Source organism: Ceratotherium simum, chromosome 38 (genome assembly GCF_057802395.1).
Source record: "Ceratotherium simum simum isolate JZ-2026a chromosome 38, ASM5780239v1, whole genome shotgun sequence".
Taxonomy (NCBI): domain Eukaryota; kingdom Metazoa; phylum Chordata; class Mammalia; order Perissodactyla; family Rhinocerotidae; genus Ceratotherium; species Ceratotherium simum.
This window is the reverse complement of record NC_141937.1, coordinates 37969-164048: the sequence shown is the minus strand read 5'-3', so window position 1 is coordinate 164048 and position 126080 is coordinate 37969. Positions and strand designations below refer to the sequence as shown.

Sequence of the window (126080 nt, the reverse complement as noted above, 5' to 3'; positions counted from 1 at the left end):
AAAACACAGTACTGTTTACAATAACTCAAAAAATTTGAAATACTTAGGTGTAAATCTAGTAAAACTTGCAGGGCTTGTATCTGAAAACTGCACAAGACTGATGAAAGAAATCAAAGAAGATCTAAATAAAGAGACATCCCATGCTCATAGATTGGGAGACTCAACATAGTGAAGATGTCAATTTCCCCCAAATTGATATACAAGTTTAACACAATTTCTATCAAAATCTCAGCAAGATTTTTTATAGAGATAGACAAGATTATTCTAAAATTTATATGGAAAGACAAAGGAATTAAAATAGCCGAAACAATTTTGAAACAGAATAAAGTAGAAGGAATCAGTCTACTCAATTTCAAGACTTACTGTATAGCTACAATGATCGAGACTGTGTGGTGTTGGCAGAGGGATAGACACAAACTGTGCACATCTACAACGTGGAGCCTACTCAGCAATGAAAAGGGACAAACTATAGATGCACACAACAACTTGGATGAATCTCCAGAGAATTATGCTGAGTGAGAAAAGCCAATCCCGAAAGGTTACATACTGTATAATTCCATTTACATAAAAGGGCAGAAGGAGGGATCCCAGTGGTGATAGAAATTTTTTGTCTCTTGACTGTATCCATGTCAACATCCTGGCTGCAAGATGCTACTTTTGGGGGAAATAGGGTGAAGGGTACAAGGTGGTACAAATACCTCTCTGTGGCATTTCTTTCAACTACGTTTGAATCTACAATTATCTCAAAATAAAAACTGTAATTTTTTTTGTGTGTGTGAGGAAGCTTGGCCATGAGCTAACATCTATCACCAAACCTCCTCTTTTTGCTGAGGACGATTGGCCCTGAGCTAACACCTGTGCCCATCTTCCTCTATTTTGTATATGTGATGCTGCCACAGCATGGCTTGATGTGTGGTGTGTTGGTCCACGCCTGGGATCCGAATCTGCAAACCCCAGGCCACCGAAGCAGAGCACGGAAACTTAACCACTACACTACCAGGCCAGCCCCTAAAAAGTGTAATTTTGAAAAAGGCTACTGTATGATTCTGTTTATGTGATTTTCTGGAAAAGGCAAAAGTAAAGAAATAGAAAACAGGTTGGTGGATGCCGGGGGCTAGGGGCTGAGGAAGACATCACAGGGGATTGTTGTGGGATGAAGCAACTATTCTGCATCTTGATTGTGGTGGTGGTAGTCACCAACTGTATGCATTTTTCAAAACACATAGAATTGCGCTTAAAAGAGTTCATTTTATTATATGTAAATATTTTTAAAGTGAGTAAAAACAAAAAGCAATGAGGAATTTTAAGGAGGGAAGTGGCATGGTCAGACTTGCATTTTAGGAAGATTGCTCCTGTCGCTGTGTGAAGTGAGAGGGGCGAGGCAAAGACTTGAGGGCTAGAAGATTACTGGAGTCATCCAGGTTCAAGACAAGCAGGATCAGAACTACTACTCTATTAAGTAGCAACAGAGACAGGGAAGAGGAAACGGTTTCAATAACTTCTAGGACTGTTTTAGGACTGAATATGTTCCTTCCAAGAAAGTAAATTTTTTTCAGGGGATGTGTGAATCCTTTCATCCTGCCAACCAGTGCTCAAAGTGGTGACTTACACATGTGGAAAGCCATGATCTTGAGAAAACTGATTTTATGAGATGCTGAAGGATAGGGACTCAGGACTAGGATTTTATAATTTTAGTTCAAATACAAGGATATTAAACACCAATTAAAAATAAATTTTTTTCATTAAAATACTTGATTACAAGTTAACTAGTGGAGGACTTGAAATGGGTAAGAAATAATAGAATAGAGGATGGACTCAGTCACCCAAATTAACGTACCATACTTCCCACTCCTCCTCCTCTGCAGAAATTAGCTAGAAATATTTTATCTGCTGGGGAACTGGGGCCAAAGAGACAGAAAGACCTCCCTTGTGCTGTCCTCAAGCCAGGGCCCAGCTTTTGTCCTGGAGGAAGGCCAGAGCAAAAGTTAACTAGGACACCAAAGCATTATAGCCCAAGTACGTTCCTCAAGGTGGAGGTTCATGTACGTTGGCATCTCCTCCTTTAAACTGAGAATATTCCCAGGTGAGTGATTGTGTCAGTCTTTCCCACAGAGCGAGGGTGTAGCTGACCCCTCCTAGTGCCCCATTAAAGGAACCACAGTAGGACGGGAGGGCGAGGGCACTTGCTGTCCAGTGCAGACGTGGGAATCCAGAACATTTGGGTGGGACCAGCTTGTGCAGTGGGTTTTCGACAGAGAACATGGTGAGAGTTCCGGGAAACAGGACATGGAGTCTTGAGAGGCGAGAAGTGGAAAGTATGAAAAGAAACGAGTGCTTTGCAGCTTTGCCATGGGTCCCAGCAGCATCCAAAATCATGCCATGTTCCTGCAAGTTCTTTCCCTTCCCAGACGGACAACACATCTATTTACTTTTCCAAATTTTTTTCTTACTTAAAAACAAGTACAGATTAGCAAAAAGGAAGAAAAAAACCCCATAATTCCACCATCAACATTAACTACTTTTACTATTTTGATGTATCTCTTTCCAGTCTGTCTTCTGTGTGTGTGTTGTTCGCCTGTACATGATTTTATATTTTTACAAAAATCAGTCAAACCAAACATGAACATGCTGTTTTACATTCAATTTTTAAATTTAATAGTGATTCTGAGGCACCATGTCAAAAAAGTGGGCCCATTTATAGCTTGAATCTGTGAATCTGAGTTTCTGAAGATTGAATAACTATAGATCTGACTTCACCTGTGTGGTCACTGTGTTTTGGATATTCTGAAATGGTTCTGAATCTAAATCATATTCTACCTTAAAAAAAGATATCATAAAATATGATTTAGTATTTATAAGTTTATAGGACTTCTCACACAAATCAGTTCACAAATCAGAAATCAATCCTTGATTGATCAGCTTGGTTTTGGGGTCTGAAAATATAGTCACCATATCGTGCTGGGTCATTTACAAAATTTTGCACATATGGAATTTTAACTGCAAACCGGGGGCAGAAGGTGAGAGGAGCTGGTCCCAAATCTCAGGGCTGTTTGCAGCAAAGTGACCTCACAGGACCTGAGGGAGGGCCAGGGGCTGGCGGCCAGCTCAGAGAAGCCAGCAGGGGCAGCACGCCAGGCGGAGGTGGGGTGGGAGGGCCCTGGTGGGACATCCACAAAGGGCCCTGGTCAGCTGCAAAGCACTACTTCCTAAACTTCTGTGGCAGCTGCTGCCTCCTAAGCTTGGAAACAAATGATTAATTTGGAGATCAAGCTCCCACTGGGATGGGAGGAGATGCTAGCTCAGTGGTTCCACCAACTTTCTACCACCAAGAATTCTTTTTATCTTTTCCATTCCCGCCTCATTGACCCACCCTGTGTGGGGAAGGTTTTCCCTACAAAACTGCATTTAGCAACAATAAATTCTTCAAGAGTCAAAGACATTTATAGCTGCCAGCCAGTTTTATTCAAGAAACCACTGAATTGATTTAATTATTTTAACAAATATTTATTAGGCAATAATGGTACACATGGATCTAGAGCCCGAAGTGCAAGGGGGTGAAGTGCCTGCCCTCTAGAGTAACAGTCAGAGGTTGACATGAAGTGAGGACTTACCCTCTGCAGAGCGTCTGTGCAAGAGGAGAGAGGAGAGTGGATTAGGAGATGAAAGAAGGATGGGGAGCCAGGGGTGGGGGTCAGAGATGGATTCCCAGAGGCACACCTCAGCCAGAACTTGAAGGATTTGAAGGATAAATAAGAGTTTGCAGGCAGATAGGGGTAGGGTGGGTCGTGGGCCCCTCCAGAGAGCAAGAACAGCACGTGAGGCTTGATCATGGTGCCTGTGATTCACAGGGGACCTCCCGTGTCGGGCGCTTGATCATAGTGTCTGTGATTCACGGAGGACCTCCCGTGTCGGGTGCTTGATCATGGTGTCTGTGATCCACGGAGGACCTCCTGTGTCGGGTGCTGGGCCAAAGCTAACACTCACTCCCTCGTTTCCTCCTCACTGTGAGGAAGCACTAACACGGCCCAAGTTTCACAGGGGAAGACATGACGCTGCGGGGTGTCCAATGCTTCACCCGAGGCCACACGGCTGGGACGTGATGGGGTTGGATCCCAGAGCCCACAGCCACCACCTCTGCAGGCATCTTTGGGCAACGAGAGCAACTTGGTGTTGCCAGAAAAGCGAGTGTGGGAAGATGAGGCGAGGTGACCAGGACCTGAGAGAGCCCCACGGTGTGAGCCAGGCTGTATCCAGGGCGATTTCCATTGCCTGCTCTGGCAGCTGTGTGAGGGGCCAACCACAGTGCAAACCTGAGGAGAGGAGCCCACCCAGGGGGCCTGAGTGCACAGCTGTTCTGCAAACGTAAAGGAAACAGAGGGTCTTCTTACTCCTTGGACCTTATTTCATGTAAATGTCTGATTCATGTTAGACTTTCCAAAATATCACCCCTGGACCCCCATCTCTAGCTTGAGATCTTGTAAACATCCAGGGGCTCATTGGATGCCCTGGGTTCCTCTTGGCATCCAAGCCCACCCAAGCTGCTGAGTGCAGCTCTGACTCTTTCTGGGTGGAAATTCACGTGAATTCGATCCCAATCTATAACTTTTCTTAAAGTCTTCCTTAATTCAGTCCCCTGGCACATACATTTGTCACAGCTGTATTGCTGTCAAAGCAGAACGGCTATGACCTAGCCTGGGCCATCTGCCACATTCACAAGGAATACTTTTCCTATGGAAGCTTATTCTGGAATGCAGTCATGGAGGAAATTGTGATAAACAAGTTTTTCCTTTTTTGGAAAATTCTTTCAGATGGAATCTACTCCAAAAGGCAAGATGCTTAGTTTCTGCCCAGAAATTGATGTCACTTGGGCAACATGTAGTCCCCCACAATATACCAATTGAAGGTGACAGTGACAACGAATTGACACCCTTGACGTGGCTGGATTTCCCCATGGCACATTCACAAGTTGATGTGACTTGTCACATTCCACCCAATCCCAGGTCATAGAGGCAAGAAGACATCCTTGAAACATAAAGATAGCTTTAGTTTTAGGAAAATAAGAGAGAACGATATGCCTGGAGAATAATAGTTTGGATTCAATTGCTCTTCACAGTGGCACAAACATAAAATATAAATGATTTCATGAAGGTTTTACATAGGTTGTGGATGACTGATTCGTGGCAGGCTATTAAGGGAAGGTCAGGATGGCCAGGCTATTTTGAGGCCAGGCTCTTGGAGGACACCCTCTTGCTCCCACAAACTGTTCCCTTGGCACCACTCTCAGAGAAAAGCTGCCACCCGTGCAGCCCACAGTCTGACTCAGGGCGGCATTTCTCAGGGTCTCTCCTTCCAAGGCTGTCAGGGACCTGAGCCTGCGGCAGCTGGAGCCATCACTATGAACAGCCTGATTCTGAAGTTTCTAAAAGGGAACCTGGGCCACCTGAGTCTCCCGGAAGAGAGTCACACTTACCTGCTGCCACCTGTGCCCAGGCAGAGCCATCTGCATGAGCCAGAACGTGAAGGGCACTTTGTAAGACACTTCAGCTGGTAGTTTAAATGTGGCCCACAGCTGTCACTGAGGCACTGCCCCCAAAATAGTTCCAACACAGGAGTAATAAACATAATGGCAGTGGTGATGATGAAACTAACAGCAGGGTACTATTACTGTCACCCTTAGGAATGAAATGTATAAATAAAGGTGCTAACTGAAAGCGAGCATAGGAGACAGAGTGTGTAGAATAGAGAGCTGAACTGTAAGAGGGCTCACAAAAGCAGCAAAAACCCTCAGACAGTGGACCAGACAGTCTGGAAGAGTTTGTTATTTGAGAAATCAGTGATAATTTATATTATTAATACAGAACAGGGCAACACAGTAAAGTAGAAACCCTGTTTAGAAGCAAAAAAACCTTACCAGAAAATGCATTTCCTAAAGGAAAAGCTGAGACATTGTGAAGGGGCTTCCTACGCAGCCCAGGGGCCTGGCAGGGTGGATGAGCCCTTCTCCCTGAGCTGCTCATCCAGAGGCCAGGTGACCACCCACCCAGGGCAGGTGGAAATGGGTATCCATCCTCTGTGAGAGGGAGGCTGAAGCCCTGCCCAGTCTGAGTCTAGGACCTATGATCGAAAGATGTTGATGGCTTTTTTAGAAAGTAAAGCTTGTCTTATAATGGCATGAACTCAAAAATCAATGATACGCTGAGGTATGTGTCATATCACAAAAAGACTTCTATCACAGTAGATTATTGTTTAACTAATAGAAACAGATCTAATTTGCTCATCTAAGCACGGGTAAAACATATACACTTAGACTACTCTTTTGATGAAAAATTGAACTGAATCTGATCAAGCTTCTAAATTTGACTACCAATTTATAGGCAAAGATATTTATAGAAACTACAGAAATGCAATCAGTAATAGCCAGAAAGTGGGGAACTCTGCAGCACAAACCACTTGGCTTCTTTGACAATTAAATGTCAACGGAATGAGAGAGAGAGAGAAAGAGAGAGGGAGGAAGAGAGATTTATTTGGCTCCAGATTTGAATGAACTATAAATAGACATCTATGAGACAATTGAGGAAATCTGAACATAGACTGGGTATTTAAGGAATTATGGTTAATCTTTAAAGGTATGATTATGATACTGTCATTCTATTCTAAAATATGGTCATTACCTTCTAGAGCATTGAAATATTTACAGATGGAAGTTATAGGATTTCTGGGATTGTTCCAAAATAATCTGGTGGGTGGGAGGGAGTGAAATAAGGCTGGCCATGAGTAGTTGTTGAAGTGGATGAAGGGTACAGACGTCCATTATGTCAGTCTCTCAGCTTCTTTAGTATGCGTTTGAAATGTTCCATAGTGAAATAAATGAATGAATGAATGAGTGAAGCATTGGAGGAATTCAAGGAAAAAGTAGCTGGTACCTCAGAATAAACCAACACACGCTGGCCTTTTAAACAGACAAGATCTTGGCCTCTAGGATACTCCCTAATTTAGGATAGACACATCAGCGCCCAAGCCCACATCAAATCCAAGAGTCAGAGCAAGGGGTGCTGAAGGATCAGGAGGCTTAGCTCCAAACTGGCTGTAAATTTCAAGCCACTGAAGATCTTATAGACAAGTTTTCTCTGCCATAAAATCCAAACTTGTTTTTCTCATAGAATTACAAGGGACATGGGACAATGTAAATAAATGTATTAAAGGGATAAGAGAAAGTAAAAATGCCCAAACCTACACCAAACTTCTTGATAAGCTTTGACTGGTAATTGTTGCCCTCCAATTTGTGAAATCTGTAAGAAAGAATGTGTTTCTCTGTAAAGTTGACATTTTACATTACACCAACCTTCCAATGGAATAAAGAAGACATTGGTCATTTCTCTGTGGTTTTTTCTTAACTTTTTTTGTGGGGGACATATTCCCTCTAAGCATTTATTAGCCCAGCCTTTTTGAGGGAAACTCTATATCCTTTGATATGATTTGCTTTATTAGAATTTTGTAATGTGTGCTAAAGTTTAAAACTCCTTTCACCTTCATGAAGCCTGAGGGAAGTCAGAATTTTCGGTGATTTTCTCCACACAACCCAGAGTACACGTCTGTCTAAAAATCTTGGGGTTTCAGTTTCATGATCCAACAGATAAATCAGACTATTATTCTGGCCAAGCCATAACCTATCTGTCCAGCAGTCTTTACGTACAGCCGGCAGCCCTGGAAGGACGCATGCCCTTTGCAGTCAGCAAAGCAGCACCTTCCTCCTCCCAACCTTGCCCCATCCACTCATCCTGAAATATCTGTGGCTTCTGAAAACAGTACTCTGAAAACAACAGTCTTTATTACTCACCAATTAGGAGATGATCAGGTATATCTATTGATGTCAACATGACTGGTGAAACGGAAATACTGTCAAACAACCTGATTTTTTACCAAGTCAAACCAACTTACCAGTTAGATTTTTTTTTTTAATTGATTACTAGATTGCATCCACAATCAAAATAAAATAGTTTGAGGTTGGTTGGTTCTTTTGGAATCATGCAAAAATGGAAGAGGAGTTATTAAATGTACAATTCTAAATTTACAAGGCTTTGTCCTCAAATTTAAAAAAATAAATGATAAAAGTCAATTGTGGAGGTCTATAAAATAAAGAAAACCACTCATAGTGGGTCACTTCACTATATTAATTTGGATGTTTTTTCTTGTTATTATATTCATGTTTTCACATACGTATAATCATGGTGCACAAATAATTTTGTATTCTGTCAATTTTCATTTAATATTCTGCTATGTTACTACAGGACTTCATAGGCACCACTTTTAATGGCCATATAATATCCCTTGTAGTGAGTATTTCATAAGTTGCTTAACCATTTCCCAATTGTTGGTTATTTAAAGAATTTAAAACTAAAACACTCCTCTTGTGGCAAGATTTTTATTTATCCAGATGTGCTGCATGTCAGGTCCCCACCAGCAACAGCCCTGCTAAGCAATGGGCCCCACATGGGCCACACTCTAGTTCTTTTCTCAAAGAGAAACACGAACCCTACATGACAAAAACCTTAAGGCTTCAAGAAACGATTTTAGATGATAGATGTTAGAATGATGTTAGAATTTCAGTCTCATGCTGAGGCACAACACAAGAATCACTAAGCTATTGGCTTCCTTCTCAGAAAGAGTTGAAGCATAGTATCATTTCTGTTCTGCAGAGGAAGCTCCTTCCCAGACACCTGCACTGCTCCCTCCCCCTCCTCAAGACTCTTGCCTGTTTTGTTTCTCTCCCTGGCACTCATCACCTTCTGACTCTGTAACACACGTTTTTCCTTGTGTTGGTTGTCTCACTTCCCCATTATTCTGTGAGCTTCTCGAAGAGGACTGGGGTCTGTTCTGTTCAGCACTGCACCCCAGGGCCTGGCACAGAGATGGTGCTCAGCCAGTATTCTGGAAACAAAGGAATGTTGTAAGCTCATCCCGAAGATTCTCAAATCCATCGCTTTTTCTTGTTATCAAGTCTCAACTCCCTCCTAATCCCTCCCTCTAAAGTAGATCCCGCCCACTCTGCTACCTCACACCCCTTTGGTTTTCCTCATAGATCTCTGATGTCTTCCGGTTTATCTGTCCGCTATCAACCTCAAGAGAGCAGGGACTTCATCTCTCTATTCACAGCTGTATCCCCAGGACATAGAAAGGGCCTGGGACATAGTAGGAGCTGAAAACTGCTGCTGAAAGAATGAATAAATCGAGCACAATGAGTGTCTGAATAAATATTCTAACCCCATCTCTAAGTAAACAACATAAATAAGCAAATCTTGATTTCCAGGAAAAATCATAATTTAGTATCTATGCTCTCATAATGTAGCAATGCTGGCCTCAGTGCTGGTCCATCTGCTTTTTAAGACCTGCAGAAGGATTGTCACGAATCACATGGGTGCTCTGACACTATCTGGGGTCTCCCTGGCCCTGTCCTTGCCCCCGAGCCTTCCTCTCAGGCCACACCTTCCCCTCAGGAATGCTGGCCTGGCTAGAGTCTTTGTAAACAGCTTTCAGGAAAAGTTCTCTCTGAGAAGTTTCACAAGGAAACCACAAATGGAGAATGCTTTATGACATTTAAGGCTTTCAGAGTCTCAGGGTCTAGGAGCAAGATGGCTGGCAGGTCTTCTGGAAGTCTTCCCCAAGCCTAAGAAGGTTCTGGAGAATTCGTAAACAGCACACTTCCCAGGAAGCAGTAAGAACAAGGCTGGTGTGGTCCCACAGGTGACCTCTGGAGAAGCTAATCAACATCTTGGGTTTATAGATGAATGCTCTTAGCATTTTAAATGAAGAAGAAAAACAGCAACATCGTCACAGACAGATCAGCAGTGTCTTCACCTTCGAGGCCACTTTTGGGGTTCTCAACAATCAATTCTAAAAGAAAATGGGAACTGTCACTACAAGAGAGTCAAGAACATAGAAGAAAACAATCCAATTATAGCTTTTGAAATAGTTAAAAATAAATATTTAGAAAGAAAAACAAAATTAAATAAGGACTCTTAAGAAGTCTATAACAAGTGTTAATATTTCAAAGATAGCCTTGAATTCAAATATTTGGTCAGACCCTATATTATAGCATGTTTCAACCTTTGGTTTAGAAAATGCGGTCATTATAAGTACAGACTTTCCTCTTATCTCCAATTAGGGCAAGTCTGCCTTGGACTTACTTGATTTCCCTTCTGAGCAAAAGAGAAAAAAGGCAAAATTACCTGCGACATACAAGGAAAATAGACCCCTTGCCAGTGGCAAATGAAAGCAGTACATGCCAACACTTATAAAATCAATAGGCATTGAGTTAAATGCAAGAAAAGAAAATCTTTTCTTGCACTTTCTTGGGGTATAGTTGAACGCTATTTGAAGTAAGCGGCCTACTCACTGGGACTTAGAACCTTGTTCATCGGAGACTGTGCTTCACGACTTTGTGGACAGTTTCTACTACCAGCATCCATACAAAATCCTCAACCAAGAATCTCAAGGCATTTACAGACTTGGGTCTTTAGATCATCATAACATCAAGTTCATCTGAAAGGAATTTACCAAAGTACAAGAAATAAAAGGACTTGCTGGTAGCAGAAAACAGAAAACCCAGCGAGAGGGGCCAGCCCCGTGGTGTAGTGGTTAAGTGCACGCGCACCGCTGCTGGCGGCCCGGGTTCAGATCCCGGGCGCGCACCGACACACTGCTTGTCAAGCCATGCTATGGCGGTGTCCCATATAAAGTAGAGGAAGAGGGGCACGGATGTTAGCCCACAGCCAGTCTTCCTCAGCAAAAAAAGGAGGATTGGCAGATGTTAGCTCAGGGCTGATCTTCCTCACAAAAAAATAAAACAAAAAAAGAATAGCTTGTATCCAAAACTTTTGGGGCTGGCCTGGTGGCGCAAGCAGTTAAGTGCATGGGCTCCACTTTGGCAGCCCGGGTTCGCAGATTCGGATCCTGCGCACCGCTTGTTAAGCCATGCTGTGGTGGCGTGCCACATAAAGTAGAGGAAGATGGGCACGGATGTTACCTCAGGGCCAATCTTCCTCAAGAAAAAAGGGGAGGATTGGCATCAGATGTTAGCTCAGGGCTAGTCCTCCTCACAAAAAAAAAAAAAAACAAAAAAGAAAACCCAGAGAGAGAGAGAGAGAGACCAGTAGAATAAAATGAATAGTGAGTCTTCATCTCAGTTCTGCCACCAGTCAGCTGGCTGGGCAAACCCCAGAGGTTTCCCTGTTTCCAAAGAAATTCTGTGTTGATTTTTGTCTCCTCATACTACAACCAGGCCCTTCTCCCCTCCTTTTTCTCTCTCTCTCCCCCTCCTGCCTCCCGACCATACACACTCCCAGGGCCTCCAGTATAGATTACTACCTACCAACTCTTCCGTTTATCTCCTCCAGCAGAGATTACTATCGGTTTTGCTGGGTTTATCTCCTGTCCTTTCCACTTCAATATGAGGATGAGCTGAGATTTAGAGAGTCAGTAAGGCATTCCTCCTTCCAGGTCATGAAACAGGATTTACTATTAGGCTCAGGGCTCTCTCACAGCTCAGCAAAGTCTGCGCACCAGGAGACCTTGGCCAGCAACCTGCGTCTTTACAGAACACCAGACCCCCTACCGCGGGATGGCCAGGCTGGGTGAGACAACACTGCCATCTGGCGGCCTCCGGGAGAAGACGCAGATCTGACTGTTTGTTGAAGGAGGCGGCTCTGACCACTTCCCTGGACTGAAGCCAACTCCTCTTCTACCTTCACAGGCTTCAAGCAGAGCGCTCTCCTGCAGCAGTGCATTGCTGAAAAGGCACAGGCTGTAGGTCTGCTTGAGGACAAAGTGGTGTGAGATCACAATTGAGGTCACCTGTACTAAGTCAGCCCTGTGGACAACACCCCATATTGTTTCTTAAATGGAGATTTTCCCATCACAGAAAAAATATTTTTCAAAGACGATTAAAAGCTCCAAGGAGCCACTGAGACCAGGAAGAGCCACGTGGGCAGCTAATCTCACGCTGGAGGATGGAGGAGAGCAGCCGCCTGTGAAGTGCCTTCAGGACGCAGGCACTGGGCACTCGCTCGGAGAGGGTGATCACGGCTGGGGCGGCCTGGGCCTCTCCTTCATTGGATGTGTCCAGAGTCACCACATCCAACATGCACACAGACTTACCGTGAGCCCCTCCCCGTCCAAGAGAGAAAACAAGCCTCAGGATGTTGACAAACCCATAGTGGGCCTGTGGGTGAAACTTCCAATGATTGTCTCATACCCTCTGTCCTGGTGGAAAACGAGCTAACCAGCAGAACACAGGCATGAGGTTCTGGTACCCGAACTCTCCTCGCATGCAGGCTCACCGACAGTCCAAGTTGTCCGTGGACACAGCTGCCCTCTCATCCAAGGAAGTGACAACTTGAAGAGAAGGAACCTGAAGCTCCTTCCAAGTTTACGTGCATCCTGCTGCTGAAAACTCCAGAGGAGGGCTGGCAGGTGAGGGAGGTGAGGCAGCAGCCGTTTTGCTTTTGTGCCCACCTGGCAGGCGTGGGCGGCACCTGGGCTTACAGTGCCTTAGCTCCTGCTGGACCCTCTCTAGCTTCTCCTCAGCTGCTGGACCAGGAGAGTGTTTAGCCACCCAGGCCCTGGTACCCGTCATTGAAGGGGGGTCCTGGAGGTAGTGAAACTGGTGCGAGCGTCCTCATGGCCCCAGTTCACAAGTTCCAAACTGTTCCTGCATTCCCACTTCACACCCCTTGTCCCTTCCCAACAGTCTGCACTGGGGATTTTAGGTTCCAGCACAAAACACACATATAAGCAGCTCCTCTTAATTGCATGAAGTCAAGCTCTATAATAAACCCGTTATTATATGTCTTCTAGGGGTCGTTTCTCTGATTGAACCTGTCTGAAGAGGAGTTAAGGAAGTTTTCAAATTGTGTATGCATCACTGGGGCATTTGATTTTTTAAAAAATGCAGATTTTCATGTCCCAGCTCAAGAGACTAGGACACTATGTCTGGGATGGGCCCAGGAATTAGTTTTTAACAGTGCTCTATGTAATTCTGATATAGGGGATCCATTGATCACAAATAGAGGGGATGGGAGACCCTTGAGTCGGAAATCATGCTAATGACCGCTCCTGGGCCATGATGGGCTCTCCTAGGTAACAGGTACAGAAAGGCAGGGAAAAAACTTATCAGGGTAATAGTTGGGACACTTTGGTAATAAAGACCATTTTCCTACCAAATGTTCCATATTTCTCTCAAGTAGCCTCGCAAAGTCACTATCTTGTAGCCTGTAGCCTGATTTTTCTGTCTGCAATTAGAGCAGGAAATGTGGCCATGTGTGAAACAAGAAGGCACAAGAGTAGGACCTGCCAGTCACAGGCTCACCTCTGAGCCTCCACAACCCCACTGGGCAGCCCCATGGAGCTCAGACTGTAGAAAAGTATTTCTGCCCTGTCTGATAATTAAAGAAAAAACAAACATCTACACAGTATTCCAATTCAGCATGTGTACATTGTCGTGGCTAACACCTCCAAAGAGCAAGCACTGTTTTCCCACAACTTCTAATATGATCAGACTCTCTCAAGCCCTTTCATTCTGTGTGGCGAGCAGGAATGTAAATCTGACGTACGGAGGGCAGTCTCAACATAATGGCAGCTTTCTAATCAGAATCTTAAAGGCTGGTTAACTAAATTACACCTCGAATCTATCAAAGTGCTAAAAGGCTGCCTTTTGTAGGCAAGGAATTGTGGTTAACGATCTACAAAAGCCACCCAAATGACTGGAGTCAGTTGGCTCTAGAAGGATCCATGTGCCAGCACAGCCTGGCCAGGGTGGTGTTGGCTCCAGTCTCCTTCAAACACAAACTTTCAAATGAGACCACATTCAAGGCCTAGAGGAACACTAGGTTAAACTAATTTGTATCTGAAAAGGTGGGAAAAAAATTGCATGAATTTGTCAAACTTCCCTAGAAAGCACATGAATTACTCTAGACATACACAAATTTATATCAATAGTGAAAAATTGAATCCCGCCCCCCCAAATGGAATACCCTTGAAACAAACAAAAAATCTACTTTATATAACTGTAATGGTTAATTTTATGTAAACTTGACTGGATCACAGGGTGTCCATCTATTTGGCTAAATATTATTTCTGGGGGTCTATGAGGGTTTCTGGATGAGATTAGCATTTGAATCAGTAGACTGAGTAAAGCAGGTTGCCCTCCTCAATGTGGGTGGGCTTCACCCCATCCAGTGAGGGCCTGAAGAGGACAGAAGGGAGAATTTACTCTCTCTCTGCCCAACTGTTGAGCTGGGAGAGCAGTCTTCTCTTGCCCTTGGAGATAGCATTACACCATCAGTCTTCCTGGTTCTCAGGCCTTCGGACTCAGACTGGAATTCACACCATCCTCTCCTGGATCTCAAGCTTGCAGACGACCGATCATGGGACTCAGCTTCCATAATCACTTGAGTCAATTCCTCATAATAAATCTCTATATATTTATTTATGTATCCTGTTGGTTCTGTTTCTCTGGAGAACTCTAATACAATAAATAAAGATGAAAAATGTACATTTTGAATGGGATAGTCTCCAGTTTTCAGTTGTGATGTTATAAGAGAAAGATGAACAAGATCTCACATTGTGTCCCTAGTGCCTGTTGCAGAGCATTTAATAGAATTTGTAGAACACATTTTAAAATAGGTTATCTACTAGGGGTTTTTGATAATTTTAAATAAATTCTTAACAGTAGGCCAACAGTAAGATCCCATTATACCATAAGTTGTTGTCACAAAGCAAATCATATCCCCTAGGTTGTACTGTACAATTTGACTTGTTCAACACCAAGAAAGTTACTCCAACATTGTATGTAATAGAGTTAAAATGTATTTAATAGTTCTAAAACAAAAACTACTTTAGCTCTATCAAAACTTAGGTCTCGATTTTAATATTCCTCAAGTGTTTGTAAAATTCACCCCAGATTTCTGGCTAAAGCCCATTTAAAGGGCTATTTGCTTTTATAATTTTCTATTCTGGGTGATTTGAAGATTTTTCTCCCAAACAGCCATTCTGGACTGCTTGCTTGACAATTCCAAGGATGAGGAATCTTAAGATATTCCATTTACATCCATTAATGTCTTAATAAAACCAAGATGGTTTAAAGGTAAACCCGAGTAGTCTAAAGGGACTCTGCCCTTCAAGGCAAGCTGGACTAAATAAATCCAAAGAGCCCTCTTCATAAGATGGGCTGACCATCGTGATGATAAACTGATCAAAAAAGTCAACTTCTCCAAAATGTAAAGAAAAACTGACATGACCTGTTCACTTTTTTATCCTTAAAATAAAGAAATAGTTCCAGAAGATAGGCAAGTATGGGAAGAATGAAGAAAATGAAAGGAAGAAGGAATTCTACTTCCTAGCTCTGTCCTGCTGAGAGAAGACAAGTTACCAAATGAGAACTTCAGGTTTTATTTTTAATAAAACAAGTGAGTGAACAGTTCCAAAGGACAAAGTTAACCAGTTTTGAACTGATTAATGGTAACAGCACACAAATCAATCCTTCCTCAGGGGAATAGTCTCCTCCCTGATGCCCTCCTTGGTCACAATGCAGATCCTAAGTGCGTCCCCGGTGTAAACGTCCCTCTCGGCAGCAGAAATAAAGACGTCTTTCACAAGCCCCATGGCTCTGTCCAAGGAGAGTGGGACATGCTCCACATTCTGCATGTTCTTAAAACCAACCTGGCGGGACAGGAAACCTGAATGAGGAACCATATGACAGCACAAAGGAGGTTTAAGTCCCCTCAATGCCTGCACATGAAGGATTCACAATGAATTCATCACACACATCCAAAACGTCCCTCAACTGAAACGGTTCCAGATCTGGCTGAATCACACATATCTAACACCTGACAAATATCCACTGAGACAAAGCTCCCACCCCTGAGAAGCACATAATGTAGAGAGGTGGACATCTGTAAGCAGAAGATCGTCACAGAATGTGCTATAACTAAGAAGAAAAAAGAGCAAGGGGAGCTCCAAGCAGCCATAACTAAAGCTACAGAAGGAAGAAAGGCTTTGGCAGAGAATACATTCGAGTAGGGGATTGCAGAAGGATAAAGTGGAGTTAAAGAGTGGAGTGACTTCCCAGATGAGGGTGTGGGGCTTCCAAAGACTCCGAGACAGGACAGGCACATCATCTCAAGGATCTGGGTAGAAAGTGGAGTGACAGGAGAGGAAGCAGACATGCAATAAACAGAGAAGTAACCATACATGACATAGTTTAGAAAAGCAGGGCCTGGCCCAGTGGCACAGTGGTTAAGTGTCCACGCTACGCTTCGGCAGCCCGAGGGTTCGCAGGTTCGGATCCCGGGCACGCACCTGACGCACTGCTTGTCAAGCCATGCTGTGGCTGCGTCCCATATAAAGTACAGGAAGATGGGCACGGATGTTAGCCCAGGGCCAATCTTCCTCGGCAAAAAGAGGATTGGCGTCAGATATTAGCTCAGGGCTGATTTCCTCACAAAAAAAAAAAAAAAAGAAGAAAGAAAAGCAGGGAGCATGAATTAGGGAAGTCAGCTTGGAGGCAGAAGAATGTTAGGAAATAAACAATAACCGAGGCAAGATGCCATGCAGGTCTGAATCAGCCAGCAGTAATGGAGAAGGGGGGCAAATTAAAAATATACTTGGAAGTTAGAATACAAAATTAGGTGATAGAGAAATGGTAAGTACGCAGGAGGAAGGTATTTTCATGATCTTCAGGTAAAGATGGCAAGAGGAGAACTGAAAACATGGAACAACCGTGGTAGACATAAGCGATTTGGAAGTCATGAGAACACAGGAAGAAGTCGAAGCCATGGGAGTAGCTGAGTGGCCACAGGAGAGCCTATAGAACAGAGAGGCAAGAAGGTTTGGGTGGGGCAACTTAGCTTAAGAAACTCAGCAGTTTGTTACAAGAAAAACCGATATTTGTTACATTTACAAGAAAACCTGACTTCTCTGCTCTCCCAAGCTAAGGAAGAGGAGAACTTGGAGGAAATCAATTCACGTTCCATCACCACAACCTGGATGCAGGCTCCTTACCTGGTTGTCAAGCAGGGGCTGCAACATGGCGCTTGCTGAGCCTCCAGCTTTGAAGGAGTCTCTCTGGTAGGACCCCACTGGGTCAAAGCTGTACACGGCTCCCTTTCCTTAAAGAAAATTTAAGTAAGAAGCACAATCACTGTTGTACAGGTGACACCCAGCACAGTCTGCTCACCTCCCCTCTGAATGTGGTCAGAGGCCCACTTGCCCACTCTTGTCTCCATTACGGTGTTTGCCAACAGGAGCCTTAAGCTTTCTTCAAGCTAACCTCACCGATGACCTCCCTGTGGCTCCCAATATGTATGCGGTCTCATAGGCGCACTGGTTAAGTTAACTGGTTAACTCTAAGTTCTGCACCAAACTCCTCACAACATTCCTAAAAAATGAACTAGTGTAGTTCTAGGATAGACTTGAATTTAAAATTTTCCTCGTGCTAACCATGAACAGTCTCATAGAAAACTTACTGCTTTTGTACGCTTTTGTACATTTGTACGCTAATAAGAAGCACATTCTTTAGCATCAGCATCATAAAAAACCAACTTACTAAAGGAGAAATTTCAGAAAAACACAAATGCCACATGCAAAAGGTTAGTTTTGCCTAAAATGTAACCACTTGCTTTGTACTACCAGAATTAAGAATCACTACTTTTTCTGGTCAGAAAAATAGGATCTGAGTCAACCCATCCCTAAACTAAGAGTTCCAGACAACTGTGAGTGGGTGCATAAATGGGCTTGCCAGGCTCTCCTGAAGCAAGCATCAATTATACATCTTTTTTTGAAGAGCAATCTGGTGCAGAATCTATCAAGATGTAATACTACATACCCTCATACCCTCACTTGTAGAACAGGATTTATGTACAAGAATGCTTATATAAACACACAAAGAGATCATCTCTCTCTTAAAAGAGCAAAAACTTACAAGCAAACTAAAATCCATTAGCAGAAAATAATACGTCCACACAGCGATGTATAGCCTAGGAAGAGGGAGACGGGACAGGGACATCCACAGAACAATGAAAATGAAGAGATCTGCGATATGTATAGCATGGTCCTACTTTTGTTTAAAAGCAAGAAAACCATACATATATTTGTATAAGCACGCAAAAAAGCATATGAAGTGTAATTCCCTTTTTCTTGCCTCTGGGACTGGAGGCAAAAAAAAGGGAATTACACTTCATATGCTTCAGTATTATTTGAGTTTATTACAAACAAGTGTCTGTCACTGTAATTTTAAAAAAGGCCTTTTAAAAGCAACTATGTTCTGGGTGTGAGAAATCATGGATCACTTACAAGACGTGATTTAAAAGTGATATAACTGATTTTTAAAACACATTATACCAGAACTGAAACAGTCCAGTAGTTACCCTAGGGGATGTGTGATAAGGACAATTTTCTTACTATCCATGAACAACTGCCACTGTTAGCTGTGTGTATTTTTTCCATTGCAGCTACAATTATGTAGACAGAATTCCCTGCTGAGAAGGCAGCATCTGAGGTCACCTAAGAGAACCTGGGGAAATGTTTTTCCTAGAAGCAGGCTTAGGACAAGAAACCAGACCACAGTGGGCAGTTCACTAACAAAGTTCAACACACAAAGAAAGGATATGAGGTTTAAAGTCAAAAGAACTGTATCTCATGAGGCCAATAGGCCACAAGTAAAACGAGGCCGAAAGCTTTACTCAAGGGTGGAACCATCTCAGAAAACCACACATAGGTCTGAGGAAAACAAGAAAAAGAGTAGCACACATCCAAGACCAGAGCTTCAAAGACCCCTCAGAAGAGGCAAGAGAGACATTTGTAACTGCAGTGCAGAATGCATGAATCTTGACTGTAAATATAGTGTTTTTCTTCATCACAATAGTTGAAAAAAAGCACAATGTTTTCAATGTAAAAAATAAAATAAAAGCAGACAAGTCCTAGAAAGAAATACAGGTAAGCCTGGGATGGGGGAGGTCTAACAAGTAGGACAAAACACCATAAAGAAAAGATGGACAGATTTGCCTGTATGAAACTCAGAAACTTCTCTATAGCTAAAGACACCCCCCAAAACACAAAAGACAAACATTCTTGGGAAGCATTTGCCACATACATTACAGAGGGTTGACAAGTTGGATGGAGTTCTTATAAATCAGTAAGAAAAAGACTAACCTGCAAATAAGGAAATGAGAAAAGGTTAGTATATGGGTCAGTCTTCAAAGAAGAAATGAACAGGTCACTAAACACAAAAAGATGCTCAACTTCAATAAACTAAAAATATATATAAACTAAAACAATAAACTATTTATTGGGCGAAGATCTTTAAAATGTGTTAATTCTGATACTGGTAAGGATGCAAAAAAAACCAGGTACTCATGCCCCTGCTGGTAGAGTGCAGTGGCACACCCTTTCTGAAGGGCAAGCCAGTGATGTCATGAAAATGCAAAAAATATACATTCTCTGACCCAGAAACTCAACTTCCAGAATTTTTTCCAGGGAGATAAGCATAGTTGGAGAAGCACCCAAAACTGTATGTACAAGGATGTTCATCCTGTTGTTTATATTAAGGAAACTGGAAACTACCTAAACGACCTTTAGAGGACTGGTAAGGCAAGCTATGGAGCAGCTGATTCCACTGTTCCGAAGGACAGCTCTCGACTCTATTGTCCAAAAGGTCAGCAGTGGACCCCACTGTCCTGAAGGACAGCTGGTGACTCCAGCATCCTGAAGGTCTCCATAAGGAGCACTGCTCCTGACCTCCACCAACAAAAAAGACAGGAAGTAAAGTCTCTTGAGACATTAACAGAGGCTCTGGACTTGGGGCATCGGGTTTAGGAGCAGATGGGGTAAAGGGCAGGAAAGAAAACAGAAGCATTAAATGGAAAATGATACGCCACACAACGCAGACTTTTACAATCAGATTTTGGTATATCACCTTTCAGTATGACTGGATAGTAAAAAACGAACAGAAATATGAAAGAAGCCTCCAACGTACAAGACCGAGACCAAAAATAAACAAAATGAGAAAAGCTATCTGATAAAATGTGAAGAACAAAAGAAAACTTCAAAGGAAGTACAAAAAAATCTAGTAAGAACAGGACACACCACAAAAATAAGGAAGCCAGAACTAAGGGGCTGGCCCAGTGGCGTAGTGGTTAAGTTCGTGCGCTCTGCTTTGGCGGCCTGGGGTTCGCGGGTTCGGATCCCAGGTGCAGACCTACACACCACTCGTCAAGCCATCTGTGGTGGCGTCCCACATACAAAATAGAGGAAGAGTAGCACAGATGTTAGCTCAGGGCCAACCTTCCTCACCAAAAACAAACAAACAAAAAAAAAAAAAAAAAAAGAAAAAGAAAAAGAAGAAAAAGCTCTTGGAAATTAAGGACGGCAGAAATAAAAAAATTCAGTAAAGGATAAGAAGCTCAAGTTGAGGAAATCTTCAGAGTAAAACAAAAAGACAAACAGATGGACAATATGCAGGGAAAAAAATTAGAAAATACAGGATCACAATCCAGGTGGTTGTGAAGAAGGTGGGGAGGGGCAGACGGAGGAAAAGAGGACACAATAAATGAGAAAAGACCCTAGACAAGGAACACCACTCTAACATTTCAAAACACCAGAATAAAGAAAAGATCCTAAAAGCAAAGTCTCAAAAAAGGTCTCCGATTTCTTCTTCAGAAACCTGCTGGGAGATGTACACCACCTAAACAAGGAAATAAACCGAGAGAGAGGACACCGGGGAAGAGAGAGCTGAAGACTGTCTTGGGGAGCAGAAAAGAAGGCAGAGGACTGCTTTATTACACATAACTCCTCTAAGAAATAAAAACTAATTTAAAGAACAATCAAAGCAAACCACACAAGATTAGAAAAGATGGTGAGAAACGCCTGAGAACACCACCCAAACTGTCACATGGAAATCAAACAACAGGGCTTCGGAGTCAAGAGATACGAACCCAAACCTTAGCTCTGTGTTTACTAGATGTGAGCTGTCCCAAATTAGTCTGACTCTCAGAAAAACTGAAAGGACATTGTCTAGCCTGTTGAAATTCAATGGTAGCTATTATTAATGTTGCTAAAATCTGAATTTATTAATCTGAAATTCAAGTCAAACATACCTTAGGTCAACAGAGGCACCAGAGGTGTCTAGCATGCTGGGTTAGGCAAGCTAATCTGCAGTTAGAATTACTCAGGTTTAGGATAATTAATTTCTAAATCTAACTATTTACCAAGGCTAAGATTTATATTTTCTTTTAGTTTCAAGTAAGGTTGAAAGCTTTGAAAGAAATAGTGTCAACCTAATTTGTCTCCATCTAAACCACGGTAGGCAAAATGATCAGAATGCTCCCAGAGGCCATATATGGGAGTAGCAGTTAAGAGAGAGAGGGAGAGCAAAGAAAAAGCCAGTGGAACAGAAAGGAACAGGAGCAGACACTGGAGAGAGAAGGAATTGAGAAGCGTCTGATTTCTTCTTACCCAGAATTTTCCCTCTCAGAAGACAGACTTTATTTCAATCATGTTGTCCTCACCCACACATTTCTGTAACTTCTTTCTACAAGGGACTACCCTAAATGGTGGCACAGATCTGTCCTGGGAGATTGTAACAAGAATGATTTTCTTAGGCCCTCCAGGTCTGACTCTGACAGAAAATCAAAGAGGTGTTTCAAATATGTTCTGAAAACACTCGTGGAAACGCACACATTTATTCGAAGACATCACCTTTTAAGAACTTACTGAAGTTATTTGTTAATACATTGTCATTACTTAGAATCATACTTAGATTAGGTCAAGCTTCTCCAGGTCAGATTTCTTTCTATAAGATTAAAATGCTAATTATCTACTACTGAACTCATTCAAGATCTTGAGAAAATAGTAAACTAACTGACTGCTCAACATTCACTACTGGAGCTTTAATATATCACTTGCTATGTGTCTTTAGATAGTCTTTTATTTCCCTTTTAGCTTCAGTTTCTTCATCACTTTAATTATCCAGAAAATGAAGTTGTTGGGCAAGATGGTGTTTATAGTTCTTTTCAACTCTAGATGGAAACACACACATGTAAGAAATGCAATCCCCTTCATTTCCCAGAAAGAAAGAATCTACCTTCTTCATCAAGGCCCCCGATGATGTTGTAAACATAGTACGGAAAGAAGCGCCTTGAATAGAGGATTGTAGACAGCATTGCAGCAATCGCCCCCGTAGTCATGGCCTTGTTATTGGAATGCTTATACATCTGCAATCATTAACAAAAGTAACAGGCATGTAGAGGCAGAATATATTACAGACTAGAACAACGAACAGTAAAGTGAAAAGAATGAATGTTTATCTTGGTGAAAGGATGCACGTTTCTTTCATGATCAAACAACACAATATTATTAAGTTATTATACTCTATCACTGTGGGGGCTATAAGAATTTTTAAGGGGAAGAATGTTAGGTTTAAAGACTCTTATTTTTCACACCGCCCTTATCTGAGGCAATGCTAATTCAAAAGCAAAGTCACACTTCCATGTGCATATGAGATGACCTGGGGAAGATGCTTCAAATCCAGCTATCCACTCTGAATCTAGACCAAAGTCAGCAAACTACAGCCCGCAGGCCAAATCTGGCCCACCACCTGTTTCTGTAAATAAAGTTTTATTGGAACACAGTCTCCTTCATTTATTACATACTGTCTACACCTGATTTTGCATTACAATGGCAGAGTTGAGTAGCTGGAACAGAGACCAAATGGTCCATAAAGCTGAAAATATTTACTATCTGGCCCTTTACAGATAGTTGGCTGATGTTTGATCAGACCCAGATATAAGTCCCTCTTTTTGGAGAGCAGATATCTGTGAGAACGGAAGTTACGAGGGGAGCACCCTTACTCTGCATATTCTAGCGCAGGGCAGTGGTCTTGCTCCTTAAAGCCTCTACCGCAGAGAAGAGAAGTATCCAAAACAGGATCTTATACAGCGATTTCCAATCCTAGATTTACTACACCCTTGGAAATCCTAAATTATCCAAAAGACTGAGAAATCCTACCAAAATTGCAAACATAAAATGAATTTAAGTTCACCAATTTCTCTGTCAGCCACACAGCAAGCAACTCTAAAGAGAAACCAAAGAAGTACTGTAAAATCAAACAATGACAGTACAAATACTGAAGAAAGATTAGAAATGAGCTACATGTAATGGATACATCAGTGTACCAAGTTTTTTTTCCAAAGTGCAAGTTATAAAAAAAAAATTCTTAATTTCATTTCGTTTCAAACCAAGCACCAACATTTTATTCACCTCACCATTCATGTAACAATGTATAAAGAAAAATTTCAAGGACTGTGTATTAAAAGTTGAATTCCCTGTTCCTTTTTTCATTTTAGTAACAAAACACTAATCTCCATGTCATGCTTATTTTTGTTCTCCAAGTTCCACTTATAAAATATGCATCAGGAATTGTACAAATATGTCAATAAATGTTAAGTCGCTGAAGCTTTTGATGTAAGTAAAGATTTTAAGTACTAACAATTGATAAATACTGAATGCAATCATTTCTACACATTCAAAAAGCAAGTGTCAGTTAAATAAATGCATTGCATACTCCAGTGACTATGACATCATTCGTAAGTGTAAATAATCTCACGTGTTATTCACAAATAGGCAAAACAGAATGTGATCACCTCTAACTTTTTCATGTACCAGATAGACTTACCAACTACGTAAAAATTATAACTATATACCCTACAAACTAAATAAGTCAGGGTATATAATATTGATATATGAAAAAAAAGTCACTAGGCTATAGTTCCTTGAGAAACAGATCTACATATATGGAAACTGACATACAGTGATTGAGAATCCTACTCCAACTGTGTAGTGCTTCCAACTGAGAATAATCTGTGTTTACTGGTTATTATTACAGATGAAATTCATTTTAATACAGTCCAAGTTACTCCTATCCTATATTCCTTGGAACTATTTGAAACAAACACTGCTTAACATACACAGGCCATAATCAAAATCCAGACAGGCTTTTGCTTTTATTAAGAGTCCGTATTCCTTTGTTCTACATACCTTCCCACCAAAGACATGCAGACAGCGACAGTGTCAGCCCCTTTAAAAACTGCAAACAGGTTAGTCCATCTCATTCTCTCACATCTTAATACAAACCCTTTTCCTCTCTTCTACCTGTATCTATGTCGTGTCAAATGTTCCTCCTCAGGGGCTATCAACTAAAGCCTGTTAAGGTGTTAGGTGATGATGGCTTAGGGTTGTGACTCTCATCCACACTCCTGGCTTATTCCATCCTATTCCTGCTCACATGTCCTGTCCACTAAGAGTGCAATGTTGTAAAGAGGGAAAGCATGACAGGTGATGGTATTCCAAACCAATCTCCTGTCTAAAAGCTTGGCTCCTCCACAGAAATTGATCTGTTTTGGTTTTGAGGGGAAGAGTATCTTCAGAGGAACTCCCTCCCAGGCTCCAAAAAGGACAGAGAATCCTTTATATCGTACAGTGATTTTAACAAATGGAATTTGCTGTAGTTTCACATTATGCTACTTTAATGATGCTGCATTAACGGCATCATTTTATCTCTAGGATAGGTTATGGTTTCACCTGCTGACCTGGCATTCCACAGCTATTCTGAGCAACAGTCATGGTGTATGCTTAAAAGAATCTAATGAATTGTTATTAACTTCCAACAGTGTAGACATGTACAAAAGCATCTACCTTTAGTCTTGCTTCAATAATCTTTGTCAGGGTAAGACAGTCTCCATGAAAACCGCTGCATCCAATGACTGTTTTGTCTGTTCTGTAAAAAGCACATTTCAGGAAACTGAGTTGATTAGACAGTAAAGCAAAATATGTCTTGGGCAATTTTATTTTATTTTATTATTTATTTATTTATTTTTTTGTGAGGAAGATCAGCTCTGAGCTAACACCCATGCCAATCTTTCTCTTTTTGCTGAGGAAGACTGGCCCCTGGGCTAACTTCCGTGCCCATCTTCCTCTACTTTATATGGGACGCCGCCACAGCATGGCCTGACAGGTGGTGCATCGGTGTGCACCTGGGATCCGAACTCGGGCCGCCAGCAGTGGAGCGTACACACTTAACTGCTATGCCATGGGGCCGGCCCCTGTCTTGGGCAATTTTAAATTTAAACTCCTATTCCCATCATTTACTAAATGGTAATGGGACAACTACTTAGCCCTTTGGAGGGGTGGGAGGTCTGTATCCTGACTTCTCACTCCCTATACCAAATGAATTATAGGTGGGTCAAAGGCTTAAAGAAAAAATGAAACTATGAATGGACTAAAGAAAACACAGGTGAATTGTTTACAACTTTGGTTTGAGGGCAGCCGACTTAAATATGACATAATCCAATGTTCACATAGAAAAGTGTCATAAATTCGACGACTATATAAAAAATTAAAACTTCTGTAAAGAAAAATAAGATGAACAAAGATTAAAAAAAAACAGACTATATATCTGTAGTACATATGACTGAAGTCTACCTTTAACTTCCTTAGCGTACAAAGGGCTTCTACAGATATGAAAATCATTAACAACACAATGGATCCTGGGGATGGGATGTACAGCATGGGGGCTATGGTTCACGATACTGTATTACATATAAAGTTCCTAAGAGAATAGATCTTAAAAGTCCTCATGACAAGACAAAAAATCTTGTAAATATGTATAGTGATGCAGATGTTAAGTAGACGTATTGTGGTGATCATTTTGCAATATATACAAATATGGAATCATCGTGTTGTACATCTGAAACTAATATAATGTTATACATCAATTACACCTGTATAAACTCCACTCCCCCTCCCACACACACACAATGGAAAGATGGGTAAAGTTCTATGAAAGCTACAAAGAGACACAAGTCACCATAAACGTATGAAAAGAGCCTCCACCTCACTTAGAAATCCAAATCTAAGAAGAGATGATTTCAACCAATTAGATTGACTAATAATGCCTAATGCTGGTGAGGTAATAGAAAATGGGTACTCTCAGAAACTAGGAAAGGGTACACATTGATCTAACTTTTTAGAAAGACCATTTGGAAGTATCTAGTAAAAATTTAAATGCACATCACTTTCACTCAATAATTCCATTATAGAAATTCATTCTGTCAACATAACTCACACAAGTTTGCAAAGATATGCTCTAGGCTTGCTTGTGTAAGTATACATATTACGGTAAAGACTCTCCAAAACAAAACAAACAAAAAACCTAAATGCCCACCAGAGGGGAACTGATTAAATTTGGTATATCCATACAAATTCAACCATGTCTCAGAAATTAATTCCTACATCTTGATATCAATCTATAAGGAAACCTAAACCAATCTGGTCAAGAACTATTTAGCAGAGGCCACATGATAAACTCTTCCTTTCATAAATTTATGAATGACTCATACAAATCACACACGTCCAACTGGGGGGACCAATGACACCTCCAGAGGCATCATCACATTTCTTGATCTACCCCTACAACCAACCTCATTACACTGACTTAAAGATCTCCAATCTCCCATAAGCCTTCACTGACTTTGCTACCAAGATGTGATTGACAATACCACCAGCATAGCATGAAACTGTCAAAACTTCAAGATACTTTTTCCAAATATCCAGGTACATCAAAGGAAGGAGAGTTTCCATGCAAAGCATAAAGAGTAAACGGGCTGGCCCTGTGGCTTAGCGGTTAAGTAGCTCCGCTACTGGCAGCCCGGGTTCGGATCCCTGGCGCGCACTGACGCACCACTTCTCCGGCCATGCTGAGGCGGCGTCCCACATACAGCAACTAGAAGGATATGCAACTATGATGTACAACTATCTACTTGGGCTCTAAGGAAAAAAGGAGGAGGATTGGCAATAGATGTTAGCTCAGAGCCAGTCTTCCTCAGCAAAAAGAAGAGGATTAGCATGGATGTTAGCTCAGGGCTGATCTTCCTCACAAAAAAAATAAAAAAGAGTAAATGTAGAGTCTCAAACAGGTGGGGAAGAGACAGGCTTGGCTCTAGGTCAGCCTTAAAGGGCATGGGATTAGGGGTACTCAGGCAGCTTCAACTGTACGTATGGTGTAGTGCTGAAGATGGATGACAGGGACACAGGAAGTCATCAACGTTGTATCTATCTGTATATCTAAAATATTACAGGGGATGGCCTGGTGGTGCAAGTGGTTAAGTGTGCGAGCTCTCTGCTGCGGTGGCCCGGGGTTTGCCGGTTCGGATCCTGGGCGTGCACCGATGCACTGCTTGGCAAGCCATGCTGTGGCGGTGTCCCATATAAAGTGAAGGAAGATGGGCACGGATGTCAGCCCAGGGCCAGCCTTCCTCGGCAAAAAAAAAAAAAAAGAGGATTGGCAGATGTTAGCACAAGGCTGATCTTCCTCACAAAAAAATAAAAAAACATAAAATATTACATTAAAAAAGAACAAGTATTCACTTCAGCAGCATACACTGAAACAGAACGTCACAAAGATGAGCAGGACCTTGCACAAGGATAGTGTCTATAGAGTTATGTTTTAAAATTTTATTTATGACATTCAATACTTTTAAATTATAAAAGTTACATCTTACAAGAAAAAAGGTAGAAATGGTGCACTATGAATCACAGAGGAGAAAGGGGTATCAGAAGATGGAAGAAGTGAGCAGAAAGGCAACTGGGAAAATGAAGACAAACTTCAGTTGTTCTTTAGGTTAAGATGTAGGCCAGCCCTGGACCAGGAAAGAGGACAGAGCTCTCCTTTACCTACTCCCTACAGCACCACAAGGCTCTGTCCAAAGGACTGGAACCTCATCAGTCCATTCCTATTATAATTCAGGTTTAATAGGCTCTTGTGGACTAATCTAGAAATTAACCACCATTTATAACTGTTTCAAAAAATGTTAAATACAAACCACTGCTAATCTACAAGATGCATTTTAGTGATTTATGTTGACATTTTTTTCTTTCAGTAGATGACTTCATTTTCAAATGTTGTAGAAAAAATATAGCTAGCCCATTAAAACTGTGAGCCACGGATATAACTGTTTAGGATATAGCTAAATTGAATGTTAGAGGTAAAAAAAAAAAAAAAAAGTAGGTAGATTAAAAAAAATTTAATCGATCAATGGATGGATAGAAGGGTGAAAAAATATATGATAAATTAATTATAGGAAAATGCTAATAATAAGAGCTAAGTGATAGTATATGAGTGTTTACTAGAAAATTATTTTACCTTTGTTGTATATTTAAAGTTTTTCATGATAAAATATTGATGTAAAAATATTTAGGTTACCAAAACCACTGTTGGCACCCAGATATGGCAAATACCATAAATACTGCATATTGAATTTTTAAGAAATACAAACTTAGAAAATTGTTTTCTAACAAAAATGCAAATTAAGCTGCAAACAGGCAATCTAAAAACTCATGAAACAAATCATTTATAAATTGAATCTCTTGCAGCATTAAATCATCACAAGGGGCTGGGAAATGTGTCCTTAGAAATATTTACTTACAATTTGTAACATTTGGGGCTGTCCCGGGTGTGAATTGAATACCCTTCACTCAATCGAGTATCAGAAGCAACAATTGAAAAATCTTCTCCCGCAATTGCCAATATAGTACTGAGGAAAAAAAAGACAAAAAAAATTAATGAATTCTTCTGAATGGTAATAACACCTCTCCGAATAGGAGTGCTCCATAACATATACTGGGATAAAATCCACTAGACGGGAGCAAGAGCAGGATTCAAATGGAAGAGGAAAGATCAGTAGGAAAGGGTTCTTGGCTACGCATCATCTGTGAAGAAAACATTAGGTACTCCCTAAAAAACACAAGCCTACATCAGAGCAAAGGTGCCTTTGTAGGAGGTAACAGAAAAGCCACTGAATTATCATCATCATCAAAAAATTAAAAACTTACTTTGTGCAAGGCACTGATAATACAAAACAGCCAAAGGCCAGGGCCCTGTAGAAAGTGGTACCACAACACAAGCTATCTAAGCTCAGAGAGGAGGGGCTTAATGTTTTCATTTCTTTATATCCAAGCCCTTATATGATGTCTAGCATTCAGGAGACACCCAGATATCTGTTGAAAAATGAATGAATGAAGAATGAACTTCTCCCTTTGTGGCTGTATGATGTGACGGCAGTTTACTGAAGAGGCCTAGAGCACGAACCACAAAAGCAGTCTGTCTGAGGCGCTGGCCCGGTGGAGTAGTGGTTAAGTTCACACACTCCACTTCGGTGGCCTGGGGTTCGCAGGTTCAGATCCCAGGCACGGACCTACGCACCACTTATCAAGCCATGCTGTGGCAGGAGTCCCACATGTAAAGTAGAGGAAGATGGGCACAGATGTTAGCCCAGGGCTAATCTTCCTCAGCAAAAAGAGGAGGATTGGTAACAGATGTTAGCTCAGGGCTAACCTTCCTCACCAAAAAAAAGAAAAGGAGACTGACTTCTAATTCTGACTCTCCCACTCAGCAGACAGGATACTGTGGGTTAAGTTCCTTAACTTCTCAAGGCCTCAATGTCCTGATATGTAGATCAGAGGTCATAACAGTAGCGACCTTATCAGGGTGCGGCAAGGATTAAGTGAGTTGATAATTGTAAAGCCCTTATACCAATGCCTAAAACACAACTGCTCCCCCACTAAGCATTAGCTATGATCGTTGGAGCAAATGTATGAGCAGTAATCACCGAGGACGTGGGCTCCGGAGTTACCCAAGACCTGTCCTTGCCACTTACTAGCTCTGTGACCTTGGACAAATTATCCAAGTTCAAGTTGATGATAACAGCAGTTCCTGTGTTAAAGGATGACTGTGAATTAAATGACGTAATTCACAGAAAGCATCCAGCACACTGCATGACAGAGCATAAGCACTCAGAAAACTCTAGCCACCATTTTTACCGAGGTGGATGTGCACTAAAGCTCTGAAGTAGAAAGGAATGGCATTCCTGATAATACGGACAGTGAATGAAGCAAAACAGCTAATAATCCAAATGATACAAACAACTAGTTCAAGTGACCCCACTTTTTTTGGTGAGGAAGACTGGCCCTGAGCTAACATCTGTGCCAATCTTCCTCTATTTTGTATATGGGACGCCACTACAGCATGGCTTAATGAGCGGTACGTAGGTCCGCACCCAGGATCTGAACCTGCAAACCCCCACTGAAGCGGAGCATGCAAACTTAACCACTATGCCACCAGGCCGTCGCCAAGATGTCCATTTTTGTGTAAGCAAGTGGAGGCTTATGTGATGGACAGGGATCTGACTGTAGAAGATCCCAAATGCGAACTTAGGATTTTGGAATTTTAGCGAGGAATCATAATGCTTATATGAGCAAGAATGAGAAAAGTTCCATTTGGAAAGTGGGGTTTTAAGAAGGCTGCTGTGACAATGGGATGGTAACAGTTTTCCAACAACATTCATGCAACAAGAAGGTAGCAGTGTGGACAGGAAGAAACGAATAAATAAAAAAAAAAATTAACACACAAATTGTACAAGTTTTTGTAAATGTGTTAGAAGCTGAAGAGCCAATTATGACATCCAAGATTTTAAACTTGGATGAGCAGCATGACAGTATAATTAAAAGTATAAAGGAGGAGAGGTGATTGGGAGGAATAATTAGCTTGCTTTCTGTTTTAGTATCTTCAGTTATGCTGAGAGCACAAAGTCCAGGTACAAATGTTTTATTTAAGAAACCAGAATTGAGGGACTCAGAGGTAAAATTGGAGAAACAGAGTTGGAAATTATCCTCCCACGAATGCGACATGTGACAGTGCTGAGTCACAAATATGGAGGTCAATGACTTAAAGTTTAATCACACATAAAGAAGTAGAATAGAAAAAGATATAGAACTAAGCTTTATTACGTAGAAGCAAAGGCTACCCAAAAGCCAGCAGCAATAAATGCTAGAGAAAAAAAAAAAAAGACTGAGAAAAGGTAATTTAATAATCAGAAAGTCATAAGTAACTAATTTTTAGGGCAGTAATGGCTTAAATTGGATTACAGGGGCTTAAAAAGTGAGTAACAAGTACTGAATACTAAACACCTTGAAAAATCTTATAAAAAATTTATAACTGCTCTATGACATGGGTCTAACAACCCATCTTACCATGTAACTATTCATTGTCACAGGAAGCGTTTAGAAGAGCAACGGTAAAAGCATACACACTCAGTGGCAATGTACCTAGGGATTCAAGTGCTGGCTCAACTTCACACCAGCTCTGTGCCTACAGCAACGCAACTTCTACAAGCCCCAGTTCATTTGCAAAAATGGGGTTAATGCCACCTAACACTTAATTATCGTGAGAATTAAAAAAGATAACCGCTTGCAATTTACAAAATGCTTCTTTCTTGATTTTCTTCCCCCAAACTACCAGTAGCTAATGAAGATAAGGAAATTTGGGTTAAAGAAGTTGAGAGGTACCCAAGACAACACTGGCCTTCAGTGGCAGAAACAAGGCTAAAATCACAGCCTTCCATTCCCTTTCCAACAAACTCCAAAAATCTGCCTTAAAATTTTTAATCCATAAGTACTTGCTTAATTAACCTGGTTATCATAACCATCTGTTTGTTCGAATTGCGTCTGCATGCTTTCATGTAGGAAGTTGGGTTGGTATGATAACCGTTATTTCCATTTACATCGCTACGGTGATCACTCTTAAGAGTCCTAAAGAGAGCATCTTTCTACAACTCTAATTCTTTTGGTGTACTATCAGGGGAAAGTATTACTCAAGAAAAAGCTGGTAATTTAAAAAAAAAAAGACAACTTGAACGCAACATACAAGAATACACACATTAAAAGGTCCCCATTCTGAGTATTTCTTTCCTTGAACTTAAGCTAAACCTTAAAAACAAGCACTGATCTATCAAACTAAGTCTAGCCAACCCATCGCACCTTCTACCTAAAATAACAGAAAATGACTGAGTTGTCTGATCAGAAGTCTCAGCTACAGACGCAACCATGCCTCCAAAGACGCGGACCTGTTAACTTCAGAGGCTGAACGTCCCCCTGCCGCCGGCGTGACAAGCACGCTCACACCCCGCGAGAGGGCGAGGCCCGTGTCTGAAGCTCTTTCAGAACAGAGCCCAGACCTCCATTCCTGTCTGCTGTCTCACCGCAGCAGAGGGCGGGTTATGCCCAGCCACCGTCCAAACCCAGACCCAGGGGACCGACCCACAAGGAGAAGCCCGGGAGAGAAGACGGCCCCGAGCGCCGCGGAGAGGGGCCCGCGGGCGGCGAGGCTGAAGCAGGGACGGGGTTGGGGGTTGGGGCGGAAGTGAAAGCGGCGGCCCCCTGGGCTTACCCTCCGTTGAAAGCGTAAGGCGAGAAGCGCAGCTGCAACGGGCCCGCGGCTCCGTGAGGCTCCAACGCCGGGTCTCTGCCGGGACCCGAGAACACGGCTGCGGAGGACAACATCGCGCGGCACCACTCCTGCTGTCTCACGGCGAGATGGCGGCCCCGCCGGAAGCTGCGTCACTTCAGGCTTCCCCGCGGCACTCCCTCTGCCGCTCTATCTCGCACCCGTCGTTGCTCCCGGAGGTCAGTGCCGCCGCCTGGCGTGTTGGTAGCGGCGCATCCCCTATTGTAAGACAGCTGACAGATGTAAAGGTTTTCTTTCCTAAGAAAACATTCGAATTCACTCCTAATGGACAAAAATTTTAGTCTGATCATACAAAAAAACTCCTAAAACTATGGAGCAATGGAAACTCGAATACTGTATTGGAATGTAAATTGGTACAGCCAAATTTCGAAAAGGGATTGGCACCACCTAGCATAGTTGAAGATGTAGACACCTCATTACCCAGCAATTCCACGCCGAGGTGTATACCCCCAGAAGACATGTGCAAGAATGTTCATACAGCATTGCTCTTAATGGCCCCAAGTTGCAAACGAGCCAAATGTCCAAAAATAGGAGAATGGATAAACTAATTGAGGGATACGTCACAGCAAGGAACATTAACCGACTGCAGCTAGAGGGAACACACATCAACATGGATGTCTTATAGCGTTGGGCAAAAGAATACATACTACATAACTCAGGAGTACACAGTGAGTAGGAAGGACCCGTTTGGCTGGGGTATGGAAGGTGGGGGGGGGTGGTTCTGATGCTGGTAATACTCGGTTTCTTTACTTTATTCATAACCATCTGTTAATCTGTACATATGTTTATGCACTTCCTTATCTGAATATTATATTTTACAATTTTTAAAATGTTATTTTTAAAAAGCAAGCAAGCAATTGGCTAATATAGGACGGACTACCTGATATATACATGCAATTCTGGAACCAGAAAAGACTTTTGAAAAGTACTTGGTTAATTAAAACTTTCCCTATGTTTTACTGTAAACAAACAAAGGATAAAACAAACGATTTTCTTTCATGGTTATGGACAGAGTATTGTACTTATTCAGGTACTGTCCTGGAGACAAAAAATGTATATAACATTTCCTTTCCTTAAGGGGCTCACAACCTCATTGATTATATAAAATACAAAAGAAGCAAAATCACAAGCAGTACAATCTATGATTATGTCTAAATGAGCCATAGAAGGAGATGCAGGTACTCTGGGGTCCAACCAAGCACCCAGGAAGCAAACAAACAGAAACAACTACCGATAGTCTCTTCCTGACAAATGTGAAAAGAGTGAATAAGATGGTAGTAGCAGAATTAAAATATCATTGAATATGTAAACCAGGCTGTCCGCTTTTGTTTTCCTTATCCTTCTACATGTTTGAGAAGAGCCAACACGCACTGAGTGCTTACCGTGTGCCACAGTTCATGCATTTCCTTAATCCATCTCACAACGCTATTAGTATTCCACTCGACAGACGAAGAAACTGAAGCAGAGAGGTCAGGTAACTTGTCAAAGGTCATACCGCCAGTCGGTTTGAAAAGTCAGCATTTAAAAATCAGTATCCCGCCTACGTCCAGCAGAGACCAATTAGAAGATGCTCGGGCAAGGCGACCTCGCCCCGGTACACCACAGGAGCTCCGCCCCGCCGCTCGCGTCCCTTAAGCCAAGTACCCAGGGAAACGCAGGAAGTGACGGAGCGCCCACACTTCACATGGCGGCCGCTTGGGCGTGGGCAACCGGCTGAAGCCGAAGGGCGAAACTGGCGGAAGTGACACTACCAACGCGCGCCAGGAGTTCAGGAGGGTCGGGAAGGGTCGCCGTGGCGGGCGCCTGGGCCGCCTGCGGCTTCACTTCGTTTCTGCGGCCGTTGGTAGTCTCTGCAGCGACTCAGGTAACAGTCCTCTTAGCTTTTCCTCTTCTCTGAGGATTCGTGCAGAGGCGACCACTACAGCGAGGCCTGGGGCGATGGCGGGAGCAGACGCGGAGTGGGCGCGCGGGCCGCGCGGAGACGGCCCTCCCGCTCTTGCAGCCCGCCGGGGCCTGTACCGGCCGCCCCCGCCCCGGCTGCGTGTCGCCGGGGCCGCTTCTGCTGTGGTGCGAAAGCGGCTTCCCGTGTCCGAGCGTGGGTGCGGGAGGGCCAGGACCCGGAGTCTTCCCGTCCTGCCCTCTGTTTCTTCTTCTCGAGGTTGGAAGGCAGATTCACTCTGGCCGGTGCCCACCTGTTTTGCTACCAGCAGAGGTGATTTTATTATAAAGTTGCCCTGGAGACTTTGTGAAGGTTTTTCAGAAGCCAGAGATTCGGGCACGTTAGAGCATAAGATGTAAACACACACCACTTTATTTACAAAGGCTCCCTCCTCTAGGCCCTGGACAATGTGGTTTTCAAATTTAAAACTCTAGGTAGGCTTCTCTACGAAAACATGCTTGAGTTATATAGACACTAGGGGGCTGTGCAGAATTAATTGATCTTTCTCCCTTACCAGTGATTGTGTCCAAAAAATGTCGAATATGATGCTTCAATTTCCAACAGATGAAGACCCTCTCCAAACAATTTTCTTTTCTAAGGATGAGTTAGTGTAGTAATAACTGCGGTTTTAACGACACAGGTGAGGAAAGATGGTCAGCGCCATCACTGGGAGTGAGAGATGAGCTCAGAACAATATAACATCAGGGACGAACCTAGTAACTCAGATTTCTTCTGTAGACTTGCAGTTTGCGGAAAGGGGTTTGAAGCCACCAGTTTCTGGATAAATTTCTGGTCATATTTATGAGTGCTTTAAATCCCGCCCTCCTTGTCTCTTGCCTCAACCACAGCAGTGACTGCCTTAAATTGAACTTCCAGCCTCCAGTTTTTTTTTTTATTTATTTATTTTTATTTATTTTTCCCCCCAAAGCCCCAGTGGATAGTTGTATGTCGTAGCTGCACATCCTTCTAGTTGCTGTATGCGGGACTCGGCCTCAGGATGGACAGAGAAGTGGTGCCTCGATGCGCACCCGGGATCCGAACCCGGGCCACCAGCATCGCAGCGCGCGCACTTAACCACCAAGCCACAGGGCCGGCCCCCAGCCTCCAGTTTTATCTCATCGAATTCATTCACGCTCTTGCCAAAGGAGATCTAGTCATGCTGCGCTTCAAAATTTTGTCACTGTTCTTGTTGTTTATGTAATAATGACTGAAACTCCTGATAATGTGACCCCATTTGTATTTGGTATCACATCCCTTGCAGGAGCCTTCCATACAGTCATGCTAAGCTTGTTGCTTGCATACTGCATGCCCTTTCAATCTTTGTCTCCCTGTGCTTGATCTTTCTTTTGCGTGAGGTGCTGATTTGTAAATTCCTACTTGACTTGCTAGACTGGAGTCAGATGGTCCCTACTTTGTGAAAATACTTGTCAGAACACTTGGCAGTTATCTTGTCTTCTCTTGCATAGCATGTATGCATTTATTCATATTGCATACTATCTGCCAGGTTCGGTTCTAAGTGCAGAGATTGCAAAGACTTGTATGCTTTTTTCTGCACTCAAGGAACTCAGCATAGTGCAGATCTGCTATTATAGCACTTAAGCTTTGCTGTACAGTAATTATTTGCATACCCTTCAAATTGAACTCTGATGCCAAGGACTATATCCTGTTCATTTTTATATTTGTAGCACTTCTATTGTTAATTATAGGATATTGTTATTATAGGTTGTCAAAAAACGTATAATTTTCCTATATCTCTGATATTTTCTGAAGCTGAGATTTTATTTTTATTTTTTTGGCCTGCTTTTTAGCGATGAGTATGTAGGATATATAATCTTTGGGGTCCTTTGTCCTTTCAAAGTGATTGTCAGATTCTTTCATTCATCCAAAAAATGTGTGTCTTTGACATAGAACTTGTAACATTGAGACCTGTGAGTTCTATGTGAGAATATCTTATTAGCTGATAATGTTTAAGCTGAAATCTTATAATAGTTAACATTTATCCTGTGCTTACTAGATGTGATAACTAGATGCTGCTCTTTATGTGTTAATCAGTCAATTCTGTTTGATTCAGTCGGTTCTCAGCAACCCTGAGCAAGTTAGGGATCCATGAACTAAACTAAACAAAAAGTCCCTTGGTTCTCTGGTCTAAAAGTAATTTCAAATGTGTAGCCAGTAAAGAGATGATGACTTAAGGAGAGCCAGATCCAGGCACAGTTTGTATTTGTGTGTTCTAAAGAGGTAAAGTCATTACATATATAAAAACATGATGTATTTATATTTGTGTTTGTACAGCTTCTATCACAGTATTTTATTAAGGTAGCAGCTCAATAAATGATCACATTAAAGTGTATTGCATCCAATTCGATATTTATTGAACTTAACTTATCCTCCCAAGACATGATAGAGAATATAAAAACCGATTGGAATGTTTAAAAACCTAAACTTGGCCTAATAGCGCTCAGTACATTAATAGGGCTTAATACATCTATACATTGCTTAAGAAATATTTCTACTCAGATATGACAGTTTGCTCAGGAATTCATTTTCTCTGGGTGTTATTCTCCAAAAGTTTTTAATGTTGATTATGACACGTTAATTTTGAACATTGTAAGAGTATTTAAATTAAACATGTAACAAAACAATTTTTCTGTTAGCAGTTGTGCATGCAGTCACAGGAAACATAGAAGGAATAAGATTTCAGCATTATAAGGTAAAAAGAAGTGTATTCCAAAATAGCTTCATTTGTTTTTTTTTTTTGTTTTTCGTGTAACCATGAAACTGGTTTATAAGACTGTACAGCTTACCTGTATTCTTACATTAAACTTCAGACTTTTTTCCAGGCAGCATCACTGTTTCTTGGTGTGTGTGAAGATAACCCAGAGAGTTGAGGAAGTTGCTAAGAAGAGTGTGCTGGGGATGCTCTAGGAAAAGACCGAATGCTGAGGCGAGTTGCAGTCCAAAGGGTTTTGATTTGCTAAGAAGAAAGTGAACATCATGGATCAGAACAACAGCCTGCCACCTTATGCTCAGGGCTTGGCCTCCCCTCAGGTAATACAGCTGGAAGGAGGGTGCAGGTAGGACAGCATCTGCTTCCTTAGAGACAGTATAAAAGGGAAGGAAGGGAATTTAACAATCTGTTGTTGAAAATGAATTTATATATTTTTAAGCCTCCCTTATTTTGTTGAGAAGTTCTTTTAGGCTTTGGAGGGGCATGACAGTGTTTAATTTGGGGAGTTTATTTGGAAGCTAAAATATGTACTTGTCTATAAAAACTTAATCTTTTCATAAACACTTATGAAAGTGTTCCAAGTGATTATAGGGTCTTTGATTTTGAAAATAACTCACCAAATTATTTTCTAATTTTATATTTTTCTTTATGTTTAAGGTTCCAAATAACATAGATATGTTTAAAAAGTAGATACTTTTTAAAGTTTTAAATAATCTCTGTTGAAGTATAATTTACATACAATAAAAATACCCATTTTAAGTGTATGTTTTGATAATTGTATACCCCTGTAAGTTATAGAACAATTCAGTTACTCTAAAAAAATCCCTTCCTGCCCCTTTGCAGTCACTCCCCTAGCGTCAGGCAACTACTGATCTGCTGTCCAGAGCTAAAGATAGTTTTGGCTAGTCTAGAATTTCATACAGATGGAATCATACCAGTATGTGCTTTTTTTGTGTCTGTCTTCTTTGCCCAACATAACGTTTGTATATCAGCAAAGTCCTTTTTATTGCCAAGTAGTGCTCCATTGTGTGGATGAACAGCAGTCTGTTTATCATTCTCCAGTTGCTGGCATGAGAAGTGTTTCCAGGTGGGGGCTATTCTGAATAAAGGTGCTCTGAACATTTGTGTACAGACTTTGTATAAAGTATGTTTTTATTTCTCTTGGATAAATACTTAGGAGTGGAATTGCTAGGTCATATGGTAAGTGTATGTTACTTTATAAGAAACTGCCAAACCCTATTCTAAAGTTCCACCAGCAGCGTATGAGAGTTCTAGTTGCTCCACTGCCTCATCCACACTTGGGGTTTTTTACTTTTAGCCATTCTAGTGGTTGCTGAGTAGTATTTTTTTGTGGTTTTAGTTTGCATTTTCCTGATGACTTATGATCTTGAGCATCTTGTCAAGTGCTTATTAGCCATTTATCTATCTTCATTTGTAAAATGTACTTCACATCTTTTGCCCATTTTTTATTGGTTTATCTGTTCATCTTTTATTGAATTGTAATCGTTCTTTACATAGTCTAATACAAATCTTTTCTCAGATATATGTATTGTAGATGTTTTTCCCAGTCTGTGGCTTACTTTTTAATTTTCTTAATGGTGTCTTTCAAAGAGTAGTAGTTCTTCATTTTTCTTGAAGTCCATTTATCAGTTTTACTTCGTGGTTAGTGCTTTTGTGTCCTGTCTAAGAAATCTTTGCCAACCCAGAGTCTTAAGGATTTTCTCCTCATAGTTTTAGCCATTACGTGTATGTCTGTGATTCATTTTGAGTTCATGTTTTATATGACATAAAGAAAGGCAGACCTTTCAAAGCCTTAGTCTTATTAAATTAGTGTAACCTGAATTTTTTTCTAGCCAGTATTTTTCTAGAAATAAGTGATAGGCATGATAGATTGATACCTGTAGTGACAGGACTATAGTATATATTTGGTCTCCTCCCCTCATATTCTTTCTGCAACTGTGTTGTTGAAACAACTTAATGTAAATATTTTAGACATTTTTAGTTTACGCTTTCTGCCAAGTAAGGTGATGGAAGTGGGAAAGGATTGTGGCCCTTTTTGGGTCTTGCACCCATTTGAGAATCACCCGGTGAAAGCTATGGATCGCTCCATGCAGAAATGTTGGTATAATCTTAAGAGGTTCACAAAGCCATTACAAGCTCTGTGTTCTCCATGGGCTCCGTAGATTTTGGTGTCACAGGAAAGCATTGGACTGGGTGTCTGGAAAACTTGGTTGTGATCTTGGCTCATCTACTAATGAGATCTATGTCTTGGGCAAGTCATTTAACTTCTCTTGGTGTCAGTGTTCTTGTCTTTAATGTGGGAAGAATAGCATCTGTTTTCCCTTTCCCAAAGGGCTGCTGTGAAACTCAGATAAATTAATAAATATAACAGTATCTGGAGAAGTTCAGAAGCATTATGGAAAAGCAGATTGATATTCTGATAGATGCATTGGGTTTTGTCAATTTAAACTGTGTGAGAGCAAATGATCAACCTTTTCGAATAGTATTCTAATAATCATCATTATTGTTGCTAACACTTCAGTGTTTTTTCTATATGCCTGTCATCATGTTGAATGCTTTAAGGGGATAACTCTAGGATAACCGTATAATTTATCATCCAAACTGGGACAAGTGCCTTGAGAGTGAAACGGGGTCCTACCCAGAAGGTATGCTGGGATAGTAGTTTAAACAAGGATGTGTGGTCACTCCAATTATCTCCCTTATTCTTTCTAACAATCTTTGAGCATTATTGTCCCCTAGATATGCCTAAACGGTTAAGTAGCTTCCTCAAGTTCTTACACGTAGTAAGTAGCAGAGTTGGATTTCGTACCTAGATCTATTTGCAAATCCTGAGCTCTTACCTACTGTGTTATGGTAAAGAAGAGTGATGAGTCTAAGAACAACAGGTTCCTCCCTATTAATGCTTAATAAACGCATTTATATTCGGAAGGTGTCTGTCTTTGCACGTCTCACCTGCTCTTCTACCAGGCAAGTCCTACAAACACGCAACACCAGCCAGCCTAACCCATTATTCTCCTGACTCTCCACAGGGTGCCATGACTCCTGGAATCCCTATCTTTAGTCCAATGATGCCTTATGGCACAGGACTGACTCCACAGCCTATTCAAAACACCAGTAGTCTGTCTATTTTGGAGGAGCAGCAAAGGCAGCAGCAGCAGCAGCAGCAACAACAACAGCAGCAGCAGCAGCAGCAGCAGCAGCAGCAGCAGCAGCAGCAGGCAGTGGCAGCAGTTCAGCAGTCGACATCCCAGCAGGCAACACAGGGGGCCTCGGGCCAGACGCCACAGCTCTTCCACTCACAGACTCTGACGACTGCACCCTTGCCGGGCACCACTCCCCTGTACCCCTCCCCCATGACCCCGATGACCCCCATTACCCCTGCCACGCCAGCCTCAGAGAGCTCTGGGATCGTGCCACAGCTGCAGTGAGTACTTTGTCTTGTGTCCTCTCCCTTGCGCTTGTCCCTTGGAGCTGTGCTGCTGTTCTTTGTTTTCAGACAGATTGATTTATTTAAGGGTGTGGCATTAATGGTCATCATGTATCAAAATTTGCTTTCTCTCTCACCAAGAAAGGGAAGCAAAGCTGTCTTAGTTAGTGCCCTCAGTGAAAGGTTCTTATAACATCTTCAGAAATTTGGTAGCTTGTGTTTATATACTTGGGCCTATGATATCCAGCTTGGATTTCATTTTTGTTGTTACAGACGATTCCCTGTAGCTGATTTGCTAAATCAAGCCTTGTGTAGTCTCCTTCCCTTGTCATATTTTAGGTCTTTGAGAAAATTAATTGCTTAGACTCAGAATCAGTATAGTTCATAGTGGTCTTTGTTTTTCTTCATTGGTTTTTATGAGGGCTGCATATAAATCTTAGAAGAGCTTTGTCCTTCCCACGAGCTGAGGATGGCTGTTCTTGCCCTAAATGGATTTTTCTCCCTAAATGAGGTGGGTCCTATATGTAACAGAAAAGGAGGGGTAGGAAAAAATTTCTCCTTTCTGAAAATCACAAATATTCCCTTGTATCTGTCAGTGAGAAGTATATAGCTTTTGCTTTTAGGAAGCTTATGGCCAAAACGACGGGTTATTTGAATAACTGCATCACCCACTTTTCTTGTAGGCCATCTCTGATCATTTTTAGAACTAAGTAATGTTTAATTGTGGATTCTAACTGTTATCCAAAGACGTAAATCTTGCCTCAGGTGTTTATTTGATCTGACACAATTTTAAAAGCAAAATAATTTTAATTTTAATGATTTTAGAGAGATAAGCACTTGTTAGTTCACTTTTGTCACCACCATTCCCTGTTGTCTTGCGTTCTTGTCTGGTTCCTATGGCCAAGTTTGCACCTCTGCTTTAAATCATAAATTATAACCAGTTTGGATGGGGTGTTTGTTTCTTGCAGGCACCTTAATCTTTCTGTTATTCCACAAAGCATTCAGTCAGCCCCGTGACTGAGTTTCCACTATCTACTAAGAGCCCCACTGGGTGGGAATTCAGTGGCCTCTAAATCTTAATAGGCTTATGAAGAATTAGGGTAAATATTCAATTAATGAAAATATATAAGAATACTTTTTTAAGATTTTGGGAAGATGGCAAGGTGGGACACACCAGAAGTCTGTCTCCCCACCTGGACAATAAGTGCACTGGCAGAGTCTGTCTGATGTAACTATTTTGGAACTCTGGAGCGTGTTGAAGGCTTGCAACTTCCAGGGGAAGGTTTGGAGGGTAAATTGTGGTCAGTTTTGGTCAATGTCAGCTCTTACCACAGGAACAGCTACCCAATCCCCACCCCCTGCCCCCTGGCAGACAGCTGGGCATGTGTTCCTGGAGCAGCTTGCACACAGATTGTGGGAGCCAGGGTGGGCAAAATGTCCTGTCCTACAAATATTACGGTTCTGTTCTCTGCTCACTGATTGCTGCTGCTGATCAGAGAGGTGCAGACAAAGAGTAGGCAGCCATTGTTGCACCTCCCCCCATTGTTGCTACCCCTCCCCCTCTGGCTGAAGTGACTTTTAGGGGATTTAAAGTGTAGCACCCTTCCCCCTACCTTCACTTACCACTTTTCCCCTTTCGGGAGCCAGACGTTAAAGACTAGGACATTCAAAACCAACTTCATATACCGGAAAAAATAGAAAGCAATGTGCATGCCCAAGGAAAGGCTCAGAAGACCTTAAGTTTACACCTCAGGCTGATCCTCAGCACGGACAGCCTACAACAATCAAAAAAACAAAAACAATAACAAAAAACAGCTAACCCTGGAGAAGGAGGAGAATCTGATTTCTGGAGTTACCACATTACTAGATTCAAATGTCTGGTGTTCAACAAAAAGTCACAAGGCTCACAAACAGAAAAGTGTGGCTCATTCAAAGGAAGAAAATAATTCAACAGAATCTGCCCCTGAAAAAGACTTAATGGCAAATATATTAGACAAAGACTTTAAAACAACTGTCCTAAAGATGTTCAGAGAACTAAAGGAAGATGTGGAGAAAATAAAAAAAAACCCGATGTGTCAACAAAATGGAAATATCAATAATGAGCTAGAAGGCCTAAAAAGAAACCAAAACGAGATTCTGGATCTGAGAAGTACAATATTTGAAGTGAAAAAATTCACCAGAGGGATTCAAAGACGTATTTGAGCAGGCAGAAAAGAGAAGCAGTGAACTTGAGGATAGGACAATGGAAATTATTGAGGCTGAGGAACAGGAAAAAAAAAAGATCGAAGGAAAATGAACAGAGCCTAAGGGACCTGTGGGATACCATCAAGCTGACCAACATAGGCGTCGTAGGTGTCCCAGGGGAGAAGAGAGAGAGAAAGAGGCAGACAGAGTATTTGAAGACATAATGGCTGAGAACTTCCCAAATTTGAAGATATACTTGACTATAAACATCCAGGAAGCTCAACAAGCTCCACATAGGATGAACTCAGAGACACTCACACTGAGACACATGACAATCAAAGGTTCAAGAGACAAAGAGTGAATCTTGAAAGCAGCAAGAGAGAAGGGAATCATCACATACAAGGGGTCCTTGAGCAGAATCAGCAGATTTCTCAGCAGAAACTTTGGAGACAAAAAGACAGTGGGCTGATATATTCAAAGTGCCAAAAGAAAAAACGGTCAACCAAGAATCCTATATCTGGCAAAACTGTCCTTCAAAAGTGAGGGAGAAATCAGGACATTCCCACATAAACAAATGTGAAGGTAGTTCCTGACCACTAGCCCTGCCCTGGAAGAAATGCTCAAGGGAGTCCCGCAGGGTGAAGTGAAAGTTCCTCCAAGCCGTATCGAGAAATAAAGCTAAGTACATTCAATTATAAGAGCTGGTATTATTGTAACAATGGTTTGTAACTTTACTTTTTTGTTTTCTACATGATTTTAAGAGACTAATACATTTAAAGAAAAAAAAATTATTAGTGTAAAAGCTAGTATTACTATAACTTTGGATTATAACTCCAAATCTTGTCTTCTATATAATTTGAAAGACTAACGCATTTTAAAGAATTATTAGTGTATGTTTGGGTCACACAATGTGCAAAAATGTAATTTTGTGACATCAGTAACCAAAAGGAGTGGGGACGGGGCTGTAAAGAAGAAGAATTTTTGTATGTTATTGAAGTTAAGCTGCTATAAATTCAAATTAGAATGTTATAACTTTAGGATGTTAAATGTAATCCCAGTGGTAACCACAAAGAAAATAGCTTAGAATAGACACAAAAGGAAATTAAGAAAGAACTTAAGTATTTCACTATAAAAATCAACTCAACACAAGAGAAGAGAAGAATGCAAGAAATGAGGGATGAAGCAGCTATAGAGCACATAGAAAACAAATAGCACAAGGACAGAAGTCCCTTCTTATCAGTAATTATTTTACATGTAAGTGGATTAAGCTCTCCAGTCAACAGACAGAGATTGGCAGAATGGATAAAAATACACGATCAACTATATGCTGTCTACAGGAGACTCAGTGGAGATCCAAAGACAAGCAAGTTGAAAGTAAAAGGATGGAAAAAGATAATCTATGCAAATAGTAAACAGAAGAGAGTAGGAGTGGCTATACTAGTATCAGACAGAATAAACTTTAAATCAAAAAAGGTTACAAGAAAACAAAGGACATTATATATTAATGAAAGGTTCAATACAGCAAGAAGATACAATAATTATAAACATTTGCACACCTAATGACAGACCATCAAAATATATAAAGCCCGAACTGACAGAATTGAAGGGAGAAATAGACGGTTTTACAGTAAAAGTTGGAGACTTCAGTATCCTACTCACAATAATGGATAGAACAATCAGGCAGAGGATAAGTAAGGAAACAGAAGACTTAACACAATAAACCAACTAGATCTAAAAGACATATACATAACACTTTACCTAACAGCAGCATACACATTCTTTTTGAGTACACATGGGACATTTTCCAGGATATACTATGTGTTAGGCCAAAAATTAAGTCTCAATAGACTTTAAAAGAGATGTACAAAGTATCTGACCAAAATGGGATGAAGTTAGATATGAGTAACACAAAGAAAACTGGAAAATTTACAAAATTGTGGAAATTAAACAAAACACTTTTAAACAGCCAGTGGATCAAAGAAGAGATTACAAGGGCAATTAGAAAATACTTAGATTATGGAAGGCAAGTAGACTTTTGGTGGTGAACATGATGTAGTCTATACAGAATTTGAAATATAATGATGTGTACTTGAAGTTTATATATTATTATAAACCAATGTTACCTCAATAAGAAAAAAAAAAAGAAAAGACTTAGAGACAAATGAACGCAAAAATACAAGATACCAAAACTTATGGGACACAAAGAAGACATAAGTAAATGGAAACACCTCCTATGTTCATAGATTGGAAGACTTACTACTGTTAAACTGTTGGTATTACCCAAAGTGATCTAAAGATTCAGTGCAATCCCTATCAAAATCCCAGTGATGTTTTTTGCAGAAATAGAAAAATGCATCCTAAAATTCATATGGAATCTCAATGGACCCGAATAGTCAAAACAATACTTAAAAAGAAGAGCAAACTGGGGAACTCACACTTCCTGACTGCAAAACTTACTACAAAGCTACAGTTATTCAAAGAGTGTGGTATTGGTGTAAAGACACACAGACCAGTGGAATAGAATAAAGAGCCCAGAAATAAACCCTCGCAAATATGGTCGATGATTTTAGACAAGAGTGCCAAGACTATTCATTGGAGAAAAGATAGTCTTTTCAGCAAATGGTGCTGGGAAAACTGGATATCCACATGCAAAAGAATAAAGTTGGACCCTCCTCTAACACCATATACAAAAATTAACTCAAAATAGATCAAAGACACAAATGTAATACCTAAAACAATAAAACTTTAGAATTTTATTGTTTTAGAGAGAGGAAAACTTTAGAGAAGAAAACAAGACAAAAGCTTCTTGACATTGGACATTGGATTTCCTGGATATGACACCAAAGACACAGGTGACAGAAGAAAAAATAGACAAATCGGACTTCATGAAAATTAGAAAAAATTCGTACATCAAAAGACACTATCCACAGAGTAAAAAGGCAGCCCACAGAATGGGAGAAGATATTTGCAAATCATATATCTGATAAGGGATTAATATCCAGAATATATAGAAAACTCCTAAAATTTAACAAAAATGACAAACAGCCTGATTCAAAAAAGGGCAAGAGATTTGAATAGACATTTCTCCAAAGAAGATATACAAATGGATAGTAAGGACGTGGAAAAATCCTCAACATCACTAATCATTAGGGAAATGCAAATCAAAACTACAATGAGATACCACCTCATACTCATTAGGATGACTGCAATAAAAAAAACAGAATACAACAAGTGGCAAGGATGTGGAGAAATTGGAATCCTTGTGCACCCTTGGTGGGAATGTAAAATGGTATGGCCACTGTGGAAAACAGTATGGAGGTTCCTCAAAAAATTAAAGTAGAATCACCATATGACCCAGCAATACCACTTCTGGGTATATACCCAAAAGAACTGAAAGCAGGGTCTTAAAGAGATGTTTGTACAACCATGTTTATAGCAGTATTCATGATAGCTAAAATGTGTAAATGAGCCAAATGTCATGGATGGATGAATGGATAAGCAAAACATGGCATATGCGTATAATGGACTATCATTTAGCCATAAAGAGGAAGAAAGTTCTGCGGTATGCTACAACATGGGTGAACCTTGAGGGCATTATGCTAGGTGAAATAAGCCAGTCACAAAAAGACAAATACTGTATGATTTCACTTAAATGAAGTACTTAGAGTAGTCAAAATCATACAGATAGAAAGTAAAATGGTGGTTGCCAGGGGCTGGGAGGAGCGGAGAATGGGGAGTTATCCTTTAATGGGGACAGCGTTTCAGTTTTCCAAGATGAAAAGAGTTATAGAGATGGATAGTTGTGATGGCTACACAACAATGTGAATGTATTGAATACCACTGACCTGTACACTTAAAAATGATTGAGTAAATTTAGCCGTACACTTAAAAATGGTTAAGAGTAAATTTTATGTGCATTTTAACACAATTTTTATACAAAGAGAAAAAAGAATACATTTAACCATTATATGACTGAATTTGTGATAGATGCACCAAAATTTACTTGATTTGGTTCATAAGTGGTTAAATGCTGAAGGCAAGTGTGTATATAAAGTTGACTGGAAGGAAATAGATGATGAAGTGAAAACATTCATTGAGTTGGTCATCCTAATTGGCCTTATAGGTGTGTATTAAAGAAGACAGCCATCGTCTCTTCAGCCAAATTGTAAGCCATCAAAAGTATTGTATTTTGCCAGTACAGGAAAAAGAGCCAGAAACAGCGATGAGCTAGCACTGATTGGAGATGTATTTGTGATCTAGAATCAGTATTCACAGGACAGTGATGTTCCAGGCCATGCATGATGGTTGATGGGCAATTAGTTTCATTCAAAGGGTATTGCCCATTTTGAGTCCATACTTTTAAACCAGGAAAATATAGAATCGTTTTGGATTTGCTGTATTTAAATATTTATTAAAATTTCTAATAAAGTTGTTTTTCCACTCTATATTTATTCTTTTGTAAGTTATTCATAAAATTATATAAGAATATTGAAAATAAAAACAGGCCATTGGACCCAGATAATAAATAGTGATATCTGTTTTTCTTGTTTTACTGAGGGTTTTTTCGTTTGTCAGAGATATTGAATTCTTGTTTCTGCAAAAGATACTTAATTTTGAGAGGACTGAGAAAGTCATGCCTGCATATTTCTTTATAAATAGTGGTTTTGGGGATTAGTGGCAGTAGTGGTGGTGTTTCAGAGCTCATGGACGAGTTGAGTCAATACAGGTGAAAAGCTGAGGCAACTCAATCCTGACTCCACCACTTAGGAGCCATGTGTGTCGTGAGCAATTTACTCCTCCATTCAAGCCTCAGCTTCTTCATCTGAAAATGGGAATGTTGATAGTTATGACTATGAAATGAGGATCTGTAAAATGCTCACGATGGTGTGTTGTACTTGTTAAATACTTAATAAATGTCAGCAACTTTTTAAAAATTTTAATATAAAAAATTAATATGAATTTAAACTAATTTAATGAAATTATATTAGTTCTAGTGAAAGAATTAGATTTTTAGGTTAATTATCTGGCACCTCATCCTGTAAAAGTTAAATAAATAATCATGTTTTCTTTTCGAATTTCTTGCAGAAATATTGTATCCACAGTGAATCTTGGTTGTAAACTTGACCTAAAGACCATTGCACTTCGTGCCCGAAATGCTGAATATAATCCCAAGGTCAGAGCAATTTTAATGTATTTCAGACTATAATAATACAGGAATTTACTTTTAGGTCCCTAGATCAAAAAGTTCGTATCATGCTTAAGTTTGTTGACACCAACAAAACAAGGATTTAAAGCAAAATGTGTATCGTTGTTATTAAATAGGTACCATGTGAGAGACCCTAGGAATATAGTAGTCTGCAAGATAAACTAAGTTTATATACCCCTTGTGGTGGGGATCATGTGAAGTTAGAGAACAAAATATATAATATGATCCCATTTATATTTTGAAAACTATATAGAATAGAATGACATGCTGTCTGGAATTTACTTCAAAATAATTCAATTGGAGAATTGAGAAAGGGGGCACATGGATGAAACAAAATTGGCCAAGAGTTAATAATTGTTAAAGTTGGATAATAAGCACAAGGAAATTTATTACAATATATATTTTTACGTTTTATAACTTTTAAATTTTTTATAATAAAAAGATTAGGGGAAAAAAATACCTACAAGTTTTCTGATTTTAAGAGCTATCTGAGTGTATATTAAGTCTTTTATCCCTGCATAGTAGAAAAGCTAATTTTTTAAAAATAGTAAAGATTTGCATTCAAAAATGAGTGGACATTCTTAGAGGGCCAGACAGAAACCAGGCATCTGAATCTAGAAGATGGTCAGATTGAAGAGCTTTGGGGCAGGGTCCTGCAGAAGACAGCTCCCCCAAAGTGGGAGCGTCTATCAAAGAGCAACTCCAAGACAGGTAATTAATTACTGCCATGCTATTTATTTATATACAAAGCAAACTTGTATTAAATTGATTTCTTGTAACAAAGGAAAAATAAGATTTTATATCAGAAAAAGAAAAGAGAGGGCAGAAGGACAAACTTGAGAATTTAACTGTGAATGACATGTGACAGGCTGTCTGTGTAATGTGTTTTGCCAGGTTAGCACCATGTCCTTTACTGATGTCCTTCTGTGCCTCCCTTGGTTAGATTCCCCATCCAGGTTGCCCAGGAGAGCTTCACTCTTTCTTTCATAGGATATCATTTGTTGATGGTTACCTTGAAACAATGGCCATGTAGCAGCATTTAAGCTGAATGGTAGAGGAGGGAAAAAGAATAATAATAATCTTAAATAGCATAAAAAATATGTGGAACTCCCTTCATATCCAGTTTTTTAGTTTGCTTAATCCTAACCAGAAGAATTAACTCCCAAGAATCAGCTTGGTCAATTTTAGGAACCAAGTCTTTTTTTCTCAATTGATTGATTGATTGTTGTGCTTCCCACCCTCCTGAGATATTTGTCTAGGTGTTAAAAGATGTATTAATGGTTGTACAGGTACTACTTGGCTGGCCAGTAAATAGTTGAGGACAATATTGTTATCTGGCTCTGTTTTAGCCAGTGAATTTATGATAGTTTGTTGGGTAAGCTGTTTCATTTGTTTTCTGAGCCACAATCCAGGTCACATGTCTTAGTTTAGGAACTCCTCGCCAGGGTAGAAATCTCTTACAAACAGTGAAATCATGTTCTTGTACCTCTTTTGTGACTATGTTGGGATCTTAATAAGATGTGTTACCTGAGGTTTTTGTTTTGAATGCTTGGAAAAGCTGGATAACAAATATAATGATGGAGCAAACAGCAAAAAAAGGGTTAATACCAAGGGGAAGAAGTGAGAGAAAGAAGAGGCAGTAAATAATAAAACTTAAGTCTGTTGTGTTATCCTGGGTCTTGATTCAGAGGTCTTGGGAGGAAGCTGTATTTTCAGGAGTCACGTCTTTCAGGAGGCTGTTGAGTATATTTGGGGTCGGTCTTCAGGCAGAACCCATATCCAGTTGGATTGTGAGTACATGCAAACTGGGGAGTGTATTCTGATGCCTGAAAATAGTATTTTAGTTAGGAGAGTGTGAAATGCTTTCTTGTAGGCGGTGTGAAGGCTGACTTCCATTGACGCCTCTTCCATCTCACTGTCTGCTCCTGTGTATCATGCAGAGATGGGTGCGGTGATGTCTTTGGAAACGTAGCTTACCACTGTGGAGCATATGACTGTGTACAGGACATTGGCTTGATGGGACTTGACAAGATCAGGGTATAACAAGGTTGAGACTTGTGGGGGAGCCAGACCAATTCTCATAGGCCTTTCAGGAGCAGTTTCATAGGGTGAGAATTCGTGGGGATTTTGAGGTTTGGATCACCTTGTCATTAGGGCTAAGACTGTAGGCCAAGGAAAATAAAACTGTTTTTGGAAACTTGGACTGTTTTAGCGTTGGCCTTTTAACAAAGGAAAGCTTCAATCAACAGAAAAACTGTTTACATACTGTTATTAAGCATATCTAAACTTTTCGATTTGGGCACTGAATGAAATCTAAGTGGGAGCCCAGAGCCTTGCCCTCTATAACCGTTTTTCCTGGCTTGTGATAACTAAAGATACGGCATTTCTCAGCAACCCCTTGAGCTTCTCAAGTGAAATATCCCCACCAATATTTTTGTAAAGTCTGAATCAATGTACATATTTTTCTCTGTCATTTTTCTGGTGGTGATAGCTTTTTGTTGTGTGTCTGTATGCACACACGTGTCTGCATATGCATAAGTATTAAAATTTGAAGATGATTTTGAGTGACACTAAGCCATTGAGATATTTCAATAAAACAAAGAGAAAAGATAATGACTAAGTTTCTGCCTTCCCCCTCAACCTGAAAAAAAAAGATTATCCTTGTGGTATCAGTGGTGGCTAAACCTGGTAAGAGATGCTGTTTGCATAAATTAGAGAAGGCGCTTTCCTTAGAATGAGCTGTAGTCTTACAACTCATATTCCTTCAGGAGTCTGATTTCCTCTGTTAAGTCATGTATTTATTTTTAATGTTTTAATTGGTGATAACCAAAGAAGATAGAAAACTCTTATTTTCATAATGACACAAACCCAAAAGCTTATTGACTATTAATATTTACTCATGAACCTCTAGAAAGATGACTGTCTTTAGTAGAATGAGCTATTGGTAAGGGAATATTTTATAACAATATTTGGAAGTTAAACTATATCAGTATAAAGTATACCTTGATTATTTTAAATATATGAGTCATTTTTTTTTTCCTTTTTGAGGAAGATTGACCCTGCACTAACATCTGTTGTCAGTCTTCCTCTTTTTTTTTCTTTCTCCCCAAAGCCCCAGTACATAGTTGTGTATGGTAGTTGTGGAGTTGTAGCTCTTCTATGTGGGATGCTGCCTCAGCATGGCTTGATGAGCAGTGAGTACGTCCATGCCCAGGATCTGAACTGGCAAACCCTGGGCTGCGGAAGGGGAACGCTCAAACTTAACCACTACGCCACCGGCCAGCCCCTCTGAGTCATAATTGAATGACTCGTTAGCATTTATCATCAGGGCAAAACATCAGTCAAAATGAGGCAGGTTTAGATTTATTTTGATAGTCAAGAGATTTTTGTTTACTCTTTTTTTAAGGAAGAAAAGTAAAGCAGATGAGTTTAGATTGGAGTAGTATTTAACAGTTATGTAGGAAGCAGACAAAATAATTTTATAGAAGTGTAGTGGTGTGTTTGCCAGCTATAACAGGTAGGTAAGCTGGATAAACAGTTGGCTGTGAGTTGAGATAAATGTTAAGTAATGGTCTTAAGTTGAGTCTCCAAATCTCTAAAACGTAACCTTGTCCTTATGTACAAGTGAGAAAGATCCAGAGTCAGAATTTCTGTAATAACTAAGAAAGAAAGCTAAGAAAGAAAATGGCTCATTTAGCTTTTGACACTTTTCGGTCAGCCTGATTGAGCTAATTAATTTAAATATGGAGAACATCAAATATGCCTAATTATTTTAGAACCCCTTCTTTTTACGGTGAGAGAATAAATCTTTATGGTTAACCAGTGTCCATTTAGGAAACCACAAAGATACCTAGACAGAAAAACAGTTCTATTATTTTGAATTTAGAGTAAGAATTTAAGAAAGATTTGTCAGAACTACTGAAATTTTTTAATCATTTAAAGCATTTTACCTTTAACTTTAAAATATAATGTCAGCATATTAAGTAAGATGATGCGTATTTCATGTTGAATTTATGATATCAATAAACTGTAACAATTTCCTTAATAAGGAAATAAAATATATATTTCTCATTAACTATTGTACCTGGTATAGACTCAACCACTTATATTAATTATTACATTTAGCCAAAGCAATCCAGTGTTGTTTCCTATAGACACAAGGGAAACTAGGAGGCAGATAACCAAGAAATGTCTAGCTGTCTATCCATCAGTGCACATTATATATCCATTTGATAATTTGTTTAAAGTGGCAAAAATGAACATTATATTAACATCGTCCTTTCACCAATTAATTGAATGGTCATTATATAACATATAAAAATGAAAGAGTAAATAAAAACTGTATTGACCAGTGTTTTTATCTTTATCTTAAGAAATTATAATATTAAAAAAAGTTTTTAAGGGGCTGGCCTGGTGGCGTGGTGGTTAAGTTTGCGTGCTCTACTTAGGCGGCCCAGGGTTCACAGATTCAGATCCTGGGTGTGCACCTACACATTGCTCGGCAAGCCATGGTGTGGTGGCACCCCACATACAAAATAGAGGAAGATTGGCACAGATGTTAGCTCAGTGACAATCTTCCTCACAAAAAAAGAAGGTTTTAAGTGTTTGTCTAAGATCCTAAGGTAACTAAGGTCTGGAAGTCACCAGTTAACCACCATGGCAAGTTCATATGACGTGTAGCGTTATAAGAATTAATCTTTTATCTATCATAATTTTATTTAATTGAATACATAATTTTATAATTTTCTAGTCTCTAATGAAATGATATTAGTTATCTGACGAATAAAACCAGTAGAGGGAATTTAGGAAATGCAAAAGAATTAGGCTTTTCCTGGGACTTGTATAAACTGGAATATAGTGCTAGCGTTTTTACATGGTGGTAAAATCAGAGGGAACACAGAGCAGCTTTTAAACTAAAACTGTTAAAGCAATCTAATTTGTCAAAGGGTCATCTCAACTAGAAATATTATATGAATTTTTATGTAATTAAATATTAAAATTTTCTTGTTATCTGAAAGTAATTTTTTGCTTTTTATCATGTAACGTAGTAACTGAAGCCATTAATTCAACCCATGGTTGAAATATTTTCCCCATGAGATAAATTTTAGCAAGAAAAAGATGTTAAAACTAAGTGGAAATTAAAAATAAAAACTTTGATCTTGTCTTACTTTCCATTATATAAGCGCTAATACATTCATACTGTGTCTAAAAGTGGATTGGAAACTGTAGTTCACTTCACTACATATTGATATGCTTATAATCTGATTCATTAATTCCTTCTGGAGGTGGAAAAGGTTTGTCAGTTTATTTGCGTAAAAATCATTAATAAAACAAAATTTATAGTTATAGAAGCTAATCATGATAAGCAGCAAATATAAGTTAGAAACAGAGGCACTGGTATTTAACGATGTATTTCGTTAAAAAATTTTGCAAATATTACTTACCTTCTCTTGTTGGAATGTGTGTGGGTGAATACACAGGTCTTGTACTACTTAATAGTCAGTTTATCTGTTCTGCTCTCTACTCAAAAGCATGCATGCCACATGGTGATGTAAGGGAATCCCATGTAGGAACCTGTGACAGATATTTTGATAACTTTGCCTGCACCAGATCTTCCTGATTAGTTGTGATGTTCTCTGTCATTGTCTAGTTCTCCCCACAGAAATCAGCAGTCTGGCATGACCTCATTAACGATTGTCTCTGGCTGTTTTAGCGGTTTGCTGCTGTAATCATGAGGATAAGAGAGCCCCGAACCACTGCACTGATATTCAGCTCTGGGAAAATGGTGTGCACAGGAGCCAAGAGGTAAGGTTTAAGGAGGTCATTCTCCTGGTCTGTAGTTTATGAAGGAAACAGTTGTATTTCATGGTTCCTAGGTATCGGGCTAATATTTGAATAAAATATTAGTGTTGCTTTCTTATTAAAATGATTGATTCTAATCACTTTAGACAGCATTAATATCATTTTCATAAAACCATGCGTGAGTTCCACATGCACATTACAGTGCTCATTTCCATATACATTGGTTGCATTTGATGTGTATTTGATAAATTATAACATCAAAACTATTAATAAGGATCCCTTTATGTAAAAATTTTCATATATAACACAAATTCCTCAGGAAGGAATCACAGAATTTCAGAGCTGATAGTGTGAGAGCACCATGTGTGTGGGTCACAGATGCCTGCTGCCCCTGGTTGTAAATAGTCTTAATTACGAGGGCTTGCATGATACAGGTCTGAAGGAATGCACCCCTCTCATAAAGTGCTGTTTCCCATATTCTGCTTCTGTTTGGGGTGATCCGGTCTGTGAAGGTTAGCGCTTTGGGGCCTTGTCTACAGTCATGCGCTGCAGAATGACATTTTGGTCAACAACAGACTGCATAGATGATGGTGGTCCCATAAGATTGGTACCATATAGCCTAGGTGTGTAGTAGGCTATACTATGTAGGTTTGTATAAGGACACTGTGATGTTTGCACAATGACAAAATCACCTAATGGTGCATTTCTCAGAACGTATCCCCCATTGTTAAGCGAAGCATGACTGTATTATTCTAAACCTTGTCTGACAGAGCCCGCATACTTGGTATAAGGCAAAAGTTGGGGGGAAGATTAGTAACATTAGCTTGGTAAAGCTTTTACAAATGAAGTAAATTAAACTTTTGAAAGAAAGATAATAAAATGCACTTGGAGGTGTCAACACCTAGAGGGACTGTGGATGCCTTTGCTTCTTCTGAGCTTGGAAGTTGTCTTGAAGTGAAGGGAAGGCCATTGGTGTGGATGTTTTGGCTCTGGTCTCTTCGAGTTTTTTCAGAAGGCAAGACGTGGGTCTGTCCCTGGCTTCCACCTAACTCTTCATTTAGGAGTCTTTTTATTTGCTTGTTTTTACCTGGCTAGATGGAACATCAAAAACTTCAGTTTATCAGTGGATGCTGGATGTTTGTTTCTGTCCAGACAGCCTTTTCCTGCAGTGTTTAGCCCTCTTTGTCCAGAGCATTTGCTGCAGCTGGACTAGTGTTAGATCTAGTTGGGTGATTATTTTATCAAGATAAGAAACCATAAATAAATTTATTTTCCTCAAAGCAAAAAAAAGCACTGCATATATGTATGCTTAATTTCTGTCTTTCCTGGCCCCTCTTGAGAGTCTTTTGTTCATGATGGTAGTATTACTTTCATTCTGCTGTTCTTCCCTAAGCTCTACATTGCTAAGTCATAGTTTATCCAACATATGTTAAAGAAATGTATAGAGACTTGACATAAAAGAGGATAGAATTAGTGTATGCATAATTCAAGTATAAACCTTATCAATATTTTCCTATCAAAACGAAGCTTGTTAGTTTTCATCTCTGTAGGAATTTGTGGGCTAAAATACAATAATCATGGTAATGATGATGATGATATTTTATTTCATATTTATAAAATCTAAAGCTATCAATAATTTGGTGAATTGTAAAGGTGATCATTTATGTAGGCCTACAGTTTTCTGTCAAGGAGACAGGAGTACTTTATAATAAAATTATTAACATCTGTTGATCTTTTCTCTTATTGGAAGGGAGGTGACCAGTTGACACTTTCCTTTTGGTGAGGAAGATTAGCTCTAAGCTAACATCCGTTGCCAATCCTCCTCTTTTTGCTGAGGAAGATTGGCCCTGGGCTAACATCCATGCCCATCTTCTTCTACTTTATATGGAACCCCGCCACTGCATGGCTTGACAGGCGGTGCGTTGGTGCGCACCTGTGATCCGAACCTGCAAACCCCGGGCCACCGAAGTGGAGCACGTGAACTTAACTGCTGTGCCACCAGGCCAGCCCCCAGTTTACACTTTTTTAAAAAACACCTTTCCTATTTTGGACTTTTTATAAGTTATTCATCTAAATAATTATTTTAGCTGGCTTTGAGTATAAATATCTCACTTTTTCCTTTCCCTAGTGAAGAACAGTCCAGACTAGCAGCAAGAAAATATGCCCGAGTTGTACAGAAGTTGGGTTTTCCAGCTAAGTTCTTGGACTTTAAGATCCAGAACATGGTGGGGAGCTGCGATGTTAAGTTCCCTATAAGGTTAGAAGGCCTCGTGCTCACCCACCAACAGTTCAGTAGGTAAGTCTGGAATGTATTGTGATTGCTTTTGGCAACAATTCATTTATAATCTATTTAAACATTCTTCATGATAAAACATATGCAAAATAATTAGTATGTAGGAACAAATGATGTAGTTATAGATGTATTTATTATTGAAGTTTCTTCCTGATGTTTTTGTAATATCTATTATTCTCACCGGCCTCCTACTTCCCATTTCACTTAGTGACATCCAAAACTCCCCTTTACTGGGATGAAATTGATTCCCCTTCTGTATGTTTCATCATTTTATTGCTCAATAAATGCATTATAAATGCATGAATTAAATTCACAACCTCTTGTACCAATTTTTTCCCCAGTTGTTTGAATCTTTTCTTCTAGTCAACATTACATCAGATGTTCCAGAAAAATGTTAAGTTGGGTGATATTTCTTTCCATTGATTTTCCCTGTGACTTCCTGGTGAAGACTTGCCCACCTCTGCAGCCTCTCTGCTCGCAGTACCACTCAGACTTGCCATGCCCCTCTTGCACCAGGGCCTTTGCACATCCCACTTTTATTCCTGGCGCACTCTTGTCTCACTTTTCACCTAGGAAGCTCCCACTTACATTTCAGATATCTGTGCAAGCACTTCTTCCTCAGAGAAGCCTGTCCTGAACTTTCTACCAGGTGAAACACATACACACCCTAACTGTTTTCAACCTCTCTGAACTAACAAAATGAGATTACTAGGGTTAGAATAAGACATACCAGTAGTGCATTCAGTCAGACAGCGTGGTAGGGAAAGATTTGTTCTCCAGCCAGTATCTTGTCTGTCACTCTGGTTAAATTGCCTGACCAAAGTTAACAGCTAGAGAATATTTCCACTTAATGAGATGGGAATGATTAAAAGGCAAACTGTTACTATCAGATCTTAGAAATAAATGATAATTGGGCTCTTCTAAGTTGATAAACTTGTCCAGAATGAAGCTTGATAAGGGTCAGAGACTACAGAACATAAAGTTCTTGTTCTTCTGTCAGAAAATCCAGATTCATTAGAGGGTTACTTGGGCTTCAGGTGCCTATTTCAGGTTGGCCTCACCGGCCTTACATCCTCTCTCCTTGATGCTACTTGAAGAACTGGGCTTTCCCTCCTGATTAGTTTGCTGTTTACTTGGCATTTTCCCTTGTACAGGTCCTCATTTTATCTAAAAGCATGGGGCAGCTTTTAATTTCTAAACTGTTTTTGCCATTTTCCTTCTAGTTATGAGCCAGAGTTATTTCCTGGTTTAATCTACAGAATGATCAAACCCAGAATTGTTCTCCTTATTTTTGTTTCTGGAAAAGTTGTGTTAACAGGTGAGTCGTAACAGCAGGTAGTATCTGAAGGTTTGAAGGAGTTTCAAGAGTGGCGTTTTCTCAGTGCTGAAGAGTAATTTCACAATGTTGGGACTTGTAAAGAGGCCTTTGCCTCCTTTTTTTCTTCCTCCCACCCTAACGCTGATGAGCAACTTACCCACTAGAGGGAGTGAAAGGAGGGGAATCAGATCACAGTCCTGCTGGTCCTTCAGCCAAAGCGTGACCTGTGGTGGGGAGAGGGGGAAAGGTAAGCATTGGATAAGAGATGGTGTTTTAAGTTAGAAATCGTCCTCTAAAGCTTTGGGATTCATCAGCAATATCATTTCGAGACGACAGAGGAAGATTGAGAAGAGCTTGGTTGAAGGCAACAATTGGGAGAATAAGATTCAGCCATTCCCACTGCTGCCCTGGTCGGTTCAGGACCTGGTATAGGGACCAACACTGGTCACAGGGGCGAACTGCAGAGGGAGGCCAGATTCACCCAGGGCATTGCTTTTGTAATTTAAAAGGCCATTTTAAGAAAATATTGCTTTAAAAACAAAACTAGGATTGTGACAAGGGATTCCATCATGAATGTTTTAATGCCTGCATCTGTTAGTCTAATTGGGTATGGAGAGAATTGTGCTTACCGTTTTGTTTTAAAGTAGTGATTTCACCTTCTTAATATATTAAGAAATGCCATTTCAGATTCATCTCTATTCCACCTTGTCTTCATAGGTGCTAAAGTCAGAGCAGAGATTTATGAAGCATTTGAAAACATCTACCCTATCCTAAAGGGTTTCAGGAAGACCACGTAATGGCCCTCGTATACCCCTGCCTCCCCTACCCACTTGTTTTTTTAAAACAAATCGTTTTGGTACATTTAAATGGTGGTGTTGTGGATGGCCCGATGTGGTGAGAAGATGGACGTTCTGTGGGTTGCAGCACCAGGTGAAGCTCTCCTGCATGTGTCCCCCACAGGAATGCTGGGAAGGGTGTTATTTCTGCACAGAGACACTGCAGCGTTACTGTAAGTTGCTCATACTGTGCTGCTATTTGGGCAGCACTGCCCGTTAATTTATATTTAGATTTTTAAACACTTACTGCTGTTGACAAGTTGGTTTAAGGGACAAAACTAAGTGTTAAAGCCACCTCTGCAATTGATTGGACTTTTTATTTTGGTTTGTTTCTTCCTCATAAACCATAGTTTTTATATTTCTACCAGAAAAGAAAAAATCTTTTTTAAAAGTGTTGTTTTTCTAATTTGTAACTCCTAGGGATAATTTTTGTGCCAGACACATTCCGCCTTTCAGTATTGCAGGACAGGATAGATGTATTAATGAAAACGATGGCTGTACATAGTTTTCTTTCTTCAGAGTACTCTGTACAATAAATGCTGTTTATAAAACGGTGAGATTGATGTTATAAATAATACCTTGCAAGATTCATGTGATCATACTGTTAAAAACTTGTATTTTAGATATAATGCCTGAAACCATTTCACTGTGTTTGCTTGTTGTCCTTTCAGTCAGCATTTCATTATATGTTGCAAGGAAAATGGATAAACTGCCTGAAAATTCAAGGTTGCAGGAAACATGTATTTATTATGTTCCATATATTGAGCACCTCCTGCTTCCCGGACGCGTTGGCTATGATTCTCACAGAACCTGCATTTAGGTCCTGTTCCTCTTTTGTGGGTGTGGAGGTATTTGCCCGAGATTACATAGCTAGTGAGCAGCAGAAACAGGCTCTAAGCCAGAGGCCTTCATGTTAAGCTGGGGTGCATCCACACACTGGTGAGGGCTGTGTGTGTTTCTCTCACGAACATCAGGTGGGCATTTGTAACTTGTTGGGTTTCATTCTTGGGGTGTGTTTTTTTTTTTAATTGTAAAGATATACTTTCAAACAGCTCAGAGGTATATAATCAGAAAGGAAAGTTCTTTCTTCGTCTCCCTCCTGCCTTTTTCCTCATGGTAACTACTAGATGAGTGGGTATCTCCCAAGCCCTCTTGTGTGCAGGTGCTTTCCTTTGGGGCTGCTTTTGATCCCATATTTGGAAAAAATACTAAAGCATATGTTCAATTTTATAACTTTCCTTTTTTTTTCAGTCAGTATATACCATAAACATATTTCCATGATAAACATATTTCCATGGCATGGAGTCCAGTGGTGTCACAGATATATGACGTCATCTCTTGTGTACCTTCATGTATTTAACCATTTCCTTAATCGTGGTCATTTACGTTGTCTGCAGTGTTTTACTGGTCTACACAGTGCTGCATGGAACACCCTCCTGTGTGTCTGTGTGGATGAGTACAGGTATTTCTCTAGTAAACATTCCTAGGAGTCACTGTATTAAAGAGTATTCATTCGTTCTGAGATGTGATGGATCCATACCAGATTGCAGTCCAGAGAGAACACACGTGTACTGAGTGCCCTAGTCTTGCATTTCCCAGTCATTAGTGATGCCAATAATGTGTGGATTAATTGGAAAGACACCATTCCAATATTACCTCTTTCTATCCAAGAAAGAAGTGTCTCTCCACACGTAGGTCTTCTCTTCATTTCTTCAGTAAAGTTTTATAATATTTTTCATATAGGATTTTTACATTTCATAAAAGTTAATACCTAAATATTTTATGGTTTCCGTTATTTTATTATAATTACTTCACTGAATTCTTATTATTAAACTTACAGTTGTAAAATACAGCACACACAGGAAACCTAACAAATGTTTAGCATACTGTATTACTCAGAGGCAGACACCCCTGTAACCACCACCCGGAACCTTGCCAGCTGTCCCAGAAGCCCCTCTTTATGCTCTAGTCCAGCCACAACCCCAACTCACCCCAAAATAACCATTATCCTGACTTTTTAGTAAAATCACCTAAACAGTAATATAGTTCAGTCTTCCATTTAAAAAAGTAGTTGTTTTTATGTCTGTTTCATTCCTTAAGTTCCCCCTCCATCTCTTTTCCTTAAAATTTACAGGCCATTTGGCTGGTAGTTTCTTATGGTCTCTGTCTTGCTATTTGCAGATTCGTGGTGTAGGTCAGTCTGTTCCTCTGTTCTGTGTTTCCTGCAAATGGGCGCCTGCATCCAGGGGCTTGATCCCTTTGTAAGACTGTGGGTGATGTGTTTTTTTTTTAGCAATCAAATGTCTGGTTGTGTCTCTTTCATTGATCCATTAATTTGTTAGTGGGTAGCAAACGATGAAATTCTAGTCATTTCATTTCTTTTTCATTTATTTGTTGGAATACTTTTATAAAGTGATCACTTCAGATAGCAGGATAAATGCTTGCTTCTTTCCCTTTAAAAGTTTTCAAGATAAAATACCTCCTGAGTTCATACTGACCTATCCAGTTCATATTCAGGACTGCAGGGTTTTATTTGACCTATTCTATATTCTACATTATTTTTTACATAGAGAATCCTTAATTTTTTTCTTTTTTTTTTTTGATGAGGAAGTTTGGTCCTGAGCTAATGTCTGTTGCCAGTCTTCCTCTTTTTGCTTGAGGAAGATTGTCGCTGAGCTAACATCTGTGCCAGTCCTCCTCCATTTTGTATGTGGAACACCACCACAGCATGGTTTAATGAGCGGTGTGTAGGTCTGTGTCAGGGATCTGAACCCAAGAACCCCAGGTTGCTGAAGCGGAGCAGACGAACTTAACTACGCCGTCAGGCTGGCCCTGAGAATCCTTAATGTTTTTTTTTTTTTAATTGATGTTTTAATAGTTTTTAACATTGTGAAATTTTGGGTTGTACATTTTTATTTGTCCATCACCATATATGTGTCTCCTTTCACCCCTTGTGCCCACCCCCCACCCCCACTGCCCCTGGTAACCACAATACAGTTTTCTCTGTCCATGTGTTGGTTTATATTCCACATATGAGTGAGACCATACAGTGTTTGTCTTTCTCTTTCTGGCTTACTTCACGTAACATAATACCCTCCAGGTCCATCCACGTTGTTGCAAATGGGACTGTTTTGTCTTTTTTTATGGCTGAGTAGTATTCCATTGTATATATATACCACATCATCTTGATCCAATCATCAGTTGAGGGACACTTAGGTTGCTTCCACTTCTTGGCTATAGTGAATAATGCTGCATTGAACATAGGGGTGCATAAGCCTCTTTGGATTGTTGATTTCAGGTTCATTGGATAGATTCCCAGTAGTGGGATAGCTGGATCATAGGGCATCTCTATTTTTAATTCTTTGAGGAATCTCCATACCGTTTTCCGTAGAGGCTGCACCAGTTTGCATTCCCACCAGCTGTGTATGAGGATTCCTATTTCTCCACATCCTCTCCAACACTTGTTGTTTTTTGTCTTGGTGATTATAGCCATTCTAACGGGCGTTAGGTGATATCTTAGTGTTGTTTTGATTTGCATTTCCCTGATAATTAGCGATGTTGAACATCTTTTCATGTGCCTGTTGGCCATCTATATATCTTCTTTGGAGAAGTGTCTGTTCATTTCCTCTGCCCATTTTTTGATCGGGTTGTTTGTATTTTTGTTGTTCAGTTGTGTGAGTTCTTTATATGTTATGGAGATCAACCCCTTGTCAGATACATGTTTTGCAAATATTCTCTCTCAGCTGGTGGGTTGTCTGTTCATCTTGATTCTGGTTTCGTTTGTCTTGTAGAAGCTCTTTAATCTGATAAAGTCCCACTTATTATTTTTTCTTTAGTTTCCCTAGTCTGGGTAGGCATGTCATCTGAAAAGATTCCTTTATGACCAGTGTCAAATAGTGTGTTGCCTATATTTTCTTCTATGAGTTTTATAGTTTCAGGTCTCACCTTCAGGTCTTTGATCCATTTTGAGTTAATTTTTGTGAATGGCGATAGCAGATGGTCCCCTTTCATTCTTTTGTGTGTGGCTGTCCAGTTTTCCCAACACCATTTACTGAAGAGACTTTCCTTTCTCCATTGTATATTCTTAGCTCCTTAGTCAAAAATTAGCTGTCCATATATATGTGGTTTTATTTCTGGGCTTTCACTTCTGTTCCATTGATCTGTTTGTCTGTTTTTGTACCAGTACCATGCTATTTTGATTACTATTGCTTTGTAGTATGTTTTGAAGTCAGGGATTGTGATGCCTCCAGCTTTGTTCTTTTTTCTTAGAATTGCTTTAGCTATTCGGGGTCTTTTGTTGCCCCATATGAATTTTAGTATTCTTTTTTCTATTTCCGTGAAGAATGTCATTGGGATTCTGATGGGATTGCATTGAATCTGTAGATTGCTTTAGGTAATATAGACATTTTAACTATGTTTATTCTTCCAGTCCATGTGCGTGGGATGTCTTTCCATTTCTTTATGTCATCATTGATTTCTTTCAATAATGTCTTGTAGTTTTCATTGTATAGGTCTTTCACCTCCTTGGTAAGATTTATTCCTAGATATTTTATTCTTTTTGATGCAATTGTAAATGGTATTATCTTTTTGAGCTCTCTGTTAGTTTGTTATTAGCATACAGAAATGCAACTGATTTTTGTAGATTGATTTTGTACCCTGTGACTTTGCTGTAGTTGTTGATTATTTCTAATAGTTTTCCAACGGGAGAATCCTTAATTTTTAAAGACATGTGGGATGATGGGTTGGAATATCCCGTAATTAGTCATTTACTTGATCTCATGTTAATCGTGCAACAGTCTTAGAATAACAGAATACTACCGCCAGTACTATTATCAAAAGCACCTAAACATTTTTTTGCTATGATCTCTGAATTGTTAAAGGATGATGAGATAAGCACTCAACATGTGACATACAAGGACAGGTCTCTCTACAGTAGGGAGAGCTGTCTGGGCCCAGCAGAGGTTTTGGGAAGCAATGGAATGCCTGGATTGGTGATTGAAGTCCTCTGCAGGAGCAGTTACTGGGTGATACAAGTCAGTCAGTTTTATGGTGTTTTTAAATGTGTCTTGACATTTTGAGAGGCAACTGAGTTGCTTGATGTCTTTAATTTTTTTTGTTTTATTTTTTTCGGTATTATTTATTGTCCACATAGTTGCTATTTTAGTTGGTGCTCTGACATTTTCTTTCCAGTGATTTGGACTAGTCTGTCTCCAGGTGGAAAGGCCCTGTGAACTTCTGCCATCACCTCCAGAGCTTGGTGGGGATACACACCTAAAGGACAGTGTGGCTGGTTACTACCCACATGCCTGTGAGAATGTCCACATCATTGGTGATGTCTCCACATAGACAGACCCTAATGAATTCGCCTGAAAAGTCCTTTGTCAGGATGCTGTTCTACTTTGGAAAACTGACTGTAACATAACCTGAATATAAGATTTACAATTTGGGATAGAAAGGCCCCACTAATCCACTTTTCCAGAAGCCAGAGCATCCTACCAAGTGTGTGACTCTTGCCACTAGTTGATGAAAAATTTTAATGTTGTGTCCTCCAGGAGTCACGGGCCATATCACCATAATTATAGGTGATTCTCACGGATTTAGTGCCCTCAGCCTCAAACCACCACTCTCTCCCTCTTTAAAAGTTGTATTTAAAAGTAGCCTAGTAACAAATCTCCCCATGGGAATTCCATACTGCAGTTTCCCATATGGTACTGGATGTAACTATATTTTATATGCACACATCTTTATGAATTACATATACACACACAATGTGGACTTACAGGCCAGAACTTTCTGATATAAAAGTATAATGAAATGGCCATGCAGTCAATGACATTAGCAGATATTACCTCCAAAAAGATGTGTTTATGTTGCAGTGTATTCCAGGGTTAGCAGGGATGTGTATGGGATAATGTGAGCCTGTGTGGATTAAGGAAATAATGATGAGAAAGTTATCAGAATTAGCTGTTGGCTTTCAAGCACTTATCAACAAGTGTGTCTTCATATTTGCCTTAGTGTTGGGCAGGCAGCACTGGTATTGCGAGAATTGGAAATTATCCCCAGATAATTGTTAAACACTAGAGGCTGGGAGGAGCCTTAGCATGGTTAACAGATTTAGGAACCACTTGCATAAACAGATGCTTCAGAAACAGAATATTCCACACTTGAAAGCTGGCCTCAGGGCCTTCCCTCAGGCTGCTGCCTCCTGGGCCACATGGTCCTGGGGCTGACCTAGGGAAAATCCAGTGGCTGATTCCTGCATCCTTACTTGGGTTTACGCCCCATGTGTAGGGCAGTATGAGATGGAAAGGGAAGACCATCACTGTTGCCTTTCAGTTTCTCGTCCTGTAAGCAGTGCCACTAGCTCACCAAGGTCAGTTTTGAAGTAGAGCTTCTCTTCAAGATCAGGTTTTCTGATCACAAACCTGTTTTCCTGATCTAGCTAACTTTGCTGCTGCTGCTGCTTCAGAATCACTGGGTACCCCATTCATTGCACCAGCCTAGTGGGGTTCAGTATTTTTCTCATGTTCTTGGCTTCTATATATGCCAGAGCCTGTGACAATCACCTGATTATCAGACAAGTCTCTTGGGGTTTTAGCCAAATATTTTTGTTTTAACTTTGCCAATTTCAGAGGGGGAAATGCTGAGTTTGACTTACTTAGGCACATAACCTATTTTTATTGTAGAAATATACATATAAGAAAAGACATCATTTTACTTAGCCCACCATTCAGTTAACCAGTTCACACCTAGTGTTTATCTTTCCTCATTTATTCCTGTGCACATACACATGTATAAATATTTTAACAAAAATGTGATCATACTATGAATACCACTTATAGTGGTATCTTGGTGTCAGTTCAGATCTGTTTTTTTGGTATGCATATAGGTCTATATCATTAAGACTACATAGCCTTCCACTGTATAGGTACACCAAGATTTATTTAATTCCCTGTCACTGGTAATTTTTTTTCCACTAATGTTTAGACATTTTAATGCCTAAAACAACATCTTTGTACCTCTATCTCTGGTATAATTATTTCCTTAGGATAAAGTCTAGAAATGGAATTGCAAGGTCTAAGAGATTGTGAGCATTTTTAAGGCTTTATGTTGCCTTTAAGGTCTATCTGTTACATCTTGCTTCCAAACAAACTCCTCTGTGTAGCCAGTGCCCAGCCTACAGCTTTCAGCACACGTGAAGATGGCCAGGACACCCCAATCAACGCTCCTGCCCAGTCTGTCGGCCTTTAGGTAGTTGAGCAGCTGAGGCATGACCTGAGAAGAGGATGACACAGTTAGAGCCCTGCTTCAAGGCCAGGAGCACCGTCTGCTTCCTACAGACCTTCAGTGCCAGGGCACTTACAGAGACCTGGTCTTTTCATCCCCATACTACACAGGATTATAGACATTACACAATTAACATATTTAACAACCTAAAAATATTTTGCAACTCTGTTTCTTCAGAACCCATCTCTACTTCATTTGGTGTCTTTCTTTTCCATTTAAGAAGTTCCCAAGTATAAGATGATCAGCTGATCTATTTGGCCTGGCTGTCAATTTAATTTTTTAAAATTATTAATATGCCACAAAACAGTGCTAAGACTTCTATTTGGGCAACTTTTATTTTGTGTCATTTAAAACCTGAATAGCAGATGCTGTTACTATAAAGAAACACTGACTAGTAGTAATGAGTATAAAAAGGAAATGTACTGATGTATTTGTATAGAAAGGGATCGTGGAAGTCAAGTGGTCTAATGGGAAAGAGTGAAGAGGCGAACTGCCAGCAATGACAGGAAATCACTTCATACAAACACCGTCTGCTCCTCTTGGGCCTCAAGAGCTTTGGTACTAAGAACTAACCAGTGTTAGATACAGTCCTCATAACTGCTTCTTTACTCTAAAAAACAAATATTACCTACCACTTCGTAAGGTTAGTGAATCCACAGTTCAAGAGCATTTCCACCCAACCCAAATGGATTTTGATGCTAACAGTTTCTTTTGAAAAAACATTTACCTTAATGATTACATCCATTTGTTTTCTTAACAAATCTACAAACCAAGACTAAACAGAGTAAGTGTTCTAAAACACTGCTCTCACAAAGTACAGTCAAAAACCTTAACTAATGGAACAAAAAGGTATATTATTTAAAATTACAAAGGTAACAATGGAGGCACTAAAAATAATGATATAACCACACTAGGAGGTGGGGGATGGTCTAGGTGGTATCAGCAACGACATCTAAATATCTCATTACTGCAGAAGTCAGTCAACAGATAATGTCTAAAAACTAGTAAACAGAAATATCAGAAAAAGCATGTTATTTAGAGATAGAAATAACTACCAGATAAAGCAGTAAAAGACAGTTTCCTCCAGGAAACAAGCCCTGAGGTGGGGCAGGAAACAGTTTTCATTATAGGACACGTTCCCTAAAACTAGATGGACTCATGTGCATTTATTACTTTGGTAAAGTTTTTTAATGTTTAAAAAGATAAATCTACAGGTGATTATATACTAAAATAGTCTTATTTAAGGTCATACCTGGAATTCAAATATTCTCTTGGCACCACAGGGGCAATCTGGAATATCCTTTTCCTGAGGAATATTTTCAGCAGAGATCCAGATGGGGGCAATCCCTCTGCCGTATCTGAGAATCTGAAATCAATTAGGATCACATTCACATCAGCATCTCACCTAAGAGTTTTCACCGTGAGTGTGCGATCTGATGGTCATCTGGAGAAACTCTGTACGTGCTCCTACACTGATGAAACACTGCTACCCCCTCAGACCAAATATTTCAGCTTATCTGACTCAGGATATCAAAAATATATATCTTAGATGATAATATGGTTAGAATCTGAATCCTATGAATATTTTGTGAAGGGACTAACAATAATCCTGTTTACCCATTAACCAGGTTCTGAATACAAAATGTAGCCCAGAGTGTCTGCTTACCTTCACACCGAGATAAGGAACCTTAATTAAAACTTTTAAAAGGCACAAATACCAAGTGAAGCACGGTGTTTAGATAAATACTAGAAATAAATTTCATTATAAGATCTAATATAACAACTGAACAGTTTTCCTATATTTTGTTAAAAGCATATGCATTGCTAAAAACCACATTTTCAGTGTTTACGACCTAGATCTATTCTTCCTCTAAGCCCCTGGATATTTATTTCATCTAGTGACTGGCTTATGGGAATTCAGCTGAATTTTCTTTAGCGATTTATGTTTGTGGAGAGGGAAGGTTAAGGGGAATAATGTTGATGGAAGAACAGAGATAAAGAAGGGAAATGTGGGGCCGGCCCTGTGGCTTAGTGGTTAAGTGCGCGCACTCTGCTACTGGTGGCCCGGGTTCGGATTGCGGGCACGCACTGACGCACCGCTTCTCCGGCCACGCTGAGGCTGCGTCCCACATACAGCAACTAGAAGGATGTGGAACTATGACGTACAGCTATCTACTGGGGGGGAAAAAAAAGGGAGGATTGGCAATAGACGTTAGCTCAGAGCCGGTCTTCCTCAGCAAAAAGAAGAGGATTAGCATGGATGTTAGCTCAGGGCTGATCTTCCTCACAAAAAAAAGGCAGGGGGGGGAACGTTTATTGAACACTATGTGCCTCCAATCTCCCATAATCCTCACAACCACCCTTATTTTTTTCACACTTTAGATGCGCTCACATCAGTATATAACTCAAGGATCTAGGGTTCTTCCCAACACCAAAGCCCATTACTCTTTTCACAAAACCAGTGTTTACAAGCCAAAGGTCCCTGTTGGAAAAACGGGCAAAAATATCTTTTTTCTTTCATTTTGCTATTGGTGCCTAAACTCCAAGTATCACAGGCAACGTCTCACTCATCTCCTATCCCTGATGCTTTCTTTAGAAATGAATCCTATATATTAACCGTTAGTCTTTCAATAACTATTAAAAGGATCAGCATCTCCAAAACATGTTTCCATATGTACCATCTGTGTTAGGGACTCTTGATTATAACGCTTAGTATAAAGAGTTACTTCTTCTCAGGGATTATACCCCTGAAACACCACCTGAAAAGAACACAAGAAGGAGCTAATGAGTTCTATTTTACCTGTTCTGGTTCAAGGGCTATTTTAGTTTTAAACTTCTGGAAAACGTTATCTTCCCTGGATTCATGTTTTGCCATGGAATCCAATTCTTCCTCAGGTGCTTCATCTGGAAAATTGTCAACATAACTATTATGGCAACAGGAATGATCCCCAAGATTTGACAGTTCACACGTGCTGAGCGAAGACAGTTTTAACTAACCAACTTAGTGTTAAATCAGATGGTGAAGGCCAGACGTTTCCACAAGCTTTCCCTATCTGAATTCATTAAGGTTGACGCTTTACGACCATCTCAATTTCCAGGTACTCCATGAAGCATTATTTACTATACAGGCTCCGAGTGAGCACTTCTCTTTAAAGCTTCAAACTGAAAGAACAGCCCAAGTCTTGGGCTCAGGACACCCAACAAACGTGAGCTCTTCTTGTCACAACTGTCTGTATGCTGTCGGGACTCTTACTCAAATCTCTTCATGTTGCATATACTTCTCTCCCAGCTGGTACACTCATTCAGTCATCACACGCTCTCTGTGGACCTACCAGCTCATTGCTTGTCCACACTCATCTCCTGGAATCTGCTGAACCACTGCTGTCCCCAACAGAATTTAGTCTTTGTAACATGTATCAAGGAATATTTTTGATATCCTCTGAGTAGGAAGAATAAACCATTAAGTTGACATTCTAATCTAAAATCTAATTTAGATTCTAAAATCTAATTTTGTGGTAATGAAGAGCCCAAGTTCTAGAATCAGTCAGATGTGAACTCAAACTCCAGTTCTAAAACTTAACAACTGTTCAGTTACATGACCAAACAGGTTACACCCAGAACCTCAAGTTCCTCACTGCAGAATAGGGTAGAGCTTCTAATTTATCGTGCTGCTGTAGGGTAATAAGATCATGTGCAAATAGCGCTTGGTGCAGAGTAAGTGTTGTATAAATGCTGCCTACTCATCATGCCTTAAGTATTTGGTCAGCACAAGCGCTACTCTGGACTGCCATCATCTCTGATAACTAACAAAATCGTGTATCTAAAACTGGCCAGATGAAAGAGAAACTAACTTTTAAAGGGCTTCTGCCACCTGTCGAACATATGCTAGGCACTCTCACGTGCACTGTCTCCATCTGAGAACAGATCCAGGACCCGTATGAACTTACCAAGTTTCCAGCATCTTATGCGGCCCTACCCAAGGGACCACTTGGATACTTCCTCTGACGTGTCTTTATAGGAACCAGAACGTACCTGATACATGTCAGGGAGGGAGATACAGGAAGTATATTTTCAAATGAGGCAATGTTTGAAAATTATAGGCTGCAGCCTCCAAAATCAGTTGACTCTTCCTGTCAGCACCTCTCTTCTTGACATACTGAGCCCTTTCCTTCAAGCATAATCTTTAATCACTTAATGAAGGAAGTTCTGAAGCTGACTCCTTACCCATGCTCCCTCTAATCTCTGATTCATCTTCTTTTTCCACAGTTTGAGGTGTAATCTCATCTTCTGTTTCTATTACAATTTCAAATTCTGGAAAAAGGAAGTTGTGGTCTGGAACTGTAGTGTCCAAATTATCTGAAACAAAAAAAGGTAACTAGCATTATTAGTAATCATTTGAAGATAGTCTAATTTGTTATTTCTAAAGTATATTCCATGTACTAACAGTTTTCCATAATGAATTAATATATGTAGCTTTAGCATTTTTGGCTACAGATCATAAATTAAATGCCTATATTCAGTCAAGGCTAGGACATAACGGAGTGGGCAAGACCTCAGAGCTCCTCTTTTTACGTTACCAGAATTTTAGACAGGATTATACCTTTTCTAATTGTTATCCTCAAAATAAAAGATTTGGGGGGCCGGCCCAGTGGTCCAGCAGTTAAGTGTGCGTGCTCTGCTGCTGGCGGCCTGGGTTAGGATCCCGGGTGTGCACCAATGCACCGCTTGTCAGGCCATGCTGTGGTGGTGTCCCATATAAAGTGGAGGAAGATGGGCACAGATGTTAGCCCAGGGCCAGTCTTCTTCAACAAAAAAAGGACGATTAACAAGAGATGTTAGCTCAGGGCTGATCTTTCTCACAAATAAAAAAAAAATAAAAGATTTGGGTTGGTAGACACTATGAAACTGAACTGAAAGTTAAGAACAAAAAAAGAATTGACTTACCTGATTGTGTACAAGCTTGCTTATGTCCCAGTCTCCAGTCTAGAGTCTGATGCTCCTTACTGCAGTAATGTGCCCTGTGACATCTGGAGCACGTTTTGGGGCCTAAACAGCCACAAACCCTGCAGAGATGAGCACCAGACTTGAGCTGGAGGCACATGGATTCTCCTGTCTCGGGAGGAGGATCCTCAGAAGGCGGCTCATAGGAGTAAAAGTCATTTTTCCTGGGTAGCTGATTTCTGAAAACTAAGAGAAAACAAGGAGAAATGTAAATACTTTAATACAATATAGCAATTCAAATATTTGAGCCTCACTCCACAAATGAGTGAAAAGACATTTCTTAAAGAGAAAAACAGGGAAGTTTTTGCTTTCAGGGAGCTTATTTTCTGGGAGAAGAGAAAAGAAAGAAAAATGAAAAAGAACAAGAGAATTTTTTTAGAGTCCAGAAACTGCCTTGGTGCCCACACTGAGTGGGCTCTCTGAGCTCGTTCACGATGACCACGAGGGTAGGTGAGGTCAGAGATATGGACAAGCTATGGGGACAGGCTCTCTCTGAAGTTAACACGCCGGCCCTGCACCAACCGAGCAACCCGAACGCGGGTGCGCGGATGGGAGGGGACGCCTTGGAGACTCCGGGCGAAGGGCGAGGGACGCGGGGGGCGGACCCAAGGCGGGGGGCGCGCGTCGTCCTCCCAGCCTCGGCCCCGGACGGCGGCTCACCGCGGAGGCCGGCGCAACACGGCGGCGCGCGGCAGCAGAAGAGGAAGAGGCCGCGGTGGAAGGCGTCGGCGCGGCCGGGCAGCGGCGCGTACAGCTGCAGCACGAAGGCCAGCGGGCGGCCGCACAGCACGCAGGACATTTCCGCAGGCCCCGGCAGCCCGGCCGCGCCGAGCCACGCCGGCCGCCCGCCCACTTTGCTGGGGAACTGCTCGCTGCGCAGCCGCCACGCCGGCGCCGCCTCGGCGAAGCCCAGCTCGGCCAACCCCGCGCCGGCGGCCGCCATGGAGCCCGCAGAGCGGGCAGCTCGGACGGCCGGAAGGCGGAAGTCGGGCACTGGAAGGCGCGGAGGGCGGCGGGAGAGAAGTGATTGGACGATAGACGCGAGGGGGCGGGACTAGGGAAACCGCCCTGGTTTGGCTAACTCCCGCGTCCTGACTTTCGACCCCGTGACTGGGGCGGGTCGCGTCCACCCACGTGGGTTACGGGGCCTCCCGCGGTTGTTTAGGAGAGCCACGTGCTGCAGAATGCAGTCTCTTTGATTTTGAGCCAGTCTGGCCTGTCCTGAGCGGACAGTTCACTTCTGCTCTTCTTGGGGCAGCCCGGGGACATGCGGGGGCGGGGTTCTGCGGGGCTGGGGTGCAGCTACTTTTGGTCCCTAAATGTCCACGGTCCACGTCATTAGTAATGGGGTGAAGGGTGACATGAGGGGCGATTAGGATGGGGTTAGGGCGAAGGGTTTAGGAGGGGGCCAGAGGGTTAGGGTTTGGGATTTGTGCTCCCTATTAGGGATTTTGGGCTCCCAGCCGGGGTTAGAGGTGGGGTTAGGGGGTTGGAGAGTTAGGCTTAGAGGGTGAAGCGTTAGGGAATGAGGGATGAGAGGATCAAAGTCAGGCTTAGGTGGTCAGAGTTAGAGGCTCAAGGTCAGGGTCATCTGGGTTGTGGTCAGGATTCAGCGGGTCAGGGTTGGGGTTGTCAATGATGAATAAATGAAAAGCAATAGGGTATATTGGAGTATATGAGGAAGCCGTTTGGTTTAAAACTAATTTGGCCCAACCTTGTTTTTCCAAAATGTCTGATGTGGTCTGTCAAGCATGCATTGTACATCTGCTTTAAACATTTTCAGTGTCCCAAAGAATGGTGCCCTTAAATATTGGGATGTAACTTCTCCCGTATCAGCATTTCTTTCAAGATAAGCATTTTTCCCCAGAAACTAACAACTGGTTACTGACCTGCTTTAACTCATCTCATGACCACTGACCTGCTGACCACTAAACTCATCTCATGACCACTGACCTGCTGACCACTGAACTCATCTCATGACCACTGACCTGCTGACCACTGACTTGCTGTGCTCACCTTGTGACACTGACCTGTTCTGCTAGAAAAGCATCTCCAGACTTTAGTGAGAGATAGTCCTGTCCTATGTGGTGTATGCTGTTTGTTCCAAGACGGTATATAACCACTCTGTACACCCCACTTCTTCAGACAGCTTCCTTCCCTGGTGGAAAAGTTCTCCAGGGCTATAGTCCTCAAATGGAATCATAATAAACTCACCCCAATTTTTATTCATAGATTGATTATGGGTTATTTGTGTTCACATCAACTAAAAAAGTAAATTGGCCAGTTATTTTACCCACAAAACTTGTTTATCTGAGAATAGAAAAAAGAATCGCAATTGGGGATGTGCATGCTATGGTGGACCACAGGCAAATCTGGTGAGACAAGAGAATGGGCTTGCTTTTATAGTAGAAAAGGGGGAGTTGGGGGCTGCTTACAAGGAAAGTCCCTTGGAGGAAAGTGATAGTTGGCTGAGTGTAGTGGTTTCTCACTGGCTTATCTGTTGCTGGGCGAGGAGAGAAATCGTCCTTCCTTCTAATGAGTAGTAAAGTACTAAATACCTTCCTGTCAGAGATGCCAGCCTAAGTCTCTTCCTGTCTGGAGTGATTGACATGTATGGTAGGGCGGGAGAGATCCCCCTACAGGCCTTCCCAACTTCAGTTGAGTTGCAGTGGCTCTTGTTCATTTCGCAGGGCAAGGATCAGGGCTTGAGGGTCTGCAGTCTAGAGTTATGTTCTAGAACTTAGGGTGAGGATTAGAGCTTCTGTTTAGGGTTTGGGGCTTGGGACTAGGAGTTAAGAATAGGGTTTGGGGGTTAGGGGTTGAGTGGGAAAAGGATGGGGGTTAGAGGGGTTAGAGATGTCAGGTGTAGGGTCAGGATTTATGGTAGGGGTTTAGGGGCAGAGTCAGAAGTTAGGGTCAGGGGTTGGAGTGAGGGGTAGGGTTAGAGTTAGAGTTAGGGGTTAGGGTCAGGTGTAGTGGTAGGGTTAGGGGTTATGGGTTAGGGTTGGGGTTAGAGTTAGAGGGTTAGGGTCATGGTCTGGGGTTAGGGTTAGAGGGTAAGAGGGTTAGGCTTGGGTAAGTGTCGGGTGAGGGGTCAAGGGTTAGGGTAAAGGTTAGGGTTAGAGGGTTAGGGTCAGGGTGAGGAAGAGGTGTGAGGGATCAGGGTTTAGAGTTTAGGTTAGGGTCGGGCTTTAGGGTTGGGGTAAGGGCTAGGGCTGGGCCAAGGCTAAGGTTGGGGTTAGGAGTTAGGGGTTAGGGTTAGGGTAAGGGGTAGGGGTAGGAGTAGTGGTAGGGATGGGATGGGGCTTGGGGTTAGGGTTAGAGTTAGGGTTAGGTTAGGGTTTAGGGTTTAAGGTTTGTGTTAGTGTTAAGGTAGTGTTTAGGGTTGGGTTTGGGTTGGGGTTGTGGTTATGGCCAGGGTCAGGTTCAGGGTCAGGGTCAGAGTCAGGATTTAGGGTTAGGGTTCTGGTTAAAGTTACAAGGTTAGGGTTAGGGGATTTGGGTTAGAGTTAGGGTTAGGTTTAGGTTTAGGTTTAGGTTTAGGAGTAGGCATTAAGGTTCAGGTTAGGCTTAGGCTTAGGAGTTATGGGCTAGGTTTAGGTTTAGGTGTTATGTGTTAGTGGTTAGGAGTTAGGGTTAGGGTTAAGGGTTAGGATGAGGGTTAGGGGCAGGGTTAGGGTAGTGTTGAGAATAGAGTTAGGGTTAGGGTTAAGGTTAAGTTTAGGACTAGGGCAAGGTTTAGGGTTTTAGGGTTGGGTTTAGGGTTTAGTGTTTAGGGTTGGAGTCGAGTCAGGTCAATGTGAGGTCAGGGTTTAGGTTTAGAGTTAGGCGTTATCATTAGGGGTTAGTGTTAGTGTTAATAGTTGTGGATAGGGATAAGGTTAGGGTCAGGGTTGGAGTCAGGGGTCAGAGTTAGGGTTAGGGTTAGGAGTATGTTTCAGTTAGAATGAGGGTGTGGGTGAGGGTGAGCATGAGGTTTAGAGATTAGGGTTATGGTTAGGTTTAGGGTTATGGTCTGGGTCTGGTATAAGGGGTAGGTTTGGGTGTAGGGTTAGGGGTAGATTCAGGGTTAGGGTCAGAGTTAGGGTCCAGGGTAGGGGTAGGTGTAGGGCTTAGGGTCAGGGATGGGGTCAGGGAAAGTGTCAGGGTCAGGATTAGGGGTATGTTCAGGCATATGGGTAGGGTCAGGGTCAGGTTCAGAGTCAGTGTCAGAGTCAAGGTCAGCAGTAGGAGTAGAGGTAGTGGAAGTGGTAGGGGTAGGGTTAGTGTTGGCTGTAGGATGAGGTTGTGGGTTAGGGTTCGGTTTAGGGTCAAGGTCAGAGTCAGGGTCAGGGGTATGGGTAGGGGTCTGCTCAGGGTCAGAGTTAGGGTTAGACTCAGGGTCAGAATCAGATTCGGGGTCAGGACTAGGGGTAGGGGTAGGGATAGGTGCAGGGTTAGGGTTAGAATTAGGGTTAGGGTCAGGGTCTGGGGTTAGGGTTAGAGGGTAAGGTTTAGGGTGGGTTGGTGTCAGGGTCTGGGATCAAAGATTACAGTTAGGGTTAGAGAGTTAGAGTTAGGGTCAGGATGAGGAATAGATGTGAGGGTCAGGGTTGAAGGTTTAGGTTAGAGTGACGGTTAGGGTTAACATTTAGGGTTTAGGGTTAGGGTAAGTGTAAGGAGTAGGGAAGGGTGTTGGTTGGGTTTTGTGTTGGGGTTGGGATTAGGGTTAGGGTTATGCTTAGGTGTTAGGGTTAGGTTTAGGGGGTAGGGGTTAGAGGTTAGGGTAAGGGCTAGGGCTAGGCTAGGGCTAGGGCTAGAGTTTAGGGTTACAGTTTAGAGTTTGGTGTTTAGGGTTAAGGTAAGGGAAAGGGACAGGGGTAGGAGTAGTGGTAAGGGTAGGGTTTGGGTTGCGATGGGGGTTGGGGTCGGGGTTAGGGTTAGGATGGGTGTTGGGGTGGGGTTTAGGGATAGGGTTAGGGTTAAGGTTAGGGTCTGCTTGGGCTTGGGCTTGGGGTTGGGGTTGGGGTAGGTTTAGGTTTAGGGTGAGGGTTAGGGTTAGGGTTAGTCTTAGGCATTAGGCGTTTGGAGTTAGGGCTAGGGCTAGGACTAGGTCTATGGCTTAGGGTTAGGGTTTAGGGTAGTTTTCAGGGTTTGGGGTTAGGGTTAGGGTTTATTGTTGGGATTGGGTTTGGGGTTAGAGTTAGGATTATGCTTAGGCGTTAGGATTTCAGGTTTGGGTTAGAGTTAGAGTTTAGGGTTTATGGTTAGGATTGGGGTTGGGGTGGGGGTTTGGGTTAGGGATTATGATTACGATTACTGGTCAGAGTTTGGTGTTAGGGTTGGGTTTGGGGTTAGAGTTAGGTTTGGGTTAGGATTATGGTTAGGCTTAGGGTTTAGGGTTAGGGTTAGGGTTAGGGCTACAGCTAGGCCTAGCGTTAGTGTTAGGGTTAGGTTATGGTTAGGGTTTTAGGGTTTGGGATTACAGGTTAAGGTTGGGGTTAGGGATTATGGTTAGGGGTTAGGGTTAGGATTGAGGTCAGGGTCAGTGTCAGGTTCTTGTGTAGGGATAGAGGTAGTGGTAGGGGTAGTGTTAGGGTTAGGTTTAGGGTTAGGGGCAGGGTCAGGGTAAGTGTTAGGGGTAGTGGTTAGTGTTAGATTCAGGATCAGGGGCAGGGGCAGTTGTAGGGGTAGGGTTATGGTCCAGGGCAGGGTCAGGTTTAGGGTTATGGTCAGGATCAGGGTCACCTTCAGGGTTATGGTCAAGGACAGGGTCAGGGGTAGGGGTAGGGTCAGGGTCATGTTAGGGCAGAGTCATGGGTAGTGGTACGTGTAGTGGTAGGGTTATAAGTAGGCATAGGTCAGGGTCACACATAGGGGTAGGGTTAGTGTTAGGGTTAGTCGTAGAGGTAGGGTAAGGTTTAGTGTCAGGGTCAGCATAATTGTAAGGGTCAGGGTGAAGGGTAGGTGTAGGCATAGGGTTTGGCATAGGGTCAGGGATAGGTTCAGGTGTAGGGGTAGGGGTAGGAGTAGGGGTTAGTGTTAGGGTTACTCTTAGGGGTACCTGTTGGGGAAGGGGTGGGGGTAGGATTTTGGTTCGGGTAATGTTAGGGTTAGGGTCACGGTCCGATTCAGTGGGTCAGGGTCAGTGTCATGGTCAGGTTCATTGTCAGGGACATTGTCAGGTGTAGGGGTCGGGTCAGGGTCAGGATCAGGGTCAAGGGTATGGGTAGTAGTAGGGTCAGGGTTAGGGTCAGAATCAGAGTCAGGTTCAGGGTGAGAGTTAGGGTCAGGCTCAGTGTCAGATTCGGGTCAGGGGTAGGAGTAGGTTTAGGGATAGTGGTAGGGTTAGGGTTAAGGTTAGGGTAGGTGTCAGGGTCAAGGTCAGTGGTAGGGGTAGGGGTAGGGTTAGGATTAGGGGCTAGGGTTAGGTTTAGGGTCGTGGTCAGGTCAGCGTCAGGGGTACAGGTAGTGGCAGGATCAAGGTCAGGGTTGGGTCAGAATCAGGGTCAGATTCAGCATCAGAGTTAGGGTCAGGCTCAGGGTCAGGGTCAGATTTGAGGTCAGGTGTAAGTGTAGAGGTAGAGATAGGGTTAGGGTCAGGGTCAGGGGTAGGGTTGACCCTGACCCTGACCCTAACAGTACCCTTGCTCCTACCACTACTCTTATCCTGACCCCTAATGCGGACCCTTACCCTGAGCCTGACACTGACCCTGACCTGACCCTACCCTAAACCTGACCCTGATCCTGACCTAAGCCCTGACCCAACCTCTAAACCTAGACCTACCCCTACCTCTGACCCTGCAATGACAGCGACCCAGACCCTAATGCTAACCCTGCCCTACTCATAACCCTTCCCCTTCCCCTACACCTACCCCTGACCATGACCCTGTCCTTGACCATGACCGGATTCCTAATCCTAACCCTACCCCTACCCCTACACATACACCTACTCCTAACCCTACCCCTACACCTACACCTGACCCTTCTTCTGACCCTGACCCTAACCCTAACCCTACACCTACACCTGTGGCTACTACTTACTCTACCACTACTCCAACTCCTGACCCTACACCTGAACCTGGCCTTGACCCTTACCCTAACTCTAACCCTAACACTAACCCTAACTCTACCCCTAACCCGACCCCTACCCCTCCCCCCACACTCACCCCTACACCTGACCCTGACCTCGACCCAGTCACTGAACTTGACCCTAACCTTTACCTTACTGCTACCCCTACCATTAACCCTATGCCTACCTGGACCCTGACCCTAACTCTAAATATAAACTTACCCCTAACCCTACCACTACCTGTGCCCATGCCCCTGACCCTGAACCTGAGCTTGACCCTGACCCTGAACATGACCTTGACCCAAACCCTAGCCCTAACCCTACCTGTACTCTAACCCCACACCATACCCCTACCCCTAATCTGAACCTGATCCTGACACTGACACTGCGCCTTCCCTGCCCCTAACCCTATTCCTACCCCTACACTGACTGCAACACCTACCCCTAACACTGACCTTTACCCTGACCCTGACCCTAACCTGAACACTAATGCTACCCTAACCCTAACTCTACCACAATACCTACACTTACCCTTATCCCTACTGCTGTCCCCAACCCTGACCCGACTCCAGACCCAGAACTTGAACCTGACCCTCACCCTTACCCTAAACCTGACCCTGACCTGGACCTTACCCCTAAACCTCCCCCTACCCCTACACCTAACACTGACCCTGACCCTAACCCTGGCCCTGATGCTGACCCTAACCATAGCCATAACCCTACTCCTATCTTTAACCCTACCCCTACCTCTCACCCTAACCCTAAATCTAACCCTAATCCTACCCTTATGCCTACCCCTACCCCTATCTCTACACCTACCCCATATCCTGACCCTGAACCTGACCCTGACTCTAATCCTAAACCTACCCCTACTCCTACCCATAACCATACCCCTACCACTGAACCTGACACTGACACTGACATTGAACCCAGACCCTGCTAGTAACACTATTACTAACCATACACCAACTGCTAGCCCAACAGATAAACCTGACCATGACCCTGACCCTAACCCTAATTCTACCCCTATCCCTACAACTACCACTACCCCTAACCCTACTCCTACCCCTGACCCTGAACCTGACCCAGAGCCTAACCTTGACCCTGACACTAACCCAAACCTTACACCTACAATTATCCCTACCCCTGACACTACCCCTCACGGTGACCCTGACACTGAGCCTGACTCTTACCCAGACACTGTCCCTGACCATGATGTTAACCTTGACCCTGACCCTAAACATGACCCTGAATCTGACCCTAACTCTGACCCCGACCCTACCCCTAACCCTACACTTACCCTGATTCCTAATCCTACCCCGACTCTAATCCTCACCGTGACCCTGATGCTGACCCTAAACCTAACCCTATCTCTACACCTACACTTCACCCTGACACTGACCCTGAACCTGCCCCTGACCCTGCCCCTAACCCCAACCCTAACCATAACCCTACTCTGATCCTTACCGCTACTGCTACCCCTACACCAACCACTGATCCTGACCCTGACCATGACCCTATTCCTACCCCAAACCCTACCCCTGACCCTGACACTGACCCTGACACAGACCCTACACCTACCCCAACCCTACACCTAACCCTGATGCTGACAATGACCATGACCCTGAGCCTGAACCTACCCATAAATCTAACTATAACCATTACACTAACCCTAACCCTACCCCTACACCTACCCATACCCCTAACCCTACCTCGACAACTTACCCTAATCCCTAACCCCTAACCATCACCCTAAACCTAACCCGACCCCTTACAACTACACTTACCCCTCCCTCTGCCCGTGACTCTGAACCTGAGACTGACCTTGAACATGACCCTGACCCAAACTGTAAACCTAATCCTACCCCTACCCCAACCGGACCCCTGACCCTGGCCTGGAGCCTAAACCTGACCCTAACACTAACCCTGATCCAGACACTGATCCTGACCGAGAACCTGACACTGACCCTGAACCTAACACTACCCCACCCCTACAACTACCACCACCCCAACCCCTAATCCTCCCCCTGACCCTACTGTTGACCCTGACCATTACCCTGACCCTGACCCTAACCCTGACCCAGAGCCTGACCATGATCCTGACTCTGACCCTAACCCTGACACTGACCCTGACCCAAATGTTAAACGTATCCTTACACCTACACTCACCCCTACCTAGACACTACCTTCACACAGACTTTGATACTGACACTGACCCTGACCCAGACACTGACTGGGACCATAAAACTAACCTTAACTATGCCCCTGATCATGACCCTGACCCTAACCCTAACCCTACCCCTACTCCTACCACTACCCCTATGCCTTCCCCTGACTCTGACCCTGACCCTGACCCAGAACCTGACCCTAAACCTGACCCTTACCCTGACCCTGAATCTGGCCCCGACCCTACCCCTAAACCTATACCTACCCCTACCCCTAAACCTACTCCTGACCCCAACAACACTGCCCCTGAAGCTAATGCTAACCCTAACGCTACACATAACCCTACCACTACCCCTACACATACCCCTGACACTGACCCTAATCTTAATCCTAACCCTAACCCTACCCATAACCCTACCCCTACACTGACCCCTACACATACCCCTATACCTGACCCCACTCCTGACCATGAACCTGACCCTGATGCTGACCCTAACTGTAATGCTAACCCTGACCCAAAACCTAACTGTACACCTACATCTACCCATACTCGTGACCCTGAAACTGACCATAACCCTGAACCTGACCATGAGCCTCACCCTAAACATCATCCTGACCTTAACCCTAACACTATACCTACCACTACCCATGACCCTGACCCTGAACCTGACCCTAAACCTAGCCCTACCCCTACATCTACACCTAACATTACCCCTACACCTGACCCAGACCCTGACCCTAACCCTGATATTGATGCTGACCCTACACCTACCCCTTCCACTAACACAATCCTTGACCCTCAACCTGACCCCAATCCTGAACCTAAACCTACCCCTACACCTACCCTTACCCCATCCCTAACCATAACCCTACCACTACCCCTACCCATGATCTTGAACCTGACTCTGAACCTACACCTCAACCCACTCTAACACTGACCCTGACCCTGACACTAACCCTGAATCCTAACCCTAACCAAAAGTACCCCTACTGCTACCCCCCACACCTAACCCTGAACTGATGCTGACCCTGACACTGACCCTAATGCTAACCCTAACCCTAAACCTATCCCTACACATACTGGATCCCTACCCATGACACTGAACCTGATCATGACCCTAACCCTGAAGCAGACCCGAACCCTAACCATTATCCTAACCCTAAACCTAAACATACTCCTACACCTAAACCTGACCTTGCCCCTAACCCAAACCATACACTTACCCCTACCCCTACACCGAACCCAGACCCTGACTTTGACCCTAAACCTGATGCTGATGCAACACCTACCCCTTCCTCTACACCTAACACTGACCATGACCATGACTCTCACCTTGACACTAACCCTACCCCTAACACTACCCCAATCCCTACCCTACCACTACCCCTAACCCTGTCATTAACCCTAACCCTACAGCTAACTGTATCCCTGAACCTAAGCCTGACCATGACCCAAACACTGACCCTCATCTGATATTGAGCCTGACCCAGGCCCTGACTGTGACCCTACCCCTAACCCCTACCACTACCCAAGTCCCTGACCCTGACCCTAACCCTAACCCTTGCCCTGACCTGAAACCTAACCTGAAACCTACAACTACACCTACCTTTATATCTACACTGACCCCTAGCTCTGAACTTAACCCTGACCTTGACCCTGTCCCTAACCTGACACCTAACCCTACCCCAAAACCTGACATTGTCCAAACCCTGACCCAGAACTTGAACCTGACCCTACCCCTAACCCTAAAACTAATCATAAACCTACTGCTACCCTTAGCCCTGACTCTCCGACTGACTCTGACCTTAAACCTGACACTGGCCCTAGCCCTAATCCTAACCCTAACCCTCACCCTAACCATGAACCTAACCCTACCCCTACCCATACCCATACCCCTATCCCTACCCCTATATATGACCCTACTACTGACCATGACCCTGACCACGACCCTGACCCTATACCTGATCCTGACTTTTACCTTGAGCCTACACCTTACCCTATCCCCACCCCAACCCCTACACCTACCCTTTACCCTGATACTGACCCTCACTCTGACACTGACCTTGACCCTGACAGTAACCCTAACCCTAACCATATATCTACACCTACCCCTAACCCTACTCCTGACCCGACCCTGAGCCTAACCCCTACCTTGCATCTATGCGTGCCCTTAACCCTACACCTACACCTAACCCTGATACTGGCCCTGACCCTTACTCCTAACCCTAACCCTAAAGCTATCCCTAATCATGACCCTGACCCTTAACGTGACCATAACCATAACCCTAACCATATCCCTACACATACCACTACCATCAACCCAATCCCTCCTCCTACCTCTAAACCTACACGTGGCTCTAAAAAATACCCTGACCCAGACCCTGACCCAGACCCAGACCCGGTCTCAGATTGTGATCTTGACCCTAACCAGACCCTGACCTGACACTTGACCCCAACCCCAACCCTAACCCTAAATCTACACCTCTTCTACCCCTAAACCTACTCCTGACCATCACCCTGAACAAGACTCTGACACTAAACCTAACCCTAAACCTAAATCAGTCGCTACCCCTAACACTAACATTTACCTTGACTCTGACACTGACCTGGACCCTGACCCAGACCCTGACTCTGACCATGACTCTAAACCTAACCCTACCCCTAGCTCTACCCCTACCCTGGACCCTGACACAGAACCTGACCCTGACCCCAACCCTAGCCCTAACCTCAAACCTAACCCTACCCCTAACTCTACCCCTGCCCCTAACTCTAAACCTAACACTGACACAGACCCTGAACCTGGACCTACCCCTACTACTACCCCTGCCCCTGAACCTGACTCTAACCCTAACCCATCCCCTACCCCTATCCCTAGCCCTATACCTACCCATTCCAATGACCAATGACTGAATCTGACCCTGGCCCTCACCTTAGCTCTAACCCTAATTCTAGCCTTACCCCTACAACTACCACTACCCATACACCTACACATGACCCTGACCCTGACCTAACCCAGACCCTACCCCTAACCCTACCCCTACACCTAACACTACCCTTAACTATACCCCTCCCCCTGACCGTGACCCTGCCCGAGACCCTAACCATGACTCAGACAATGGCTGTAAAGCGACACCTACCCCTATCTCTACCCCTGACCCTGACGCTTACCATGACCCTCATCCTGACACTGAACCTGACTCTGATCCTGACCATATCCATAACCCTAAAACAAACCTTAAACCTATCCCTTACCCTGACACTGACTCTGACACTAACCCTAACCCTATCTTTACCCCTACCCCTTACCCTAACACCTAACCCCTAACCCTAACCGTAAACCTAACCCTACCCTAACCCCTAGAACTAAACCAAACCATGACCCTGACCCTAACTCTAACCCTAACCCTAACCCTACCACTAAACCAAACCCTACACCTACACCCTCCCCCACCCCTATGCCTGACCATGACTCCCATCATGACCCTGCCCCTAACCCTAAACCTACCCCTACCCCAACCCTGACCCTGACCTGAAACATGAACCTGACACAGAACAAGACCTATTAGCTAAAACTAATTCTAACCCTAACTCTAACCCTACACTTACCCATACAAACTACCCTTGCCCGTACTCCTGAACCTGACCCTGAAACTGACCCTGTCGCTGACCGTAACTCTTAACCCACCCCTATCAATATGCCTCCCCTTACCCCTACCGCTATCCCCACACCAGACCCTGAACTTGACACTGATCCTAACACTAAAACTGGCCCTGCCCCAGAACCTGACCCTGACCCTACCCATATGCCTAACCCTACGCCTACCCCTACCCCTACTCTTGATCCTACCCCTGACCCTGACCCTGATCCTGACCCTAACCTGAACCTTAAATCTGCCCCTGCCCCTAATGCTGAACCAACCCCTGAACACTGACCTGACAGTGACACTAACACTGACTCTGACCTTGATCCTACAGGTACCACTATCCCACAACTACCCCTACCCGTACACCTGACCCTGACCCTAACATTCACTCAGACCATGACCATGACCCTAACCCTACCCATACTCCTACCTCTACACCTCCCCTTACCCCTGACCTTGACCCTGACACTGACTTTGACACTGACACAGACCCTAACCCTGAGCCTGACCCAGATCCTGCCCTAACTCTGACCCGGAACCTGAACCTGACCCTAACCCTAACCCTAACCCCACCCCTACCTCTATCAATATACCGAACTCTACATCTATCTATACCGATACTGTTACCCCTACCCATGAAGCAGAGCCTGAACGTGACCCTGACTCTCAACCTGACCCTCGTGCTAACCCTTAGACTAACCCTAAAACTACACCTACCCCTACACCGAAACCTGACCATGACCCTAACCCAAACCATACACCTACCCCTACCTCTACTCCTACCCCTACCCCCGACCCAGACCCTGACCCTCATGCTGACCCAAACCTAGCCCTTCTCCTACCCCTACTACTGACCCTGATCCTGACCCTGACACAGACTCTAACCCTACCCCTAACACTACACCTACCACTACCCCTAACCCTACCCCTAAACCTGTCCCTAACCCTAGACCAACACATACCCCTAGCCCTGAACCTAAACTTGATCCTGACCCACCCTTGACCCTGACATTGACCCTGACCCCACCCCTAACCCTAGTTACCCATAAACCTACCCCTACACATACCCCTACCACAGGCCCTGACACTGACCCTGACCCTGAACCTAACCCTACATCTACCTCTACCACTGATCCTGACCCTGACCCTGGTCCTGGCCCTGACCCTAACTTTACACTTAATCCTATGCATACCCCTATTCCTACCCCTACTCCATACCTACACGTGATGTTTAACTTTACCGTGACCAGACCATGACTCTGATACTGACCCTGACCCTAACCTTGACCAACACCCTGACCCTGATCATCACCCTAACCACAACACTAACCCTATGCCTAACTCTACATGATGCCCACCCCTAAACCTACTCTGGACCCTGACCCTGAACCTGACCTGGACTCTGACCCTATTCCTAAAACTAAACCTAAACCTACCCCTACCCCTGCCCCTGACACTGACCCTGACCCTAACTCTATGCCTACCCCTACCCCTATACCTGACCCTGATCCCACCTTGAACCTGACCTTGATTTAGCACTAACCCTAACCATAACCTTAACACTAAACCAACCCCAACCCATAGTCCTAAATGTAACCCTGACCCTGACATTGAGCCTGAGCCTGAGCCTGACTCTGACCCTAACCCTAACAAGTACCCTAACCCTAACAATTACCCTAACCTTAACCCTGAACTGAAGCCTAAACCTACCCCTACCCCTACCCTGACACAGACCCTGACCCTTACCCTAACCCTAACCCTAACCCAAAACCTAACCCTATCCCTAACTCTACCCCTATTCCTACTGCTAACCTAAGCTCTAACCCTAAACCTAACCCTGACCTTAACCCTGAACCAGCGCCTACTCCTACCACTACCCTGGACCCTGAACCTGTCCCTGAACCTGACCCTGACCCTAACTCTAACCCTATCCCTAGCCCTACCCCTACCAATGACACTGAATCTGACCCTGACCCTCACCCTAACTTTAACCTTAACTCTAACCCTGCCCCTAACCCTACCCCTACACCTACCACTACCATACACCTACACATGACCCTGACCCTGACCTGACCCTGACCTTACCCTAACCCTAACACTACACTTACACCTACCCCAACTCTATACCTTCCCCTGACCCTGACACTGACCCTGACCCTAACCCTACCCCTACACCTAGTGCTACCCTTGAGTGTACCCCTCACCCTGACAATGACCCTGAACCAGACCCTTACTATGACTCAGACAATGACCCTAAACTTACACCTACCCCTACCCCTACTCCTATCCATGACCCTGATGCTTACCATGACCCTTATCCTGACACTGACCTTGACCATATCAGTAACCCAAAACCCAACCCTAAACCTGTCCCTTACCCTGACTCTGAACCTGACCCTAACAATTATCCTAACCCTAACCCTGCCCCTACCTTACCCCTTCTCCTGACCCTGAACCAGACCTGAAACTGACCCAGACCCTGACCCTAGCCCTAACCTTTCCCCAACTCCTATCCCTAACCTTACCCTTAACCCTACACCTGATGATGAATCTGACCCTAATACTAACCCTTACCCTAACCCATAACACCTAACCCTAACCCTAAACCTACCCCTACCCCAACACCTATCACTAATCCTAACTCTGACCCTGATCCTGACTTTGACTCTGAACCTAACCATAACCCTACAACTAACCTTAACTGTACCCCTATGTCTACCGCTACCCTGACTCCTGATCCTGACCCGGATCGTTACCATGACCCTGAAGCTAATGCTGACCCAGACCTTGATCCTGATCCTAATCTGACACCAAACCTGACCCTTACCCTGACCCTGACCCTACCCCTATTCCTCTCCTTATACCCTCCCCTACCCCAACAGCTGATTTCTACCACTGACCCTGATCCTGACCCTGACCCTACCCTAATTTTGACCCAGGTAGTGACCCTGAACCTTCCTCTACCCCTACCCTGACCCTGACCGTGAAACTCACCCTATCCCTAACACTAACCCTAACACTCACTCTACCCCTAACCCTACCCCTAACCTTACCCCTATACCTAATCCTACTCCTGCCACTGCACCTGCCCATAACCTGCCTCTAACCCTAACCTTAACCCTAATACTACCCTTAAATCCTTCCCTATGCCTACCTCTGACCTTGACCATGAGACTGATCCAGACTCTAATCCTAACCCTAACCCTAATCCTATACCTACATCTGCACCTACCCCTACAACTACACCTACCCCTAGCCCTCTCCCTTACTATACCCCTGAACCTGACCCTGACTCTGACACTGACTCTAACCCTAACACTAAATCTAGCCTTACATGGATGCCAACTTCTAACACTACCCCACCCCTGACCCTGAACCTGACCATGATCCTAACCCTGACTCTAACCCTAAGCCTACACCTAACCTACCCGTACCCCTGACACTGACTCTGACACTGATCCTAGCCCTAAACCTACACCTACCCCTAACCCTAACCCTAGACCTGACTATAACACTGACACTGACCCTGACCCAGATTCTGACCCTACCCCTAAACCCTACCAGTACCCTTACTCTGACACCTACACTTACCCCTAACCCTGACCTGGAGCTAGACCCCAACCCTGAGTCTAACCCTAACCCTAACACTACCCCTACCCTTACCCCTGACCCCAACCATGACACTGACCATACTGTTAACCCTACCCCTACCCCAACCCTTACCCTCACCTCTACCCCTAATGCTAAAACTAATTTTCACCCTAACCGTCCCCCTACCACCACCCATAGCACTAACCCTAACACTGACTCTGACCCTGTTCCTGACCCAAACCATTACCCTACCCCTACCACTACCCCTACACCTGACCCTGACCCTGACACTGTGCCTGACCCTAACCCTATCCTTACCCCTACCACTGACGCCACCCCTGACCCTGCCCGTGCCCCTGATGCTAATGCTGGCCCAGATCTTGACCCAGATTCTAACCCTGACCCTAACCCTGACACTGACCCTACCTCTACTCTTATCCCTACACCCTTCCCTACCCCAACGGCTGACCATACCACTGACCCTGACCCTAAGCCTAACCCTAAATCTACCCCTACAACTACCTCTACCACACAAAACCTACCCATGACACTGACCCTGACCCTGCCACTGACATTGACCCAAACCCTGACCCTAACCCTGCTCATGGCCCTGATCCTGACCCTGACCTTACCTGTCCCTGACCCAGACACTGACCCTGACCCTACCCTAACTCTATACCTACACCTACCACTACCTCTACCCCTACCCCGACCCTGAATTTGACCCTAACCCATATGCTAACCCTAACACTAACTCTACCCCTAATTTTACCCCTACAACTAATCCTACTCCTGCCAGCGCACCTGCCCTGAAACCTGCCCCTTCCCCTGGCCCTGATACTGACCCTAACCCTAAACCTAACCCTTACCCCTGACACTGACTCTGACCCTGACACTAACTCTAACCATAACCCTACTTCTACCACTATTCCTACCAGAGAACCTGAACCTGACCCTGACATTGGCCCTAACCCTGACCCTGACACTAACCATGAACCTAACCCATCCCTAACCATACCACTACCCCTACTTCTAGACCTATCTCTGACAGTGACACTGACCCTTTCCCTGACCCTGACCCTACCCCTACACCTACCTTTATCCCTCACCCTGACCCAGACACTGACAGGTTAATGGTAATAGTAAGGTTAGGGTAGTGTTAGTATTAGGGTTCAGTTTCAGGTCAGGGTCAGTGTTCAGACCAGGGTCAGGGTAGGTGCAGGGGTAGGATAGGGGTAGGGCTAGGGTTAGGGTTAGGGTTATGGTCAGGTTCAGGGTCAGGGGTAGAGGTAGTGCTAGAGGTAGGCATTTGTGTAGGGCTATGTTCAGTGTTAGGTTTAGGGTTAGGGTCAACATCAGAGTCAGGTTCAGGTTCAGGGGAAGGGTCAAGGGGAGGGCTAGGGGTAGGTATAGTTGTAGGCATAGGTGCAGGTTTAGATGTGGGTGTAGGGTTAGGTTTAGAGTTAGGATTAGGTCAGGGTCGGGGTCAGTGTCATGGTCAATGTCAGAGGTAGGGGAAGGATTAGGGTAGTTTTAGAGGTATGGGTAGGGTCAGGGGTAGGGTTCAGGGTAGGGTCAGTGTCAAGGTCAGGGTGAGCTGTTGGGGTAGGGGTAGGGGTGGGGGTAGGGTTAGTGTTAGGGTCAGAGTCAGGGTCAAGATCACGGGTAGGGGTAGGGTTAGATGTAATGGTACACGTAGGTTTAAGCATAAGGTTAGGGCTAGGTTCAGGGTCATAGTCAGGGTCAGGGGTAAGGGTAAGGGTATGTGTAGGGATAGGGGTATGAGTAGAGTAAGGGACAGGGGAAGGGTTAGCATCATTGTTAGGGTCAGGGTCAGGGTCAGGGTCATGGTCAGGGTCAGGGTCAATGTCAGTGGTAGTGTCAGGAGTACCAGTAAGTGTCTGTGTAGGGATAGGGGTAGGGGTAGGGTCAGGGTCAGTGTCAGGTTTAGGGTGAGGGTTAGGGTCAGAGGTAGGTGTAGGTGTAAGTGTCGGGATAGGGGTAGAGGTAGGGGTAAAGTTAGAGATCAGGTTAGGGTCAGTGTCAGGTTCAGGATCAGGGTCAGGGTAAGGGGTAGGGATAGGGTTTAGGTTTAGGGTTAGGGTTAGTGTTAGGGTCACTGTTAGGTCAGGGTGAGAGTCATAGTCAGGGTCAGGGTAGGAGTATGTGTAGGGATAGGGTATGGGTAGGGAAAGGGGCAGGGGCAGAATTAGGGTCATCGTCAGGTTCAGGGTCAGGGTCAGGGTCTGGGTTAGGTTCAGTGTCAGCAGTAGTGTCAGGAGTAGTGGTAAGTGTCTGTGTAGGATAGGGGTATGGGTAGGGTCAGAGTCAGGGGTCTGGGTCAAGGTCAAGGTCAGGGTCAGTGTCATGTTTAGGGTAAGTGTTCTGGTCAGGGGTAGGTGTACATGTAGAGGTGGGGTAAAGTTAGGGATCGAGTTAGGGTTAGTGTCAAGTTCAGGATCAGGATCAGGGTTAGGGTTAGGGTTAGGGTCACTGTCAGGGTCAGGATCAGAGTAAGGGGTAGTTGTAAGTGTTAGGGATAGGGTTAGGGTTAAAGTTAGGGTTAGGATCAGGGTAAGGGTCAGGGTCAGAGGAAGGGGTAGCCTCCTACCCCAAAGCCTGACCCTTCCACTACCCCTACCCCTAACCCTACGCCACCCCTTCTCCTGACCCTACCCCTGACCCTGATGTTTACCTTGACTCTAAACCTAACCCTAACTTTAACCCAATCCTAACCCTGAACCTACACATATCTTGACCCCTATTCCTAACCCTACCCCTACCCCTGAGCACACTTGACCCTGACCCTGAATCTAACCCAAACCCTAAGTCTGCACCTACTCCTACGCCTAAGGTAGCGCTAACCTTACCGTTGAACCTAACCATGACCCTGACACTGACCTGAACACTGATCCTGACGCTGACCTTGAACCAGAGCTTAAACAGATCCTGACCCCTACCCCTACCCATATCCACAAAACCTACCCCTGATCCTGAAACTGACCCTGAATGTGACCCTGACCCTGAACCTAACCCTGACCCTGGTACTGAACCTAACCCTACCTATAACCCTAACCCTTACCCTACCCTAAACCATACCCCTACCCCTATCTATACTGCACCCTGACTCAAACCCTGAACTTGACCCTGAACGTAAACCTAACCCTAATCATAAGCCTAACAGTACAACTATCCTCTACCGTAAGCCTACTCCTACCCATACCCCTAATCCTGATCCTGACCCTGACCCTAAAGCTAAACCTCACCCTAATTCTAACCCTACCCCTAACCTTAACCCTACCTCTCACCTACCACTAACTCTTCCCTATGACTCTGGCCCTGTTCCTGACCCTACCATTAACCCTAACCCTAAACCTACACCTACCACTACACTTACCCCTACCGAAGACCCTGACACTGACCCTGATGCTGACCCTAATCCTGATCCTGACCGTTTTCTTGAACCTAACTCTAAACCAATCCCTACACCTACCCCTAAACCTAACCCAGAACATGACCCTGACCCTAAAACTAACCCTAACACTAACCCGACACTTAGTCCTACTCCAACCCCTACCCCTACCCCTACCCCTAACTTTAAACCCTAACCCCTAACATAAACCTAGCCATAACCCTATCCCTACCCCTACACCTACACCAACCTCTACCCATACCCTAACCCTAACCCTAACCCTAAGCCCTGATGCCTACTCCTAACCTTAACCCTACCCTTAACCCTACCCCTACACCTAAGACTATACTTACCCCTAAGCCTAACCCCTAACCCTAACACTACCCATACACCAAACCATACCCTACCCCTACTCCAACCCCTACCCTTACTCCAGACCCCGACCCTGAACCTGACCCTGACCCTAACCCTAACCCTAAACCTAATCCTACCACTACACATAACCATAAACGTAACCCTAATGCTGCCCATAACCCTACCCCTACCCCTAAGCCTACACCTGACCTTAACCCGAACATTAACCGTAACCCTACCCTTAAACCTACCTCTACTCCTACCTTTATGCCTACATCTACCCCTGACCTTGTCCCTGACTCTGACCCTAAACCTACCCCTATCCCTATCCCAAGCCCTGACTCTGACCATGACCCCAACCCTAACCCTAACCATACCCCTACCCTCACCCCTACACCTACACTAACTCCTAACCCTGATCCTGACCCTCATCTTACCACTAACCCTATCCCTACCCTCACCCCTACCCCTGACCCTGATCCTGAAGCTAACGCTGACCCTGACCTTCACCCTTATGCAAACCCTGACACTACTCCGGACTTTGACACTGAACTTGATGCTAACCCTGGCACTAACACTAAACATAACTATAACACCAACACTAACCCTAAGCTCTAAACCTAAATATAACCCTAAACCTAATCCTAACCCTAACCCAAACCCTACCTCTACCCATGAACCGGACCCTGAGACTGACCCTGACTCTAACTCTTACCCTAACCCCACCTCTGACCCTTAACCTTACCCTGAACCTGACCAAGACACTAGACCTACCTCTTCCCCTACCACTACCCCTACCCTAGACCATGACCATGACCCTGACACTGACCCTAACCCTAACCCTAAACCTTACCCTACCACTACACCTACCCCTTTTCTACACTTGACCCTAACCCTGACCCAAATCCTAACCCTACCCATACCCTGACCCTACCCCTGATTCTGACCTTGACCCTGACTCTAACCCTAACCCTAATCATGCCTCTACATCTACATTAACCTTAACACTACCCTTACACCTGACTCTGACCCTGAGTGTGAACCTAACCCTAACCATACCCCTACCCCTACCACTATCCCTACCCCTTCCCCTGAAACTAACCATGACCCAGAACCTTACCCTGACCTGGACCCTACCCCTTACCCTACTCCTACCCATACCTCTACCCGGCACATGAACCTGAGACTGACTCTGACCCTAACCCTTCCCATAACCTTACACCTGATGCTACCTACACCTAACCCTACCTGGACCCCTACCACTGACCCTGACCCTAAACCAAAACCTAACCCTAAGCTAACCCTAAACCAAACACTAACCCTGACACTGACCTTGAACCTAACACTAAATTGATCCCAACACTACCCCTAAAACCCTACATCTACCTCTGACCCTGACCCTTACACTGATCCTGACACTAACCCAAACCCTAACTCTAACCTTACCTCAAGCCCTATTGCTACCCCTATCCCTCCCTCTCCCCTACCCTTTACCCTAAACCCTAACCACTACCATAACCCTAACCCTAACCCAACCCCTACTCTTACACCTACACCTATCACACCCCTACCACTAACACTAACCCCTAACCCTTACCCTAAACCAATCCCTACCCCGAACCTGACACCTACCCTACAACTGAAGCTACCACTAACTCTAACACCTAACCCTAACTCTGTCCCTAAACCTACTCTTACACCTACCCCAACACCTACTCCTACCCCTATCCCTGACCTTACCCCTCACCCAGACCTTAACTCTAAAGCTAACTCTAACACTACCCCTGCAACTACGCCTACCTGCTGAACCTGACTCAGAGCCTTAACCTGACTCTAACCCTGACCCTCACCCTGAACATGAACTTAACCCTAAAACGAACCCTAACACAACCCCAACCACTTACACCACCCCTGAAACTGACTGTGACCCTTACCCTGACCATAATCCTAATCCTAACCCTACCCCTACCTCTGCCCCTAATCCTAACTCCTAACCTCTACCCTAATCTTAACTCTACACCTACCACTACTACTACCTCTAAGTCTAACCCTAACCCCGAACCCCTAACTTAACCAAACCCTTACCCCTAACCCTATTGCTATCCCTACACCAACACCTACCACTAACCCTAACCCTAACCAAAATCCTAACTCTAACCTTATTGCTATACCTATGCCTACTACTACCCCTAACCCTACTCCTGACATTGACCCTGATCCTGACTGTGACCATAACGCTAAGCCTAAACCCAACCCTACCACTACCCCTAACTCTACCTCAAACCTACTCCTGACCCTACCCATGACCCTTACCCTGACCTTGACCTTGACAGTGACACTGACCCTAACTCTAACCCTATGCCTACCCCTACCTTTACCCCACCTCTAACCCTACGACTACACCTGACCCTACACTTGACCCTGACCCTGATTCTAACCCTAACCCTAAGCATACCCCTGATCGTGAACCAGACATTAATCAGATCCCTAACCCTACTGCTACCCCTACCCCTACACCTGACCCTGACCCTGACCCTGAACCTGATCACGATCCAGACACTAACTCTAAATCTGACCCTGGCCCTGAATCTAATCCTAACTCTAACCTTAACCCTAACCCTAGCCCTATGCCTACCCCTGACCCTGACCCTGAACGTGACCCTGACACAAAACTTAACCCTAACCCTACCCTGAAACCTACCTAAACCCCTACCCCTACCCCTGAAACTGACCCTGACCCTCACCCTAATCATAAGCTTAACATTAAACATAACCATACCCCTACATCTGACCTTGACCCTCACCCTAACAGTACCCCTACACCTACCCCATCACTAGCCCTATGCCTACTCCAGACCCTGACCCTTAACCTGACCCTGACCCTGAACTAGAATCTAACCCTACCTTTACACCTACGCCAACCCCACCCCTACCTTTAAACTTAACCCCTAACCCCTAACCTACCCCTACCCGTACAACTACAACTAAATGTAAGCCTAACCCTAAACCCTAACCCTAACCCAAGCCCTACCTCTAGTACTACCCCTATCCCCACACCTACCCCTACCCCTAATACTGATCCTGACCCAGATCCTGACCAGGACCCTGACCCTAATCCTAACCATAACACGAACCTTAACACCTATCTCTACCCCTACTTCAGACCCTGACCCTCACACTGACACTAAGACTAATCACAACCCTAAACCTAACCCCTACCACAAATCCCTACCCCACCCTGACCCTGAAACGAAATCTAAGTCTAACCCCAACCCTAACACTAACCATACTTTTACCCCTAACTCTTATCCAGAACCTAACCCTAACCCTACACCTACCCCTATCTCTACAACCTACCCATACACCTACCCCAGACCCTAACCTTTACCCTGACTCTGGCACTGATCCTGACAATGACCCAGACAAAGATCCTAAAACTGAACTTGACCATGACTCTGACCCTGACCTGAACACTAACTGTAATCCTACCACTACCGCAACCTCTACCCCTGACCCTGACCCTGATCCCGATCCTGACCCTAACCCTAACACTAAACCAAAGCCTACAGCTACCCCTATCCTAACCCTATAGCTACTCCTACCTCTGACCCTACCCCTGACTCTGACTGTGACCCTGAACCTGACGCTGACCCTAATCCTATCCTTAACCCTACCCTGCACCTAACCCTTCCCCTACCGCTAACCCTACTACTACCCCTGCCCCTCACTCTGACCTTGACCCTGACCCTAACACTGATCCTGACCTGACATTGAACCAAACCCTAAACCGATCATTAACACTACCCCTAGCCCTACCCTTATGCGAGAACACAAACCTGACCCTGACACTAATCCTAACTCTAAACCTACACGTACCCCTACCCCTACCACTATCCTGACCCCTAAATGTAAAACCTGGCACCAACCATAAACCTAACACTATTCCTATCCCTACCACTACCGCTACACCTAACACTACCCCTGACCATTACTGGGATCCTGACATGGATCCTAACACTAACCCTAACCATAATCCCAAACCTACCCATACCCCTACCCCTACCCCACCCCCTAAAACTAACCCTAACCCTACACCTATACTTATTCCTACCCCTACACCTACCCCTAACCTTACACATACACCTGACTCTGACCCTAACCCGAACGCTTACCCTTCCCATAACCCTACCCCTACTCCAGACCCTGACCCTAACCCTGACCAAGACCCTGACCCTAAACCTAATGCTAAGCCTAACCATAACCTTAGCTCTACACTTACCCTACCCCAACCCTTACACTACCCACGATTCTGACCCTGAAACTGATCCTAACTGTGACCCTGAACCTGACCCTAACCCTTACTCTAACCTTGACACTGACCCTGACTCTGACACTAACCATAACCCTAACCCTTCTCCTACCTTTACACCAGTCAGTACCCCTGACCCTGACCCTGACCCTAACCCTAAACTCTACCCCTGATGCTCCGCTAGACCCTGACCTTACCACTACACCTAACCTTATCCCTACCCTTACCCTTAACCCTATCCCTGACCATAACCCTGACCCTGGCACTGACCCTGTCCCTGACCCTAACCTACCCCTACCCTGACCCTACACCTACACATCCCCTACCCCTATTCCTGACCCTGACCCTGAACCTGACACTGACATTGATGCTATCCCTACCCCTGACCCTGACATTTCTCCTGTACCTAACCCTACACTAACCATACCCCTACCCCTACCCCAACACCCAACCCTATGCCAGACCCCGACTCTGATGCTGAGCATACCTTTACCCCTACCCCTAACCTACACATACCCCTGACCCTGACCCTGACTCTAACCATACCCCTACACCTACCCCTACCCCTACTGCTACACCTGACCCTGACCAGGACCCTGACTCTGATGCTGTTCCTACACCTGACCCTACCCCTACCCTTACCTCAACCCCTACCTCTACCCCCCCCCCTCACCATGACACTGACCCACAACCTGTCCCTGACACTCACCCTAACCCTAAGGCTAACCTAACACTAACCCCTAACCCTAGCCCTAACAATAACCCTACCTCTACCCCTACATCTACCCCTATCCATGACCTGACCCTGTCCCTAACCCTAACACTAACCCTTCTCCTACACCTACTACTACCACTAACTCGGACCCAGAACCTGACCCTGACCCTGATTATAACCTTAACCCTAACTCTACCATCACCCCTAACCTATCAGTACGCCTAAACTTACCACTAACCCTATGCCTGACCCTACCCTTAACACTGTCCCTGACCCTGATGCTAACCCTAACACCTTAGTCCTACAACTACCCCTAAAACTAACCCTAACCCTGACCCTAACCCTGACCCTACACCTACCACTACATGTAATGTTGATCCGGACCCTGAACCTGACACTAAAATACCCTACCCCTACCCCTAACCCTTCCCTTGACCATGACCTGGACTCTGACTGTGACCCTAACCGTGACTCTACCCCTAATTATACCCCTAACCCTACCCCTACCCCTGCCCCTGACACTGACCAAGACTTGACCCTGAAAGGACACTAACTCTAAACCTAAACCTAAACCTAACCCTAAATCCTAACCCCAAGCCTAACACTTACTATACACCTAACCCTACACCTACCACTACCCTGGGTCCAGTCCTTACTCTGACCATGACCATAACACTAACATACACCTACCCTAAACCCTGTACCTCACCCTGACCCTAATCTTAACTGTACTGCAACCTATATGCCTATACCTACCCCTACCACTTATCCTACACCCGACTCCGACCCTGACCCGGACTCTAACCCTAACCTGACCCAAACTCTGACCCTGAACCTTACACTGACACTGACCCTGACCCAGACCCTAACCCTAACCCTAACCCTACTCCTACCACTACACCTAACCCTATGCCTAACCCTGACCATGACTCTGACCCCGACCTGGACCTTAACCCTAAAACTAGCCCTACTCCTACCCCTGACCCTGACACTGACCATGACCCTAACCAAACCCTAACCCTAACCCTACATCTACCCCTACTCTGACACCTACCCCTACACCAGACCCTAACCCTGACCCTGACCCTCACACTAACCCTGACACTTACCATGACATTTAACCCACACCTACCCTTACCCCTACCCCTACACCTACATCTATCCTTACCCCACCTCTGACCCAGACACTGACCCTGACCCTGACCCTTAACAAACCCTAAACCTAAACTACCCCTATGCCTACACCTACCCTTACCCTGACTCTGGCCCTACCACAACCTCTACTCCTACCACTACCCATACCCCTGAACCTGACACTAAACCTAAGACAACCTTCACCCCTACCCCTAGCCCTACCACCAAAACTACCCCTACACTGATCCTGACCCTGACCTTGGCCTTATCCTTAACACTAACCTAAACCGTACACCTACCCCTACCTCTCCACCTAGCTCTACCCCTGACCCTGACCTGGACCCTGATGCAAATCCTTACCCTAATACTACTCCTACAGTGGGGGGACACTGACCCCTACAGATACCCCTACCACTACCACTACTGCTGACCCGGACCCTGACCCCTACCTTGACCCTAAACCAAACCTTATCCTAACACTAACCCTAAATCTAACCCTACACCTACCTCTTTCCTACCCCCACCACAGACTGTGACCATGACACTGACCCTAACCCTAACCATAACCCTACCCCTCTACCTATGCCCGCCACTGTCCATCACCCTGACCCTGACCCTTTCCCTCTCCATCACCCAAAACCTACCCCTACCCTGACCCTGACCATGACCCTGACCCTAACCCTAAGCCTACTTCAATCCCTAACCCAACCCCTACACCTAGAGGTACCCCTGACCCTACCTCTGACACTGACTCTGACCTAGACCCTAACTCTGACCCTGACAGTGACATTTAACCTACACCAGACCCCATCTCTACCCCTACCCTTGACCCTACTCCTACCACTGACCCTGAACTTGAACCTAACCCCAAACATAACCATAAACCTACCACTAACCCCACCCCTACCCCTACCCCTACCATTACACCTACCCATAACTCTGACCCTGGCCCTGACCTTGACCCTAACCCTACACCTACCCACCCCCTACACCTACCCCTACCTCATTCATGACCCTGACACTGACCCTACCCCTAACCCTACCCCTACCAGTACCTATACCACTGACCCTGACCCTGACCCTGAAGTGAACCCTAACACTAATTCTAAGCATACTGCTATCCCCACACCTACACCTAGCCCTACCCCAGAGCCTGACCCTGACTGTTACCCTGACCATAACCCTAACCCTAACCCTACAGCTAACACTACCCCATCCCTGACCCTGACCAGGATCCTGACCCAGACGCAGACCTGGACCCTAACCGTAAACCTAACACTGTCCCCTACCTGGCCTCCTACCCCATCACTCCCCCTACCACTACCACTGACCCTGATATTGACACTGACCCTAACCCTAATTCCACCCATACCTCTAGTCCTACCCTTACCCCTGAAATTGAAAGTGACCCTGAATCTGATGCTAACCCTGAGCCTAACCCTACTACTACCCTACACCTATCGCTACCCCAGACCCTGCCCCTGCCCCAGAGCCTACGCCTACCCATACACATGGCAGTGACCCTGACCATGACTCTGAACCCATCCCTACCCTTACCCCTAACCCTGACCCTAACACTGATCCTGATGCTAAGCCTAACCCGAACCCTAATCCTGACCCTGACACTGACCCAGACCCTATACCTAACTCTAACCCTAACTGTATCCCTACACCTACCCCTATCCCTACTCTTGACACTGACACTGGCCCTGATCCTGACCCTGATGCTAAACCAAATCCTAACCTTAAACTTACACCTACCCTTATCGCTACTCCTCAACCTACCACCAACCCTGACCTAGAACTTGACCCACACCCTAACCCTACCCCTATCTCTGACTCTGAACCTGACTATTACCCTGATCCTACCACAGACATAAACCTAACCCTAACCCTGAACTTACGCCTACATCTTCCCTTAACTGTGACTGTGACATTGACAATGACCTTGATTCTATGCATACCCCTTCCTGGACCCATAGCCCAATCCCTGACCCTGAACCTGACCATGACTCTGAGCCTAACCCTAACCCTACCCCTACCCCTACACCTAACCCTATACCTACCAAGGTCCATGACACTGACCCTGACCCTGACCTGGAACCTAACCTAACCCTACCCCTAACCCTACCCCTACCCCTAAATGTACGCCTAACCCTACATCTACCACTGCACCTACCCTTAAATCTATCCTTTCCCTGACCTTGACCCCGAAATTGACTCTAACCCTACATCAAACCCTACCCATTCAAATACTCTATCTGTGACCCACACCCAGACCATGACCCTGACCTTGCCCCAGAACCTAACCTTAACCCTACCCCTACCAAAACCCCTACCTCTTCCCCTACACCTGAACCTACACTTGACCCTTACCCAGACCCTGACCTTACCCCTAATTCTAACCCTAACCCTACACCTAACACTACCCCTACATTTAAAACTACTGCTGACCATGACCACGAACCTATTACTGACCCTAAAACTTACCATAACACTAAATCTTCCTCAGATCCTGAACCTGTTCATCACCCACACCCTGACGCTAAACCTAACCTTAATCCTACACCTACCCTTAACCCTGCCCCACAAGCACCACCCCAACCCTGGGGCCAGCACCACCACAGTGTGGGCCACTGGCTCAAGGCAGGTGAGAGGCGAGTTCCCCAGTCACCTCTGTGGTGTTCCATCTGGACCCAGATGCATGGGAAATGGTTTGGATGGGGGTGGAGGATGGCAACATAGCCAGAGAGGCAGGGGTGAAGAAGAGCCTGGAGTCCTGCTCTAAGTGAACGGTTGTGGCATCCTTCAGTCTGTTGACCCTGAGATGGGTCCCCTCCCTTAGATCTGGCCAGATGCAGCCCAATTCCAGGTGCCATATCACAGTGGACCTGCCTATCCCAATGCGTCCCAGGACACTGTTGAGTGCCTCTCTCACCACCAGCCACCCTCCAGTCACCACTGCCAGGACCATCCTCCTCTCTCAGTAGGCAGGGCATGCCCAGCAGGGCAAGGATGTGGGTGTGACAGGCCATCAGATCCCAGGTTGGGCATACTGGTTGCCAGGTGGCTTCCTCCTCTGAGGAGACTGAACACACCCCCCAGATAAATTGCATGACCCAAGGCTCTTTCCTCTGGAACTTGTCCCCCTGAAGGGTCCTGGCTCCGGTGGCTGTGCTGGCCGGCCCCCTTTGGATAGAGGAGGTGAGCCAGAGGGTGCTCCTCTCCCTCTGCGTGGCACCTGTGCACTCTGAGTGAGGGCCTATCTCATGCCTCAATCACAGTTTTCTCCCAAGAGTCATGCCCCAGGCACTTGGAAGGCCAGACCTTCCTGAATCCAGAGAAGGGGCTGGGACCTGTTGACAGAATGGCATGGCCGGCGGGGCCCCTGCTCCCTTGGCCTCCTTCCTTCCAGGGCCCTATTCACTGCTGTGGGCATGCCTGCCTCGGCCCTTCTGACTCCACAGAGCCTTTCCTCTGCCTGGATGGAGAGAAAAGGTGTGGGCTTTGGGGGAGGCCATGGTTTTGTCTTTCTAGGAAGAGATGAGGCCCCAGACAAACCAGCTCACGGAGGCAGAGCTTTGACGTCCTGCCCCAGTCTGCTTTTGGCAAACAGTGCCAAACCACCGCTTCTGAACAAGGGAAGTGGCTGGCGAGCTGAGCAAAAGCGTTGAAGGGGTTTGGGAGACACAGCTGAAGCCAATGGGAACTCAGTGTGCCTGGGCTATTTCCTCCAGAAGTTGTTCCCCTGACAGGGTCCTGACCGAGGTGGCTGTGCCAGCTGGCCTTCTTTGGACAAAGCAAGGGATCCAGAAGGTTCTCCTCTCCCTCTGCATGGTACCTGTGCTCTCAAGGTGAGGGCCAGAAGAGTCCCTATCTCATGCCCTCAATCGTGGCTTTCTCCCAAGTGTTGTTCCCTAGGCACTTGATAGGCCAGTCTTTCCTGACTCTAGAGAAGAGGCTGGGACCTGCCCACTGGGGTCCTTGCTCCCTAGGTGTCCTGCCTACTATGGCCATTCTCACTCCTTGGGCATGCCTGTCTCAGCCTTTAGACTTGAAAAAGCCTTTCCTCCCCCTGGAGTCGAATCGTGGTGGGTGTGACAAGAGGCCATGTGTGTTTGTTTTTGAAGTAGAAGTGAGGTCTGGGATGAACCAGGTGGTTGTGGCACAGCCTTGACTTCCTCCCCAGTCTGCTGTTGACAAATAGGGACAAACCAGCGCTACAAAAGAGCACCAGTAGTGACATGAACGGAAGTGTTGAAGGGTGATGTGAGACACAGCTGAAACAAATGTGAAACCATTGTAGCTTCACCTGTTCCCAGCCACTGCAATGGAGCACACCCAGTTGCTCAGAGCACTGCGGGCCCATCGCTTAAGCACCACGAGGGTCATTGTGAGGCCGGAGACCCCAGTGGTGGCACATGGGCTGTTGTCCTGATGGGGTAATTCCAAGGCTTCTACCTCTAAAGGATCACCTTCATATAACACTTTGAGAACTTTACAGTACAGGGCATTCAGACAATTCTTACTCACATTCGTTAAAGAATGCTCTGTCTGAACACAGCTTGTAAGTAGCTGTTTAAGTAGCTCTTTGTGGGGCTGGCCCAGTGGCGCAGAAGTTAACTGTGTGCACTCCATTGTGGTGGCCCGGGATTCACAGGTTCGGATCCTGGGCACGAACCGATGCACTGCTTGCTAAGCCACGCTGTGGCGGCATCCCATATAAAGTAGAGGAGGATGGGCACAGATGTTAGCCCAGGGCCAATCTTCCTCAAGAAAAAAGGGGAGGATTGGTATCGGATGTTAGCTCAGGGCTAGTCCTCCTCACAAAAAAAAAAGAAGCTCTTTGTATATGAGATCCCAAGTTTTCACTACAGCTGTGACAGAATGTCTGTAACAGGCATCCATGAATTAACAATGTGGACAAACACTCTTGCTTCTACTTCTTAAGTATCATCTTCATATAACACTTTGAGAACATTGCTGTACAGGGCATTCAGATAGATTTTCACTCAAATTCAATAAAGAATGCTCTATGTAAACCCTACTTGTAAGTAGCTATCTAGGAAGATCTTTGCATGTGAGTTGTAAACTTCACTACCGCTGAGCTAAACTATGTCTAACACCTGTTCCTGGAAATAACTTTGGCACAATCCTTCATGCTTCTGGCTCTTAAGGAAAATCATCCTAAAGCAGTTATGAAGCCTTGCAGTTCAGTGCCTTCAGAAACCATCTTACTCACATTCCTTAGAGAATGCTCTTTCTGACCCAGATTGTAAGTATTTGTTTGGGAACATTTTTGTATATGAGTTGCAATAATTACAACAGCTGAGCTAAACTATGTATAACACTCATTCCAGGAAATAACATGGTACACAATCACTCTTTCTTCTTGCTCTTAAGGATCATTTTCCTAAAGCAGTTTTGGAACATTGTAGTTTAGGGCCTTCAGAAAGCATCTCACTCACATTCCTTATGGAACAGACCTTCGTAATCCTGCTTGTAAGAAGATGTTTAGGAATATCTTTGTATATGAGTTGAAATCATTACAACAGCTGAGTCAAACTGTGTATGACACCCATTTCTGGAAATAACTTCATAGAGAATCACTCTTGCTTCTAGCTCTTAAGGATCATCTTTCTGAAGCAGTTTTGAAGCACTGCAGTTGAGTTCCTTCAGAAAGAGTCTTACATTCCTTAAAGAAGGCACTTTCTCAACTCAGCTTGCAAGTAGCAGTTTAGGAACAACTTTATGTATGAGTTCCAATCTTTACTACAGTTGAGCTAAACTATGAGTAACAGCCATTCCAGGAAATACCTTCAAGCACAGTCACTATTTCTTCTAGCTGTTAAGGATCAACTTCCTCAAGTAGTTTTGAAACATTGCAGTTCAGCACCTTCTTAAAGCATCTCAGTCACATTCCATAGAGCACGCTCTTTCTGAACCCAGCATATTTAAGTAATGTTTAGAAACTCTTATATGAATTGTAATCTTTACTTCAACTGAGCTAAACTATGTATAACAAAATTTCCTGGAAATAAATTGGTGCACAGTCTCACTTCTTTCTAGCTGTTAAGGAAAGTATTCCTAAAACAGTTTTGGAACATTGCAGTTACGGCCTTCAGAAAGAACATTTCATTGCTTAGAGAAGGCACATTCTGAATCGGCTTGTAAGTAGCTTTTTAGGAACAACCTAGTATATGAGTTCCAATCTTTATTACAGCTAAGCTAAACTACGTATAACACCCATTTCTGGAAATGACTTCATGCACAAACACTCTTCCTTCTAGCTTTTAAGGATTATCTTCCTAATGCCATTTGAACCATTGCACTTCAGTGCCTACAGAAGACATCTCACTCACATTACTTAGAGAACGCTGTTTCTGAACCTGGCTTGTCAATAGCAGTTTAGGAATATCTTTGTATATGATGTTCAATCATAACTACAGCTGAGCTAAATTAAGTATAACAAACATTCCTGGAAATAAGTTAGTGCACAATCACTCTTTCTTCTAGTTATTCAGGATCATCTACCCAAAGCAGTTTTGGAACATTGCCATTTAGGGCCATGAGAAAGAATCTGACTCACATTCCTTAGAGAAAGCTATATCTGAAATGGGGTTTTTAAGTAGCTGTTGAGGAACATCTTTGCATATGAGTTGTAATCCTTTCTTACAGCTGAGATAAAATATGTACAACACCCATTCCTGGAAATAACTTTGTGCATAATCACTCTTTCTTTGACCTGTTAAGGATCACCTTCCTACAGCAGTTTTGAAACATTGCAGTTCAGCAACTTTGGAAAGCATCTCACTCATGTTGCTTACAGGATGCTCATACTAAACCCCCTCTTGTAAGTAGCTGTTTAGGAACATCTTTGCATATGAGTTCAAATCATTACTACAGCTGAGCTAAACTGAATATAACACTTATTCAAGGAAATGACTTCATGCACAATGATGCTTCTCTATAGCTCTTAAGGATCATCTTCTTAAAGCAGATTTGGACCAATGCAGTTCAGTGCCTACAGAAAACATCTCTCTCATATTCCTTAGAAAACATTCTTGCTGAAAATGGCTTTTTTTTTTTAAGATCAGCCCTTAGCTAACTTCTGTGCTAATCCTCCTCTTTTTGTTGAGGAAGACCGGCTCTGAGCCAACATCTATTGCCAATCCTCCTCCTTTTTTTTTTTTTGTTCCCCAAAGCCCCAGTAGGTAGCTGTATGTCAAGTTGCACATCCTTCTAGTTGCTGTATGTGGGACGTGGCCCCAGCATGGCCAGAGAAGTGGTGCGTTGGTGTGCACCAGGGATCCGAACCCGGGCCGCCAGCAGAGGAGTGTGTGCACCAAACCACTAAGCAACAGGGCCAGCCCTGAAAAGGCTGCTTAGAAACAGCTTTCTATATGAGTTACAATCATTACAAAAGCGGTCCTAAACTATGTATAAAACCCATTCTTATAAATAACTTCTTGCACAATCACTCTTTGCTATAGCTGTTAGGGACCAACTTCCTATAGAAATTTTGAAACTTTACGGTTCAATGTCTTCAGAAAGCATCACAGTCACAATTCTTATGGGAAGTTTCTTCTTAACCCAGTTTCTAAGTAGCTATTGAGGACCATCATTGTAAATGTGTTGCAATCATTACCACAGCTGAGCTAAACTATGTATAACACCCATTCCTGGAAATAACGTTGTACACAATCTCTCTTCCTTCCAGATTTAAAGGATTACATTCCTAAACGAGGTCTTGAACATATTGTCATTTTGAGACTTAAGAAGGAATCTCACCTTCCTTTGAGAAGGCAATTTCTGATCCCGGCTTGCAAGTAAATGTCTACGACCAAGTTTCTATGTGAGTGGGAAACATTACTACAGCTGAGCTAAACTATGAATAACACCCATTCCTGGAAAAAACTTCATGCCACATCTCCCTTAGTTCGAGCTAGTAAGGATCACATAATACCTAAGGAATTTTGGCACAGATTAATGTTTGGGGTCTAGAGAAGAAACAGCACATTCCTTTGAGGAAGCACTTTCTTATTCCAAGATGCAAGTTGTTGTCTAGCAACAAGTTTGTATAGGACTTGGAGTGATTCCCAGAGATGAGCCAAACTAGGTATGACACCAACTCCTGGACATAACTTCAGGCCACATTTCCAGTTCTTCCCACTAGTAAGGATCACATAATAACTAAAGAAGTTTTGACACAGATTAATGTTTGGGGCCTTGAGAAGAAATAGCATATTCCTTTCAGGAAGCACTTTCTGATTCCAAGCTGCAAGTTGCTGTCTAGCAACAAGTTTGCATAGGACTTGCACTGATTCCCAGAGATGAGCCAAAATAGGTGACATCTCCCTTTCTTCCAGCTAGGAAGAATCACATAATACCTAAAGAAGTTTTGGCAAAGATTAATGTTTGAGGCCTTGAGAAGAAATTGCACATTCCTTTGAGGAAGCACTTTCAGACTCCAAGCTGAAAGTTGCTGTCTAGCAACAAGTTTGTATAAGTCTTGCAATGATTCCCAGGTATGAACAACACTGGGTGTGACACCAACTCCTGGAAATAACTTCATGCCCAATCTCCTTTAATTCCAGCTTTTAAGGATCACATAATTACTAAACAAGTTTGTCACAGATTCCCATTTTGGGGCATTGAGAAGAAATAGTGCATTCCTTTGAGGAAGCACTTTCTGATTCCAAGTTGCAAGTTGCTGTCTAGCAACAAGTTTGTATAGGACTTGCAAAGATTCCCAGAGCTGAGCTAAACTGGGTATGACACCAACTCCTGGAAATAACTTCATGCCCCATCTCCCTTACTTCCAGCTAGTAAGGATCACATAATACCTAAAGAAGTTTTGGCACAGATTAATGTTTGGGGCCTTGAGAAGAAATAGCACGTTCCTTTGAGGAAGCACTTTCTGATTCCAAGTTGCAAGTTGCTGTCTAGCAACAAGTTTGTATAGGACTTGCAAAGATTCCCAGAGCTGAGCTAAACTGGGTATGACACCAACTCCTGGAAATAACTTCATGCCCGATCTCCCTTACTTCCAGCTAGTAAGGATCACATAATTCCTAAACAAGTTTTTCACAGATTCCCATTTTGTGGCACTGAGAAGAAATAGCCCGTTCTTTTGTGGAAGGGAAGAACTTTCTGATTCCAAGTTGCAAGTTGCTGTCTAGCAACAAGTTTGTATAGGACTTGCAAAGATTCCCAGAGCTGAGCTAAACTGGGTATGACTCCAACTCCTGGAAATAACTTCATGCCCCATCTCCCTTACTTCCAGCTAGTAAGGATCACATAACACCTAAAGAAGCTTTGGAACAGATTAATGTTTGGTGCCTTGAGAAGAAATAGCTCGTCCCTTAGAGGAAGCGCTTTCTGATTCCAAGTTGCAAGTTGCTGTCTCACAACATGTTTGTATAGGACTTGCAAAGATTCACAGAGCTGAACTAATCTGGGTATCATTCCAACTCCTGGAAATAACTTCATGCCACATCTCCCTTACTTCCAGCTAGTAAGGATCACATAATTCCTAAACAAGTTTTCACAGAGATTCCCGTTTAGGGCATTGAGAAGAAATAGCACGTTCCTTTGAGGAAGCACTTTCTGATTCCAAGTTGCAAGTTGTTGTCTAGCAACAAGTTTGTATAGGACTTGCAAAGATTTGCAGAGCTGAGCTAAACGGGGTATGACTCCAACTCATGGAAATAACTTCCTGCTCCATCTCCATTTCTTCCGTCTAGTAAGGAGGACATGATACCTAAAGAAATTTTGGCCAGATTCCCATTTAAGGCATTGAGAAGAAATAGCACGTTCCTTTGATGAAGCACTTTCTGATTCTAAGTTGCAAGTTGATGTCTAGCCAAAAGTTTGTATAGGACTTGCAAAGATTCCCAGAGCTGAGCTAAACTGGGTATGACTCCAACCCCTGCAAATAACTTCCTGCCACTTCTCCCTTAATTCCAGCTAGTAAGTTTCACATAATACCTAAGGAAGTTCTGGCACACATTAATGTTTTGTTCCTTCAGAAGAAATACCACGTTGCTTTGAGGAAGCATTTTCTGATTCCAAGTTGCTGTGTAGCAACAAGTTTGTATAGGACTTGCAAGATTCCCAGAGCTGATCAAAACTGAATATGACTCCAACTCTTAGAAATAACTTCATGCCCCAGCTCGCTTACTTCAATCTAGTAAATATCACATATTTCCTAAACAAGTTTTGTCAGAGATTCCCAATTATTGCATTGAGAAGAAATTGCACGTTCCTTTGAGGAAGCACTTTCTGATTCCAAGTTGCAATTTGCTGTCTAGCAACAAGTTTGTATAGGACTTGCAAAAATTCCCAGAGGTTAACTAATCTGGCTATTACTCCAAGTCCTGGAAATAACTGAATGCCCCATCTCCCTTACTTCAATCTTGTAAGGATCACATAATTCCTAAAAAAAGTTTGACACAGATTTCCAATTAGGGCATTGAGAAGAAATAGCACGTTCCCTTGAGGAAGCAATTTCTCATTCCAAGTTGCAAGATGCTGCATAGAAACAAGTTTGTATAGGACTTGCCAAGATTGCCAGAACTGAGCTAAAGTGGGTATGTCTCTATCTCCTAGAAATAACTTCATGCCCCATCTCACTTAGTTCCATCTAGTAAGGATCACATAATTCCTAAAGAAGATTTGGAACAGATTCATGTTTGGTGCCTTGAGAAGAAATAGCATGTTCCTTTGAAGAAATACTTTCTGATTCCAAGTTGCAAGTTGCTGTCTCGCAACAAGTTTGTATAGGACTTGTAATGATTCTGAGAGCTGGGCTAAAGTGGGTATGTCTTCAACTCCTAGAAATAACTTCATGCCCCATCTCCCTTACTTCCATCTAGTAAGGATCACATAATTCCTAAAAAAGGTTTGACACAGATTCCCAATTAGGGCATTGAGAAGAAATAGCACGTTCCTTTGAGGGAGCACTTTCTCATTCCAAGTTGGAAGCTGCTGTGTAGAAACAAGTTTGTATAGGACTTGCCAAGATTGCCAGAAGTGAGCAAAAGTAAGAATGTCTGTATCTCATAGAAATAACTTCATGTCCCATCTCCCTTACTCACAGCTAGTAAGGATCACATAATTCCTAAAGAAGATTTGGAACAGATTAAAGTTTGGTGCCTTGAGAAGAAATAGCACATTCCTTTAAAGAAGCACTTTCTGATTCCAAGTTGCAAGTTGCTGTCTAGCAACAAGTTTGTATAGGACTTGCAAAGCTGCCCACAGCTGAGAAAAACTGCTTATGACTCCAAGTCCTGGAAATAACTTCATGCTCCATCTCCCTTACGTCCATCTCGTAAGGAATACATAATACCTAAGGACGTTTTGGCACAGATTAAAGTTTGGTGCCTTGAGAAGAAATAGCACATATCTTTGAAGAAGCACTTTCTGATTCCAAGTTGCAAGTTGCTGTCTAGCAACAAGTTTGTATAGGACTTGCAAAGATTCTCAGAGATGAGATTAAGTGGGTATGTCTTCAACTCCTAGAAATAACTTCATGGCCCATCTCCCTTACTTCCATCTAGTAAGGATCACATATTTCCTAAACAAGATTTGTCACAGATTCCCAAATGCGCATTGAGAAGAAATTGCAAGTTCCTTTGAGCAAGCACTTTCTCATTCCAAGTTGCAAGCTTCTGTGTAGAAACAAGTTTGTATAGGACTTGCAATGATTGCCAGAACTGAGCTAAAGTGGGTATGTCTCCAACTCCTAGAAATAACTTCATGCCCCTCTCCCTTACTTCCATCTAGTAAGGATCACATAATTCCTAACAAAGTTTTGAAACAGATTCCCTTTTTGGGCATTGAGAAGAAATAGCCTGTTCCTGTGAAGAAACACATTCTGATTCCAAGTTGCAAGTTGATGTCTAGCAACGTTTGTATAGGACTTGCAAAGATGCCCACAGCTGAGAAAAACTGGGTATGACTTCAAGTCCTGGAAATAACTTCATGCTCCATCTCCCTTACGTCCATCTCGTAAGGAATACATAATACCTAAGGAAGTTTTGGCACAGATTAATGTTTGGTGCCTTGAGAAGTAATAGCACATTCCTTTGAAGAAGCACTTTCTGATTCCAAGTTGCAAGTTGCTGTCTAGCAACAAGTTTGTATAGGACTTGCAAAGATTCCGAGAGCTGGGCTAAAGTGGGTATGTCTTCAACTCCTATAAATAAGTTCATGCTCCATCTCCCGTACTTTCATCTAGCAAGGATCACATAATTCCTAAAAAATTTTTGACACAGATTCCCAATTAGTGCATTGAGAAGAAATAGCACGTTGCTTTGAGGAAGCACTTTCTGATTCCAAGCTGCAAGTTGCTGTCTAGCAACAAGTTTGTATTCAACTTGCAAAGCTTCCCAGAGATGAGCTAAAGTGTTTATGTCTTCAACTCCTAGAAATAACTTCATGTCTCATCTCCCTTACTTCCATCTAGTAAGGATGACATATTTCCTAAACAGGATTTGTCAAAGATTCCCAATTAGGGCATTGAGGAGAAATTGCACTTTCCTTTGTAAGCACTTTCTCATTCCATGTTGCAAACTGCTGTGTAGAAACAAGTTTACATAGGACTTGCAAAGACTGCCTGAACTGAGCTAAAGTAGGTATGTCTCCATCTCCTAGAAGTAACTTCATGCCCCATCTCCCTTACTTCCATCTAATAAGGATCCCATAATTCCTAAACAAGTTTTGTCACAGATTCCCTTTTTGGGCATTTAGAAGAAATAGCACGTTCCTTTGAGGAAACACTTTCTTTATTGTTTTTTTTTTAATTTTTTGTTTATTGCAGTAACATTGTTTATGACATTGTAAAAATTTCCGGTGTACATCATTGTACTTCTATTTCTGCATAGATTACATCATGTTTACCACCAAAATACTAATTACAACCCATCACCACACAAATGCACCGAATTATCCCTTTCACCCTCCTCCCTCCCCCTTTCCCCTCTGCTAACCACCAATTCAATCTCTGTCTCTATGTGTTTGTTTATTGGTGTCATTATCTACTACTTAATGAGGGAAATCATACGGTATTTGTCCTTCTCCCTCTGACTTATTTCACTTTGCATTATACCCTCAATGTCCATCCATGTTGTCACAAATGGCTGGATTTCATCGTTTCTTATGGCTGAGTAGTATTCCATTGTGTATATATACCACAGCTTCTTTATCCATTCATCCCTTGATGGGCACTTAGGTTGCTTCCAAGTCTTGGCTATTGTCAATAACGCTGCAATGAACACAGGGGTGCATGTACCTTTACAAATTCGTGTTTTCAAGTTCTTTGGATAAATACCGAACAGTGGAATAGCTGGATCATATGGTGGTTCTATCCTTGATTTTTTGAGGAATCTCCATAGTGTTTTCCATAGTGGCTGCACCAGTTTGCACTCCCACCAGCAGTGTATGAGAGTTCCCTTCTCTCCACATCCTCTCCAACACATGTTGTTTCCTGTCTTGTTAATTATAGCCATTCTGACAGGTGTGAGGTGATATCTCATTGTAGTTTTGATTTGCATTTCCCTGATAGTTAGTGATTTTGAACATCTTTTCATGTGTCTGTTGGCCATCTGTATATCTTCTTTGGAGAAATGTCTGTTAAGGTCTTTGCCCATTTTTTAATTGGGTTGGTAGTTTTTTTGTTGTTGAGATGCATGAGTTCTTTATATATTTTGGAGATTAAGCCCTTATCAGAAGTATGGTTTGCAAATATCTTCTCCCAATTGTTAGGTTGTCTTTTCGTTTTGTTGATGGTTTCCTTTGTTGTGCAGAAGATTTTTAGTTTGATGTAGTCCCATTTATTTATTTTTTCTATTGTTTCTCTTGCCTGGTCAGACGTGGTGTTTGAAAAGATGTTGCTAAGACGGATGTCGAAGAGCGTACTGCCTATGTTTTCTTTTTTTTTCTTTTTTTTTTTCATGTTTTGATTAATAATTTTTTTATTGATGTTTTAATGGTTTCTAACATTGTGAAATTTTGGGTTGTACATTTTTGTTTGTCCATCACCACATATATGACTCCCTTCACCCCTTGTGCCCACTCCCCACCCCCACTGCCCTGGTAACCACAGTCCAGTTTTCTCTGTCCATGTGTTGGTTTATATTCCACATATGAGTGAGATCATACGGTGTTTGTCTTTCTCTTTCTGGCTTATTTCACTTAACATAATACGCTCCAGGCCCATCCATGTTGTTGCAAATGGGACGATTTTGTCTTTTATTATGGCTGAGTAATATTCCATTGTATATATATACGACATTTTCTTAATCCAATCGTCAGTCGAGGGACACTTAGGTTGCTTCCACTTCTTGGCTATAGTGAATAATGCTGCATTGAACATAGGGGTGCATAAGCCTCTTTGGATTGTTGATTTCAGGTGCGTTGGATAGATTCCCAGTAGTGGGATGGCTGGATCATAGGGCATCTCTATTTTTAATTCTTTGAGGAATCTCCATACCGTTTTCCATAGAGGCTGCACCAATTTGCATTCCCACCAGCTGTGTATGAGGGTTCCTGTTTCTCCACATCCTCTCCAACATTTGTTATTTTTTGTCTTGGTGATTATAGCCATTCTAACAGGCGTGAGGTGGTATCTTAGTGTTGTTTTGATTTGCATTTCCCTGATGATTAGTGATGTTGAGCATCTTTTCATGTGCCTATTGGCCATCTGTATATCTTCCTTGGAGAAGTGTCTGTTCATTTCCTCTGCCCATTTTTTGATCGGGTTGTTTGTTTTTTTGTTGTTCAATTGTGTGAGTTCTTTATATATTATGGAGATCAACCCCTTGTCAGATGTATGTTTTGCAAATATTCTCTCCCAGATGGTTGGTTGTTTGTTCATCTTGATTCTGGTTTCATTTGTCCTATAAAAGCTCTTTAATCTGATAAAGTCCCACTTGTTTATTTTTTCTTTAGTTTCCCTAGTCTGGGTAGGCATGTCATCCGAAAAGATTCCTTTAAAACCAATGTCAAATAGTGTGTTGCCTATATTTTCTTCTATGAGTTTTATAGTTTCAGGTCTCACCTTCAGGTCTTTGATCCATTTTGAGTTAATTTTTGTGAATGGCGATAGCACATGGTCCACTTTCATTCTTTTGCATGTGGCTGTCCAGTTTTCCCAACACCATTTATTGAAGAGACTTTCCTTTCTCCATTGCATGTTCTTAGCACCTTTGTCGAAAATTAGCTGTCCGTATATGTGTGGTTTTATTTCTGGGTTTTCAATTCTGTTCCATTTATCTGTATGTCTGTTTCTGTACCAGTACCATGCTGTTTTGATTACTATTGCTTTGTAGTATGTTTTGAAGTCAGGGATTGTGATGCCTCCTGCTTTGTTCTTTTTCTTTAGGATTTCTTTAGCTATTCGGGGTCTTTTGCTGCCCCATATAAATTTTAGTATTCTTTTTTCTATTTCTGTGAAGAATGTCATTGGGATTCTGATTGGGATTGCATTGAATCTGTAGATTGCTTTAGGTAATATAGACATTTTAACTATGTTTATTCTTCCAATCCACGTGCATGGGATATCTTTCCATTTCTTTATGTCATCATGGATTTCCCTCAATAATGTCTTGTAGTTCTCATTGTATAGGTCCTTCACCTCCTTGGTAAGATTTATTCCTAGGTATTTTATTCTTTTTGATGCAATTGTAAATGGTATTATCTTTTTGAGCTCTCTTTCTGTTAGTTCATTATTAGCATATAGAAATGCAACTGGTTTTTGTAGATTGATTTTGTACCCTGCAACTTTGCTGTAGTTGTTGATTGTTTCTAATAGTTTTCCAACAGATTCTTTAGGGTTTTCTATATATACAATCATGTCATCTGCAAATAGTGAGAGTTTCACTTCTTCGTTACCTATTTGGATTCCTTTTATTCCTTTTTCTTGCCTAATTGCTCTGGCCAAAACCTCCAGTACTATGTTGAACAGGAGTGGTGAGAGTGGGCAGCCCTGCCTCGTTCCTGTTCTCAGAAGAATGGCTTTCAGTCTTTCCCCATTGAGTATGATGTTAGCTGTGGGTTTGTCATATACGGCCTTTATTATGTTGAGGTACTTTCCTTCCATTCCCATTTTATTGAGAGTTTTTATCATAAATGGATGTTGTATCTTGTCAAATGCCTTCTCTGCGTCTATTGAGATGATCATGTGGTTTTTATTCTTTGTTTTGTTGATGTGATGTATCACGTTGATTGATTTGCGGATGTTGAACCATCCTCAAGCGCCCCTGGTATAAATCCCACTTGATCATGGTGTATGATCTTTTTAATGTATTGTTGTATTCGGTTTGCCAATATTTTGATGAGGATTTTTGCATCAATGTTCATCAGCGATATTGGCCTGTAATTTTCTTTCTTTGTATTGTCTTTGTCTGGTTTTGGTATCAGGGTGATGTTGGCCTCATAGAATGATTTAGGAAGTGTTCCATCTTCCTCTATTTTTTGGAATAGTTTGAGGAGGAGGGGTATTAAATCTTCTTTGAATGTTTGGTAAAATTCACTGGAGAAGCCAACTGGTCCTGGACTTTTATTTTTTGGGAGGTTTTTGATTACTATTTCAATCTCTTTACTCATTGGTCTATTCAGATTCTCCATTTCTTCTTGGTTCAATTTTGGGAGGTTGTATAAGTCTAAGAATTTATCCATTCCTTCTAGATTGTCCAATTTGTTGGCATATAATTTCTCATAGTATTCTCTTATAATCCTCTGTATTTCCATGGTACCCGTTGTAATTTCTCCTCTTTCATTTCTAATTTTATTTACTTGAGCCTTTTCTCTTTTTTTCTTAGTAAGCCTGGCTAAGGGTTTGTTGATTTTGTTTATCTTCTCAAAGAACCAACTCTTTGTTTCATTAATCCTTTCAACTGTTTTTTTGGTCTCAACATCATTTATTTCTGCTCTGATTTTTATTATTTCTCTCCTTCTGCTGGCTTTGGGCTTTGTTTGTTCTTCTTTTTCTAGTTCTGTTAGGTGTAATTTAAGGTTGCCTATTAGGGCTTTTTCTTGTTTGTTAAGGTGGGCTTGTATTGCTATGAGTTTCCCTCTCAGGACTGCTTTTGCTGCATCCCATATGGTTTGATATGGCATGTTATCATTTTCGTTTGTTTCCAGATAGTTTTTGATTTCTCCTTTAATTTCATCAATGATCCATTGGTTGTTCAGTAGCATGTTGTTTAATCTCCACATTTTTGTCACTTTCCCAGTTTTTTTTTCATGGTTCATTTCCAGTTTCATAGCCTTATGGTCTGAAAAGATGCTTGTTATGATTTCAATCTTCTTAAATTTATTGAGGCTTGCTTTGTTTCCCAGCATATTGTCTATCCTAGAGAATGTTCCATGTGCGCTTGAGAAGAATGTGTAGTCAGCTGTTTTTGGATGGAGTGCTCGGTATATGTCTACTAGGTCCATCTCGTCCAGTTTTTCATTTAAGTCTAATATTTCTTTATTAACTTTTTGTCTGTATGATCTATCCATTGCTGTAAGTGGGGTGTTAAGATCCCCTACTATTATTGTGTTGTTGTTGATTTCTCCTTTTAGGTTTGTTAATAGTTGCTTTATGTACATTGGTGCTCCTATGTTGGGTGCATATATATTTATAAGTGATATGTCTTCTTGATGTAGTGTCCCTTTTATCATTATATATTTCCCTTCTTTGTCTTTCTTAACCTGTTTTATCTTGAAGTCTACTTTGTCTGATATGAGTATGGCAACACCTGCTTTCTTTTGTTTGCCATTAGCTTGGAGTATTGTCTTCCATCCTTTCACTCTGAGCCTGTGCTTGTCTTTAGTGCTAAGATGTGTTTCCTGAAGGCAGCATATTGTTGGGTCTTGCTTTTTAATCCATCCTGCCACTCTGTATCTTTTGATTGGAGAGTTCAATCCATTTACATTTAGGGTAATTATTGATATATGAGGGCTTAATGTTGCTATTTTGTCACTTATTTTCTGGTTCTTTTGCATTTCCTTTGTTTCTTGTCCCGTTTGTTTTGGACTGCCAATTCCGTTTGGTTGTTCTGTCTTATGATTCTTCTAGTTTTCTCTTTGTTTATCATATGTGGTTTTGCTTTGATTATTTGTTTAGTGGTTACCTTGAGGTTTGGGCAAAAAATCTTGTGTATGAGATAGTCCATTATCTGATAGCCTCCTATTTCCTTATACTAAGTCACTTCAGTCACTTTCTTCTTCCCCTTCTAATTTGCTCTTATTATACCTTATTCTATCTTGTGTTGTGGCTGTGTGTTTACAGTGATGAAGTTAAATTTATTTTTGGTGAATTTCTTCCTTTGATCTTTGAGTTTAGTATTTAAGTGGTTGCTAACCTATTCTGGTAAAGATCTACTATTTCTCTGATTTTGTCTACCTACTTTTCTCCTTCCTCCAAGCTTTGTGTTCCCTTTCTCTTCTTTTTTTCAGGCCTGAGGGCCTTCTTGAGTATTTCTTGTAGTGGGGGTCTCGTGGCCATGAACTCCCTTAGCTTTTGTTTATCTGGGAGAGTTACTATTTCTCCATCATATTTGAAGGATATTTTTGCTGGATAGAGTATTCTTGGCTGAAAGTTTTTGTCTTTCAGTATTTTGAATATATCATTCCAGTCTCTTCTAGCCTGAAAAGTTTCTGTTGAGAAATCCATTGAGAGCCTGATGGGAGTTCCTTTGTACGTTATTTTTTGTTTTTGTCTAGCTGCCCTTAATATGGTTTCTTTGTCGTTGACCCTGGCTAGCCTTACCACTAGGTGTCGTGGTGAAGGCCTTTGTCTGTTAATATATATAGGTGTCCTGTTGGCTTCGCTTACTGGTATTTCCTGCTCCTTCCCCAGATTTGGGAAATTCTCAGCTATTATTTCCTTGAATAGGCTCTCTGTTCCTCTTTCCCTCTCCTCTCCCTCAGGAATACGTATAATTCTTATGTTACATTTTCTAATAGAGTCAGATATTTCTCAGAGTCTTTCTTCACTTCTTTTTAGTCTTAGTTCTCTCTCCTCTTCCATCTGGAGTATATCTGTATTCCTATCCTCTAAAGTACTAATTCTTTCCTCCATATTGTCAGCTCTGTTCTTTAAAGTTTCCAGATTCTCCTTTATCTCCTCCATTGTGTTCTTCATCTCCATCAGCACTGATTGGTTTTTCTTTATGATTTCAATCTCTTTTGTGAAGAAACTCCTAATCTCATTGAATTGTTTGTCTGTGTTGTCTCGTATTTCGTTGAGTGTTTTTATGATAGCTATTTTGAAATTTCTGTCATTTAGTTTATGGATTTCTGTGTCTTCGGGGTTGATTTCTGGGTGCTTGTCATTTTGTTTCTGGTCTGGTGATTTCATATATTTTTGCATTGTGGTTCCTGTGTTGGTTTTGTTTTTCCTCATCCTGGAAGTCTCTGGTTGCAATTTCCACCTGCCGCCACTGTCTGGTGGTAAAGGGCTGTGTAGTCTAAGCCCCCTGCGCTCTGCCCCAGTTTTTCTGCTACGATCCGCAGTTTTTTTTTTTTTTTTTTCCCACTGCGATCCACGGGTCCAGTCGTTTGATCAGGTCTGCCTCGGATCGCTAGGTCTGGTCTGGTCGAGCTGCAGAGTCCGGGTTGCGGGGAGGGGGGAGCTCTCTCTTTCGCCCTCTGGGTCCCTGACGTGGGAGGCTTCTCGTTTGCCCCTCTTTATCCGCTCTCTGGGGTGCTCAGATGTTGATGATAGCCCTGTGGCTCCTCTGAGTCCTCTGTGCAGGAGTTTCCCACTGGCTGAGAGAGTCCGAAGAGCCACGGTTTCCTCGCCGAGGGCCGCCCCTCCCCCCTCTCTGGGAGCCGCGCAGACCGGGATCGCTGATCTGATGGGGAGGGAGCGGAGTTCTCCTTACCTCTCCCCACTTCCTCCGGGGGCCCAGCACGTTCCGCTCTCAGATGTGTGGCAGTGTGGATCCCTACGCTCTAGCTTTTCACTGTCTGGGATTCCGTTGTTGGTCTGTGACTGTTGCTTTTGTTGTATCTTGTCGGGGGAAGAGTTCACGGGAAAGCTCACTCCGCCATGATGCTGACGTCACTCCTCTGCTTATGTTTTCTTCTAGAAGTTTCACAGTTTCAGGTCTTACATTCAAGTCTTTAATCCATTTGGAGTTAATTTTTGTGTATGGTGTAAGGTAAGGGTCTACTTTCATTTTTTTGCATATGGCTATCCAGTTTTCCCAACACCATTTGTGGAAGAGACTTTCTTTTCCCCATTGTATGTTCTTGGCTCCTTTGTCAAAGATTAGCTGTCCATAGATGTGTGGGTTTATTTCTGGGCTTTCGATTCTATTCCATTGATCTGTGTGTCTGTTTTTGTGCCAGTACCATGCTGTTTTGGTTACTATAGCTTTGTAGTATATTTTGAAATCAGGGAGTGTGATACCTCCAGCTTTGTTCTTTTTTCTCAGGATTCCTTTAGCTATTCGGGGTCTTTTGTTTTTCCATATAAATTTTAGGATTCTTTGTTCTATGTCTGTGAAAAATGTTGTTGCAACTTTGATAGAGATTGCATTAAATCTATAGATGGCTTTAGGAAGTATGGACATCTTAACTATGTTAATTCTTCCAATCCAAGAGCACGGAATATCTTTCCATTTCTTTGTGTCTTCTTCAATTTCTTTCAGAAATGTTTTATAGTTTTTGGTGTACAGATCTTTCACCTCTTTGGTTAAGTTTATTCCTAGGTATTTCATTCCTTTTGTTGCAATTGTAAATGGGATGGTATTCTTAATTTCTCTTTCTGGTACTTCATTGTTATTGTACAGAAATGCAACTGATTTTTGTATGTTGATTTTGTATCCTGCAACTTTACCATATTCGTTTATTACTTCTAAAAGTTTTCTGGTGGATTCTTTAGGGTTTTCTGTATATAAAATCATGTCTTCTGCAAATAGTGACAGTTTCACTTCTTCCTTTCCAATTTGGATCCCTTTTATTTCTTTCTCTTGCCTGACTGCTCTGGCTAGGACTTCCAGTACTATGTTAAATAGGAGTGGTGACAGTGGGCATCCTTGTCTGGTTCCTGTTCTTAGAGGGATGGCTTTCTGTTTTTCACCATTGAGGATGATATTAGCTGTGGGTTTCTCATATATGGTCTTTATTATATTGAGATACTTTCTTTCTATACCCATTTTATTCAGAGTTTTTACCAGAAATGGATGCTGTATCTTGTAAAATGCTTTCTCTGCATCTATTGAGATGATCATGTGATTTTTATTCTTCATTTTATTAATGTGGTGTATTATGTTGATTGATTTGCGAATGTTAAATCATCCCTGCATCCCTGGAATAAATCCCACTTGATCATGGTGTATAATCTTTTTAACATATTCTTGTATGCGATTTGCTAGTATTTTGTTGAGGATTTTTGCATCGATGTTCATCAGTGATATTGGCCTGTAATTTTCTTTTTTTTTGTGTTGTCTTTGTCTGGTTTTGGTATCAGGGTAATGTCAGCTTCGTAGAATGAGTTAGGGAGCTTCCCCCACTCCTCAATTTTTTGGAAGAGTTTGAGAAGGATAGTTATTAAGTCTTCTTTGAATGTTTGGTAGAATTCCCCAGGGAAGCCGTCTGGTCCTGGACTTTTATTTTTGGGGAGGTTTGTGATTACTGTTTTGATCTCCTTACTGGTGATTGGTCTATTCAAATTCTCTACTTCATCTTGATCCAGTTTTGGAAGGTTGTATGATTCTAAGAATTTATCCATTTCTTCCAGATTGTCAAATTGGTTGGCATATAGCTTTTCATAGTATTCTCTTATAATCTTTTGTATTTCCGAGGTGTCTGTTGTAACCTCTCCTCTTTCATTTCTGATTTTACTTATTTGTGCCTTCTCTCTTTTTTTCTTGGTGAGTCTAGCTAAAGATTTGTCAATTTTGTTGATCTTTTCAAAGAACCAGCTCTTGGTTTTATTAATTTTTTCTATTGTTTTTTTTTTTGGTCTCTATTTCATTTATTTCTGCTCTGATTTTTATTATTTCCCTTCTTCTACTGATTTTGGGCTTGGTTTGTTCTTCTTTTTCCAGTTCCTTTAGGTGCATTGTTAGATTGTTTATTTGAGATTTTTCTTGTTTGTTAAGATAGGCCTGTATCGCTATAAACTTCCCTCTTAGAACCGCTTTTGCAGTATCCCATAAATTCTGGCATGTCGTATTTTCATTTTCATTTATCTCCAGGTATTTTTTGATTTCTTCTTTGATTTCTTCGTAACCCAGTCGTTGTTCAGTAGCATTTTGTTTAATCTCCACGTATATGTGGCTTTTCTGATTTTCTTCCTATAGTTGATTTCTAGTTTTATACCATTGTGGTCAGAAAAGATGCTTGGTATTATTTCAATCTTCTTAAATTTATGGAGACTTGTTTTGTGGCCTAATATGTGATCAATCCTGGAGAATGTTCCATGTACATTTGGAAAGAACATGTATTCTTCGGTTTTTGTATGGAATGCTCTGTATATATCTACTAGGTCCATCTGTTCTAGTGTGTCGTTTAAGGCCAATGTTTCCTTATTGATCTTCTGTTTGGATGATCTATCCGTTGGTGTAAGTGGAGTGTTAAAGTCCCCTAATATTATTGTGTTACTGTCTATTTCTCTTTTTATGTCTGTTAATAATTGCTTTATATATTTAGGTGCACCTACATTGGGTGTGTAGATATTTACAAGTGTTATATCCTCTTGTTGGATTGTTCCCTTGATCATTATGTAATGCCCTTCTTTTTCCATCCCTTCACTTTCAGTTTGTGAGTGTCTTTAAGTCTGAAGTGTGTCTCTTGTATGCAGAGTATATATGGGTCTTGTTTTTTTATCCAGTCAGCCACCCTATGCCTTTTAGTTGGAGTATTTAGTCCATTGACGTTTAAAGTAGCTATTGATAAGTATGTACTTACTGCCGTTTTTTAACTTTTTTTTTTTCTCAGTGTTTTAGTAGTCCTTCTCTGTTCCTTTCTTCTTCTATACAGAATTGATGGTCACTTTTGTTTGACCTCTGTCTGAAAGCTGTACTCTTAACTCCCCTCCTCCCTCCTTTTATGTTTTTGATATCATATCTAACCTCTTTTTTGTGTATTTGTATCCATTACGTTCTAATCATGGAAATAGATAATTTTTCCTATTTGTGGTCTTCTCTTTTCCCCTTAAATCAGTCCCTTTAACATTTCTTGTAGCACTGGTTTCTTGGTGACAAACTCCTTTAATTTTTGCTTATCTGGGAAAATTTTGATCTCTCCTTCCATTTTGAATGATAACCTTGCTGGATAGAGTATTCTTGGCTGTAAGTTTTTTCCTTTTAGCACCTTAAATATATCATGGTATTCTCTTCTAGCCTGTAAGGTTTCTGCTGAGAAGTCAGCTGATAGCCTTATGGGGTTTCCTTTGTATGTAACTTGACATTCTCTTGCGGCTTTTAGGATTCTCTCTTTATCTTTAATTCTGGACATTTTGATTATGATGTGTCTTGGTGTGGGCCTCTTTGGGTTTATCTTGTTTGGGGCTCTCTGTGCTTCCTGTACCTGGTTGTCTGTTTCCTCCCTTAGGTTAAGGAAGTTTTCATCTATTATTTCTTGAAATAGAGTCTCTACCCCCTTGTCTCGCTCTTCTCCGTCCGGGACACCTATAACACGGATGTTAGTGTGCTTGATGTTGTCCCAGAGGTCCCTTAGGCTGTCCTCACTCTTTTTAATTCTTTTCTCTTTTACCTGTTCACCTTGGGTAATTTCTTCTAGTCTTTCGTCCAGCTCACAGATCCGTTCTTCTGTATCCTCTACTCTGCTTTTGAGTCCCTCTAATGAATTTTTCATTTCCAGTATTGTATTCTTCATTTCTGATTGGCTCTTTTTTATATCTTCCATTTCTTTGTTGACATTCTCACTGAATTCATCTATTCTTCTCCCCAGATCAGTGAGCATCCTTAACACTCTTAGTTTGAACTCTCTGTCAGGTAGGTTGCTCATTTCTGTTTCACTTAGTTCCTTTTCTGGGGTTTTGTCCTGTTCCCTTACTTGGAATGTATTCTTTTGCCTCTTCATTTTGCCTCTTTCCCTGTGCTTGTGTCTATGTATTAGGTAGGTCAGCTACGTCTCCTGCTCTTGGATAGGTGACCTTATGTAAGTGATGCCTTAGGAGGCTTCCAGTGTGCTTCCCTCAGTTCTCAATGTTCCAGGGGTGACCCCTATGTGGGCTACGTGTGTCCTTCTGTTGTGGCCTCTTTGCTCTCCCTGTAGGCACCCAGGGAGGCTGAGTTATGCTCCTGGCCAGCTGTTGTAATGCTCAGCTGCTTGTAGTTGTTATGGGCCCTTCAGTCTCTTTATCAGGTGTGGGGAGCCCCAGCACAGTTGGCTGCAAGTTCTAATACCACATTTGTGTTTCAGTATTTCTTTTAAGTGAGTAGGCCCCCAGCGTGGCAGGTTGTTAGGCTCAGGGCCTTACAATTGCTGTAAGCCTGTAGCCTATTAGATCTCTTCTCAGCTCTCTGAGGATTGCAGCTGGGTGGGGCTGGCCTCAGGCACAGGAGCACCCAATCTTTTCAGGCTTTGGAAGGTGGGGCAAACCTCCTATGTGGGTCTTTGAGAAGCACAAGTCTTCTGCAGCTGACAAACCCTGCCGCCCACAGGTCCACACACACAGTCAATACAGTCCTGCCCCGTGTGAGCACCCCGACCTCCCCAAGTGGACCCAGTCTCTCCATGGTGGGAGCCCCACACACTCCGCCACTGCCCCACACTCTCCACCTGCTCCTTGTGCACACCCTGCCCTGCTCAAGTCGGCTCAGTTGCCAGCCTGAAGAGAATCCAGTCACCAATCTATGCAGGCCCACAAGTTGCCTGAGGGCTTGTTGTTGGGTGGGGCCAGTCTCTAGGGTGGGCTGCCTGCCCTGGCTGAGCTGGATTAAATTGGTGCTCTAGCAGGTGGGGCAGACCCTGGGCTAGCAGGCCTCAGGGAGAACTCCAATGGCGTCTGTGTCAGAACGCCCACACCGGGCCACAACAATGGCCGCCGCCAATGTCCCACTCCCTGGAGAGGTCTCACCCCTCACCGAGATGCACTCAGGGCCTATTAGGTGAGTCTCTTTTCACCACAGCACTGTGCACCTTTCTTTCTGGTGATTTTAGGATGCTTTCTGAAATGGGTGAGTTTGCACGTGGGCCCTTTAAGAGCCAGTTTTAGTTTCTTTGTGAACTGGGATTTCTGGGGGTACTCCCCAGTGTTTTAGTAGCAGGTAAAGTCAGATATTATGCCACTCATCTCGATTGTGCTGGGTCCACAAAATGCCCGCAGGAGGGGTGCTCCTGGCTCAGGGCCCCCCGCCTCGAGGGAGGCTGCGTACCTGTGAGCTGCTCCTGGCGGCCGTGAAGCTGGCGGCTTGTGAAGGTGGCGCTTTTCCTCTCCAGAAGGGAGTCTCTGCCTCTTCTACCTCAGTTAGGATTGTACGTTGTTGCAGGAGTTCCTGTTATGCAGTTTTCAGTTCTGTCTCAGAGGTAAATTTTCCATGAGTAGTTGTAAATTGGCTGTGTCCATGGGAGGAGGTGAGTTCAGAGTCTGCCTACGCCGCCATCTTGACTCTGCCTCCAAGAAACACTTTCTGATTCCAAGTTGCAAGTTGCTGTTTAGCAACTAGTTTGTATAGGACTTGCAAAGCTTCCCAGAGCTGGGCTGAAGTAGGTATGTCTCCAACTCCTAGAAATAACTTCATGCCCCATGTCTCTTACGTCCATCACATAAGGAACACATAATTCCTAAAAAAAGTTTGACACAGATTTCCAATTAGGGCATTGAGAAGAAATAGCACGTTCCCTTGAGGAAGCACTTTCTCATTCCAAAATACAAGATGCTGCATAGAAACAAGTTTGTATAGGACTTGCCAAGATTGCCAGAACTGAGCTAAAGTGGGTATGACTCTATCTCCTAGAAATAACTTCATGCCCCATCTCCACTACTTCCATCTAGTAGGGATCACATGAGTCCTAAAGAAGATTTGGAACAGATTCATGTTTGGTGCCTTGAGAAGAAATAGCACGTTCCTTTGAAGAAGCACTTTCTGATTCCAAGTTGCAAGTTGCTGTCTAGCAACAAGTTTGTATAGGACTTGCAAAGATTCCCAGAGATGAGCTAAAGTGCTTATGTCTTCAACTCCTAGAAATAACGTCATGCCCCATCTCCCTTACTTCCATCTAGTAAAGATCACATAATTCTTAAACAAGTTTTGTCACAGATTCCCTTTTTGGGCATTGAGAAGAAATAGCACTTTCCTTTGAAGAAACACTTTCTGATTCCAAGTTGCAAGTTGCTGTCTAGCAACAAGTTTGTATAGGACATGCAAAGATTTCCAGAACTGCGCTAATGTGAGTATGTCTCTATCTCTTAGAAAAAACTGCATGGCACATCTCCCTTACTTACAGCTAGTACGGATCACATAATTCCTAAAGAAGTTTTTGCAGAGATTAAAGTTTGGTGCCTTGAGAAGAAATAGCACATTCCTTTAAAGAAGCACTTTCTGATTCCAAGTTGCAAGTTGCTGTCTAGCAACAAGTTTGTATAGGACTTGCAAAGATTCTCAGAGATGAGATTAAGTGGGTATGTCTTCAACTCCTAGAAATAACTTCATGGCCCATCTCCCTTACTGCCATCTAGTAAGGATCACATAATTCATAAACAAGTTTCGTCACAGATTCCCTTTCTGGGCATTGAGAAGAAATAGCACGTTCCTTTTAAGAAACACTTTTTGATTCCCAGTTGCAAGTTGCTGTCTAGCAACAAGTTGGTATAGGAGTTGCAAAGATGCCCACAGCTGAGCAAAACTGGGTATGACTCCAAGTCCCGGAAATAACTTCATTTCCCATCTCCCTTACTTCCATCTCGTAAGATTCACATAATTCTTAAAGAAGTTTTGGCCCAGATTAATGTTTGGTGCATTGAGAAGAAATAGCACGTTCCTTTGAAGAAGCACTTTCTGATTCCAAGTTGCAAGTTGCTGTCTAGGAACAAGTTTGTATAGGACTTGCAAAGGTTCCCAGAGCTGGGCTATAGTGGGTATGTCTCCAACACCTAGAAATAACTTCATGCCCCATCTCCCTTACTTCCATCTAGTAAGGATCACATAATTCCTAAAAAGGGTTTGGCACAGATTCCCAATAGGGCATTAATAAGAAATAACATATTCTTTTGAGGAAGCACTTTCTCATTCCAAGTTGCAAGCTGCTGTGTAGAGACAATTTTGTATAGGACTTGCAAAGATTGCCAAATCTGAGCTAAAGTGAGTATGTGTCTATCTCCTAGAAATAACTGGATGCACCATCTCCCTTACTTACAGCTAGTACGGATCACATAATTTGTAAAGAAGTTTTGGTACAGATTAACGTTTGATGCCTTGAGAAGAATAGGACGTTCCTTTGAAGAAGCACTTTCTGATTCCAAGTTGCATGTTGCTGTCTAGCAACAAGTTCGTATAAGACTTGCAAAGCTTCCCAGAGTTGGGTTAAAGTGCATATGTCTCCAACTCCTAGAAATAACTTCACGCCCCATCTCCCTTACTTCCATATAGTAGGGTCACATTATTCCTAAAAAAGGTTTGAAACAGATTCCCAATTAGGGCATTCAGAACATATAGCACTTGGCTGTAAGCAAGCACTTTCTCATCCCAAGCTGCAAGTTACTATCTAGGAACAAGTTTGTATAGGACGTTCAAAGATTCCCAGAACTGAGCCAAAGTGGGTATGTCTCCAACTCCTAGAAATAACTTCATGCCCCATCTCCCTTACTTCCAGCTAGTAAGGATCACACAATTCCTAACAAAGTTTTGACACAGATTCCCAATGCGGGTATTCAGAACATATAGCACTTGGCTGTAAGCAAGCACTTTCTCATTCCAAGCTGCAAGTTACTATCTAGGAACAAGTTTGTATAGGACGTTCAAAGATTCCCAGAACTGAGCCAAAGTGGGTATGTCTCCAACTCCTAGAAATAACTTCATGCCCCATCTCCCTTACTTCCAGCTAGTAAGGATCACACAATTCCTAACAAAGTTTTGACACAGATTCCCAATGCGGGCATTCAGAACATATAGCACTTGGCTGTAAGCAAGCACTTTCTCATTCCAAGATGCAAGCTGCTGGGTAGAAACTACTTGGTACAGGACTTGCAACTTGGAATCAGAAAGTGTTTCTTCAAAGGAAGATTCCAAGGGCCAAGTTGCTGTCTAGCAACAAGTTTGTATAGGACGTTCAAAGATTCCCAGAACTGAGCCAAAGTGGGTATGTCTCCAACTCCTAGAAATAACTTCATGCCCCATCTCCCTTACTTCCAGCTAGTAAGGATCACACAATTCCTAACAAAGTTTTGACACAGATTCCCAATGCGGGCATTCAGAACATATAGCACTTGGCTGTAAGCAAGCACTTTCTCATTCCAAGCTGCAAGTTACTATCTAGGAACAAGTTTGTATAGGACGTTCAAAGATTCCCAGAACTGAGCCAAAGTGGGTATGTCTCCAACTCCTAGAAATAACTTCATGCCCCATCTCCCTTACTTCCAGCTAGTAAGGATCACACAATTCCTAACAAAGTTTTGACACAGATTCCCAATGCGGGCATTCAGAACATACAGCACTTGGCTGTAAGCAAGCACTTTCTCATTCCAAGCTGCAAGTTACTATCTAGGAACAAGTTTGTATAGGACGTTCAAAGATTCCCAGAACTGAGCCAAAGTGGGTATGTCTCCAACTCCTAGAAATAACTTCATGCCCCATCTCCCTTACTTCCAGCTAGTAAGGATCACACAATTCCTAACAAAGTTTTGACACAGATTCCCAATGCGGGCATTCAGAACATATAGCACTTGGCTGTAAGCAAGCACTTTCTCATTCCAAGCTGCAAGTTACTATCTAGGAACAAGTTTGTATAGGACGTTCAAAGATTCCCAGAACTGAGCCAAAGTGGGTATGTCTCCAACTCCTAGAAATAACTTCATGCCCCATCTCCCTTACTTCCAGCTAGTAAGGATCACACAATTCCTAACAAAGTTTTGACACAGATTCCCAATGCGGGCATTCAGAACATATAGCACTTGGCTGTAAGCAAGCACTTTCTCATTCCAAGCTGCAAGTTACTATCTAGGAACAAGTTTGTATAGGACGTTCAAAGATTCCCAGAACTGAGCCAAAGTGGGTATGTCTCCAACTCCTAGAAATAACTTCATGCCCCATCTCCCTTTACTTCCAGCTAGTAAGGATCACACAATTCC

The 126080-nt window shown here is 43.0% G+C and overlaps 3 protein-coding genes across 8 annotated transcripts; 1 reads left to right on the top strand and 2 right to left on the bottom strand.

The window, feature by feature from the left end:
* Positions 1 to 15428: 15428 nt before the first annotated feature.
* On the bottom strand, positions 15429 to 33940 carry PSMB1 (proteasome 20S subunit beta 1). 4 transcript variants are annotated; one of them, XM_087424975.1, is made up of 7 exons: positions 33787 to 33801; positions 32327 to 32602; positions 28530 to 28637; positions 24742 to 24823; positions 22133 to 22262; positions 17056 to 17162; positions 15583 to 15731 (listed from the first exon to the last, which is right to left on the bottom strand). In XM_087424975.1, the coding sequence occupies exons 2-7, from the start codon at positions 32437 to 32439 to the stop codon at positions 15645 to 15647; spliced, it is 627 nt and encodes a 208-aa protein (XP_087281101.1). In that variant the 5' UTR covers positions 32440 to 32602; positions 33787 to 33801; the 3' UTR covers positions 15583 to 15644. The 4 variants fall into 4 exon arrangements, with proteins under 4 accessions (XP_004443292.1, XP_087281101.1, XP_087281099.1 ...); XM_087424973.1 differs by lacking the exon at positions 15583 to 15731 and adding an exon at positions 15798 to 16439 and having other exon boundaries at positions 33787 to 33930; XM_004443235.3 differs by lacking the exon at positions 33787 to 33801 and having other exon boundaries at positions 15429 to 15714.
* Positions 33941 to 34149: 209 nt separating this feature from the next.
* Positions 34150 to 58799, top strand: TBP (TATA-box binding protein). 3 transcript variants are annotated; one of them, XM_087424976.1, is made up of 9 exons: positions 34156 to 34268; positions 36998 to 37053; positions 37184 to 37391; positions 40122 to 40516; positions 47789 to 47876; positions 53623 to 53714; positions 55840 to 56007; positions 57228 to 57322; positions 58040 to 58799. In XM_087424976.1, exons 3-9 carry the CDS (start codon positions 37338 to 37340, stop codon positions 58117 to 58119), a joined length of 972 nt encoding a protein of 323 aa, XP_087281102.1. In that variant the 5' UTR covers positions 34156 to 34268; positions 36998 to 37053; positions 37184 to 37337; the 3' UTR covers positions 58120 to 58799. The 3 variants fall into 3 exon arrangements, with proteins under 3 accessions (XP_087281105.1, XP_087281102.1, XP_087281103.1); XM_087424977.1 differs by having other exon boundaries at positions 34158 to 34268; positions 37001 to 37053; XM_087424979.1 differs by lacking the exon at positions 36998 to 37053 and having other exon boundaries at positions 34150 to 34268.
* A 6114-nt stretch (positions 58800 to 64913) lies between these two features.
* PDCD2 (programmed cell death 2) lies at positions 64914 to 71423 on the bottom strand. Its single transcript, XM_004443238.3, has 6 exons — positions 71107 to 71423; positions 70390 to 70632; positions 69670 to 69801; positions 68246 to 68349; positions 66698 to 66811; positions 64914 to 65433 (listed from the first exon to the last, which is right to left on the bottom strand). The coding sequence occupies exons 1-6, from the start codon at positions 71387 to 71389 to the stop codon at positions 65275 to 65277; spliced, it is 1035 nt and encodes a 344-aa protein (XP_004443295.1). The 5' UTR covers positions 71390 to 71423; the 3' UTR covers positions 64914 to 65274.
* Positions 71424 to 126080: the final 54657 nt, after the last annotated feature.

Excerpts from the sequence above, each read along its gene's own strand:
- PSMB1 (XM_087424973.1), bottom strand. The coding sequence starts at position 32,439 with ATGTTGTCCTCCGCAGCCGTGTTCTCGGGTCCCGGCAGAGACCCGGCG. Across the intron at positions 24,824-28,529 it reads AGCCCCAAATGTTACAAATT|AACAGACAAAACAGTCATTG; the intron begins GTAAGTAAATAT and ends TGCTTTTTACAG. Across the intron at positions 22,263-24,741 it reads TTATTGAAGCAAGACTAAAG|ATGTATAAGCATTCCAATAA; the intron begins GTAGATGCTTTT and ends TAATGATTGCAG.
- TBP (XM_087424979.1), top strand. The coding sequence starts at position 37,338 with ATGGATCAGAACAACAGCCTGCCACCTTATGCTCAGGGCTTGGCCTCC. Across the intron at positions 37,392-40,121 it reads AGGGCTTGGCCTCCCCTCAG|GGTGCCATGACTCCTGGAAT; the intron begins GTAATACAGCTG and ends GACTCTCCACAG. Across the intron at positions 53,715-55,839 it reads GTGTGCACAGGAGCCAAGAG|TGAAGAACAGTCCAGACTAG; the intron begins GTAAGGTTTAAG and ends TCCTTTCCCTAG.
- PDCD2 (XM_004443238.3), bottom strand. The coding sequence starts at position 71,389 with ATGGCGGCCGCCGGCGCGGGGTTGGCCGAGCTGGGCTTCGCCGAGGCG. Across the intron at positions 70,633-71,106 it reads GTGTTGCGCCGGCCTCCGCG|TTTTCAGAAATCAGCTACCC; the intron begins GTGAGCCGCCGT and ends GTTTTCTCTTAG. Across the intron at positions 65,434-66,697 it reads AGAGAATATTTGAATTCCAG|GTCATGCCTCAGCTGCTCAA; the intron begins GTATGACCTTAA and ends TCCTCTTCTCAG.